The 143,442-nt window shown below is 42.7% G+C and overlaps 17 protein-coding genes and 1 non-coding gene across 18 annotated transcripts; 10 read left to right on the forward strand and 8 right to left on the reverse strand.

Moving 5' to 3' along the window:
• Window positions 1-6,005: 6,005 nt before the first annotated feature.
• Window positions 6,006-7,951, reverse strand: HRG_04564 (malate synthase domain-containing protein; the record flags this gene model as incomplete). Its single annotated transcript, XM_044863035.1, has 4 exons — window positions 6,006-6,063; window positions 6,178-6,408; window positions 6,559-7,537; window positions 7,591-7,951. 4 exons carry the CDS (start codon window positions 7,949-7,951, stop codon window positions 6,006-6,008), a joined length of 1,629 nt encoding a protein of 542 aa, XP_044721649.1.
• A 1,280-nt stretch (window positions 7,952-9,231) lies between these two features.
• On the reverse strand, window positions 9,232-10,758 carry HRG_04565 (lyase domain-containing protein; the record flags this gene model as incomplete). Its single annotated transcript, XM_044863036.1, has 4 exons — window positions 9,232-9,421; window positions 9,475-9,623; window positions 9,684-10,498; window positions 10,557-10,758. The coding sequence occupies 4 exons, from the start codon at window positions 10,756-10,758 to the stop codon at window positions 9,232-9,234; spliced, it is 1,356 nt and encodes a 451-aa protein (XP_044721650.1).
• A 1,136-nt stretch (window positions 10,759-11,894) lies between these two features.
• On the reverse strand, window positions 11,895-15,712 carry HRG_04566 (kinase; the record flags this gene model as incomplete). The annotated part of the gene is made up of 6 exons (XM_044863037.1): window positions 11,895-12,115; window positions 12,180-12,479; window positions 12,545-13,835; window positions 13,911-14,265; window positions 14,324-15,046; window positions 15,099-15,712. The coding sequence occupies 6 exons, from the start codon at window positions 15,710-15,712 to the stop codon at window positions 11,895-11,897; spliced, it is 3,504 nt and encodes a 1,167-aa protein (XP_044721651.1).
• Window positions 15,713-18,221: 2,509 nt separating this feature from the next.
• On the forward strand, window positions 18,222-18,303 carry HRG_12079. The gene has a single exon. It is a non-coding gene; the product is annotated as a tRNA-Gly (tRNA).
• Window positions 18,304-18,988: 685 nt separating this feature from the next.
• Window positions 18,989-22,565, forward strand: HRG_04567 (AAA domain-containing protein; the record flags this gene model as incomplete). The annotated part of the gene is made up of 5 exons (XM_044863038.1): window positions 18,989-20,260; window positions 20,317-21,207; window positions 21,267-21,339; window positions 21,392-22,127; window positions 22,193-22,565. 5 exons carry the CDS (start codon window positions 18,989-18,991, stop codon window positions 22,563-22,565), a joined length of 3,345 nt encoding a protein of 1,114 aa, XP_044721652.1.
• Window positions 22,566-23,699: 1,134 nt separating this feature from the next.
• On the reverse strand, window positions 23,700-28,312 carry HRG_04568 (kelch motif domain-containing protein; the record flags this gene model as incomplete). Its single annotated transcript, XM_044863039.1, has 7 exons — window positions 23,700-24,344; window positions 24,405-26,121; window positions 26,215-26,387; window positions 26,436-27,225; window positions 27,283-27,550; window positions 27,621-27,978; window positions 28,058-28,312. The coding sequence occupies 7 exons, from the start codon at window positions 28,310-28,312 to the stop codon at window positions 23,700-23,702; spliced, it is 4,206 nt and encodes a 1,401-aa protein (XP_044721653.1).
• Window positions 28,313-31,514: 3,202 nt separating this feature from the next.
• HRG_04569 (target of rapamycin complex 1 subunit mip1) lies at window positions 31,515-36,250 on the forward strand (the record flags this gene model as incomplete). Its single annotated transcript, XM_044863040.1, has 4 exons — window positions 31,515-32,048; window positions 32,367-35,602; window positions 35,645-35,974; window positions 36,034-36,250. The coding sequence occupies 4 exons, from the start codon at window positions 31,515-31,517 to the stop codon at window positions 36,248-36,250; spliced, it is 4,317 nt and encodes a 1,438-aa protein (XP_044721654.1).
• A 622-nt stretch (window positions 36,251-36,872) lies between these two features.
• HRG_04570 (tRNA synthetases class II (D, K and n) domain-containing protein) lies at window positions 36,873-38,647 on the forward strand (the record flags this gene model as incomplete). The annotated part of the gene is made up of 2 exons (XM_044863041.1): window positions 36,873-37,919; window positions 37,970-38,647. 2 exons carry the CDS (start codon window positions 36,873-36,875, stop codon window positions 38,645-38,647), a joined length of 1,725 nt encoding a protein of 574 aa, XP_044721655.1.
• Window positions 38,648-39,939: 1,292 nt separating this feature from the next.
• HRG_04571 (bZIP transcription factor domain-containing protein) lies at window positions 39,940-41,315 on the forward strand (the record flags this gene model as incomplete). Its single annotated transcript, XM_044863042.1, has 3 exons — window positions 39,940-40,068; window positions 40,373-40,740; window positions 40,796-41,315. The coding sequence occupies 3 exons, from the start codon at window positions 39,940-39,942 to the stop codon at window positions 41,313-41,315; spliced, it is 1,017 nt and encodes a 338-aa protein (XP_044721656.1).
• Window positions 41,316-42,381: 1,066 nt separating this feature from the next.
• Window positions 42,382-43,758, reverse strand: HRG_04572 (CDP-alcohol phosphatidyltransferase domain-containing protein; the record flags this gene model as incomplete). The annotated part of the gene is made up of 3 exons (XM_044863043.1): window positions 42,382-43,172; window positions 43,241-43,383; window positions 43,451-43,758. 3 exons carry the CDS (start codon window positions 43,756-43,758, stop codon window positions 42,382-42,384), a joined length of 1,242 nt encoding a protein of 413 aa, XP_044721657.1.
• A 2,004-nt stretch (window positions 43,759-45,762) lies between these two features.
• Window positions 45,763-49,947, forward strand: HRG_04573 (RNA dependent RNA polymerase domain-containing protein; the record flags this gene model as incomplete). Its single annotated transcript, XM_044863044.1, has 4 exons — window positions 45,763-48,348; window positions 48,394-48,832; window positions 48,884-49,400; window positions 49,449-49,947. 4 exons carry the CDS (start codon window positions 45,763-45,765, stop codon window positions 49,945-49,947), a joined length of 4,041 nt encoding a protein of 1,346 aa, XP_044721658.1.
• A 523-nt stretch (window positions 49,948-50,470) lies between these two features.
• Window positions 50,471-51,113, forward strand: HRG_04574 (CBP4 domain-containing protein; the record flags this gene model as incomplete). The annotated part of the gene is made up of 3 exons (XM_044863045.1): window positions 50,471-50,523; window positions 50,632-50,816; window positions 50,983-51,113. The coding sequence occupies 3 exons, from the start codon at window positions 50,471-50,473 to the stop codon at window positions 51,111-51,113; spliced, it is 369 nt and encodes a 122-aa protein (XP_044721659.1).
• Window positions 51,114-55,628: 4,515 nt separating this feature from the next.
• On the forward strand, window positions 55,629-58,204 carry HRG_04575 (OPT oligopeptide transporter protein; the record flags this gene model as incomplete). Its single annotated transcript, XM_044863046.1, has 4 exons — window positions 55,629-55,907; window positions 55,965-56,122; window positions 56,182-57,938; window positions 57,996-58,204. 4 exons carry the CDS (start codon window positions 55,629-55,631, stop codon window positions 58,202-58,204), a joined length of 2,403 nt encoding a protein of 800 aa, XP_044721660.1.
• A 649-nt stretch (window positions 58,205-58,853) lies between these two features.
• On the forward strand, window positions 58,854-59,590 carry HRG_04576 (NAC domain-containing protein; the record flags this gene model as incomplete). Its single annotated transcript, XM_044863047.1, has 3 exons — window positions 58,854-58,909; window positions 59,092-59,264; window positions 59,361-59,590. The coding sequence occupies 3 exons, from the start codon at window positions 58,854-58,856 to the stop codon at window positions 59,588-59,590; spliced, it is 459 nt and encodes a 152-aa protein (XP_044721661.1).
• A 269-nt stretch (window positions 59,591-59,859) lies between these two features.
• Window positions 59,860-61,265, reverse strand: HRG_04577 (adenosine-deaminase (editase) domain-containing protein; the record flags this gene model as incomplete). The annotated part of the gene is made up of 3 exons (XM_044863048.1): window positions 59,860-60,677; window positions 60,741-61,009; window positions 61,102-61,265. 3 exons carry the CDS (start codon window positions 61,263-61,265, stop codon window positions 59,860-59,862), a joined length of 1,251 nt encoding a protein of 416 aa, XP_044721662.1.
• A 411-nt stretch (window positions 61,266-61,676) lies between these two features.
• On the forward strand, window positions 61,677-62,449 carry HRG_04578 (ribosomal protein l24e domain-containing protein; the record flags this gene model as incomplete). The annotated part of the gene is made up of 3 exons (XM_044863049.1): window positions 61,677-61,727; window positions 61,890-62,033; window positions 62,162-62,449. 3 exons carry the CDS (start codon window positions 61,677-61,679, stop codon window positions 62,447-62,449), a joined length of 483 nt encoding a protein of 160 aa, XP_044721663.1.
• A 452-nt stretch (window positions 62,450-62,901) lies between these two features.
• HRG_04579 (redoxin domain-containing protein) lies at window positions 62,902-63,587 on the reverse strand (the record flags this gene model as incomplete). Its single annotated transcript, XM_044863050.1, has 3 exons — window positions 62,902-63,078; window positions 63,161-63,363; window positions 63,467-63,587. 3 exons carry the CDS (start codon window positions 63,585-63,587, stop codon window positions 62,902-62,904), a joined length of 501 nt encoding a protein of 166 aa, XP_044721664.1.
• A 1,298-nt stretch (window positions 63,588-64,885) lies between these two features.
• HRG_04580 (uncharacterized protein) lies at window positions 64,886-65,625 on the reverse strand (the record flags this gene model as incomplete). Its single annotated transcript, XM_044863051.1, has 2 exons — window positions 64,886-65,259; window positions 65,613-65,625. The coding sequence occupies 2 exons, from the start codon at window positions 65,623-65,625 to the stop codon at window positions 64,886-64,888; spliced, it is 387 nt and encodes a 128-aa protein (XP_044721665.1).
• Between the last annotated feature and the right edge of the window lie 77,817 nt (window positions 65,626-143,442).

Raw genomic sequence — 143,442 nt, forward strand, 5'->3', positions numbered from 1 at the left:
TCGCGTCGTGCTACCGCACCTACTAACCCACACAGCCGATATTGGCCACGTCCCGCGAGGCTACGGGACCCTCAACCGACAGGTCATGGCGCTTCGACATTGGCAAGCTTTGAGACTCGCTAGTGTGCATCGCTACTTTGTACTCGGCGGCCAAAAGCGTATGCTCGTACCGGCAGAAGCGTGTAAAGGCGTATGGAGTATACCAGTCGGCATGCCTATAATTATTCGTCGTACACGGATAGATTAGACACTGGAGCACCACGGAGTAATAGTGCAAACCTAAACCGACCCTCTCGGTCCTGTACGGTAGGTGCAGAGGTGCACAGTATTACCCCGAGCGGCCCAAGCGACCGCCATGCCATTGGACGGCAGAGCTGTGATTGCAAAGGGATGCCTGTGCAAAACCATGGCAGTGTCATGGATGATTGTCGAGGGTCGAGAGAGGAAGAGGAGGCGTTCGGTCCCCAAGTCCCCCAACACCCACGGCCCAAGCTTGAGACTGCCGCCGAAAGGGGGATGGCCCGAATCCACTTGTACCTGGGGTTTGGCGTTTGGAGAGGCCAGCCACAAACGATCGTCATCCGGGCGTCTAGGGGTCCCGGCATCTGACATGCCAAGGCGAATGATCGAGATGGGCCGAGCACCGTTGCCGAGTTGCTGCGGCAGGGCAGCCATCGCGCAACCGGGGCCTGCCTTTGTCGTCCGTGCCAAGGTCCCTGGCAATGTCGTCTGGTCCGCTCGCCTGGTCCGCTCTCTCCTGGTCCGCGCTGATGCATGCGTTTCGGGGCGAGAAAAGGCCCATGCCGTGTCGCTCGCTCGCTCCTCGATGGACCGCTTTGCTCTCCAAGCACGACGGCTGTGGATTTTTTCCTTGTTGCACCAGCATGAGGGGGCAAAGTGCGGGCGCTAGATCTGACGCCTTGTACTGAGTACAGCGGCCGCGTCTCCTGCCAGCCGGGGCTCCAAGAACTCCGTAGCATCGCTTGATGATCGGCAAATCGAGTCAGGTACCAGTACCTCGGCATTGAATTTTCGTCGTCAGCCTTGCCCAGCGGCGCAAAAACTCCATCGACTCGTCTCATCTATTCGCAACCCCCCGTCTCCGCCCTCGTCGTCGTCTCACGCCTCTTCCCTCGCCCACTCCCCGTCGCCCACTCTCTGCTGCTTGTGCCACCTGGCTCGTCTCCCGGCCGCCTGCGTCGCCCTCCGGAGCCTTTGCAAGACGGCAATATTCCCAGGTCGCACGGCGGAAGCGAGATGGCCCGAGTCCGTCACACAAGAAGAGAGCCACGATGCCTTTTCTACTCAACCAGCCTTGGGCTCCACCACCACGGGCTACGGCTGAGGCAGCGCTCATGTTGGTAAGCATTCCTGCTCTTCCAAGGTCAGACAGACAGCCTTTCGTGCCATGGCCATTGCATCTCCGCACCCCCTGCAAGCGAGGCTTCACCTACTTGCCGAGCGAGCCTCTGTCCATGGATGCGACACCAACGATTCGGATTCGCTGCCTCCTGGTCGCGCTTCCGTGGCCATGTGTCGCCTATTCGTGTGCGTCCCTGTACCTTGTCCCAGCCGCAATCTCCATCCAGCCTCACACACCCGGAACCCGACGGCTGGATGCCAGCACTGCGCCATCTGCGACGGCAAACCGCTCCCCGGGTAAAGTGGACTGATTGCGCAAGTCGGCACACAAGAAAAGGCCCAAAGGGAATTTTTCCACGCCAACAACCAGCGCCCGGCACGTGCGAGGCTGGGTGACGCGAGAGCTCCAACCCCACGGAAATGGGCCGCTGTGGGACTCGACGCTGCATGCAGCATGCAGCACTTGCACACGAGGGCTCAGCTCCATCCATGGTCACCATGTACAAGCATGCGCTGGATTCCGAGGCGGCTCATGTCCACGACGAAATGAAGCGGTACTCGATACAATGGACGAGCGAGGCCATGAGAGACGCTGTGCGAGGCGGCATCGTCACCGTTGGCCTGCCAAGATGGTCCTCCCCGGCCCGTGCTGCTGTGCACCAAATTTGACCTGGTTGGCTCGAGCCAATTGCCATGTCTTGTGCTACATCGGCGAGGAAGAGGGAGGGGGGGACGCATGCCCAGCACACAGACCCTCCAAATCTCATCTCATGTCAGCTCCTGGTCCGGGCCACACCAAGCGTGCCGAGAAAGCCGGGTTCTTCGTCGTCGTCCGTCTGGGCCAGTACCAGACACGGCGCACGGCCAGCCGCAAAGACTGCACCGTGCCAGTTGCGCTGCCAGCAGCCGTGGCTCGACGAAGCACACACGTCTGTCCGACTGATTGCTATTCCAGCGTGCATCAGCCCGCTGCCTCGAGAGCCGGCTACCAATTGGCAAGGCTGCTGCGGCATTTCAGCGTGCTGCCACTGGACGACATCCAGAGCTGAGCATGCACCGAGTTGCATGATGGATTTACCGCCATGGTACCGCCCGCATGCAGACCAGTGTCGTCGGAAGAATGGCGCTTGAACCCGCGCAGATGGGCCCTCGTCGCACGTGGAGTGGCGCCCTGGCTTGGTGATAAGTGACCAAGATCAGGCTTGTTATCCTGTCGGCCCGCTCCTGAAATATCAGTTCGCCGTTGGCCGCTGTTCCCTTCACCCGTCTGTCAAAATGACGATAATGGGCTCCCTGTGCCATGCGAGGGCGCTGCATTACGAACCGGCCGTCCTGCAAGCCATGCCACCCTCGGCCTCGCAGTCTCCCCACGGTTTTTTTTCTTTTTTTTTTCAATTCTTCCTGAACAAAGAGCCGATGTTGCAAGTCACAGCATGCGGGTAATCTGGGTACGCATGAGGTTATACTTGGTACATGGCGAGACAGCCATGTTGGGGGGAGCGGGCCGCGGCAAGCCATCTGCACATCTCACGAAGATCGCGCCTCTCTCTGGAAAGCCATGACGTTTTGGAATGCAAGCGCCGGGGGTTGAGGCAGCAGGAATCCAGTCCTTCATTCCGCGACAAAGCCAAGAGGTTTCGTTGTCTCCATCCTGCTGCGGCCAATGTGGTGTGTTGACGATGCTGACTTTGCATCCTCGTCGGCCGCGTCATTTCTTCAGCAGCGTCTCCTTGTTTCTTTTCTTTCCTTTTACCGTCTTCATATCCAAAGTTGGGACTTGTGCAAAGTACTGTAAGCATGGTCGTGGCACCCCCCAAGCATCTCCCCTCATCCCGGTGGTACAGCATGGCTGCTGGTGAGCGTCCTCGCTCGTAGAGATGAACCATGACTTAGCTGCGAGGCCAAACGGGAAAGAGGTGTCTGCCTTGTGGCCCAAGCGGTCACATCTCAAGTTGCAGACTGTCGCTGTTTCATCGACCCGTGCAACCCACCGCAGCCTGCATAGTTGTGAGTGTGTACATATGCACACAGTATCCACGCCTGCTGCTGCGTACGAACGGGCAGTGCCTGTGTGGATGGATGCCTGCCTACTACGGCATGTGGTGCAATGCATGCATACATGTCCCGTATACATACAGTACATACAGGCGTGCAAGTTTGTTAGACACGGCATGCAGAATCAGTAAACTCTGCGTGTCCTTGCTTGGCGGAGATGCAAAATGAAGAAGAGAAAAAGAAATTTACAGCGCAATGGCGGCGGGCCGAGCCAGGCTGACGACAGACCGGTCTGTCATCGGGGCGGGATGCCACGCGAGATATCCTGAGCGGGCAGGGGGGGTAATTAACGCCACGGCGAAGCGGGCCGGGGTGTCTGGGAGGCAGCTCGACATGGGTGAGTGCTTGGGTTCCTTTTATTGCTTTTTCCTTTCCATGGGAAACGTTGATCCGAGCAAAACCCTGATGTATCATGCATCGGAACAGGGGGCTTCTTGTCTCTTCCAAGGAGAGAGAGAGAAGAGCCTAGGGTTCTGGACCCCAGCAGCTCGCAAGGCTGCCGTCCCGACCCCAATAGATTTGAGACTCTGCTCGACTCGGGAAGCAAGGGCGGACTACCGTCTGCGGATGACCCTAGCACGACACACATGCAAAAAGCATAGACGCATAAATACTTCGTACATTACCTACTGTAAGTAAGCTCTTGGCCAGAGTGCGGCGGCAATCAGTCTACGTAATCGATGTCTGTCTGAAACGGTAGGTCGTGCTTTTTACATGTACCGAGCCGGGGACCGTGGCCGTACAGGACACCGACACCCGAGGCTACGGGGGTATTCTGGAAGAGCAAACTGGCCGGCCAGACCGAGAGCGCGAGTTGGTGCTGCATGTAATTGCAGGGTGACATTGGCCTCGCCTGCTTTCATCTTCTCACCGAGGGGGACGACCTCTGGCCGGGGGGAGGGGGGGGGTTGCCCATGTTGCGGCGGCTTCATCTCGTCGTCCCTTTTTTTCATGCTCCTTCAACCAAGCGACGACAAAAAGAGGGCAGGAGAGCAAACGGCCAAGAAGGAAGGGCAATCTTGTAGTACATGCTGGCCCCCCCTCCCCCTCTGCTGGAGACGTCGTGGCCGCAGGGCTAGAACAGACCGTTGGATGTGCACGTTTCTGTGCTCCTCGCCTTTCTTTTTTTCCTCCCTCTCCCCACCATCGTGTCTGTTGATTCCCCGAATCGACTTCTCTGGCTCTCCTTTCTTTTGCCTCCCCCTCTTTCCGGGGTCTAATTGGTTCTTTAGCGGAAACTGCCTTTGTTCTAGGTCTTCTGGCGCTCCCAGTGTCTCATCCCCCCTTCTTCGTCTGGAGCCAGGACAGTCCGAGTTACATGGCAGAGCTACCTCACTTGGACCGGGAAGAGGCAGTGGCACCATGCAGCGCCGTCCTGTACGGTACATGCAGAGGCGGCTCCCGCACCAGACCATCGTATCACATAATACAAGATATTGCGCTGTACGACAACCAGGCAGCCCTTCCCGCGGATGCGCAGCAGATGGGCTCTGCAGCATGTACGTACGTCCAGTACGCCGCCGTCCCACGACATATATTCGTACCGTCCACGCGAACACAGCCGTCCATGCAACCGGGCAAGCTGCCGTTGCGCATTGCCCGTCAACACACTCCCTACGGGTCGCGGAGAAAGGTGTAAAAAGGTTGTAATTAGAACGAAACGGAAAGAAAATTGGTCAAGATACATCCGTCTTCTTCCGGGGGGGGCCGGGGAAGGAGGGCGTGGACGCCGCCGCGGCCTCGAGCATTCCCGCCGTCTCGGGACATGATGCCGTGGCTTTTCCCGAGCCGCCGAACCGCTCGGCGGGCGCATCGTGGCGTTTTCTGTTGGGTGGTGCCGGCGTCGTTCATGGACCCCATGCATGCACTGTGCCGTGTGTTCAGTGCGGGCTTGACGTAGGTATCTCTCATCTGCCTTGTCTTGGGCTTGTTGGCTGCTGCTCTCTCCGTGCTCATCCTTCTTCTATCCTGGCCTGCTCCTCCTCTGCTTGCTCAACCTGCCCCCGCGCCCTACCCCCTATCTAACCGGACAATACGGACGGGGATGCTCTCCAAAGAGAGGCCATGCAAATCCCCCAACTTGTGAGAGAGAGAATCATCTCGTTTGTAAGTTGAAGGGGTCGGCTAATGTTTCGGGCTACGGTTTAACTGACGTCTGTTGGTGCAGCTTCTTCATCCACAAGCCCTGACTCGACAGGCCGGCATCTCCTACAGCATTGTCGCTACCATGTGGCCTGCGAGGATGCCTCGTCCGTCCAATTACCCCCAACAATATCGAGCAAGCTCCGACTCTCACTCTGCACGCAACAGAACGCACCGGCCAGGTGCCGCGAGAGATTCCTCACACACATATATCAAAGAACATAAAGCATACATACACTCGCCCAGAGAGAAACAGGGACATGTCCTGCGCATGGCATGCAGAACCCTCGAGACAACAAACACAGCGTGATCCGCAACGACAGCCTGCCACCGACCCGTCGGACAGTCCATTCTACACGACGGGGGACACGTCTGTGCTTCAGCTTTTTGGCCATGGCATCGGTACAACTCACACAACCAGAGTCTCCATCTTCGCCTCCTCGCCCTTACAGCTTCGACGCCGGGCTGGGAGACCCAACTTGCGTGATTTCGTTGTAGAGCAATCTGCCGTGCTGTTAATTTTCCGTGCCATCTCGTAGTGCGTCTGACGCTGCAAGGTCCCCTTTGAATGCCTCCCGCCTCCTCCTCACACCTGACGACGAAAAGAAGAAAACTCACGTTGTCAAAAAGTCGGCGTAATCCTCGCCCGTAATCTGGCCAGCAAAGTACTGCGCGGCCAGGTGGAACTTGTTGCCCTTGGGCGCCTGGGCCGACAGGCCGTCGGCGCACTCCTTGAGCAGCTTGAGGGCGTAGGCCTTGTCGAGCTTCTTGCCGTCGGCCGTGGACACGCCGTGCTTGACCCACTGCCAGAGCTGGCTGCGCGAGACCTCGGCGGTGGCGGCGTCCTCCCTGTGTGCATGTGTTAGTGTGTGCGCACCGGGAAAGGAGACGGGTCCTTTCTCGCAGGCTGCCATGCCCAATCGACGAGGCAGCATTCCCACTTGCCAACGGCCAGCTGCTGCGGAGTTCGTCCCTCCTCTACCAGGCTTCGAGACTTACATGAGGTAGTTGATGGGCACGCAGCCGACGCCGCGGATCCAGGCCTCCATGTAGCCCAGGCCAATGTTGAGGTTCTTCTTGATGCCATCCTCGGTGACGCTGCCCGGCACATTCATGTTGAGCAGGTCGTTCTGGCCAATCTTGACGTCGTCGCGGCGCACAAAGAGCTGGTTGGGAGTGGGCATGTGGGCGTTGAAGATGTCGGTGGCAATGGCGGCGAGGGCCGGGTGGGCGACCCAGGTGCCGTCGTGGCCGGCGCGCACCTCGCGCAGCTTGTCGGCGCGCACGTTTTCCATGGCGCGGTCGTTGGCCTGCTTGTCGTCCTTGATGGGGATCTGGGCCGCCATGCCGCCCATGGCGTGGACGCCGCGCTTGTGGCACGTCTGGATGAGCAGCTTGACGTAGGCGTCCATGAAGGGCACCGTCATGGTGACGCAGGAGCGGTCGGGCAGGACAAAGTTGGGGTTGTGGCGGAACTTCTTGATTGTGCTAAAGATGTAGTCCCAGCGGCCGCAGTTGAGGCCGGAGCTGTGGTCGCGCAGCTCGTAGATGATTTCGTCCATTTCAAAGGCGGCGAGGATGGTCTCGATGAGGACGGTGCCGCGGATGGTGCCGCGCGGCATGCCGACAAAGTCCTGGGCGAGGTTGAAGGCGTCGTTCCACAGCCGGGCCTCGAGGTGGCTCTCCATCTTGGGCAGGTAAAAATAGGGGCCGAAGCCGCGGCGCTGCGTCTCGAGGGCGTTGTGGAAGAAGTAGAGGCCAAAGTCGAAGAGGCTGCCCGAGATGGGCTCGCCGTCGACGGTGACGTGCTTCTCCTCGAGGTGCCAGCCGCGGGGGCGGACGATGAGGGTGGGGAGCGTGCGGTCGGTGCGCAGCTTGTACTCCTTGGCGCCCTGCTTGAAGTCGACCTGGCGACGGACGGCGTCGTAGAGGTTGACCTGGCCGCTGATCATGTTGTCCCAGGTCGGGGCGCTCGAGTCTGGAGGGACGGTCAGCTTCTTGTGCGGATGCATGCGAGGAGAGTGGACGGACCCTCAAAGTCGGCCATGTACGTGTAGACATTGGAATTGAGCGCATTCACCACCATCTTGCGGTCCGTGGGCCCCGTGATTTCGACGCGGCGGTCGACGAGCCCCGGGGCCGGCGCGGCGCCCTTCCAGGTGGCATTCTCGCGGACGTGGCGCGTCTCGGGCAGGAAGTCGGGCAGGACGCCGCGGTCAAGCTCGGCCTGGCGCAGGCGGCGGCGGTCCAGCAGGCTCTTGCGGGTGGCGTTGAAGGACCGGTGCAGCAGGGCGAGGAAGGCCAGGGCCTGGGGGGTGAGGATCTTGCGGTGGGCGTCGTCGACCTTGCCGAGCACGGCGACGCCCTGCAGGATGGTGTCGGTGGAGGCCATGGTGGGCGGTGTCTGTTGCTGGGGTGCGTGAGTGGTTTTGGAGAGCCGAGGAGACAATGTCGAAAATGAGGCCTTGGAGAGCAAGCTTGGAGAGCAAGGGATGACGTTGAGGCAGCGAGGGCGTCGGATCTCTCTCTTTCACGTGTCAACGGCTGGGCCTTGGCCAGTGGGCAGTGGAATCCAGGTACCGTACAGTATCAAAGTCCGAGCAGAGGTACCTGTCGGCAGTTAGCCATGATCCATGATGCAGGTACCTCGCGGCCATGACGTACTAGGCGGACCTCGAAAGCTTTACCTTATTGCCGGTGCCCCCGGGAAACGTTTGTCTGCTTTCGACACAGTTAGGAGGCGTGTGAATGTATGTAATGTGAAGAGGGAGGAGGAGGAGAAGGAGGAGGAGGAGGAGGAGGAGAAGAGGGAGGAGAGAGAGGGAGAGGGAGCAAAAAAGACGTTGCATGCATACTCCGTACGTGCCTACAGTACATGCCTACAGTACATAGCTACAGTCAGCATGCTCGGCACCCGTCGGCCTTGCTCGGATGCGCACACATACAGTGCAGTGCAGTGCAGTGCAGTGCAGTGCAGTGCTCTCTTCGCGCCGCCTTCCGCAACAAGGCCAATGCATGTGCTGCTGCGGAGCCGCCCGGCATTGCGGAGGGCGCGGGGTAACGGGAAACACGCTGGCACTAAAAATAAAGAAGCATCACAGCTCCCTCACTCTGCTCTCTACTGTACCTCCCGGCTTCGCTACAGCTCTCTCCTCCCTTGTGCCAATGCCTCGAAACCAGCCGACACGCTGATCACGGCACTTGGACGCTCCTCTGGTGGTTTTTTTCCGTCCGTCGCCTACATGTACGTAAATGACACACCCAACAGCGTGGCCTGGGCTGCGAGCTCTCCCCACGCCCGGCCGAGGAGCCGAGGCTCCCACGTCTCCACCCCGCCTCCTCCGGTCACCGGCCCGGGTCTTTCCGGCACCTCCGGCTTTAGCCATGCATACTGTACAGTACATGTTAATAGTAAATGCTCGCCGGGAACGATTGGCATGGAATGGGGCACGCAGAGAAACCAGAATATGCACATCCTCAGACGCCATGACACAGTGCTCCATATGATGCCGTAAGGTCATCGCACACACGGGTTAGTGGTTTGCCATGGACAGAGACGGCGTCTACGTAGCACCAAGTATACTCCAGGCCATCCACAGGGTTCGCCGTCTGCTCCAAGGTTTTATTTTCATATTTTTCAAGTCAGCCCACCAAAGGCTCGACGGCCACGGCCTACTGCTTGTACGGCTTAGGCCCAACCATCAGCTCGGGCTTCACCAGCCTGTCAAACTCGTCGCCCGTCAGCGCCTTGAGCTCCAGCGCGCTCTCTTTGAGCGTCAGGCCCTTCTTGTGGGCGTTCTTGGCCACCTTGCTGGCCATGTCGTAGCCAATCTTGGGGTTCAGGCACGTCACCAGCATCAGCCTAGATGGACATGGCGTTAGCAACCTACAAGATGTGTGGTGGTTTCAACTCACGATTCCTTCATGATGCTGGCAATCTTTTCCTCATTGGCCTGCAGGCCCGCCACCAGGTTCTTCTCAAACGAGCGCATCCCGTCGGCCAGCAGGCGCGAGCTGTGCAGCAGGTTTCGAATCATCAGCGGCTTGTACACGTTCAGCTCAAACTGCCCGTTCATGCCGCCAATCGTCGTCGCCACGTGGTTGCCCATGACCTGCGCGCATACCATGGTGAGCGCCTCGCACTGCGTCGGGTTGACCTTCCCCGGCATGATGCTGCTGCCCGGCTCGTTCTCGGGCAGCACCAGCTCCCCGAGTCCGCACCGCGGCCCGCTGCCCAGGTAGCGCACGTCCTGGGCAATCTTGGTCAACGACGTCGCCAGCGTGTTGAGGCTGCCGTGGGCCTGCACGATGGCGTCGTGAGCGGCGAGGGCCTCGAACTTGTTGGGCGCCGTCTTGAACTCGGTGCCAGTCATGTTGCTGACCTCGGCGGCAATGGCCTCGGCAAAGCCCTCGAAGGTGTTGATGCCCGTACCCACGGCCGTGCCGCCCTGGGCCAGCAGGCGCAGGTCCGGCAGGGCGCTCTTGACGCGCGCCATGCCAAAGTCAAGCTGGGCCACGTAGCCGGAAAACTCCTGCGCCAGGGTCAGGGGCGTGGCGTCCTGCAGGTGGGTGCGGCCAATTTTGATGATCTTCTTTGCCTCAAAGTCGGCCACCTTTGCCGCGAGGGCGGCGCGAAGGGTCTGCAGGGCGGGCAGCAGGTCCTGCTCGAGCTCGAGGACGGCGGCAATGTGCATGACGGTGGGGAAGGTGTCGTTGGACGAGGCGCTGCGGTTGACGTGGTCGTTGGGGTGGACGGGCTTCTTGGTGCCCATGTGGCCGCCGAGGATCTCAATGGCGCGGTTGGAGATGACCTCGTTGGCGTTCATGTTGGACTGGGTGCCGGAGCCCGTCTGCCAGACGACGAGGGGGAAGTGGTCGAGCAGCTTGCCGTCGGCAACCTCCTTGGCCGCCTGCTGGATGGCCTGGCCAATCTTTGCATCTAGCGTCGGTAGTCAGCCGGGATCCAAGCTCTTGGGCCAGAGAGAAGCTGCAAGTACCGAGGCCGAAACGCATGTTGACCGTGGCCGCCGCGCCCTTGAGGATGCCAAAGGCCTTGATGACGGGCGGGGGCATGCGGTCCTGGGGCTGGTTGATGCGAAAGTTCTCGAGCGAGCGCTCCGTCTGGGCGCCCCAGTACCTGTCGGCGGGCACCTGGATCTCGCCAAAGGCATCGCTCTCGGTTCGCGTCGCCGACGCCATCTTGTTGGCCGTGTTGTGGAAGCCTTTGCTGCGAGACAGCAAGTCGTGCGGTTGGGCTGGATGGAGCTGCGGGGTCCACGTGGAGGTGGTGGCTGCTGCACGACATGCTCGCGCGAGTGCTGAAGCAGCTGCTGCTCTCGGCACGCATGACCTCGCGACCGATACCGTCCGCAGCATCCTGTCTCCCTCTGCGGTATCCTTGTCTGCAGAAGCTCGCAATCAATTGAATGCCCGGCCTGCGCTTGAACTTTTTTTTCTCCGGCCCTTCCCCTGGCTTTCGGAGCGAGCCGGAACCACCAATTCCGTCCTCCGAAGGTACTAACGTTAAGCTGTAATTATACGGATACGGATACCTCCCGTCCTTCGCAGTGGGCACCTACCTGCCTAGGTACCTAGGTAAGTAAGAAGTGAGACCACTATAATTAGAGAGAAGGGTCCATCAGGGGCAAAGAGGGGTACAAAAGCCCATCTTTTAGGGCGACGAGACAGGGAGACAGAGGGAGACATAGACCTTGATCAATTTCTTGGTCCGATCACCTAGATATGTTTCTGTAGTCTGTAAGCTAGGTAGGTACCTCGAGGGACAGTGTGCCGCAAACGGTAGATGTAGTATTACGTACTGTACTTCTCGTCTCAGCAAAAAAAAACCGTCGTCTAATTCTTGCATCTCCAGTCTCATTAACTTTTGTCTTCTTCCTACCGGGCCGGCATGGGCGACTAGTCCCGTCTCGCCCGAGTCCCCAACCGCGTCATAATCATGTCGACGTCCTCAATTACATACCTAACAGAATAATCCCACATCCTCAACTCTGTGTCGTCAAGACACAAAGAAAAGCCCTGTCGCAAACAACGGCCTCGGAGCTGTCGTGAGCAGAGAAAAAACCAGTCGAGAACAAACCACGCAGCCAACCAATCCCCGTACGCCATACCTTGGTCCAATGTCTTGTATGTAAAACACCCGTCTCGGCATCCAAGCAACGGTATAGTACCCAAGCCTCAGCACCGCCTGCCCCTTTCCAGGGCTCCTGTCCCGTCACCAAGAAACAGTGCCAACCCAGAGAGCTCGTCTCCATGCCCGTGGCTGAAAGCAAGGTGGTGCCTCGTCTCGTCCGCCGCCGCTGCCGTCGGTGTGGCCATTATGCATTCAGTGTTTTAATCATCATCTTCCGCTTGTTTTTATCCGTAACCACCAGGTGGCGGCTGTCGAGCATCATCCGCATCGTTTCCACAACTCGGTGGAAGCTACTGGCCGCGCCGCGTTCCTGCGTGAATCGCACAATGCTCAACGGCTGCTTCTTCCCATGCTCGATTACTGTCATCACTTCGGCAGCAAAATCCACTTCTTTGAGGTTCAAATCTGCCATCCGCCGTCAGCCTTTGCACGCATCGCATTCCAACTACCGGGAAATGGGACCACTTACAGTTCTTAGCACCGAGCCTTGCAAAGACAATGTTACGCTGCTTGTCGACCTGAATGCCACGGATGCCGTAACGCCGCCATTCTCGCAACAGTATCGCAACCTCTTGTCGCGCTCGCTTGCGCGACAGCGTCATGCAAATGTAGCTCGTCGCCGGCTTGACCCGGAACAGTCGCGTCAGCCAATTCTGCTTAACCGCAATGTTCCGAGTGCTGCCCGAGCCCGAGTCGGGTAGGCCAGACCGGCCTTTGAGCTCTCGCGACGGCTTGGTCGCCTGCCGGCCTTCGCCGCTGTTGTCTTGTCCTGGTGCCTTTGTCAGCTCGTGCTTCGGCAGATGGACAGCTCCCGCCGCCTGATCCCGAGCTTACCTGGAATAGTCATCTTGGAGTCTCGGTGCTTGTTGCTCTTCCAGAATGGGAAAGTAAAGGCCTTCTTCTTCGCCGCCTCGCCTGTCGGGTCCGCATCCGCCAGCTGGGCTGGCTTTGGCGTCGTTGCCAAAGTTGCGCTCGGCGGCTCACTCTCGTTCGACTCCGACTCGGCCCTTGACGAGCGCTTGAACCAGGATGACTTCTTCTTCTTGACGGGGCCATTCGCTTCCTGCGGCGAGGGCTCGGCCGCGTCATCATCGTGCTCATCTGCATGGTATGCGAGTTGACGCTGCAGCTTGCGTCCGAAATCCTCCGTCACGGCCTTCTTGCGAATGTTGAGCGGCTTGGGTGCCTTGACCGGGCTCTGCGCTCCAGGAGAGTGGACTACCCGGATCGAGTTCTCGACCTTGCTGAGGTATTCCATGCTCCGGTCCTTCTCGCGTCCACCCGTCGCCGAGCTGTGAGGAGGTGCCGAGACGATCCGTGCCCCGTCATTGTTGGCGGTAGGCTGGATGCCTGCGTTTTCGTTGATTGACGGCAATGTCGACAGCTTTCTAGTCGCCTGGCTGTAGGCCGGCGCAGAGGCAACACGGCGATCACCCTGTCTCGGGAGCAAGACAGGGAGCGCCAGCCTGGTGGCCTCCTCGTCGAGCAACTCGGCGTCGTCGTCACGCTCGTCGGACGAGTTCAGTCCATAGTCGGATTCATACGATGCCGTGGCCAAGCACCTCTTGGAGACGTCTTCGGCAGGCAGCTTTGGCAACGGCCGGGTATGCCACGAGGTGCCAGACGTTTCCGTCGCAGGGGTCGTGACGGTAGGGCTGTCGAGCGCCAAGGAAAACGGCGTCGATTCGCGGCGCTTCCTCTCTCCGTCAGTCCAAGATCCACCCACGGAATCGTCCTCGATCAGGGAGCTCCTAAACGCCTTGTCGCAATCCTTGGCACAGTTGTTGCTGAAATGGCGCAGCTCTTCGTTGAATATCATGGAGACACCGCCTTTTGTGACAATGCGAGTGACGGGCCCCCCCTTAGCTCTGGGATACGCTCCATTCACCAGCTTTGGCATCTCTGGCGTGGTTGGGCGGCCAGACTCGAGTCGATGCACCGAGCCATTCTCTGTGTCGAGACCGGTACCAGTAGAAGAAGCTGTCTTCAGAGCCGGTCCTGCAGATGAGGACCGCTTTCGTATATGGGTGAAGTCGACACCCCGCTTGTGCCGCAGGCTCGGTGCTGCAACGTGAGGCATGCCCTGTCTGCTGCTGCGTAGAGATGCCAAGGAGCCTCTCGACGACTGTCTGGCAGTCATGGACGTCCTGACCGAGTTCGCCCGGCCACCTCGAGGGTTGGAGCTGCTGCGACGTCTCGCCGCTTGCGAGGCGTTCGGGGTGCCCTGGGCGTCACGGTGAATGACAATCTTGGCGTGGCTGGCCTCAGGATCGCAATGCTGAAGCATGCGGCTGCCTCTGTAGGGGTCATAGCTCTTGTCCGTGTCCGTTTCGGTGTCGGCAGCGTTAGATATGACTGTGAAGCGAGAGACAGATCGGCCATTTCCATTGGCTCGAGGCTGCGCAAACTGGCATGTGGACACTCGCTTCTTCCAGATTGCAGGCTTCAGGTGGTGGTAGTCACTCATGGAGCGAGCGAGTTCTGGCTTGAAGTCCTCCAGTTGCTTATCCCGATAGTTGTAAAGCAACCAGTAGAAGGCCTTCTGGTCATTAGGCCTGGGATCAATCTCGAGTCAGCTTTTGCGACGATCGGTCTGGGATGCGGACGACTCACTCTTCACACGCCAACTTGAATGCCAGGTCTTGCTCGGTGAACATGTGCCACATGGAGCGCAGCTGCCGGAGCAGCTGGGGGTCAATCTCCTGAGAAGGCACCGGCGTGTACTGAAACCCTTTGCGTGTGTCCGGCAACTGTCCACTGTTGTCGCCAAAGTCGTCAAGATAGCTGTATTTCTGCACTACTGGGTGGCGCCAGATCTCCTTGAGAGAGATGCGACGATCGGGGTTGATTTGGAGCATACGTTTGATGAGGTCCTCGGCCTCGGGGCTGAGGCACTTTGGCATCTCGTAATGCCCTTTTTTGGTCTTGGCCATCATGACACGCAGGTCTGGGTCGTCGAAAGGAAGCGTGGCGGAAAGCATCGCGTACAGAATAACTCCGAGACTCCAGATGTCTGCACGGTCGCCGCGGTACTGCCGGTTCTTGAGCAACTCTGGGGCGGCATAGTGAGGGCTTCCGCACGCCGTGGCGAGCTGGTGGTTGGCGGTCTGGTGGAGGGCAGCCATGCCAAAGTCGGCAATCTTGATCTGCAGATCGGCCGTGATGAGGATATTCTCGGGCTTCAGGTCGCGATGGCACACGTTGAAGGAGTGGCAGTAGGTGATGGCGCTGATCATTTGACGGAAAAAGTAGATGGACACCTCCTCCGACAAGCGCCCCTTGGAGTTGATGAAGGTGAAGAGATCGCCCTGATCAATGTACTCGAGAATCAAGTATCTGCGTCGTTGTTAGTGCCCCGTCAACTCAGGTAGCGAACGGGCAGACGTACATTTCGGAGCGGTTCTCCCAAATGTCGTACAGCTTCATGATATTGGGGTGTTCGATAAGCTTAAGGATAGCCACCTCGCGTTCGATGGCCATGGGAACACGCATTTCGCCATTGATCTCGTCGGGAAGATTGCTGTCCCACTTGCTGAGGGCTGCCAGACTGCTGTCTTGGACCAGGTAGGCCATGCGGCGATTGACAATCTTCACAGCCGCGAGCTGGTTGGTCACGCTATGACGGCAGAGTCGAACGCGAGCTGAGGAGCCCTTGCCCAGGGTACGTCCAAGCTGCCACGGCCCAATGTGCGTCTTGTAGTTCTTCTTGCTGCGGCTGCTGGAAGTCGAGGCATAAGAGGCTTGGGAAAGTCGTTTGTCGTCGACAGGCTGAGGTGGTGTCAGGACAGCCGACACGGACGCGTTGTTGGCAACGTGCTGGACGTTGATGGCCGCAGCCTTGGAACTGGTGGTGACATGACGAGGCGCCTGTGCCTGCGAGGCTTCCGTCTGGTCGTAGCGAGGCTTGCTGGCCTGCTGCTCGCTGGCGGGAAAGGGCGAGTTGATGCGGTTCGTGGTCTCGGCCAGGGGGGCGCGAACTTTGGCGCCCACAGCATCCGCCATGGTGTTTTGACGCGATGGGGGCTAGATCAGCACATACTACTCGGAAGCGATGCGCTGGAGAGAAGATGGACTGCAGCCAGGTCGGGGAGCTGCTGAATATCGTGAGCGGATGCAATAGAGACGGAAACGCGCGATTCTCCGAGAGAAGTGCAATGCTGACAAGGAGGTTGAGGAGATTTCGAGTGGGACGCAGGGCGGTGGAGGCTCGAAGAGAAAGATGCAGGCAGAAGATGAGAGCAACGATGAAGGGATGCGCCGCGTGCAAGATCGAGCCAAGAGATGGAGGGGGGAGGGGGGCGAAGCGTGCGAGAAGAGAAAGGAAGAGAAAAAGGGTTTCAGGCGTGGGAAATGCAGCTCTGTCCACGAGGAAGGCAAGGTAGTGAGTGAGGGCGTGGTGCGAGAGCTTGGAATGCAATGTTTACCTGTGGCGGTGGTGTTGGCGTAGATAAGGGAGGGGGGGGAGCTGGTTGCTGCTGCTGCTGCCGCTGCTGTACTGGGTCTTGGCCCTGGCTCTGATACAGAACCAGCAATTTTGGGCATCTACCGTGCGGAGCATCCGACGGAACGAGACCTGCCGACAGCAGAACGCGCGCTACGGGCAAAGAGATGACGGCCTGCGAGGAGCGCGTTGAAAAATGGTGCGCCAGGTGATTATTGAGTTGTAGCGCTGAATACGTGCCATGGCGCTGCATTCCAGTGCCCTCGCTCCAGCAAAGACTAGCCGCATCCCCGCCACCAAAATAAAAGGGAATGAAACAGACACGGCACTATTCCCGAATGTCGTCGTGTGTGTGTGTGTGTATATTTTATCTAATGTTGAACGCGCGCCTCGCCCGCATCCTCGGGGCACGGCTCTGGTGTCTTTTCGGAGTCGAGATGCCGGGGCAAGGCATGAATGAGGATGCACTCCCAGTTCTGGGCCTCACGGACCGGTCGGCGAGTTGCCTGGGAAACAAGAGGGGATTATCCATTCTGGATGATACCACAGTCTCGCTTGCTGGGCCCAGGAACCGTTGGGTCAAGTCGAGTCGAACTGGCGCCGCAGCAAACCGGTTCATCGTCGCGAAACGGCGAGGACGGGCTTTGCAGCATGTCTTTGTCGGCGAACATAGTCTTTCGAGCTTGCCAGTTCCAGACGACGGCCTCGGCCACGCCCGCAGCTACCCGAGCCGGCACAGTGACTCTGCGACGAGGAAAAAGGACAGTCTGGCACGCTCGACGCCGGCTGGAATTCAAGGGATGTCGTCGCTTCTCTTGGCGACAGGGAGGTGGCAATGACTAAGCGCTCGATGACGGAGCCCGCACATGCAGAGCAGATGCCTGTGCTCCCCTGCTGCACGCCGATCGCTGCAAGGCGCCAACTCCGATCTGTGGACAGTGCGGCCAACCGGGCCATTCTGCGTCGACCTGCACCTCCGACGTTTTTAAGTGTGCAGCGTGCGGTGGAAAAGGAGCACACAAAGCTACAGATCCTGGGTGCCCGGTGTATCGCCGGGAACTCGCCAAGTTACGACCGACACCTTACTAACATACATCCTCTGTCTTAACCTTTCTTTTCAGCACAAACCTCTACCTATACCTGTGGTTGCCCCACAGCTGGTAGGTTAGCTACACCGGACGGCTAAAGGCAGGTGGACTCTTCGTCAAATGCGGCGGAGGAGAGTGGTCTGTACCTCATCAGACAGGCTCCAGAATTGGAAAGGGACAGGTCAAATGAGCAAGAGACGGATTGAAGGATGTAAGAGAAATTTAGGCATTAGATCGGGACGAATTCCTTGGGCTCGGAACCGAGTATTGGACAACTCTAGATTAGGCTTAGCGAGTCTGACGCAGTGCCTCTGACTATCGTCAATGGCGAAATAAACATCATCATCATCGACGAAAGGCGCCGGAGCACGAAGAACCCATCTCGGCAGGTACTCTACATGCCTGCACCGCTGCACCCAAGTCCTGTTTATCCCTTGGGGGGACGGCGCCTCGGGGACGTGATTCTTAAACAATTGCCAAGACTAGTGCTTATAGCTGATCTCCCCCGCTGAGGTAGCACTTTAACCGCGTTGAATTGAGGTCCAAGCCAAGCGAGGGATACCGGAGCAGCTTGCTTGAACACTCCGAACAGAGCCCGACAGAGTAAATACGGCATCTCGCCGGCGACTTGCCTTGAAAATGGCCCGATTGACACGATCACGGGTCTTTTCTAGCTCCGTGTGTCGGTTCTTTCGCGTACTCTCTCAGCGACAAGCTTATGGTGAATGAAATTCGTGCCCGTCTTTTGTCCCCCAACACACACCTGTAGTTTCAGCAGTAGCTGGAATGAGAGGCAGAGCCAGCCCGTGAAGAGCTAAAATATTGTAGCCCATATTGATTCTCCTTTAGGTCCTACCTACCCATATCCTCAGCACAATGAGCTTTTTCTTAACTCTTGATAACACTGACAGAATCACGTCGTCACAAACGATATTTTGTGTGAAATGTATAGTAGGGAATATGAGAAGTATTACTCATCGAAGCGTGATTGGTTTAGTGGTAAAATTCTCCGTTGCCATTCGTGTAACGTCGGGGAGCCCTGGGTTCGATTCCCAGATCACGCATCGCATTAGTTTTTTGCCTCCTGGACCAGGCTCTGTCTGCCTCCATTGGTGGGAAAGCTCGCCGTTGCTCGTTATGTGAAACCCTTTGTGTCATGGAGTGCTGGGCATGGCAAGTCGAAAATCGTCATCAGGGTCCTGTTGATGAGCGTCGATCACACCGACACCCTGGATTACAGTTTGCTGGCGGCGTACTTTGGGCCACTGATTTGTGCCTTACAAATCCTCAACATTTATGACGCCTTTTTCGGATTGTCGAGTCTTGAGTCAAATCCGCATTCTCGGCTGTCACTGCCACGGCGAAGCGCTCGCTAGCTGGTACATGTACCGCCAAGACCACTGCGTGTAAGCATAACTAGAGAGTAGCGGGTACTTGCGCGTTGGCTTTGCGACGACGTTCTCGCTGCAGACAATCAGGGCTCTTGAATCTGTGCCGTGAGCCTCCGGCGAAGAGATCTACTCGTGTGATTGTTCTCAGATGCTCAATGTAATTTGCTTGGCACCTCTGGACACCGGCGTGGGGCAGAGGACCCCAGCTATAGTTAGGACTCCGCAAAACTAGCAGCGAGAAAACCCTGGTGGGGTCTGGAGAACGCGTGAACAACGCGCCCTGAGTGACTGCAGCCGCTTCTGCCTCCATCATCCACCGCAGCCAGCGACGCAAATCCCCTCGACCTGCACCGCCGCCATGGCCCGCTCCTCGTCTCGTCGGCGAAGGCGCGCCGAATCCGACGACGACGAAGCCAGCGACGGCCCTCCTTCGCACGGCTCTTCCGACAGTCCAAAGCGGCGGCGCCTACGTCTCGAATCAGATAGCGATGAACCCTCACGGAGCAGCGCCGCCAACGTCAGCCGAGCCGCCAAGGACGTCTCCATGGACGAGTTCCATCCAGGCGCCATTCTGCGCGTCAAGGTCGAGAACTTTGTCACGTACGAAAAGGCAGAGTTCTTCCCCGGCCCCCATCTCAACATGGTCATCGGCCCCAATGGCACCGGCAAGAGCTCCCTCGTCTGCGCCATCTGTCTCGGCCTCGGCTACAGCCCAAAGCACCTCGGACGTGCTGGCTCCGTCAAGGAGTTTGTCAAACACGGCAAGGACACGGCGACCATCGAGATTGAGCTGCAGAAGAGGCCCAAGGACCGCTCCAACCACGTCGTTCGAGTTCAGATTCGTCGCGAGCAGAATAGCCAGAAATGGTGGTTGAACGGCAAGGAAGCGACGCAAAAGGCCATCCAAAGCCTGATGCACTCGCTCAAGATCCAGGTCGACAATTTGTGCCAGTTTCTGCCCCAGGACAGAGTCGTCGAGTTCGCTGCCTGCACGCCCATCGACCTCCTCCACGAGACTCTCCGTGCTGCGGCCCCCGAGGCCATGCTGGAGTGGCAGAAGCAGCTACAAGATCTGCACAAGGACAAAAAGGATTTGGCCCAGACGGTCCACACCGATGTTGAAACCCTGAGAAACCTCGAGAGCCGCCAGCAAGGACTACAAGCAGACGTGGATAGAATCCGGGAACGCGAGGAAATCCAGGAGCGAGTGCAGAATCTCCGCTCGGCCCTGGTCCTGGCCAAGTATCAAGAAGCTCGCAACAAGCATTCCGAGGCTCGGGACCGCAAGAAGGAGGCCGAGACAACCCTGCGGCGACTCGAAGAGGAATGCGGGCCGTCGCTAGAAGCTGTCAACCTGAAGATGGAATACGCGGGGAAAATCGAGGCTGCCATAACGAGAAGGGGGCAGGTGCTGAAAGATGCTGAACAAGCGACGTCGACCGCAGCGCGCGACGTCGCCACGGCGGCAGACAAGGTCAAGGAAATGGGCGATCGGCTGGATGCGGAGCGCAAAGGGTTCGAAGCAAAGAAGAAGGAGCTGGCAGCATCAAGGTCCAAGATCACCATGTTCCAGGCGGACCTCAAGAACCGACCAGCCGACTTTAACGCGGCCGATTGGAACCAAAAGATTGTGAGTTGGCCACGTCCTGCCCATCCGATCACGGTACTAACTGCCTGTAACCACAGCGGGCCGAAGAGCACACCCTGCGAGAACTGGAAGCAGAGCGCCGTCAAATGTCGACGGAAATGAATTCGATGAAGGACAAGGGTCGAACGGTTATCCAGCACATACAAAGGGTCGAGGCCGACATCGAGGCCCTCGACACCCAGCAGGGCCAGCAGCTAAACTTTATAAGGAAGCACTTCCCCGATGTCGCGGCCGGATGGGACTGGGTGCGGGAGCATCAAGGCGAGTTCGAACAGGAAGTCTTTGGGCCGCCCATGATCAGTTGCTCTATCAAGGATGAGCGCTACTCGGACCAAGTGCAGGCTCTCCTGCAGAATGATGACTTCCTCTGCTTCACTGCCCAGACGAAAAACGACTACAGGAGGTTGACGGATCAGCTCTATCGAGTACTCAGCCTGTCCGTCGTCATTCGAACGTGCTCACACTCGCTCGAGACATTCCAATCACCCGTCGGGAGAGCCGAAGTTTCCACCCTTGGCCTGGATGGCTTCGCTGTCGACTACCTAGACGGTCCCGCTCCGGTCCTGGCCATGCTCTGCGCGGAAAAGCGGCTCCACCAGTCGGGCGTCTCTCTCAGAGACCACAATGATGCCGAGTACGAAAGGCTCGTCAACAACGGAAAAGTCAGCCAGTGGGCTGCCGGCCAGCACTCGTACGCCGTGCGCCGTCGCAGAGAGTACGGGCCACAAGCCATGACGACGATTAGCAGGAATATCCGACCGGGACGGTTCTGGACGTCACAGCCCATCGATTCTCAGGAGAAGACGGAGCTCAATCGCCGACTGATGGAGCTTAAAGGCGAGAAGGACTTCCTGGCGGGTGGGTATAGAGAGCTCAAGGCGAAACTCCCCGCCATTGACGACCAGGCGTCGAATGTCAACGAGAGAATCGTAAGTCGCCTACACCCGTTTAGCGGTAACGCATGTAGATTGTGCTCACATCACTTCAGAACACCTTGAAGAGCGACAAGAGCGCACTGCAGAGAGAGTATCAGAAATGGCAGTCTCTGCCAGAAAAGATTGGTGAGCTGAGCGCTGGCTTCCTCGGCACGGGCCCGTGGCTGACAATGTACAGAATCCGAGGAACGTGCCAAGGCGACGCACGAGCAAGCGCTGCGCGATTCGAGAAAGAGCATGCTGGACCTCCACTACGAGTGGGATAACGCAGCTCTCGAGCGTGTGAAGCTTGTCATCCAACACAAGGAACTCATCGGCAAGATTCGGGACGCCCACCGTGCGCTCCTGGAAGCCAAGATTCAGCAGATCGAGGCGCGTTCCGACATTGAAGGGCTCAAGGGCCGCAATGCCAGCCTGATGGAGCGCCTCGAGCGGGAGAGGCGGAACGTGCAGGTGACGGCCGACGAGGCGAGCCGCGCAAAGGAGCAAGGCCGGCGACTTTCGAAGGAAGTCAGGGACCTGCTCGCGCCTAACGCGGCCAAGCGGGATCTGTGGACGCAGCTGTCGGACGGCAAGACGCCACAGGAGCTGGACATGGACATGACGGCCGAGGAGGCCAAGCTCGAGCTCATCCACGCCGCCAATCCTAACGTGATACGTGAGTTCGAGCGCCGCGCGCAGGAAATCAGCCGCCTCAAGAGCAAGATGGAGGGCTTCAACGACAAGCTCGAGGGCCTCGACCGCCAGCTTGCCGAGATTATGGGCAAGTGGGAGCCGAGGCTGGACGAGCTTGTGTCCAAGATCAACGATGCCTTTGCCTACAACTTTGAGCAGATTAGCTGTGCCGGCGAGGTGCGCGTCCACAAGGACGACGACTTTGACCTGTGGGCCCTGGACATCATGGTCAAGTTTCGGTGAGCACTCCCCGGTCCCCCCTTGCCCCCCTCCCCTCTACTGACCGTGGTGGGTGCCTGTGCAGAGAAAACGAAGCGCTACAGCAGCTCACGGCGCACCGGCAGTCGGGCGGCGAACGTGCCGTATCCACCATCTTCTATCTCATGGCGCTGCAGTCGATGGCGCAGTCGCCCTTCCGCGTCGTCGACGAGATCAACCAGGGCATGGACCCGCGCAACGAGCGCATGGTGCACGAGCGCATGGTGGAGATTGCCTGCCGCGAGCACACGAGCCAGTACTTCCTCATCACGCCCAAGCTGCTCACCGGCCTCCGCTACGACCCCAAGATGCGCATCCTCTGCATCGCCAGCGGCGAGCACATGCCCCGCGATGGGCGGAAGCTCGACTTTGGCAGGTGCCTCGCCCTGCAGAGGAGGAGGTTGATGGCCGCGACGTGATGCGGTAGGTATGCTTTGCTTGGCTTGTGTGTGTTTGGGCGACAAAGGACAGGCCGGTGTCTCGTCGAGGCCGTGTTCCGTTTCCGCTTGGGAAATGAAGGCAATGACAGAAAAAGACCATGGGCGTAAAAGGAGAGCAACGCGGCGTCACAAGAGCACGGCGCTGGGAAACTAGTTGTGTTGCATTAGGGCATCATCATTGGCCCGAGGATCTTGTCCCGTATCTTTGTTGCGTGTCGCATCCCCTCTTGCCCCTAACTAAACATGGGAGTTCCTAGATGACAAAATCAAATCTCGCGCGCGCGTAAAACTGCAAAAACCCGGAGCTCACAGCGTAGCGCCAGAAAAGTGATGAACCCCCGGACCCAGAAGAGGTCCATCGAATCAATTTCATTGACCCGAGCAAGCCAAGTGAAAAACAAAACCGCCATTCATCTCGTCATGTTCGACCGGGCCGGCAGACGCGCCTTTCTTTTCCTCATTACTGAAACAAACACACGTACGTAGAACACATAGCCACACAGAGACAAAGCAAGGAAAGACGCAGGCAAGCACTCTCGCACATGTACATCGTCCGACTGATCTCTTTTCGCTCCCGTCAAAGAAGTTAAAAGGACAGCAGAGAGAAGAATAAGAAGGATAAAGGGCAAAAGAGCCAAAAAAAAAGGGGGGGGGGGGGATGTTCCGGATTTCCCCCATCGGCCAGCCACGAAAAACAGGTGTACACATACCAGCCAGCTCCCTTCTTGCCGCAGACGCGATGGAATGCCGGCAAGGTCTCGCGTCCGAGCGCAGTGTGATGGGGAAAGAATGATAAAAGGGTGGTGAAAGGAGGGGAGGGAAGGTATAGGGCCGAGGGCCCGATAGGTTCAGATTTTAGACATTCGAAAAAAGCGAGGGATAGCGGTCGCTCAGAGGTAGAATTAACAAAACGCCGCAACAAAGCACATCCTGTCTCCGACTCCAGTCCCGTCACCCTCGTCCGGAAGGGGCGTTTGACGAAGGAACAGACAAGGCAGCGCAACAGAGGGCAATAGAAGGAAATCGAGAGGGAAAGGGATGACGGAGACGCAAAGATCAAGTCGTGGGTATATCTGGCCAAGTCATGACGAACGTCGCGGAGAAATCCATCACCTAACTTGGGTGCGTCTTGTCCGCGCCCGCGGGAGGGGGGTCATCCGTGTCCAGCCTCTTCCTCCAGTCGGCCAGGCTTTTGCTCAGTCCAACGGCGGCGGCGCTGTCGTCTTCCTCCTTGGCTCCGGCATGCTGGTCAAACTCAAAGTTGGAGCTCAGTCGGTAATTCTTGTTGGTAGCCTCCCAGTGGCTGCGTAGAGTCTCCAGCTCCGTCGCGAGGTGGTCAAGGGCAACGCTGTTCCTACCGTCCAGGCCGTTGCCGCCGTACGCACTCGCCGTGTCAGAGCTATCGCTTCGAGTATGGCCCAAGATCAGCCCGTTGGAGCCCGCTGGCGTGTCCGAGTTCATGCTGACGACCTGACGGCTCCGCCGTCGGTAGCTGTCGACCGAGTTCTCCACCTGGTCAAGCAGCAGCGACACTTTCTGCTCGGCATCAGTCGCGCGCTGCTCCAGAATCGAGTTTTCGGATTGCAGCTGCTCGAGATCTTTGCGGTGCGAGTTCAGGCTCTTCGTGACTTCCTCATTGCTCTTCAGAGCCTCATCCCGTAGACGGTGGCTCTCGGCCAGCTCTGCCTTGAGGGACCTAAGGTCATTTTCCAGCTGGGCTCCCGCGCCGTCCAGCTCACTCTCGAGGTTCTCAATCTTCTTCTGGAGGGCACTGCGTTCACCTTCCCAGTCGCCCCGAGACGCTGAGCTATCTCCGACCCCGTTCTGCGCAAGGCTCTCGAGCTCCTCAATTTCAGATTTCAGGCGCCCATTGTCAGACTTGTAGCGCGTGAGCTGCTCCTTAAGCTGCTTGAGCATCTTTTCGGTCCCTTTGACATAGTGCACGGCCGACTGATAGTCGCTCTCGAGCTGTGAAAGCTTTTCACGGTACGCTACTTCCGAATCCTGTGCCTGGACCGCAAACGCCTGTTTCGTCTCCTCGTGCGCAGCAGCGGCGCTGGCAAGTTGCGCCTCTAGCTCCCGTAGTCGGCCCTGCTCGGGAGAGGTTGTCCGCGGGCTTGTGAGGGCGCGGGTCCGCACAGCGCTCGTCGGGCTGATTCCTCGCTCGCTGAGAATGCCCTTGAGGGCGTTGTTCTGAACGGTCATGGCATTCGTCTCGAGCTGCTGAGCGGCAAGTCGGTTATTGATGTCAGCGTGTGCGGCCTGTAAGCTCTGCACCTCCCTCAGCGACGACTGGAGCTGCCGCCTGATGGAAACGCCCTCCCTACTGGACTGCTCCTGGTATTGCTCCAGGCCAGCAATGCGCTCCTCGGCGCTCCGTAGCTTGTCAGCAGCCGCATCCGCCTCCTCTTTGTATTTCTTGACCAACGCGTTCGACGTCACGACCTGGTTCTGGAGCACAGCGAGGCGCTCGGTATCAACCTTGTTGGTCTGGGAGAGGTCCCGAGTGGAGATCTTGTCGAGCCCAGAGATAACGGCTTGCCGATGCGTTCTTGCCTCGTGGACGTGTTTCTCTGCCAACTCTTCGGCGTCCCTGAGCCGTTGCGTAGCCACGGCAAGTTCCGCAGTCCGCGCTTCGTGCTCCATCTTGAGCTTGTTGAATCGGTCTTCAATCGTCTCTCTTTGGAGTCTCTCGTCTTCCAGCTTCTTTTCCAGGTGTGTTCTGGCGTCTTGCGAGGCCACCATGGCGCTCCTGAGAGACTCGAATGTCTCGCTGTGTTCTCTCGAGTCACCTACTGCCTCGTTGTACCGAGCGTTCATTTCCGCCTTTTCAACCCGAAGGAGCTCTAGTGCAGCAACAGCCTCCGCGCAAGCGACGGACTGCTCGCGGGCTTCGCGCTGCACCAGATGCAGCTCCGCTTTCAGCTGCTCCGTCTCGGTCGAGGTTCGTTGCTTATAGGTTTCCAGCTCAGTCATTCGCTTCTGGGCTGCGGTCGCGGTGTCGTCGGCAAGCTTGCGAGCCCTTCTCTCGGCTTCGAGCCCGGCGGCCATGCTGTCCAACTGCGACTGGAGTTCCCTCTGAATGTGCAGGGCGGAGGCAAGCTTTCTGCTCATCTCACCTGTCCTATCGCCCATGCCATTCCGCTCGCCGTCCAGCTGGGGAGTGCTGCTTGCACTTCCGCCGACCTGAGCAGCAATCCTGGCCTTGGCGTAGATTGCCTCCTGAATAGCGGCATCACGCTGCTTTTCCACCTCTGCAATCTGCTTTGCGGCGAGTACTGCTTGCTTGTCCACGGCGCTCTGAACGTTGGCCAGCTCGGTCCGCATTGCTAGCAGGCCCTCGACAAGCGGCCGGTCTTCGTCGTCGAAAGCTTCGCTCGCCTGGGCCTCCAGCGTCGGGCTGAAGCCTGCAGTAGAGACGTAGCCTGCTTTTCGGGCCAGCTCCAACTCCGACGCGTACCAGGCGTTTCGATTCCGCGCAGAGTCCAGCTCCTTGAGAAGAGCTACTGTTTGCGAGTTGCGGCTTGACGAGCGCCTGGAGAGAGGATTGCTCAGTTGGCGAGTCGGGGGAGGTGGAGATGATGGTCGCGGCGCCTTCACGATAGGCTCTGTCGAAGCATCAACAGACCCTTGGGACTGGCCATGGCGAGGCTGCTGCTTAACCTTGGCCGGGTCAGCAACGCCTGGCTCCTGCTTAGAGCCCTTGTTTACGGGCTGCGTTGGCGTGCGCTGGCCGTTGACAGTACTGATATCGTTTTCGTTTCTGACGTCGCGGCTGACCGGGGACTGTGCCGATCTCATCTGAGGAGAGCTGACTGCGGCGGTGCGATCGGCAGACGGTCCACGAACTCGTCCAACGGTAAACGCGTCAGCGACAGGCTTCGCTGGTGTAGGTCCCTGAGGAGGCGGGCCGGCCGGACTTGATGTCATGGCGGTGCGGGGAAGCTTGGACGTCGGCGCCCCGGGAGCTCCCGGGTTCGGCGAGCCATTGATATCGGGGCCGCCGGGTGGGGCCGGCTTGTACACATTCGGAGCGGTATTAACGGGAGCCGGAGGAGGAGCGACGGTGGGAGCGACGGTGAGAGCGACGGCGGGAGCGGGAGGGGGGCCGCCGGCCACTTTCCGAAGGTCCGGAGTCCCCGTCGACCCATCCTTTGACTGCAACACGCGAGGAGGGCTCTGTACCTCGCCCGTGCTCGGCCGCCGACCCTGAGGCGCCCTTTGCGCATTCTGCTGCTGACCATCGTTGGGGTATCGGATCTTGGTCGTGTCAAGCACGTAAAGTATGCCGAGATCGTTGATGCCCGCGGCCGCCGCGCTAGGTTCGCCGCCGAGCACCACAATTGATTTGCCGACCGTCGTCATGCTGTGGCCAGATCGAGAAGATGGGGAGGGTCCCATGTTTTGGAACGTGTACCACCGTCGCGACGATATTCTAAACGCGGCGAGGTCGCCCAGGTCGCTGCCCTCCTCGGTGCGACCGCCGAAGATGTACATGACGTCGTCGACGAGCGCTGCAGAGTGTCCCTCCCGAGGCGCGGGGATATAGCCGATGCAATCCAACTGCGCCCACGAGTTGTCGGTCGAATCGTAGCACCAAACATCGTTGAACCACTGGAAGCCATTCGTACCGCCAAACCTGACCGTGTCAGCACAGCAGACGCCCAGCAGCCAGCCCCCCGGGTCCAAGACTTACAGATACATCTTGTCGTTGTACGTGATCATGGAATGGTTCGTTCGCGCGGCCGGAATCTTGGGTGAGGCCTCGCCTTGCATCAAGACTTCCCAGCGATTGTTGGGCATTTGCAGCTGATTGAGATCAAAGGCGGATAGATCGTTCATGAAGAAGCCCTCGACCTGACCGCCGAAGATGAATATCTTGGACCCCAAGATGTTGAGCGAATGCCCGTAGCGCCCAGATGGGCGAGGGCCGGCCGGGAGGGCACGCGACCAATGTCGTGTTGCTGGAGGAGGGCAAACGCCATTGTCAGTCAAAGCGCATGGGATGCGCCCGTGCTGGGAGCCATCACTCACAGGTATTGAGCAGATACAACGTCTCGTCCAGGACATCGGAATCCTCAATCTTGGTATCGCCGCCGTAGACGATGAAGGCGTTGCCGACCAGCAAGCTGGAGTGACCAACTCTCGGCCCCGGGCCTTCAGCTGTTGTCGCGAGCGGGTAGCACGCCATGTTGCCGCCCGCCTCAATCATCCAAAGATCGCCCTTTACCGTCGAGCTATTGATCAGGCCGCCCATCATGTACACGTCGCCTTCCTTTGACGATGTCGCGTTGACGGCGGCGCCATAGCGGGGGAAGGGGCCCGAATGGGGGGAGGTGTAGGTCAATCGCCGCTGCGACCAGGGATAGAGCGAGGCATTGGGGTTGGCCGACTGCAGTCCGTTTCGGAGCTGTTGGACATTGGTTAGGTGGTTATGGAGAAGGACGGCTCTGCTTGCGTGGGTTACTTACCGGCAGGTCGCTTTGCTGGGTCGTGTCTGCGCTCCCTCCACGGCGCCCATGGCCCGGGCCCGGGCTCGTGTCGGAGCCATCTTTGTCGAGCGAGGTAAGGCTTCCGGTGGGCGTGGAGCGCTGTTGCGGTACACTCTTTTCATCGCGGACTAGGCGAGTGCCAGCGCTTTGAGTGGCACCCTGGGAGGCGGTGTTGCCGTCGCGGCTTGCTAAAGCGCGGTCCTGGCTCTTCTTGGACTTGAAGAGAAAAGCCATGGTCGGCTACAGGCCGCTGGGCGGCGGATCGATGGGCGGCGTCGCGGTCGAAACAGCCGGACTCGGCAATGCGATGCGATACAATGCTGCTCGGTCGATCGGTCGTCGGTGCGTTGGCGGTAGGCGCTGAGCCGGCTCATCCAAAGAGCGAGGCAGTCAGTCGGCTAGAGGCAGAGAAGCGGGCGCCTAGCAATTTCCAGTTGCAGCCGCGAGGGGGAGCAGGGGAGTCGGAGCTCAAGGTCTGGAGATGGCTGGGCGAGCATCGGTGGTGCCAGCCAAGGGATGGTGGAAGAAGAGCCGTTAGATCTCTTTTTCGGGGGGAGGGGGTGTTCAGTTCAGGGGACGGGAGGCCCAGGGAGGCGGAGGATGAACCGCTGTGCCGCGATGCTGTGGCAGGCGGTACCTACTTACCTACCCACCTCAGCAGTACCTACCGCCGCAGATCTCCCTCTCATATCACAGTGCTACAGTAGACCCGCTGGTGGGCGAGGTACGGAGCCATGCCCGTGAATTTGCTGGACCAACGGGTACCTACACCTACCGTCGTTAGCACCAGACCTGAGGCCAGTTTACCGTGCATTGCGCGCTAGCAGCGCCGGCACTACAGGGGATGGCGGGCAAGGTTGGGCTCTGGTATCTGGTCTTCGGGGCAACATGGCCCACGGGGGTGAGGCTGCCGAGTCCCGGCGCCCGAGGTGAAGAGAGCGCGCGTGTGAATGAGCGCGTCAGCAGCGGCTGATTTGAGCGTGTGATGGAATGGGATATTGCGGATGGAAGCGCAAGCATGTACGAGGCACGCACAGTACGCGCTTGCGGATACTGTGCTTGGCTTGCCTGCAATCCTCGTCCGGAAGGCATGCGTGTCCTCGGTACTCCGTACGTGCGCGTGGATGGAATAAGGTACACACTCGCTCTGCATACATGCATGCGAGTGCAAGTACCTTGCTTCTGCGCCCGTGGCCTGCATCGTTTCCACCCCGTTTCGCTCTCCCACAACTGGCATCCACGACTTACCCCAGCCAGATCTGGTGGGACGCCGGGTAGCCAAGCATCACAGCACGCACTACAGTCGACTGTGCGGACGCGATCAGCGGAAGCTGTCTAGGTGGGCTTCGTTGGCCACAAGACAGAGCATTTGCCGCGTACTGACCGCGCATTGTAATATTTTTCATTTTTTTTTCAGAGGGCTGTAGGCCCACAAGCACGCGCTAACCAGGGCCCTGCCACTGCTATGCATTGCAATAGCCTGAAGCGCGGTGGAGTAGTCCCTTACAGTAGTACCTAAACGGCCGGAGGAATGACCAGCTCGGTGCCGGTGGCCGTCTCATACTTTTTCATCTGTATTTTCCCTGCGGATATCAGGCCTGTATAGTGCGGTCCGTTCCTATCGTAACGAGGCACGGCACGCAGGCGGGGAGCAAGCGTGGGCTTTGAACCCAAAGGCCATCCCGAGACAGGACACGGCCATAGGGGATCTGCTACGGAGTATTCACTGCGCCCTCTTGCTTGCAGTTGTTCATGGCTCCCCACCGCTTACGTCGCCGTGGGGAAACACGCAGGACCGTGCCCGCAGATGCATAAGCCGAAACTTGAGCAAGGGGAGGACCCGAAACTAACGACGGGTATACCCCAAGTCTGTTTCAAACAACGGGAGAGAAATAAGCTTCGACTACGAATACCCAGGCCAAGGTTGCACTCAATCGTCGCATGTTATGATTATTACTGTCAACACCGGTGGGTGAGTGGCTTCGGGACCCGGCCAAGCATCCACATCTACCCGCGGGTTCACATGGGCTACCTGGTCTACCGCCATGAGCCCACTCATTCTGACAGGCTTGGCTCATGGACCCCAGGGACAAAAAGGCAAAGATGCAGGGTCGATGCCATTCACGGAGCCCACGCGAAAACAAGCCAAAAGCGACGCAGCCCAGGCTTCAAGCTGACGCGAAAAGGGGCAACCTGCCAGCTGGTTCATCTTGGCGAGCACAACCGACACTCTCCTTCTCAATCCAAAGTCGCCCCCTTTGTCTGACCAACCATGAGCACTGTCCAGAGGCCTGCAGGCTCAGGCCATCTCTTCCAATCGTATCCGTAGCCAGGGCCAACGTGACACCCCAGCACGATCCAGACCTACCACCACGAGCGCACAACAAGGCTGCGCATTGTGTGGTTGGTCGCTATTGTTCCCCAGCGCGCATTGCTTACGCCAGCTACGGAGGGTAGCGGATGAGGCGAACACTCGGAGACCCGGCGTGTTGGCTGCTCTTCTTGCCCATCTTCATTTGTGGCCTGCTGTACTGAGTCCTTTGTCGCCCGCTGCCACTCACACCTCTGGCGGGCGGTTGCTCGACTTTTGGGGTCCGGAGCCCGGGGAGCTGATACGTTGCGACTGCGTCGAGGCTGGCGCGGCGTGTCCTGGTCACAGTGCAACGCAACGGCTGTTGACGGTTGGCTGTGGTTGGCCATGCCGACGGAGATGCACCTGCATCAGCTGTTGATGAACCGAGGCAGCGGCAGCAGTGGTGTTTGGCTCGGTGTGACTCAACGCTGCGTCGACTGGGACAGGAGGTCAGCCTCAAGCCACCACACCACCTTCATCGTCCTTTCTGCTAGTGTGCCGAACAAAAAGTAAAAATCGTTGCTGTGGCTGGGGAAGTCAGTGCCTACGCTACAGTACAGTGCACACGTTCGAGGTAGAGAGAGAGAGCTGTTGTGCACTCAAGGTGGAATTTAGACATTGCCTATCGATCAAGCATCTGGGACTTTGCAAGCGTCAAGCTCAAAGTTCCCAGAGTAAAGGCATTGGAGGGCCGACGCCACGCCTCGCTCGCTCTCTGCCCATGACGATATTGGTCAGCCAAGGTTATCGGACAAGGCAGGCATCGTCAACCTCCATACTCCGTAATTTGGACCGCGGTTTGTATCAGAGACAAAGGCGGCCCCTGTTGCGCTGCGGCGCCGCCGCACGTGCAGCCAAAGCACGACGTACCGTCTACAGCGCACGCCTGCCCACCTTGGTCCGCCTGCCAGCTGGCAGGCTAACAAGGCAAGTGCTCCGCCCACCGCCGCACCTCCGTCAGATGGACGCAGCAATCCATTTCCAACCGCCATCCCCCATCGTGGATGCCAATACTCAGGCTGTGTCGTGTACCATGGGCCGGTGCCTCTCGAGCACATCATTGTCGAGACCCGAGACGAGACCATGACTGTCATATTGACCCAGCCAACTCAATCACCGCACTCATCCCCACACCAGCCCCGGCTCGCCGCCGCCTCGTCGACGCAATCGCGTCTTCAGCACCACGGCCCTTCGTCGCACCCGCGGCCCCACGACCATCGGCGCGCGGCCCATGGAAAGCCTGCAGAGATGACGCTGCGATCCGACATGCACGGCTCGCTGCCCTCCAACCCCACCACCAACGGGGAGACGTCGAGGTTCAGGGCTCAGGGCGACAGCAGTCCCGACCGCGACGCCTCCTCCAACAGCGGCGACAGGCGGCCATTCAGCGCTCCCGGCAGGGAGAACGGAGTCCCGGCTCCGGCCGAGGTCCGGGATGACCTGGAGACTGAGATACCAAGGCGGCCAGTCAAACCCCAGCTGCACCGATCCAAGAGCGACTACGCACCCCGCCAAGCCGACGATTCGGAACCCGATGACGAGATTCGCGAATGGGGAGCTAGGCACGGCTTCGAGGACCATTACCAGTCGGAACACATCATATCTCAGCTCGTAAACGTACGTTGCGCCTTTTCTCTACTTCCGCTTCCCCCGGACCATGTGCTTTGTGTATCCCGCGACATGGGCGTTGGCCCGTCAACACCGGTTGCCGACATCGAGGCTGGGAAGGAGGGGTCGCGTGCCGGGCCGGTGGTCCAACAAATCGGCTCTGTGCTCGTGGCGGCAAACGCCTCTTCCTCCCTTCTCCGACTGCTACGCTCGGATTCTAGCAGCTGCTCGTCCGACATGAAGTCTTAGGAACAGCTCATGTGGGAGCAGCTCGAGAGCTGGGCGCGACTGTGGGAGGAGAAAAAACGTGCTGACTTCTCCTCCCAGAATTGGTACATGTATTTCACCGACAAGCGCCACGAGACGACTGGCAAGCCAAAGCCCCTCGAGTACGACCTCCAGGACTGGCGCCAGAGAGACAGGCTCAAGACCGTCTCCGCCGCACTGGCAGTCTGTCTGAACATCGGCGTCGAGCCGCCCGATCAGCTCAAGACGACGCCCGGCGCCAAGCTCGAGGCCTGGACTGACCCTACCATCCCCCCCATCCAGAAAGCACTCGAGAACATTGGCAAGGCTCTCCAGGCCCAGTACGAGACGCTGGCCATCAGGGCCCGCTACAAGCAGTACCTGGACCCGTCTGTCGAGGAAACGAAAAAGTTCTGCGTGTCTTTGCGCCGCAACGCCAAGGACGAGCGCGTTCTGCTGCACTACAACGGCCATGGCGTGCCCAAGCCAACGGCCTCGGGCGAGATCTGGGTCTTCAACAAGACGTATACGCAGTATATCCCCGTCAGCCTGTACGATTTGCAGCATTGGCTGCAGGCACCCACCATCTTCGTCTGGGACTGCTCTGAGGCCGGCAACATCCTCAACAACTATCATCGCTTCGTCGAAAAGCATGAGGAGGAAGAGGTGGAGGCGGCCGAGCGAGATCCTCACTACGAAAAGACCAGCTTCCGGCCCTACATTCACCTGGCTGCTTGTGCGGTGAAGGAGAATCTCCCTACAAATCCTCTCCTGCCGGCCGATCTCTTCACCGCCTGCCTCACCACCCCGATCGAGATGGCGCTCTGGTTCTTCGTCCTCCAGAACCCACTGAAGACCAATCTCACGCCGGAACGTGCCAAGCAGCTGCCTGGTCGACTTCAGGAGAGGCGGACTCCTCTCGGTGAGCTGAACTGGATCTTCACGGCCATCACCGACAGCATTGCATGGACAACCCTCCCTCGGGATCTCTTCCGCAAATTCTTCCGCCAAGACCTCATGGTCGCTGCCCTATTTCGCAACTTTCTTCTAGCCCAGCGCGTCATGACCGTGTACGGCTGCCACCCGCAATCCTACCCTGCTCTGCCCGACACCCATCAACATCCCCTCTGGGAGACATGGGACCTGGCAGTGGACATGGCACTGGCGCAGCTTCCGATGCTAGGGAAGAAGGAGAGCGAAGGCGTCGAGTACGAGTATCAGAACTCGACCTTCTTCACCGAGCAGTTGACGGCGTTCGATGTCTATCTCACCCGGGGGGACGCCATGGCGCAGAAGCCGCCCGACCAGCTGCCCGTCGTGCTTCAGGTGCTGCTGAGCCAGCAGCACAGGGTTCGAGCGCTCATCCTGCTCGGGAGATTCCTGGATCTCGGGCCGTGGTCTGTTCAGCTGGCTCTCAGCATAGGAATTTTCCCCTACGTTCTCAAGTTGCTGCAGTCTGCGGCGGCGGAGCTGAAGCCCGTCATGGTCTTCATATGGGCCAGGCTCATCGCCGTGGACATTTCCTGCCAACAGGACCTCATCAAAGACAGCGGATACAGCTACTTTGCCCAGATTCTCAAACCATCCGAGGGGCTGCCGGTGGTTGATAGCGACGAGCACAAGGCCATGTGTGCATTCATCCTTGCAATGCTCTGCAAGGACTACAAGAACGGCCAAATGGTCTGCAACCAGACCGACATCATGTCCTACTGCCTGGCTCACCTGCAAAATGCAAACAACCCGCTCTTGCGACAGTGGGCATGCCTATGCATCAGCCAGCTTTGGCAGGGCCTTCCCGAGCCCAAATGGCGCGGCATTCGAGAGAATGCCTACGTGAAGCTGGCGTACCTGATACGGGACCCGTGTTGTGAGGTTCGAGCCGCCATGATACACGCCATGACGACGTTTCTGGGCATTCCCGATCTGACGGAAGAGGTTGCCCGGATCGAGGAATCAATAGCCTGGACGATCTTGGACATGGGCACGGATGGCAGCCCCATGGTTCGCAAAGAGTTTCTGGTCTTCTTGTCGCACTTCATCACTCGCTTCGAGAACAAATTCATGGTCGCGGCGTTTGAACAGCTTCAAGAGGAGAAGGATTATCTCTGGTTTCCACCCCAGGACGACGGACAGGACCACAAAATGGGACTTCACTACGCGAGGCCAGAAAACAGGAACAGGGATGGCACCATCAAGGTCACGGCACATGGCTTGTCCCACAACACCGTGTACATGGCATGCTGGAAGCACGCCCTGATACTGAGTGTGGATCCCCATCCGGAGGTGCAACGCGAGGCGACCATCATTGTCGACTACGTGCACAATGCGCTCCTCAATTCGAGCATCGGCGAGCCGGCCCAGACCATCATGCTAGACATTCAGCGACGGGCAAACAAGGCAGCACAGAGGCAGGCTGCCAGTGCGATGCAGAGAAACTCGCTCAGAGGCGTGCCAAGCACACCTCCAGTGTCTTCCCCGGGCCTGTTGCGGAGGACCGCGAGCCTGCTCTTCCCGTCGTTTATTGGGAACGAGGACAGGTCAAGCACGGGCACCCCCTCCAGCCCCAGGCCGCCCCGATCTCCCTCAGCCAAGGTACCACCGGATCAGATGTCTGCGCCCCCAGAACAAAACGACCAATCCCACGCCCTGGCGTCGTACAACGTTGCGCGCGAGCCTCTCTCCGGGGCGTACGAGGAACGGGACCTCGCAAAACTGCCGACCCTGCCCCTCAAGAGCGGGTTTCTCGAGTGGTCCATCGAGTACTTTCGCGAGCCGCAGATGAAGGCCAGCGAGGCGGACGAACCAGGTAGCACCGAATACAACGAACGCCTGTGGCGAAGAGCGCGAAACGAAACCCTGCTCCGGGAGACGCAGCCGCTGAAGCAGCTTGCTGGCAGCCACAAGTGGAATAACCAGCTCGGGATCGTCAACAACGGCGCTCAGCCAGCCAAGATGACGTTTCATCAGTACGAGGACCACCTAGCGGTTTCAGACGACGGCAACACTGTCTATGTCTGGGACTGGAAGAAGCAAGGCCGCCTGAGCAGGTTTTGCAACGGAAATCCCGAGGGGTCCAAGATTAGTGACATGAAGTTCATCAACGAAGACGACCAAGCCTTCTTGCTGACGGGGTCTTCGGACGGCGTGATTCGCGTTTACCGCAACTACGACTCTGACACGACGATCGAGCTCGCGACGTCGTGGAGAGCTCTGACGCACATGGTACCGAGCAACGTCAACTCGGGCATGGTGTTTGACTGGCAGCAAGTCACGGGCCGTGTCCTGGTGGCAGGCGATGTGAGGGTCATCCGGGTGTGGTATGCCGCGCACGAAACGTGCATCATGGACATCCCAGCCAGGTCTGGGTCGTGCGTGACGTCCCTCACGTCGGACCAGATGACGGGCAATATCTTCGTCGCAGGCTTCGGGGACGGAGCTGTGCGGGTGTTTGACATGAGAAATCGGCCGCAGGACTCCATGGTCCGGAAATGGAAGGATGAATCGGACCGGCAATGGATCAAGAGCGTGCACATGCAGCGCGGCGGGCAGAGAGAGCTGCTCAGCGCCAGTCGCAACGGCAAAGTCAAGGTGTGGGACATTAGGATGGACCGGCCGTTGCACGCCATTCAGGCCACACGAGACACGCTGCGGACAATGTGCACGCATGAGCATCTGCCGGTATTCGCCGTGTAAGTCGACGCCATTCGCCGTCAGAAGGGCCCGCGCCGTGAAACTGACAAGTGAGCAGCGGCACGTCGCAACACTCGGTCAAGGTTTTCAACCTGGATGGGAACGAACTGTCCCGCCTTGAGCCGTATTCGAGCTTCCTGCAGCAGAACCGCGGAGGGCCAATTTCAGCCACGGCGTTCCATCCTCACCGCCCGATGCTGGCGTGCGCGGCTCGCGGCGACCACCACATCAACCTGTTCACCTGCGAGAAGGCCGAGCCTCTGCATTTTGGTTAGGAGCCGCGCGCGGCTGGGCCTCGGCGCGAAGTGCGCCCACGCTCGCTTTGAGCAGGGCGGGTAATGGATGAAGTTGACGACGAAGATGAAGCGCGTCGGCTCTGGGCGCCTCCTGTATCATGAGACGAGGTAATAATTCCGGTCGATGCGCTCTTGAGCTCAGAGGAGAGGGAGAACAGCAGAGCTTGGAAGGAAGCGGCGTTGGGAGGTCTGGAGTTGGAGGAGGGACCATGGAGCTTCCATTTGCTGGTCCAGCCGAGTCAGTGGACACGGACTGCTACTAGATACACTAGCTCTTGCGTGTTTGACATGGATAATGCAGAATTGCCGGAAGCGAATTGCGTCGGGTTCCAGTCTTCGCAGTATGAAGAAGAGAGAAGAGCGTCATGGCGGGGTACGGGCAACATGTACCGGTGCCCCGCCATCACCGGCTGCCTCTCGAGTAGAAATTTGAGTCATTCCTTCCCCCACAAAGCTCCCCCCAATCCGTATCCCAACCGACAGGGCTGCACTACACCCCATCGTCTTCGATTCACCCCTCGCTGCGTTCCGACACGCTTGGCTCCCTCGAGCATCTGTCCTCGCTGCCCGTGATAGACACCAAGAGCGAACCGAAGACGCCATGGCTGACAAGGCCACGCCACCCCCCTCGCAGGCCGCGGCCTCGGACGCCGAAGGAGGCGAGGCCGGGCCGTCCAAGAAGGCACTGAAGAAGGCCGAGGCCAAGGCAAAGAAGGAGGCCGAAAAGGCTCGCCGCGCTGCCGAGCACCAGGCCAGCCAGGCGGCGGCAAAGGCGGCTGCCGGCAACACCGAGGACCTGGCCAAGGACAACTACGGCGACGCGTTGCCCAAGACCAATGTCGCCGCCGAGCGACTTCACCTCAGGAACATTGGTGACGAGCACATTGGCAAAACGGTCAGAGTGCGGGGATGGATTCAAAACTCGCGCATGCAGGGCGCCAAGATGGCCTTTGTGGAGCTGCGCGAGGAGAGGAACTGGGCCATCCAGGGCGTCATCGCGGCCAGTCCCGACGGACAGCCCGTCAGCCGGCCCATGGTCAAGTGGATCGGCGGCCTCAACCTCGAGAGCTACGTGCAGGTCGAGGCCCGCGTCGAGAAGCCCCTCGAGCCCGTCAAGAGCGTGCGCGTTTCCAACTTCGAGCTGCACATCACAAAGTGCTACGTCATCGCCGCCGGGCCCGAGGTCCTGGGCATGGGCCTCGCCGTCGCAAACAGGGCCGTCACCAACTTTGACGACGACGACGCCGGCCAGGACGCCGTCGACGAGGCCCGGAAAGGCGTCGAGGCGGCCAGCCTGGACAACATGCCCAGCGCCAGCATGGCCACCCACCTCAACAACCCGGCCATGCACAAGCGCGCCCCCGTGCAGCAGGCCATTGCCGATGTTCGCATGGCGACGCGCAAGCTCTTTGCCGAGTATCTCGACTCCAAGGGCTTCAACCAGTTCGAGCCGCCGTGCCTCATCGGCGCCGCCTCCGAGGGCGGGTCCAACGTTTTTGCCATGCCGTATTTTGACAAGAGCGCCTACCTGGCGCAATCGCCGCAGTTTTACAAGCAGATTGAGATTGCGGGTGGGCGCAAGCGCGTGTACTGCATCGGGCCCGTCTTTCGCGCCGAAAACTCCAACACACCCCGACATATGACTGAGGTGAGCGGACAAGGACGCAGATTTTACAGGGCACTGACCGAGGTTGATAGTTTACCGGGCTTGACTTGGAAATGGAAATCGAGGACAGCTACCACGAGGTGCTCGAGATGCTGGAGGGCGTGCTGCTTTACATCTTCCGCGGCCTCGCCGAGCGCTGCGCCCATCAGGTTGCCTTGATCCGCGCCGTGTATCCTTCGGAGGAGTTTCTGCTGCCGGCGCCCGGCAAGGAGGTGCGCCTGACCTTTGCCGAGGGCCAGGCTCTCTTGCGCGCTGAAGGCCCCGAGGCGTACCGCAACGTGAGCGACGACGAGGACATGTCGACGCCGCAGGAAAAGGCGCTCGGGGCCCTGATACGCCAAAAGTACGGGACCGACTTTTATGTGCTCGACAAGTTCCCCGAGGGCGCGCGGCCGTTTTACGCGCTCGAGGACCCGGGCAATACAAAGGTGACCAACGCCTTTGACTTTTTCATGCGCGGGCAGGAGATTCTGTCGGGCGGGCAACGCATCCACGACGCGCGGGTGCTGGAGGCGCGGATCCGCAAAAAGGGCGTCGACCCGGCCAGCCCGGGCATCAAGGAGTACGTCGACGTGTTCAGGAGCGTGGGCGTGCCGCCGCACGGCGGAGGTGGCATCGGGCTGGACCGCGTGGTGGCGTGGTATCTCAACCTTCCGAGCGTGCACCTGGCGAGCTACTATCCCCGCACGCCCAAGCGACTGCTTCCCTGAGCAAAGGCGCGTCCAGAGGGGGGGGGCTGCACGAGGGAGGGTTGCGTAAGACAGGTGTGCTCGAATGGAGGACTTGCAGGGTGAAGCTCCGAGATGAAACCAAATTGTCTTTTGGGAGTTTGGGATTGGAAGCCTGGGCCGTGAGCTTGCCGGCCACTGCGGAGGGAGGAAATGGCGCGTAGATGACATATGAGTCCACGAAAGTAGGAAGTAGAGAGAGGCCTTGTTGGTCACGGCAGGGTATGGATATAACATGGTGGCAGGCCAAGGCAGGCCCAGGCCGGCCTCGGTACGGTCCTCGTTGGATCCGGGGTCCACCATCTGTCCACCATCTCGGCAGACGCTCGGCTGGGATCGGGACTCGGGACGGCCCAGGGCTGTCGTCCGATTTAGGTTGCGCCGGGAAAGCCAACGTTGGCCACGCGCCTTTTCTTTTTCCTCGTCTAGTCTGACTATCTACAGGGTGGGTGGTAAACGTTGCCGATGATACTACCCTAGACCCTGCTCGGCCGAAAGGGCGACGGGGAAACAAGGCGAGTGAATCGCGATTCGGGAACCTCGGCCCCCAGGCGGCAGGGAGAGCCCATCATGGTGAGGCAACCTGGATGGCCAGCCACATTAGTATATGTCCTGACCCGTGCCGAGAATGGATGCGCATGGATGAGCATGGATGAGCATGGATGCGCATGGATGACTGTGTGCATTGTCGCGTGTAGGTACGACAGGACGGGGCCGCGCAGCGCCGGGAGGCGGTCAAGTCCTCACCCCGTGTCTTGCGGCTTGAGCAGTGGCTTGACGAGGCGCGCCGATGATGGGCATGGCATCTGCGAGCCATGTCTCTGGGGGCTTGCATTGGATCTGCACGGCGGGACGGATGGATATACCGGATTGCCCCTCGAGATGCACAAAGCTACCTACTGTACCTACCTACCTTATCCACCTAGGTAGGTACCTAGGTAGGCAGGTAGGTTAAGGTACATACCCAGGTAAGGTAGGTAGGTACTGTACGGTACGTGTAGACGCAGCGACAGGAAGACAGGACAGGGAGATGGGGAGAGCACTGTAAACTCGCCTACTTACTTAAGTAAGGTGGGAAGAGCAAGAGACGTCAGTGACGGAAGCCCGGGCTACAGCGAGGTACCGCCCAAAGTACAGGCCATGGCCCGCTAACGTCATGTCCCCGATCCTGTGTCGCCTCCGAGGCCCATCTCACCTCCCTCAACAGGCTGGATAGCCTCAGACAACCATCGACGCCGCTCTCCTGGCCTCGCCCTCTCGCCGCCGCCGCCGCCATGGACTTTACCGGCCAATACCACCATCACTTCCCCGGCGCCCAGTCGTTCCAGGCCTTTGTGCCCATTAACAGCCTGGAGCCCTCGGCCGTGCCGTCGGATGACTTTGGCAGCACCACTTCTGCGCCTGTCAGTGCCCAAGAACCCCCTTTTCTTGTCGTCAACCTTTGTCATGTTTCCTTTTCCCCCCTGCTTCTTCCTCGTCCCGGTCAGACCCTGCCCGGCTCTCGGATGGCTGGGTGCAGACGCATTACCTGAGCATGACCAATTGACCGCATCATGGGCTCCCGGCTCCCCGCTCCTCGCCTTCCACTGCGTTTCCCCTCCCGTGACCTCGCAGATATCTTGGCCATGTTCCTCCCAACAACGACCAAGCCCTGTTCCTCATCCGGGCATCAAGAAACAGCCCCTGCTGACCCTCCGCTTCGACAAGCACGACGCCTTTGACGCCGCCGCCGCCGCCGCCGCCGCCGAGCACTATCAGGCATACGACTTTGCCCCGGGCTACGCCAATCCTGCCCACCATCACCCTCATCCTCACCATCCCCAGCAGCAGCAGCATCACAACCCATCCTTTGCCGATTCGCCCACCCCTCCACCCCCCAGCAACTCCAGCGCCGCCGCGTTTGGCCACCCACGGCCCCAGCTGCCTCCCCCGGCCACCAGCAGCACCAATGGTCGCATCCCGGGTCTCGATGCCGCCCAGGGCTTCGACGAGATGCCCGCCCTGCAGAGAGGGAGCGACGACGACGACTTCATGACCCCCGCCCAGTCTAGGAGGAAAGCCCAGAACCGCGCCGCGTACGTCCTCCTTCATGTCCACAATCTCTGGTCAAAGCGCTCACCACCTCTGCAGCCAACGCGCTTTCCGCGAGAGAAAGGAGAAGCATGTCAAGGATCTCGAGGCTAAGCTCGCCACGCTCGAGGCCGCCCAGCAAAAGTCGTCGGACGAAAACGACCGCCTCAAGCGCGACCTGGAAAAGATTGCCACCGAAAACGAGATCCTGCGCGCCACCTCGGCCCTTGGCAACCGCCGCAACAGCTCCCTCTCCCCCTCCCCCCCCGCCGTTGCCGGGCCCCTCCGGTACACACCGCAGGAGTTTTACTCGAGCGTCCTGCAGGGCCATCCCAGCAGGAGCCCCGCCCACCGAGTTGTCACCGCGGACAACGGCGAGCGACTGCTGGCCGTCGGCGCCACCTGGGACTTTATCATCTCCCACGACCTCTACAGGCGAGGCCTCGTCGACGTGGGCGACGTCAGCGAGCGTCTCAGGAATCTGGCGCGCTGTGACGGCCAGGAACCCGTCTTTCCCGAGAGCACCATCCTGCACGCCATCGAGCAGAGCGTCGCCAGCGGCTCCGACGACTTGTTATGATTGTGAAGGCTTGCAATGACCTCGAAAGGAGGTGAAAAGGAGGGAAATCAAAGGCAGGAGAGGGGATTCGAGGGCCCGCGGAGCAGTCCATCTCGACGCCGTGAGGACTGATTTTCTTGATACTACAAGCCATGGAAGACCGTGTTTGGCAGACGAGAGCGTCGCTTGGTTCGCATGGCGTAAGGTGGGGAATGGGTTGACATGATTTTTTTCCTTTTGGACATCTGATTTGCTTCTTTGGGAAGACGGTAGCCTGCTAGCTTTCTTTCCTGCTTTGGATTCATAACCACAGTACTTAGCCTACGGCGCTGCATGGCAGAGTAACATAGCAGTCGAAAGGGACCGTTCATAAAACAAAGGAGGCCTCTGCCCACCTACCTATTTATAGAAAGCGCCGGCAAGCCTGCCCACGGAATCCGGGGCGGGACGTGCCGCTGCCATTTCTGGTCAACGGACGGCATCTGTCCCGGCGCGCGCTAAGATGCCCGACCGATTCTCTTCCCCCAGGGGGGCAAAAAACATGCCACCCATGACCCGAGACACGTGGCACGGAAACGTATAATCGAATCCCCCAAACAAGCATGTCCCAATATCAAGCAGATCCTGTGCCGCGACACCCCTCTCGCCCCCAAGGCCAAGACGGGGAGCAAGTCCACTCCGTCCAGGCCGCCGACTGCTCCCTAGGGAGTCTCGTCGACCCGGACCCAGCGCTGACTTGAAGCCCCCTTTCTCACCAAGATTTCATGCAGATTACGTAGCTGTAGATTCCGTGTTCATGCGCCTTGTCCCCGTTGCAGCACCCTCCCCCTCTTTCTCCCTTTGACTTGGCCCACTCGGGGCGCGCTGTGCTGCGTCTCGAGGCACAAGTACCCTCGCCCTTCAACATGTAAAACCCGCACGCATTACTCCTCCCTAAAATACACCTCTTGGAAGTCTCGAGCGTTTTCTGCGTCGGCTCAATTCAAGCAACACACGCGTCGGCTCACATTCTCATGCCGACGCTCAGCATATAGTATACATACCCTGTCGTCCTTGTCGTCGTGGATTGTCTTTGGCGTGCCTGGTCTCAGAAGTTCTTGGTCTTGCCGCTGGAAAGATCACCTCCCTCGACATAAGGGTGCTTGATGGTCAGGCAGTAGATGTCAAGGTAGTCGCAAATGGTGACGATGACGTCGACGACGAAGCTGCCGTACACGCCCAGCGCGGCGCCCAGCATCATGAAGAGAAACGAGACCTGGTATACACCGTCGCCGAGTGCACTGGGCCAGCCGAAGCCAATCTGGCGCTGCAAAAAGGGGCCGAGCGAGTCGATGACGCCAAAGGCGAGGGGCAGTCCAATCACGTTCCAGTAGGGGAAGCGCATCTTGACGAGGTGGGCCGTGATCATCTGCCCGACGCTGTAGGCGTTGACAATACCGGCAAAGAAGATAAAGGGAACCAGGTGGTTGTGCAGAATATTGGGCTGCAGGGCGAGGTACGCGAGGATGAGGGTCCAAATGGCGAAGAAGGGTACAAGTCCGAGGAGAGCACCGCGAGTGCGATCGCCGCGGGCGCGGCGTGCGCGCGTCACGTTGAACGACGTCTCGACAGTGTTGATGACGATGACGATGGCGCCCTGGACCATGTACCACTCGGTGAAGGAGAGCCGGTAGAGCACGTCGGGGATGCCGATGGACTGCGGGATGCCGAGGGTTGCCAGCATGCTTCGCTGCCAGACGTGTGCACCGCCAAGGTAACCCGTCAGGGCGTAGACGCTAGCGAGGAGCAGGATGCCTTCGACGGGGCCGTTGACAATGCCGAGGGTGAGGGTCTTGGTGTGGTACTCGTCCCACGTCTGGACGTAGAAGGTAAAAAGGGCTGTGGAGGGAGGGATTGCGCTGTTAGTCTCCCAGTTCGGCCACGAGGGAGAATTGGAGGGAACGCACACGCGAAGAGAGTCGCAACCGTCTTCCAGCCCTGGCCGAGGTTTTGCGAGGCGGCAAAAAGGAGAACCTCGAGGCAGGTGTTGAGGGCGTCGACACCGTGATCGAACAGCTCGCCGAGGGGGCCAGATTGCCTGGTGCGCCGTCTGCGGACAAGAGAAACAAGGGATTAGCTTGAGGCGGTCAGAGGCAAGAAGGCGGATCAAAACTCACGCCTGGGTGCCGTCGACAGCATCAAACGTCTGGTAAAGGAAGAGACCGACAGCCCAGCTGTAGTAAACCCAGGGAGGACAGTCCTGGTCGAGGGTGGGGTTATACCAGAGCAGGGTAAGGACGTTGATGACGACAAACATGAAGCCGGTGAGGGTGATGAGGTTGGGCGCCATGCTCATGGGGAAGCATCTTATGACAAACTTTGTGTAAAAGGGCTTGAGGATGTACTTGGACACGAGCGAGCGGTCGACGGAAGAATACTTGTATTCCTTGAGCGCCGGGAGATGGCGCTGGCGGACGTAGACCATGATGACGGTGGATGCACTTCGTCGAGAAGCCTTTTCTTCCTCTCCTTCTTCGTCTTGCGGTGCTTGATATCCTTTTTTCGGAAGCGACCGGTTTTCTTTTCTTTTTTTCGCGTCCTCTCCCGGTCGTGACGCGGGCAGGGTGAGGCAGGGTCCGGTCGACGCGAATGACGATGGCTCGGAATCAGCGGCAGGGCGAGGGCGCAAAAGCTGCCGTGGACTCGAGACGGAGGCGGAAACGAGGATGCGTGAGTCGAGCAAGGCAGCAAAGCCGGACGCGTACGGGGTAGACGGGGTGGCAGAGCCCGGATCGAGGGCAGGACGAGGGAAGGGGTCGCGTGCCTCGGCCGAGTGACTGGAGCTTCGGTGGCCTTTTGGAGCAGGATCATGGGTGGTAGATTAAAATTTGCCCCGTAGGCTGAGGTCATTGGGCGCCCCTCTTTTTCTCCTGTTGACGCGACTAATTAGCGCTAGTCTATTCTCGGGGCGGATCCATCCCTGGCAAGCTGGCTTGCTGGCATGCAGCGCGACAATGGAGTGAGCAAATCGGGCATCTTGTTGAGATTTCCCAGTTGATCCATCGTCCGGAAAAGGTTGCTGCCATCTAATTATTTAATTCAGTATCTGGTTGGGCTCTGACGTCTTTGGATTTGTGATAACTTACATACTGTACCTTAAAGTAGTACCTACGCACACCTGGACAAAAGATACTTTATACTTGTACGGATATACCACCGCCAAGAACTATCCTACACAGTGCAGGGCAGAATGCACTACACAGTAAGACGACGATGGCGCTCTCTCCTGCTGTCTGCTTCTGTCCCTATGCTTGGGTATTGCTGCATGCACGATAGATGCCCAACGGGTACTGCACTAACAATACCTAATGCCACTCATCCACTCCCGTCCAAAATGGCCAGGGGTGCGGCGTGCGTAGCCAACGGCAAGGGACGGGCACTGAACGGACACTGTACTGCACTGTCCTCGTTCATGCCTGAATAAGCTGTGTCCATCATCAGAGGTATTTTGATGTCGAGCTATGTGCAGCCTACGGCAAACGTGACGGTTCTCGTTTACACGCGCCTTTGTGGCCTTTGTGTGTGGGTGCCGTCACGTACATGGCGAGAGAGAGACTGCTGCGTCCCGTCACAAGCAGCGCCGAAGTGCTCGTCGCCACGCCAACAAGCAAAAGAGTTGGACAATGCAGCCCAAAGACAAAGCGTGGGCCGTGAGACGCGGGCTCGCGGACAAGACGGAGTCGAGACTGACGGACAGGTGCACGCGTCGCGCCTGCTTCCGTCCCATCACCGACTGCCTTCCCGACTGCTTTCCCGGCTCTCCTCTCCTTTTGCCTCGTCAACCCCGGCTCACCGCCTTGGCAGTGCTTGCTTGCTACCTACCTTACCTGGCGCACCCATTTTGCCATTAGCGCAACACCTTTTCACCATCGTCGAGAGCTCGCCTCGGAACCTTTTGCCTCCGCGCGACGCTGCACGCCAGCTGCCCGCCAACTGCACTGCACACCTTGACTGCTGGTCGGTGCTGCACTTGATCTCGCCTTTTTGTTTCTCCCCCTTTCTACTTTTTTCCTATCCAATTCTTTGCTCGCTCCTGGTCACCATCAAGGCCAAAGTCAAATCATGCCGCCTGCTTAGCCGTGCTGAACTCATCTTCGCCATCCGTCGCTTCCGCTTTGCCTCGCACCGCAAACTACCAGACGGCCGGGACGACCTGTCGCTAACCACGCCTGACACGTCTGGCCCCTCTTTATCAAGTGCGTTAACCTGCCATCGGCGCAGCGCCCTTGGATCACCAACCATGGACCGGGAGCGCTGACTTTAGAATCGCCATGAGCAGACGCCCCGCGCCAGCAACACGTCGTGCCATTTCTCTACCCTCTCACATTCGTCGCCTACCTCACCTCTCTCTCTCTTTGACCTCTCAAGCAACAAACAAAGGCAGGGGAGAAGACGACAAGACTGAGAGACCAAATACTCGGATGCCACCATGTCCAAGAAACAGTCCCCTCGCCCGCCCGGCACACCGCACCAGGTGAGGAGCCCGGCACAAGTCAAGCCGGCCTCTTCCCAGGACGGCAGCCCAGCGCCCGCGGTTCCGCCCAGGCCCAAAAGCACTCCTGCCAGACCCGAAAGCTCGCCTGCCCGGTCGAACCAGTCCCCTGCCCGGCCGAATCACACTCTCGCCAAACGGCACACGATGCCAGCAAAGTCACCGCAGTCGCTTCGCGTTCGCTGGCGGACGTGGTCCGAGTTGACGGTCAAGCTCGATGGCCTGCCCCTCGGCGTAACTTCAGAGCATTTATGGGCCATGTTCTCGTCGTACGGCAACATTTCCTGGATGGAAATCTCTGCCCAAGACCAAGGGCGAGGTCCCGTGTCGGCCAAGATTCGCTTTGAACCCCCACCAAAACTTGATTTCTGGTCTGCCGGTACGGTTCGCAGGGAGCACCCCAACAAACGCAATTTCCCTCGCGGACTCACAATCACTGTGGCACTCCTCTCCACTGCCGCATCTGCGCGGTGGCGCGTCAACAAAGACTCGCATCGACGCGAGTATCCTTGCAAAATGACGGAAAGCCTTCGACAGCTCGACTTTGGAGACATGGTTGGGCCGACGGCAATGACAATCATGAGGTCTATCACGGCGTCGTCTGCACCTAGAAGAATGAGATTGGAGCTTGACGTCAAGTACAAGCGCGTCACTGTCTACTTTTCTGTTCCCGCAAAGACGCCGTACTGGACCAACACGAGACAGTTTTGTGTCAAAATCGACATATCCACCATCAAAAACGTGTACCAGACCACCTCCGCCGACGAGAGTGTTGTCTGGGTGCTTCCCCTCTCGCGGCCCCCTCAATACTTTTGGAGGACCAACGACATCGACATCACCCTTGCGAACAATCCTCAGACCTGGAGCGACAGAGACACCTGGTTTCGGGCGACGGACATAGCCGAGGACCTGGAAATGCCAATGAACTATCCCGTCGCTATCCACAACATTGTCGACGATTCGGAGTACGTCGAGATTGGCCGTTGGACCACGTTCCGTCTTGTGCTCGCAGGCAACCCCAACCACGAGAACAAAGGCATCCAGCAGCTGCGCATGGCACTGGAAGATGTCAACGTGACAGTGGTGAACTGCGGCGACTTCCAGTTCCAGAGGGGCGGCAAAACCATGTGGGACTACTTGGACCATCCGCCTTCCATGGCCAAGGGTCAGGCCTCGGCCCTGCTACAAATGGCTGCGCCTTCCATCATACATTTGCCCTTCAACGTGCGATATCAACTCGAAGTTTGCGTCTCTCGGGGCATCCTCAACGAACACACCGTCACGGCCGAGTTTCTCCAAACGCTCGCTGCCCTTAAACCCTTTGACGCCACTCGCCGCCTCGAGTACCTAGCCGACCAAAACGAACCGCTCTTTGACCCGATGCAGCTCTTCACCAACTTGGATGCCGAGTCTTACGTGCCCAACACAAAGACCCCCTACTACTGCACCCTCGTACAAAAGGCCGTCGTCACGCCAACTACCGTACGCTTCAACTCGCCGACCGTTGAAACGTCCAACAGGGTCGTACGCAAGTACAGCCACATGCAGGATCGTTTCTTACGTGTTCAGTTTACCGAAGAGGTCGAACAGGCCCGGCTAGCTAGTAACAAGCTGCAGAATGACCAGGTCTGGAAACGCGTGCTTCGAGCCCTCTACAAAGGCATCCGCATCGGCGATCGCGTGTACGAGTTCCTCGGCTTTGGCAGCTCGCAGCTCCGGCAATGCGGCGCCTACTTCTTCTGCCCGACCGAGCACGTTTCGTGCGAGGATATCCGGCGTTGGATGGGGGACCTCAACCACATCAGGGTCGTCGCCAAATACGCGGCCCGACTGGGGCAATGCTTCTCGACGACGAGAGAGATTCGCAGCATCTGCCGGCCTACGATGCAGCGCATCCCCGACATTGAGAGAGACGGCTACTGCTTCACCGACGGTGTCGGCATCGTCTCCCAGTTCCTCGCCAGCTTCATCATTCAAGAGATGGATCTGGACGTGCTCGACGAGCCGACGGCGTTTCAGTTCCGCATGGGAGGATGCAAGGGTGTTTTGACTGTTTGGCCGCAGGCCAAGGGCATGGAGGTCCTCGTCCGGGAGTCGCAAGAAAAGTTCAAGGCCAAATCCAACGGCCTCGAGATTGTTCGGTGCGCAAGATTTTCGTCAGCCACACTCAACCGGCAAACAATCACCATCTTGGAGAGCCTTGGGGTGCCCACGAGCGCCTATTTGAATCTTTTGGAGAATCAAATCAGGGATTACCAGAGTGCAATGGAAGACAACTCTGTTGCCATCGCCCTGCTCACCAAATTTGTTGACGAGAACCGGTCGACGCTCATCTTGGCTGATCTGCTCAAGGCGGGCTTCAAGAGCGAGGACGTTCAAGAGCCCTTTACCATGAATCTTCTGAAGCTGTGGAGATCTTGGTCTTTGAAGCTCCTCAAGGAAAAGGCAAGAATACACGTTCCCAAGAGTGCCTTTGTGCTCGGTTGCGTCGACGAAAGTGGCACGCTCCGCGGCCATTCGAAAGCAACAGAGGGCTCGCCGGAAAAAGACGTCGAGATATTGCCCCAGATCTTCTTGCAGCTTACGGATCCGACGCGCTGCGACCAGACAATCATTGTCAAAGGCGTCTGCATCGTTGGCCGAAACCCTTCCCTGCACCCTGGCGACATTCGGGTGGTCCAGGCCGTCGAAAATCCCAGGCTCCGCCACTTGAAGGACGTGGTCGTGTTTTCCTCCAAGGGCGACCGGCCGGTTCCAAACATGCTGTCCGGGGGTGACTTGGACGGCGACGACTTCTTCGTCGTATGGGATCCCGCTCTGATACCCGGAGAATGGAACTTTCCGCCGATGGACTACTCCGGGCCCAAGCCGCGAAAGCTGTCAAGAGACGTGAACGTAGACGACATTCGGGACTTCTTCGTCAAGTACATGAAGTACAACGTCCTGCCCCTGATTGCGCATGCTCACCTTGCCCACGCGGATATGTCTGGGCCCAAGTCGCAGCAATGTAAGTGCAGCCCACCTGTTTCCCCCACTCTTCGTTCTGACTTGCGACTAGGCCTTCTTCTCGCCGATCTGCACTCCAAAGCCGTCGATTATCCAAAAACCGGCGAGCCAGCCGAGCTTGGCCCAAAGCTGCAGCCGAAGAAGTGGCCGCACTTTATGGAGAAGAGGAACTCGTACGTGTCCAAGAAGGCCCTAGGCGTCATCTTTGACAAGGTAGTCAAGCGGACGGTCGAGTTCCGGCCGGACTGGCAGACGGCGTTCGACCAGCGCATCATCACGCGATTCGAGCTCGACCAAGATACGCTGGACACGGCGAGGAGCATCAAGACACAATACGATATTTGCGTCCGTCGCGTCCTGGCTCAACACGACGTCGCGACCGAGTTTGAGCTGTACACGACATGGGCCATGTCCACGCCTGAGACGGAGAACCAGTACAAGCGACAGGAAAACCTCGGTCGCGAGTTCGATATTTTGAAGGCGCGATTTCGTGAGCAGTGCTACGAGGCGTCGGGGAGCGATCCAGATAAGCTCGAACAGTTTGTCGCGGCCATGTACGTGGTGACGGAGCAAGAAACGAAGCTCGCACTGGCCGAGCACCGTCGCGGGCAAACCAGCGAAACCGGAAATGCTGTGTCCGCGAAGCAACTGGAGGCGAAATCGATGCCTCTCATAAGCTTCCCGTGGATCTATCATGGGATCTTGGCCCAAATCGCGACGGGTATCAAGCACGAGCCGAAAAAGTCTCGTTTGGCGGCTGCCTGGCATAGCCAGTACAAATTCGCTCCCTTGACGGCTCGGCATTCGCCGGTCCTCGCTGCCGATGGTGAAGACACAAAGTCTGTCTCCCCAACTGCATCAGCAGTCGGTCTTGCAGGCTTGCGGGCTGCAGCAACGTCGGACTCTGAAGCGCCGGAGGAGCTTGGCAGCGGCATTGAGGGGAACGAACTTGCAAAGGAAAACGGTGAGGAGGCCGTGGAGCAGATTTCAGAGGAAAAGAGGAAAGACGATTGCGATCTCGAGGCGGTCGATGCAGGCGAGGAGCCCAAAGGCGAGAACGCCATGGATCGGCTGGCGTCTCTCATGGGATTCGACGAAGACGAAGGATTTGACTGAAGCATATGTGGGACACAATGTGCTACGGGCAAAAGCTGGCTCGTGGTGAGAGGTGAACATGGGAAATGATTGACGAGGCGTTTACAGGATGCTGGTTGGTACCCACGAGGCATCGGAAGGGCGGGCGAGCTCTGAGGCGTTCTGATGAGTAGCAGGCAGACCGGGGGGCCTTTAAGGCGGGATCCTGGCATGGGTGCTGACACTGTTGTTGTCTGCAGCCATGCACCTAGGCAGCAATGAACAGTGAAGTTCAATTGAAGTTGGGCGCGAGCTAATTAGTGAAGTGGTGGTCGGTACGGATTTACATGAGCGGGTGACACTCACCGCTTTCCTCAAGCGCTCAAGCGTCCTGCCATATGGTCCCACAGAGTCGCCACCATCCGATGACGCATCATTTTGCACCTCGAAGGGCGCTGCGTCGAGAGGAACAAGAAGCAAACCAGCCCAGGACGCGCCCGAGGACGCTGTAGCGACACAGGCGGCCACGTGAGGAGACTTGCCATTGCCCGTGACGGCCGCGACCATGGCTCCCAAGAAGGCGGTCAATTGGAGGCTATGGACCAAGGTGCTGATAGGGTAATGTTTGCCCCTCGACACATGCGGAGTGGCTGTCCTTTGACCTGGCTTGGGGAGGGCATGCCGAAGTCTTTTATGGCTGACGTTTTGACACTTGCGCGGACACAGCGGCGCCGTCGTCAGTGTGGGCGGACCGGCCTTTACGTACTACCTGACGCCGACAGAGGACGAGCTGCGGGCGAGATATAACCCGGACCTGCGCAAAAAGAGCCTCGAGAAGCGCGAGGAGCGGGAACAAGAGTTCGACGAGTTTGTCACGCGGTTGAAGGAATACTCCAAGTCGGACAAGCCAAGTTTGTCCCCCCCCCCCCAAACTTCCTCCTTCTCTAGTCACCAGCATGACCCATATCGCTTCGTACTCGAGGCACGAGAATGGAGGATCAAGATAAATTTAAAACAAGATGTATGAGATGATGGAGTGAGTGCCTGCTGACGAGCTTCCCTCGCGCGCGCACATAGTTTGGATCGTGGTCAAGGAGGAAGAGGAGCGGCGCAAGAAGACTGCTCTCGAGACGGGCAGGGCTCAACAGCGCGAGGCGGATGCGCGTCGCGAAGAGATGAGGCGCGAGGCAGGCCTCGGGGCCAAGTGAGCCAGGGTGGGCGGCGTACGGGGAACAGACGGTACGATGCGGTGCGGCGGTTCCAACGGGACGCATTGGGGGGGCGGAGGCGGCTACTTGCGGCATCTTGGGCCTTGACAGATGCAGATGGGAGGCTCAAGAGAGAATGCGATCTGGGGGGGGGGGGGTCGAAAGGGCCAGAACGGGAAACGTTGGGTCTAGGCAACGTGTGGCCATGGATGGCGACATGGATGTTTTGCAGCTATAACACACACACACATATATTTACACCTATCTGGGGCACTTTGGAACAGATCATCGAAGTGGCTGCTACGAAGTGAGGCAGCGGGTGTACACAAGTGGTGACGGGCTCGCCGGGCCGCTGGAGAGGAGGCAGATGGACGGACGTACGCGTGTGTTGTGTGATGGTGCTCGCCAAGAGGGCGCCGACGAACCATCTGGTGCGCTCGCGCTCTCGCTCTCGCCGGCCGGCACAAAGGAACCGAATGCTTGGCGGGCCGGAAATGGAGAGTCGTCGGGGAAAATCGGCTGGGTGTGGTGTGGTGTGGTGTTGGGAGCGATCGTGTGAACGCGAGAGTCGATGCATCCATCGCCACAGCCAGACCTGGGGTAATTCATTATCCGCCATTACAAGAAAGAAAAAGATGGGCAATGTCTCTGCTTGTTTCTTTTTCCGACTCCGAGTCCCCCAGGATGCAGCGCGGCCACCCCGGATTAGGTAGGTGTTTGCGCGCGAATCACCGCCATCTTGTGCGAGGCCAATTCTCGTCTCCTCTCTTGGGCCCTTGTCCACACATATACACACACACACACACACCCATACATACAGTACACACACACACATGCAGTACACAGACAAACACAGTGTACAGTACATGCTCCTGCCACGCGAGGGCGGGAGTTGTTGTTGGTTCGCGGGCGCGGGCGCGGGCGGTGCATCTAGACAGACGCCGTCCTTGCTTCATTGGGCCGCCGTTTGGGGGCTTGCGGCGGAATCAGTAGCTCGTCTGCACCATAGGCGCGCGTGACGCCTGCTGGGCGTCGTTGGCTGCGAGGGCCTTGTGCGTACATAGTGTTGCCGTTAGGAGGAGGTGAAGGACTCTGTCGGCTGGACCGGGGACTTGGGTCGTCTTCTTTGCCACCTCCCCAATCAAACCGGCCCTCTCACGGGACCGTTGATGAAGCGCGAGCATCGAGAGAAAGGCAAAAAGAACGGGCCTCGAATCTCGACGACACAAAGGGTCCCGCAGGGATGGATGCCGCCTGGAACTGCAGCCAGCCAATCCCACACTCGCCCCGTCATAAGTTCCCGCCCCCCCTTCCCCGTGGCTTACCGCTGGGGAGAGGGATTGGCATTTACACGTAACGGCTCGTCTTTTGCCTCTGGCGGGCGTCGCTCCTGCATGGTCCCTCGGCTCGTCGTGACGGAAGAGTCGGGCGGGTTCGTGATGGTGGGCGTTGAGGTGGGTGTTGAAGTGGGTGTTGAAGTGGGTGTTGAAGTGGGTGTTGAAGTGGGTGTTGAAGTGGGTGTTGAAGTGGGCGTGGAGGTGGGTGTTGAGGCGCAGGCCGGCACAGACTGGCCGATGTCGAATGTTAGCACTGGTGGGTTCGAGAGTCCGTCGCCTCGCCTCCACATTTCATCGGCCCGGGGACCGTCGTGCCGAGCGTCGTTTGTTCGTTTACCTGGTTCTCTGGGGGGCCGGCGGTGCCGAGCCCCAAGGCCCCGGGTAAAGTGCTACGTTGTAGAGTCCAAAACGTCCGTACAGTAGGCGGCGCAGTGCAATTCACGGGCGCAGCGAGACGGGGCCGTCCGAGATGCGTGCGATGCGGGCAGGCAAGCCAGGCAAGCAGGGCAAGCAGGGCAAGGGGGGGGGGGGTTTATCGGTATCTCTGCTAGAGGAGAAGGTAATAAAGGAGGCAGATAAGCATAATCTGCGCTGGCCCATGTGCGTCGTGTCGGACGGAGTATTTCATGATAGGTAGCCTGATTGATACACACTGCAGGCGACAGTTTGCACGTCACATGCCATGTCATGTCATGATGGGATGGCATAGCGCCATGTTGGACGGCAACAAAAGTTCGTCGCGGGTAATGACTTGTGAAGAATCCTCGGCACAGGATCCGAAGGAGCAACGAGGGAGAACAAGAGGCCAACCTTATCCCCAGCGGCGGCAACTCTCGTGCTCTGCCAAGGCTGCCCCAGACTGAATACAGAATGCGGGGGAAGCAGAAAAAGCATGACAGGGATGCTGGCAGTGTCTGTTTGTTTGACGATGAAGAAGGGCTGTTTGCTCATGGGGTGATTCGTTGTCATGCATGTCATGCGATGTGGATCCGTCCGAAGTCGTTGGGTCCATGAGGAAAAAGGGCAAAGACGTCGGGTGTGCACTCGGCCGAGACACGGTCCTCGGCGGGTCGACGAATAGTCGAAGAATAGTCGACGAATACCTCGACGAATAATGTAGATGGGTTGGGCCCGCTGAGCGAGACAGAGAGGGCACCTTTTTAGCACCTTTTCAGCAGGTGGGCTCTACCGCAGACAGCGGCTGTTCTTCATTGGCGCGGCGGGCGTTGGGTAAAGAGGGAGGGAGGGAGGGGCTCGAGAAGCGAAGAAGAAAGACAGATGGGCGAGTAGGAGACAAAAGGTCCTCCGAGATAAGGAAGGCGCTAATAAATCGGGGGTGCCGCACCGGGCTTTTTCTGGGGGCGCGGGGGAGGGGCGTCGCTGTGCCTGTTTCTGCTGGGCCCATGTACCGCCGCTGTACCGCCGCTGTACCGCCGCGATACCGCGGCATCTTGGGCAGCTGGAGGGCCAGGTGAGATATATCCTGTACCGCATCGGTTCCCAAGAGCCAGGCGACTACGTACCTACTAGTACCGTAGGTACCTGGGTGGTAGGTACAGAGTAATTGCACTATTGACACTTCTGTTGTTGGCTGCACGATGAAAGCGGCTCTCTCTCTCTCTCTCTCTCCCCCCCGTCAGCCGCTTCAGCGCGCGTGCCTTGCCGCGTCGGGCAGGTTCTCGAAATTCACCGAGCTGTTTGTTGGTCGATTACACTTTCTTCACGGCACGCGACAACCGTGGGGACGGCGCCGCCACCGACAAAAAGGCCCAGGAACGGAGCGGGGGGGCCTCCACTTGAGCCGCTTGCAGGCCAGCGGCACGAGCACGACGACATGCAATGATGCATGGCTGGTGCCCTCATCACCTGCCCACGGGCTTTTGCTGCTAGCGGACTCGCCATCAACGTGGTGGCGCCCCGACCGCCTGGGCGGCGCCTGGGCGGGCACCTACAACACCCGCCCGCCCGCTGTAACCCACGGGCGGCCCAGGTCCTGTAGTCTGTACGGTTGCGCGTTATGACCTACCATGAGGTACAGTACCTGCCTACTAGGTACAGTACCTAGGTAAACTGGTTTAAACACGGCGACGAGAGCCAAGGCCGTGGCGGCATCGCGGAATGCCATCTCGGAGCTCGGCCCTGGCTGTCGATTCTGTATGCCCTCGCATATGCGCATGTGTAGGGCTGTCGCACCGCGTGCCAAGCTGGCCCGTCTTCATCGGGCAGGTCGCGCGCCGCCGCCGCCACCCTCTCTTTTCTCTCTCTCGACAGACTAACGCAAGCTGTCGACTGTTTCGCCAGGCCCGCCTAGTGTAGTGTACGTACAGTACTGTCAGTCTCTATGTACCTCGTATCTGCCCAATCGCCGTCCGTGGCTTTGTGCCAAAAGGGCCAGTGTTTTCTGGCCTGGGGCTGCGAATCAGGCCTGCGAGTTTTCCCTGTCCGGTGTCAGGGCACCAGACCAGTCAGCCGGTACCTACAGATACAAGCACTTTTGTCATGGGGAACCTGGCCTAGTGTGGCTTTAGGAGACGGGACCCGGGGACAGCTTGGAAGCTTGGACAGGCAGGGGTCGCCTCCCTTCTCCCCCCCATGCCCCCCCTAACAAGCATTGCTTCCGCATTTGCAGATGCGTCGGCGCCGGACGCACCAGCACCACCTTTCAAAGGTACCTGGAGGTAGTGCTTTTGCTCTGCGCGCGCGTGTGCTTTTAGTTGGAGAGACTGAGTGTGTGTGTGTGTGCTAGATTTGTGCGAGTCTTTGTTGCTGCTCGCACAGCCTTGGAATTCACTCCCGGCGCTGCAATGGTGAGAGAAAAGAGCCCAGACCACGCCCATTCATAGTCCTCAAGGTCCCTCGAGAAGCTTGCTCCGGCCCTGGTCCTGCACCTGCCCGTCTCGTCCGCCTCCGCCCTCCCACCCTCCTCCTCCATCTCCTCCTCCTCCATCTCCTCCTCCTCCATCTCCTCCTCCTCCTCCACACACCCCACTCTTCCTCCTCTCCTTTTCCGCGTGGCCATTCCTGATATAAACTTGGCACTGCCCGCCTCTCTCTCGCTCTCTTGCTATCGTCCCTCTCTCGTCCCCTCGCCTCCTTGGCTGCCCCCCCAGACGTCTTTTCCCTGTGTCCCGAGTAGTTGCACTCTGCCGCTGGCCACACCACGACAACCCTGGGCATCATGGGCATCAAGGAGCGCTTCGGCGTCAAGGCGCGCGAGACGCCCGCCGACAGCGCCGACTCGACGGGCGCCGAGATTCTCCCCGTCATGTCGGCTGACCACAACCCGGACCGCGAGCTGCGCCGCTTCAGGAAGCAGCACAAGTGGGATCCCTTTCTCGACAACGACAAGCTCGACAACATCGACGATGCCCTCGCCTCGGGCAACGCCGAAAAGGAGGCCGCCATTGACGAGTCGCTCATCCAGGAGGACTCGCCCTACCCCGAAGTCCGCTCCTCGGTCAGTCGCTTACACGCCGTCTATCCCCCAAGACTCCCGAGCTGACCCCCAGTCTAGGTCCCGCCTCACGACCTCGACCTCCCCGTCAACACCATCCGCGCCTGGACCATTGGCGTCATTCTCTGCACCATCATCGCCGCCTGCAACGTCCTTCTCAATCTCCGACGCACCCCCATCTCCATCACCTCGACCGTCGTCCAGCTCATTGCTTACCCGTGAGCCCCCCCCCTCCCCCCCAACCTCCGCCCCCGTCCAACTGACCACTCTCATCTAGATTGGGTGTCGGTTGGGCCAAGGCCATGCCGCACAAGACCTTCACCCTCTTCGGCCACACCCTAGAGCTGAACCCCGGCCCCTTCAACGTCAAGGAGCACACCATCATCACCATGATGACGGCCGCCGGCTCCACCATCAGCTACTCCATCGACATTCTGCTCGCCCAGGAAATCTTCTACCAGCAGCACTTCAAATGGGGATTCCAAATCCTCCTCATGCTGTCCACCCAGGCCATGGGCTTCGGTGTCGCTGGCGTCGCCCGCCGCTTCCTCGTCTGGCCCTCGTCCATGGTCTGGCCCGCCACCCTCATCACCTGCTCCGTCATGTATTCGCTGCACGACCACCGGCCCTCGGATCCCTCTCAGACCAATGGCTGGCGCATTGGCCGCTACAAGTTCTTCCTCCTCGTCGCCCTCTGCACCTTTGGCTGGGAGTGGTTCCCCCTCGTCATCGCCCCCTTCTTGTCCCTCTTCATGTTCGCCACCTGGATCGCCCCCACAAACGTCGTCGTCAACCAGCTCTTTGGCGGCCAGACCGGCCTCGGCCTCTTGCCCATCTCGTTTGACTGGGCCGTCGTCACCGCATTTTTGCTCTCACCTCTCCAGACGCCCGCCTTTGCCATCTTCAACGTCCTCGCCGGCATGATCCTGACGACAGTTGGTGCCATTGGCCTTGCTTGGGCCGGCCCCGAGTACTACCGCTACCTCCCCCTCAGCGCCAACCAGAACTTTGACCGCTTCGCTGAGCCCTACAACACCAGCCGTATCCTCACCCCCGACTTCACTGTCAACGAGACGGCCTACCGGGCCTATTCGCCCATCCTGCTCGGTCCCACCTTTTCCCTCTCGTACGGCCTGTCCTTTGCCACGCTCATCTCCACAATCACCCACGTCTTCCTCTTCTACGGCTCCGACGTCTGGAACCGCGCCCGGGACGCCAAGTACGAGGAGCCCGATGTCCACCTCAAGCTCATGCGCAAGTACAAGGAGGCACCCGAGTGGTGGTTTCTGGCCATCTTCGCCGTCAGCTTTGCCTTTGGCATGATTGCCAGCCAGCTCTGGAAGACGCACCTGCCGTGGTGGGCTTACATCATTTGCATCCTCATTGGCGTCGTCCTCTTCATCCCCATCGGCATGGTCCAGGCCATCACCAACCAGCAGACGGGCCTTAACGTCATCACCGAGATGATTGTCGGCTACATGATGCCCGGCCGCCCCGTCGCCATGATGCTCTTCAAGTCCTGGGGCTACATGCTGTCGTACAACGGCCTGACATACATCTCCGACATGAAGGTGGGCCACTACATGAAGATCCCCCCCCGCAGCATGTTCGCCGCCCAGGCCTTCGCCGTCATCTGGCTCTCCTTTGTCCAGATCTCCACCTACAACTTCCTCCGCGGCAACATTGAGGGCATCTGCACCAAGGATCAGGCCCAGGGCTTGACGTGCCCCAACGCCAAGACGTTTTACAACGCCAGCGTCATCTGGGGCGTCATCGGCCCCGCAAAGGTCTTTGGCGTAGGAGGCCTCTACTCTTGGATCAACTGGTTCTGGCTCATTGGCTTTGGCTGCCCCGTCATCCAGTACTTTGCCGCTCGGCGCTGGCCCCGGTCGTGGGTTCGGTACATTGTCACGCCGGCCCTGTTTGGCGCCGCCAGCATGATGCCTCCAGCCACGCTCTTCTACCTGTTCCAGTGGGTCATTGTCGGACTCATCTTCAACTACTTTATCCGCAGGCGCTTCTTGGGCTGGTGGTGTAAGTGTGCCCCTCTTGTCCCGCGTCCCTCGGCACGGCTAACGGCGCGTCCCGCAGCTCGCTACAATTACCCCCTCTCGGGAGCCCTCGACATCGGGACGGCTCTGTGCACCGTCTTGTCTGGGCTCGGACTCGGTCTCAGCGAGACCAAGTTCCCAGCGTGGTGGGGCGTGTCGGTGGTGACCAACACGTTGGATGCCAACGCCACGGCCGTCACCAAGACGTTTATCAAGGGCCAGGCGCCCATTGGGCCTGCAAGCTGGTAGAGAACGGCGGCGGCCTCGACTAATGTTGTAATTGCCGCGCAAGGATTTACCCCGGGGGTAAAATATGATGTCACATAGTAATGCAGTTATGCCACGATTGCCATTCCCTTGCCCGACGACACAGGGCTTCACTTGTCTGGAGATGATGACTGATGAATCATGACGTTTGGTTTGACGCGGAGTTGGCGGACCGAGGGGCCCAAGGGGAGAAGCACTGGTCTGTACGCCTCGCTGTTTAGTGGATAGCGCTTTGGACGTTGAAAAAGACTCGGCTCCAAGCCCAGAGATTGGTCCGCTGGAGGTTTATCCGTCGCGGCAGCTGGAGTGGAGATGCATACCCTGTCTGTAGAGCTGGAGATGTCAGCAAGGGTGGGCCCGCTCGGCAAAACACATAATCCAGGGGCGAAAAAGTCTTGGCACGCACAAAACCTGCTCTGCGAAGTAGTGCCTTGCTCCATCACCAATTCCGAGTTCGTTGGCGATAATTCAGACTCTCGACGCCGTCCCCTCATCTCCCGGTATGTAGCAGCACCAGGTCGCGCGGCCACGCTTTTCCCTCTGGCCTCGCGCGGCCCGCCGAATCCCGCTGACGCCAAAAGCCCCCAAGGTTTTCGAGCTCCCCTACCTTCCTCACTTCCGCTTGCACATCATGGCCGACGTCCAGGAGCGCCTCAAGAAGCTTGGCCTGGGAGCCCGAACTGGTGAGTGACCAGAGGCTGGACAGATATAGTTTTGGTTCTCTTTTGATCGAGGGGGTCCTTTGATCATCGCGAATGCGAAGCTAACTTGGAAATGGCACAGGGTATGTCTAGGAATCTCCCGGTTTCGACGATGCCGTTGCACGTCCTTCCCTCCCGAACCGACCGTTAATGCCGTGTCCGTTGCAGTGGAAAGGGAACTCCCCGGAGAAAGGTCAAGCGCGCACCCGCCCGGTCCGGCGCCGACGACAAGAAGCTTCAACAGACGCTTAAGAAGCTCAACACGCAGCCCATCCAGGCCATTGAGGAGGTCAACATGTTCAAGTCTGATGGCAACGTGATCCACTTTGCTGCTCCCAAGGGTGCGTTTGGCCATTTCCTCTGCCTCCAGTCCTGCGCGGCCTCGTCTATGAGCAGCGAAGTGCTGACATACGTTTTCCTTGGCCCCCCGCTCGCAGTCCACGCCGCCGTTCCCGCCAACACGTTCGCCATCTATGGCAACGGTGAGGACAAAGAGCTCACCGAGCTTGTCCCCGGCATCCTGAACCAGCTCGGCCCCGACTCGCTGGCCTCGCTCCGCAAGCTTGCCGAGAGCTACCAGAACATGCAGAAGGGCGAGAAGGGCGACGATGACGACGAGATTCCCGACTTGGTCGAGGGCGAGAACTTTGAGAGCAAGGTCGAATAAGCCTGCCCACGACGGTTTTGCAAAGGGCGGCTAGAGGTGGGGAACTTGATGGCCTGCGTTGGCCGAGGCAAAGTACCTTGGCAGGTCACCCGCGGCGCTCCTACGCTTCTACGAAGGAAGGGGTGCAGCGATTAGGGCTTGGAATGTGCTGGGCGAAGCGACACTGCGGACTATCTAAGAGGGTTTGATTTTGTACAAAATTGCGGGCTGCGTCGCGAGGGATGCCAACCTCGCATGAAAAAGAAGAAACCCATGCCTCTAGGTGCAAGTCAGTCGGCGACGTCTTTCCCGAATTCAGTGTCCTCTTTGCTGGCACTCCAACCGGCCAGGGCTGTCTGGCGAACTGCGGCCTTGACTGCCCTTCTGTCCGCCAGCAGCTGTCCGGTCTTGACTTCCCAGTATCTCTGCCGGTTTAGCTGGTCCCTGATCTCACCGTGCCCATCCAGTAGGTCCGCAAGCTCCGAGGCCGCCCTCCACATCTGCCTCCTCGACATGCGGCTGGCCCCCTTTTCGTGAAAGGGCTTCCTGCCCTGAAGCACGCCGCCGATGACGGATTCCTCAACGCCCGCAGCCGACCAGGCAGCGGCAATGTTACAAGCCGAGATGCTGTCGCCAGCACGGGCGCGAACGGCCTCGCGCGACGAGTCAAACACGTGGTCCGTCATCTCGACGACAAAGGGGCGAAAGGCGTAGTCCCCGGACCAGGTGGCGGCGGCGGCCAAGGCTGCTGCCATGCGGCCGTCCGGAGAAAAGGCCCTGTGACAAGCCGTGGCCGAGTACTGCGACGCGGGCAGGACGAGGGAGTCGAGGTAGCACAGGTCGACGAGGAGCGATGTCTGGGAGGAGAGGAGCGAGGTGCACTGCTTGAGGGCGAGCTTGTCCGAGCAGGACTTGGAGGCTGTGGGGGGCGCGTCGGCGCGGGAGGGTTTGCGGCGGACGATACCCAGGCGGGAGAAGTAGGCCCGGCCGGGGAGGGAGGGTTCTGCGGCAGCGGCGGCCGTGGACGGGGTGGTAGCCGCCGTCGGGGGTTCCCACGGGGAAGCATCGTCTTGGGCAGCCATGGTGAGTTCCATGCTCGCGTCTCCGCCTGCTTGCCCTGGTCACTACATCATCATATAACATGCCCGGCCGGTTCAATGATGGTACATACATGGCGCTTCGGAGCAGTACATGTGCAGCCTGACGCCCTCTCTGATGCGAAACGGCCTCGATGGCGGAGCATGTCCCTCGCCTGGGGCCCCTTGCCGCGCCCACTCCATTACCTGGGCGGTTGGGACGCAGCCCTCGGCCAGGGTCTTGCACTGGTCCAGAAGGAGGCGGTTAAAGGCCCTGAGGGCCAGGACCTCGGCGTGCCAGTCATGGAGGCCATTGCCGTTGGCCTCGGGGAGCTTTGACGCGGGGAGACACTTCATGCCGGTCCTATTGAGTGACGGTTTTAGAAGAAACCTACACAGAGGAGGGCCTCGTATGTGTGTAAGTAGTACGGGTGAGGGGGGCGAGAGGAAGCTTACGCCAGAGCCAGACAGGTGATACAGCCGTCCTCCTCGGCGACGATGCCGCTCAGGGGAACCCATTCGTGCACGCCATTGTCGCGCACCGAGGGCTTCCGCTTGGCGGGCAGCTCATTGAACTGCGATGTGACGGCGTGGGCGATGCGGTTTGCCCGGGATATCATTTACGGTCTCGGGGGTGAGGGCACCAGTTCATGATCCGATCCGTACAACAGCCTGGTTATTAGGTGGGAGAGGAGGATTCTGGGCGTAGATGTAGGATGCAGATTGAGCTGCTGAGCATTTGGGAGGAATCGGCTCTCACGTGAAGAAGCCCACGATGATTGGCGGGTGAAGGTTGGAGTGGAGGAGTGTTTCGGGATCCAATACATCACGTGATTTGGCACGTGCTGAAAACCGCCGTGAAATGCAAATCGACTCAACGCCTGCCCTAGGCGACGGCTTAGTCATTAGCACACACCACCAATTCGCGAAATTGAACGTACCCACGGCCGTTCGATCCTCTTGCCAACGCCAAATCCCCCTCGGTCCACGACACCACACCTTGTCGCCATTCACCCCGCCGAAGCGACAAGATGCGTACCTACGACGACACCTTCTCGGGACAGAGGATTTACCCTGGCAAGGTGCGATTTGCCCCCCCTTCCCCCGTTGCATTCCCCGTTTGCACGACGGCGATTTGGATGGAGAGAGGGGGAGAGGGCCCTGATGGAGGATGAGGGTGGATGGGAGGGGAATACAATGTGGCCAAGGACTGGATCACTGACAGCGGACTTGTCGTTTTGCAGGGCAAAATCTACGTCCGCGGCGACAGCAAAGTGTTCCGATTCCAGAACGGCAAGTCGGAGTCGCTCTTCCTGCAACGAAAGAACCCCCGCCGCATCGCATGGACCGTCCTGTACCGCCGACAGCACCGCAAGGGCATTTCTGAGGTACGACTCCGACATACACTGTCCCCCTCGTCGCGACTTGAAAGCGTGATGAGGGGGAGTTGAAACGCCTCACTGCGGGGGCAACGCCGAGGAGTCAAGAAGACTGACGATTTCCCTCCCTCCAACAGGAAGTCGCCAAGAAGCGCACCCGCCGAACCGTCAAGGCCCAGCGCGCCATTGTCGGCGCCTCGCTCGATGTGATCAAGGAGCGCCGCGCGATGCGGCCCGAGGCCCGGTCGGCCGCCCGCGCCCAGGCCATCAAGGAGAGCAAGGAGAAGAAGCAGGCTGCCGCGGCGGCCAAGAAGGCCGAGAAGGCCAAGACGGCGGCCCAGGCGTCCAAGGGCCAGACGCAGCGCAACGTCAGCAAGCAGGGCGCCAAGGGCGCGCCTGTCAAGGTCGCCGCGCGGACCCGCTAAGTGGTGGTGGCGCGAGGGAAGCAGTGGCGGGAGTCTGTGGTTCTTGTGTGTCCTTTCCGGCCGGTTCTTCTACAATCTCGGGTTGCTTGGAACGCCCTGGGTAGGGTGCATTGGCAGTTGAGTAAAAAAACAAAAACTTGAAATGCCGGTGCCACGGCCCCGATGAGCTGTTGCCGTCATGCCTTGCCATGTTTTCGTGCAGCGCTGCAATGCATAACCGCGTGGGAGTGCAAAGACATGGCCATCTCCTCTCTTAAATCAGAGTGGCTGTTGCGTTGGGGTTGACGAGGAGAACAAGGGAAAAAAGCATCGGCACACGATCGAGTGACAAGTCTGGCGAGGAGATTGAGCAAACAGGAAAGGACTGGAGCGGCGTGACTTCTATTTATGTGGTACCATCTATCGCGGCACGACGGTTCTATGGGTGAGCACTCTATCGCGGGACATGCAATCTACAGCTTCCCCAGGACCGCCTCGGCACCCGACTGGTCGATGGACTTGGCGTCGTCGTCCTGGCTCGCGTAGACGACCTTGCCATGGTCGACGGCGATGGCGTATCGGGCGGTGCGTTCGCCAAGGGTCCAGCCGATGCTCTTGCTGAACTTGGCATCGGCATCGGAGGCGAAGATCTACAGCGGCAGAGGCACGGGGATTTAGCTTTGTGTGCGCGCTGGCTGGCTTGAAAGAGAGCAAAGGGGGAGGAGGGCTTACGACAAAGTCATCGGTCACGCCGTTGGCCTTGCCCCAGGCAGACATGACGTAGGCATCGTTATAGGCGATGACGACGACGTGGTCGACGCCCTTTGCCTTGAGCTTGGCCTTGTTGTCGAGGTACGAGGGGAGGTGGGAGGCTTGGCAGGTTGGGGTGAAGGCGCCGGGGACGGAGACGAGGATGACTTTCTTGCTCTTGAACTCTGGGTTTTTGGTGTCTTCTGGTCAGCACCGACTGTCTTTCTCTCTCTCTCTTTGTTCAACACGAAAAGCTATGAGGGGATGGGGGGGGGGGAGCAGACGGACCTTTGCTGGCGTCGTACTTTTGCGGAATGCCGCACACCTTGATGTCGCGCTCGGGAGACGGGGGGATGTAGGTGAAGGCGACGTCGTCGGGGAACGAGGCGCCGACCTTGAGCTCGGGCATGATTGATATGGGGGAGGGGGGTGGAGGTTATTCGGGAAGTCGGTGTCTCTGGCTGGCTGGCTATCCGCCTGTCAGGTAATGCTCGAGACGGCGGGTGGTGCTGGGAGCTGGGAGAGCTGCAAGTCGGTGGTGGGGAGGAAGCAAGGAGGACGGAGGGGAGAGGTGAATTCGAGAAGAAAGGGGGAGGGAGGGGGAGGATGGTTCTCTTATAGGCATGCACACGTACAGTATGTAACTCATGATGTCCCATGTAGTAATAATATGTAGTATGTAGTATGTAGGTATTACGTGCTCAGTGAGCTGGGCAAGTGGGTTCGCGGAGGGCCGACTGCGGAGGACGGAGCTCGGATCTGAGGGGTTCGGGATGGCGAGATGTTCGAAATGGCGCACTGGGCGAACCAGCACCTGGCCGGGGTCCTTGGCGCCCATGACTTGCACCACCATCCTTGCTTCTTCTTCCAACTTTGGTTATTTTGTATACAAAAAATCGTGGTGGAAGTTGGAGAGGCCGGCGTGACGAGGGCTTCGCGGGGGGGGAGGAGCAGGCTCGATGCTATCTGGAGCGAGGTGTTTGTGCGTGCCGATGGCTCTCGCGCATGCGTGCTCGCCGATGGCACTGCCGGCAGACGAGGGGTCCACACCGTGCCCAGGCCGCCTGCCTGCCTGCCCGTTGGCTTTATTCCTCATAATGTCATTGTGCTCGACGGCTGAAGTACCAATCGTCTCGGTCAAGTCGAGGTGTCGCTACGTCACATGTGATTCTAAACCCGCTTACCAGACCATATAGTCACAATGCTATTAAACCCATACGAGAAATCTAAGCCCCGTTCCGCAGCCATCAGAAACATCGCTTGTTCGTCATCACCTGAGCGGTATGCACCAGCCATCAGTCCAGGTTATGGACGGTGATAATGATTCATTTGACCTAGACGACTCTGCTTCACCCTCGGTCACATCATGAAGTGGTAGCCGCCCTATGGATGCGCTCCTTGCAAGCTGCAACCTCGATCCTTTCACTCTGACCACCCCGCAGGCATAACGTATGTTGCCCCTCGCCCCCAACTTGCGCTGAGCATAGCCTCGAATAAGATGAGCGCGGCAGGGAATTTGGACCCTATCTCACGTGGAGCGTGGTGTAGAGGACCAGGCCCCAAGGTTTCTCAACATGTAAATTACTAAATACAAAGATCCACGTACACTCTGTATATGCCGCGTTGCTTCCCGTGGGCATCTATTATACGGACCGCAGACGGACATCGAGGCTTCTTCGGGGCGGCGGCGGGAGGCCCTGCCGTGGCTCATGTCCTCTGAGCTTCACCTTCTGCCTGGGCTTTGCCTGCTGGACTCTCGGTCCCGGCTAGAGCGCCCGAGTTCTCTCCGGCAGCCGGGGCCCCGTTCTGTCGCTTGGGCAACGGCTGAGGATCCGAGGCCTGATTGGTATGCCGAAAGGCTCGGGACTGCAGGCCGGGTTCGCCGTTGGCTTTCAACGGCTGAGGACCCGAGGCCAGATTGGTATGCCGAAAGGCTCGGGACTGTAGGCCGGGCTCGTCGTTGGCTTTCAACGGCTGAGGACCCGAGGCCAGATTGGTATGCCGGAAGGCTCGGGACTGCAGGCCGAGCTCATCGTCGTAACGGCTCGGGGCCGCCTGAAGACCTTGAGCAGCCAAGGCAACTAATTACTAGGTCAGCAAAAGGTTTAACACGTGAACTTATATATAACTTACTAGCCAGGAGAGAGGCAAAGCAAACCATACTGATAATTAGTAAGATTTATAAAGGGAGGGCGAGCTTGGTAAGAGGAGTATAGAGGAAATAGAAACGGTAGATATAGTTGGGAGTAGAATTAGGGTAGAAAGGTAAATGCGGGTAAGCTTGCAAGCCTGGCGTCTAGATGCTAATATTGCTGAACTGATTGTAAAGAGAAGTTGGGACTTTTCTTTCTTTTGTATCTGGGCTCTGCCACCATTGATAGGAATCCCCTGTGTCTCTCGGAATAAACGAGTCAGTATAAGCTGGACTGACGACGTAAATGGCCCATGAGTCGCTACCTGTTTGTGTCCTAAACCGCTATGACCTTCTCACGGGGCTAGCTAGCCCTCGGTTGGTCGTTTGGATGCTCGACCAAACGCTCTTGCCTGTGGTCAATTGACTAAGCGATAGCTCGTCAATTTCGTTCCCTTTTCTCACCTTGGCAGAAGGGGGGGGGGGGTCTAGTAGCGCGACCACTTGCTTTTACCCGTTCTGGGCCAAGAGCCTTACAGACCTGTTCCGGTTGCTTGCCGAAACAGGTTGTTGGTACGGCAGCCCGTTCTCGAAAAGCCCGTGCCACCCGGGCCTGAATCCAGACAAAACACCTGCGAGATCCCGTATATGGCGATGCATCTGAGACGTCATGTCACGACACGTGTATGCGTTGAGTGTCGCGCTAGGTGCCTCCGTTATATTGTTTCTGGGCGTCATCCCTCCATACAGTTCCCCGGGCTCTTTGCCTCTCAGTGGCGAGGGATAATATAACGGGATATGACCACCGCTAGAGAAAGTCAAGATGACCCTTTATTTGTTTCCATCTCCTTCCACTTTATATGAGATAGTATTAAGCATTTTATGACATCACTTGCCAAAGGGCCTAGGAAAGTTATAGACGAGACGTAAAGTATGAAAACTCATGCGTTTCTAAGTATAAAGTACTTCGTATATCTCTCGGTATGACTCAAGTTCCCGCCTGCCGTTGCGCTTGTATCTAAAAGATCTTAACGCTAGAAGCCCTAAATGAGACCAATAAACTCAAAGGCTGATTGCCTACCGAAAGAATCGCGGGTCGCCTCCATGCTCTCTACTTATCTAGTGCCGTCCAGCAGGCGTAGCCCCCTCACGCTCGATATAGGACTGGTGAGGTAATAATTAGGGCAGACTTGACTCCCGTCTACCCGTGTAGCTTGCTACTCGTACCTTAAAGCATCTAGTCGGTGTATCTCTATATATATAAAGTAAATAGAAAAATAAACCTATTATATATCTAGCTAATATTTAAAGTAATAACTTAGTTAAAGTATAATCTTTAAGTAGCTTTTTTAGCCTTAGATAATAAGATAGTCCTCTTTATAAAGGAATTTATTAAAGAGATTAAGTAAAAAGGTATAAAAGTTAAATTATCTTCCCTAGCCTACTTATATTAAAATAGCCTTATAAAGCGGTCTATATTATTATTATAACCTAATAAGGGTCCTAGTAAGCTATAGACTAATATATAGCTAATCTTTTTTATATTATCACTTATATATAGCCTCTAGGGCTATAGTAAGGCTAATAAGGGCCTAGGCCCCTATTAGTAGTCCTAGCTAGCTCTAGAGCCCGGGGGCTTATAACTAATTAGGGAAAGGGTAGCTATAAAGGTAAAAATAAAGTAAAGGTTAGTCTAATTCCTCCCGCGCGGTAAATTTCCCTTATAAGGGCCCTAGGGCCCCTAGGTTACTCCTTTTTAAGCTACTTAGCTATCCCTATCTCTATTTTAGCTAAGAAGGTTAAAAGGGCTTCCCTTCCTTCCTTAGAGCTATAGAAAATAAGTATACTAAGGGCCCCCTTCTATCTCTTAAAGGTTTAGTAAAGGACCTCTCTTTCCTTTCTATAGTTCGGGTACCTTAGGATAAGGTGCCTAGCTATATACCTTCCTTAGTTATAGCGGTAGTTATCTTAGTCTACCTTATTAGTCTTTTTTAAGAAGGAAAATAAGAATCCGGCGTTAAAAAAGAGCTAGTAAAAGGCTAAGAAGGTCGGCCTAGGCCTCCCTATAAGGTCTTTATTACGACTATAGTTAGCGGGCCGTAGGAGAGCCGGCCACGTTTACGTAATAAGGCGGCTTAGAATAATAGTTAGAACGAGAAGTTACTTAGGCTTAGCTTACTTAGAGCGTACGTAAGCTAAGTAAGCCTTATATAAATAGATTACTACTTAGGAGCATAGCTTATAAGTAAGCTATAGTAAGCTACGAAAGGGATTATAGCTAGGACCGTAATCTAAGGACAGTCTCTATAGGTATATATAGCTACCTACTTTTACTCCTTTAGATAGATAGCTCTCTAGCTTTTAATATAGATCTTTATTACGATTCTATTTCTAATTCTAATTACCTAGTTATAGTCTATAGTCTATAACCTCTAACTTATTACTAATATAATATATATATTATTATTTAGACTACGCCCTATTATATCTACTAATATAAACCCCTTAATAGGTTTATCTCTTAGGAATAATACCGGTCGTTATATATTAAAAGCTCTTATTTAGTATAATACCGCGTTACTTTAAGTAATATCGTAACTATTAATATACCTATATAGTAAACTAGATCGACTAACTCTAGAGCTACTATATTGCCTTAGGATATAATACGCGAGATTATTACCCTTCGATATAAGGTATAGTTACTTAAGAATAAAGGAGGTAATAGATAAGTTTAAGACCTTAGAGAAGTAGTTAAACTAAAATAGCTAGGACTATTTAACGGTACTTATAGCACGCTTTAAGACTTTCTTACCTAACTTAAGGCCTACTACTAGTTTTACCTTATAAAACTCTTAGACTTAGTCGAAAAGGTACTCTATATAGGAAATTATTTATCTAAAATAGTACTCGCTTAGTTTAGACCTATTATAAGGGATTTTCTTAATAACTAACTAGCGCGATAAGATAATAAGATAGATAAAGTCTTTACTAGTTTTTAAGGATTTAAAGAAGCTATTATAAAGGTATTTAGAATAACTAATAAAAAATAAGAAGCTAAATAAAAACTTCGAGAACTTTAATAAAGGATCTTAGTATTAGATTATACTATAAAGTTCTATTAAGTTACCTTAAAGCTTAATTAAGATAATAAACCCCTTATATTACGATTCTATAATAAGCTTAAAGAAGAAGTTAAAGATAAGCTCTATAAGGAAAATTAACTTAATAACCTCTTAGACTATATTACTATAGTAGTATAAATTAATAATAGATAGTATATATAACGCTAAGAAAAGAAATAAGGAAGAGGAAACTAAAACCCTTCTTATAAGAATAACTTTAACTAATAAGCTAACTATAAAAAGAAGCGCGAAACTCCTATTACCTATACCTATATAATTAACCTAGGTAAGATAGATCTAAATATAATATAGAAAAGTAAAGGAAAGTATTTTAATTATAGGAAACTTAGATATTACTTTAAAGAAATTAGATAACCTTATAAAGAGAAGAAAACCTACTAAGTACTAGCCTTAAAAGGTAAGAAATACCTAAACGCTATTAATAGATAGGAACTAAAGTATAAACTCCTTAGTTAGACTATATACTATAATAATAAATATATAGTATACTTAAGCGATAAGAATAGTACTAAATAGTTCTTAAAGCTATTAAGGAAAACCCTTATAATAATATAATAAAGGGATCTTAAAATATAGAAATAAGTTAAATTTATAGAACTAAAATACCCCTATCTTAAAAAAGTCTCTTAAGACTAAATTAAGAAGAATAGTAAACGATTCTAAGAAGATATATAAAATAAAAATTAATAATAATAATAGGTAGTCTATAAATAATATAATAAAGAAGATATAAATATAGCCCTTATACTTACGAAACTTAGATAGTAACTTAAAGAGGAATAATAAAGTATCGACGATATAAGCTTTAAAGAATAAGAAATACTTAGAGAAACGGAAGATAAGAATAAACTTATACTACTACCCTTACTACTAAGGGAAAATACTATAATTAGAAAATACGCTCTATACTTTAAAGAATTTAAAGAAATACTTAAAATTAAAACCTAATAAATACCTTAAATTCTTATAGAAAACTAATAAGCTATATTAATTCGATATTAACTAGTATTATATAAAGAAGACTATACTATAGCTATCGCTATAGTTAATACCTTTATAGCTCTATAATAAAAATAGTAACTATAAGGAGAATTTAAAGACGATTTATAAATACTACTTACTTATAAGTACTATAAGTATATTTTATAGATATTATACGTCTACTTAAATTATATAATATACTTTTAGATAAAAGTATAATATAACGCTTTCCTAGTTAAGTTCGAAGGATAAGTACTTTTAAAACCCTACCTAAGTATAGAACTAAACTACTAGAAAATCGATTAACGCTACCTAAATAACTAAGTTATATTATTAGAACCCGATTATAGTACGCTATATAAATACTATAATAATTATAGTTTATTAATAAGATATCTTTTAAAGATATATAAAATCTATAAATACGCTAAAATAAAGGAATAGTATAACGCTACTTACTTTAAGGTATCTAAACTATTAATCTTTTAAAGGCTTATATAACGAGTTAAATATAATAAAGAAAATTATAATAAATATATATACTTAAACTATAGAGTTTATAAATATAAAAAAGTATAAGTATAGTATAAACGATATAACGGTATACTAAAATATTATTAGTAATATATATAAAAGCTATAAGCTATATTTAACTAAGGAAAAATTAATATAGAAATACTATACGAAAAATAAAAAGACGCTAAACGAAAACTTAACCTTTAGTATAAAAACGAATAGAATTATAAAGTATAGTACGTAATTAACTACGAAGTAGTATAATATAAATAATATAGCGTCGAGAAATAAGAAATCTTTAATTAGCTATAAGATATTAGTCTTTTAAGCCTTAATATAATACTATATAACGAAAATATAAAGAAACGATATTAATAATAAATCGAAGAAGAATACCTAAATAAAATAAATAAAGACTAAGTAAAAAACAAGGTACGCTATCTATAAAAGGGCTATAGACTAATATAATATAATAAGATCTAAGGACCCTATATATAATAATAGTAAGCTATAGTAACTAAATAGTATTAGATATCTAAATCGCGGGATATTATATATATATACTTTTAAATTATAGCGTAATAAGTAATTATATTTTACTTAAAGTTATTAATCGTTACTAACTTATATAAAGATATAAGAAAGATCTATATAAACTTATAAATATTAAAGGAGAGGCCTTTAACTATAATAATAGAATTATTAATATAGAGATTAATTACCTTAATATTAATATTTAAGGCTATAATAAATAAGTTAACTTTAATATTATAGATATTAAAGAATATAACCTTATATTAAGGCTTTTATAGCTATAAGAGAGTAACCTATTAATTAACTAGAAAACTAGCTAGCTATATTAAAACGAAGATATAAGTTTCTAGGACTAGTAGATTTAGGAGAAAGTAAAATTTTATAATAATTTAGCTACTAAATAGGATAAAAGGGATAACCGTTTAAGTAAATTATTATAGGCTTTAGTAATATAGATAAAAATAATAACCGAACTAGTAAATATAATAAAATCGACTAATAAGACCTACGTACTAGCTAATATAGCTATATAACCTAGTATCTAATATAAATAAAATAAAGGATATAATATAAAGATCTAAAGAGTTATTACTACTTTAAGGAAAGACCTTAAATAAATTAATAAAGAGCTTAAGTTAAGAGAAACTAGCTTTTAAAAGAAAGAATAAAGCTTATAAGATAGAATAAAGAATATCCCTTAGGAATACCGGAAATATAATAAAATCTTTAAGGAAGAACTTAAGATAGGGTTACTTAAATATAGCTAATAAGACTATAAAATTTATCTTAAAGATAGAATAACGCTAACGTTCTATAAAATCTATAACTTAAACGAAAAGTAACTATAAACGCTATATAATTACCTTAATAAGAATTTATAAAAGGGATATATATAAACGTTAATATCTAAAGTAAGCTACCTAGTTATATTTATTTTAAAGAAAAACGGTAAGCTATAACTAGTTATCGACTATAGACGCTTAAACGATATTATAATAAAAGACCGAATACTATTACTACTTATATTAGAACTATAAGATCGACTATATAGTAAAAAATAGTTTCTAGCCCTTAATCTTAAAGGCGCTTATAACTTAATATATATAAAAAAGGGATATAAATAGATAATAGCCTTTAGAACGAAATTTAGACTATTTAAATATCTAGTAATACTATTTAAACTTATAAATATACTAGCTACCTTTTAATAGATAATTAATAATATCCTATATAAATACTTAGATATCTTTATAGTAGTATACCTAGATAATATCCTAATCTTCTTAGATACTCTAGAAGAATATAAAGAATATGTCTATAAGGTACTCCGCGTACTTTAAAATATAAAGTTATTAGTTAAACTAAAAAAAAGTAAGTTTTATATTATAAGAATATACCCTTATATTCCTATTTTACTATTATAAAGAAATAATAAGTATAGGGAGGCTTTATAGAATAAGCTAGTAAAAAGAGGCTCTATAATATAGTCTAAGGGAATAACCCTTAAAAGATAAAGACCTTTACTAGACATCTATACATTCCTCTAGGAAAAGCGGGTTAGGATAAGCCTATCCTTATAAATAAAAATATGCATAAAATGCATAAGTTAATTACGAGCAGAACGGATACCCTATTGCCTATTTTAGCCTAGCGGTTCTAAAGATATCCGCGATACGAGAATAGGTAGGGCATAGAACATTCTAGTTAAATCTACTACTTATACTAGAACCTATAGTCTTACGTTAACTATTACGCTATAATTAGACCACCTACTAAGTTAGGAGGATATACTATAGATAGAGCTTTTTAAGCACTATAGAATATGCTAGAAAGCTAACTAATTAGTGTACTAGTAGGCGAGCAATAGTCTATAAAAGACGAAGGATTTCCCTAGGAGTAGTAGATAGAATAAGTAAGTTCGTAAGCATCCTTTATAACGCTATTCTTTTAATATATTATTTAGCCCCTTATATACTCGTTATAAATTCTAGACGAAATCCTACCCTATACTCCTTCGACCGATCTTTCCGCTTATATTATCGATTACCCGATTCTACGCTTATTATTTATACCTTCTTATAGGTTATAAGCCCGGCTTTTCTATAAGTCGGGTAATAACTTTAAAATTCTAATACTAACTATACGACCTTAAATTATCTAAAATAGGCTCTAGGAATAAGTTCGAATTTACTAAACTAAAGGGTAGTTCTAACTATACCTTCTAGGCTATTTAAATATAGGCTCTTTTAGTTAAGGATAAGCTTTCTACTACTATATAGTAAGAAAATTACTCGAAAATAAAAGAAGCACTTACTTTAATTTTTCTTCGTATTAAAGATAGTCCTTTAACCTAAATAAAGCATATAATAAATACTAAAGAGGCGTAGGATAGGTTAAAAAACCTATATAACCCTATTTCCTTTACCTTAAATTACCTACTTATAAAGGAGCTTTTTAATACTTCGGTAGGGGATTTCGAATCCCTAGAAGGCTACCTAAATAAGGTAAAAGAGGTATTCGAAGAGCTAAAAGCATAGAATATTATAATTCCGGAAGTAGTTATTATAGCTTGGATTTTAAACTGCCTTTCGGGCTCGTTTTCTAGCTATATAACTAATATAACGTAAGCTCTTCGAAATAACTTAGAAGCTTTTAATCTAGAGTCTCTCTCTAGTAGTCTTATAGACGAATTTAAGAGGACTAAGTCTCTAGAACAAAAAATTAAAATAAAGGAATACCTTCTAAGAGGCCTAGAAAACCTTCTATAGAAGGAAATCCTATCGAATTAGACTCTTACGTCGATAAGAAGACGAAAAAACCCTCTTCTTTATATATATCGGAAGTAGAAAAAATAGAAGTCGATAATTAAACGGATAAAGAACTAGAAATCGATTTTTCTATTCCTCCTCCTACCCCTAGAGGTTATAAAAGCTCTAAAGAAGAAGCAGAGGTATATATCTCTTCGAATATCCTTAAAAAAGCCGTTTTTAATAATAGGTAAATAGGACCTTTAAATTCCTCTCGAATTAAAGACCTTATATATAAGGTAGAAGAGAAGGAAATCCCTTATAAAACCTTAGAGAATAGAAATTTCTATAATTTTATATACGATACTAGTGCTACTAAGCATATAGTATCGGAAAAGAAATTCCTTATTAATTTTCGAACTATCTCTACTAAGGTTAATTAGGGAAAGGCATCCTATATAATTGTTAAAGGCTACGGAGATCTTCTTTTTAGATTTCTAAATAATAAAAGGCTATTTATCTTAAGAAACTGCCTTTTTATACCCGAATTAGGGGTAAATATTATAAGCTAATCGTATTTTAAAAATACTTATACCTTTATTAATAGCAAGGAAATTTTCCTGCTAGATAACTAGGCTAATATTATATCTAAAGGAAAATAGTAAGATAACCTTTATATCTTCTCTTTAGAAATTCCTTTCTTAAAGAAGAAGACATTCCTATATAATATTAATAATATAAGGAATAATATAAAGGACCTTAACTTTTATTTATAGCATTTAAGGCTAGGATATATAAGTCTTAAAGCCTTACTAGAAACCTTTAAAAGATATAATAAAGATATAACTATCCCTAAGAAGGATATTATAAAAATTAAAGAATACGAGGCTTATATTAAAGTAAAAGCAACTAATAAGAGGAATAAATCCCTATCTAATAAGGTATATAATTACCTTAATAGAATTACTATTAATATTTAAGGACCTATAAAGACCCTTACTTATAATAAATATACCTCCTTTATATCCTTTTTAGATATAGGGATAAGATATTTAGAAATATCTTTAATAAAATCTAAGGTAGAAGCCCTAGATAAATTCTTAGAATATAAAGCCTTGGTTGAAAATAACTAGGATAATATTACTATAAAGGAAGTCTTTTCGGATAACGTAAAAGAATTCCTATATAAAATAAAACCCTACTGCTTAAGAAAGGGAATTAAATATTATACTAGCCCTCCTAGGACTCCTAAATTAAACGGAGTAATAGAGAGGATTAATAGGACTATTTTAAATAAAGTCCGAGCTATTTTATTTACGGCAAAACTACCTAAATATCTATAGGGAGAAGCTATTCTAACAGCAGCCTATTTATATAATAGGACCCCTTATATATAAATAGGCTTCTAAACTCTTATAGAAAAGAAGGAAAATAAATCTCTAGCCTTAAAAGACTTAGAGAAAATTAAGACCTTCGGAAGTACTATTTATTATAAAAATAAAGACCCCTTAAATAAGCTAGAGATAAGAGTTTATAAGGGTATTATTATAGGCTATACTAAAAATGCTTATAAAATATATAACTTTTCGAAAAGAAAGGTAATAATTTCTAGAGATATTATTATCCTAGAAAATAAATTTATAGAAAATTAAAAGGAAGAAGACCTTAAGGACTTCGACTTTAATACCTTACCTTCTATAAATAAGGTCCCGGATAATTATTTATAAAGGAACCTATATATAAAGAAGGCAATAACTCTTCTTTAAAAGAAGAGGAAATATAACCTCTTATAGAGAAGGAAGATAACCCTCCTATAGAGAAGGAAGATAACCCTTTATAAAAGGAAATAATCCTCTTTTAGAAAGGGATTAAATAAGGATCTAAAAATCCGTATTAATATACCTAAGAAGCTAAACGGATTTTATAAAGACTATATCGTATACCCCGAAATAAATACTATATTAAATAGTAAAAGTAAAGAAATTATTCTATCTTTACTAGAAAATAAGGATCCTATAGAGCCTAAAATATTTAAATAGGCTATAAATAGCTTAGAAGCTATAGAATAGAAAAGAGCTATATTTCTAGAAATAGAAGAGCTCTTAAACTAAAATACCTAGGAATTAAAGCCTCTTCCTAGTAATAGGGAGGCCCTAAGCGGCCGTTAGGTCTATAAAATAAAGCGGGATAATAATAATAATATTATTAAATATAAAGCCCGCTATATAGTATAAGGATTTAATTAGGTCTATAGCCTAGATTATTTAGAAACCTTTTCTACGATAGTAAGACCCGAATCTACTAGAATGCTACTTATAATAGCTATTTCTAATAATTATACTTTACTATAATACGATATAAAAAATGCCTTCGTATATACCGAAATAGATATAGATATTTATATAAAAATCCCTATAAGCTATAAAGAGCTAATACTTAAAGACTAGTTTAATAAAAACTAATATAAGTATAATATTAGCTATTCGCAGTTTCTAGAGCTATATAAAAAGAAAAGGCTAGTAGCAAAATTAAAGAAAGTATTATACGGCCTTAAATAAAGCCTAAAGCTCTAGTATAACTCTTAGCTCTATATTAGCTAAGATAGGATTTTCGGCCCTTCTTATAGATAAAGGGTTATTTATAAATACGCAATATAAAATTGCGATAGCAGTCTACGTAGATAACCTCTTAATAATAGGGCTTAATAGAGGTATAATAAATAGTCTACTTAAAAAAGTAGTAGATTATATAAAGGTTTAGCCTCTAAGTAAACTAAAAGACTTCTTAGGAATATATATAATTATAAACTAAAGTAGAAAGGAGATATTTATATCCTAGGAAAAATATACTCGTAATAAAATATAAGAATATAATAAAGAAGACTTAGGGACTTCTAATACGCCTACTATAGTAGGAGTAAAGCTTAAAAAGGCTACTATAACGCCTTTATAAAAGGAAATCCTTATTTACTAAAGGGAAATAGGGGCTCTATTATATCTAGCTATAATAAGCAGGCTAGACATTTTATATACTATTATTTCCTATACTAGATTTACTTCTAAACTAGATAATATATATTTTAAAGCGTTAAATACTATCTAGAAATATTTAAATAAATATCCTAACCTAAGGATAATTTATTATTATAATATCCCTTATACTTATAATTTTATAAAAGGTTATTCCGACGCTAGCTAGGAGTCTAACCTTATAGATAGAAAATCCGTTTCTAGATACTATTTCTATATTTATAAAAATATTATAAGTTAGGCCTATTAAAAGTAAAAATCTATAGCCCTATTAACCTACGAAGCTAAATTTATTGCCCTTAGGGAGGTTAATAAAGAAGCTTTATATCTAAATCGGCTATTTTATATAATAAATAATAGCTTATCTATTAGAATTCCTAATACTATACCTCCTATCTTAACGGATAACGAGGCAGCTATTAAATTAGCTGAAAATCCGGAATTTTATAAAAAGACAAAGTATATAGATATTACTTACTTCTATACCTAAGAAAATATTAAGGAAAAGAAGATTCGGATTTTCTATATTAAATCTAAAGATAATATTGCCGATATATTTACTAAGGAACTAAGAAGAGAAAAATTCTTTAAGTTCCGAGAGCTTCTTTCCCTTAGGGAATTAAAAGAGCCTTAAAAAGAAAAGCTTATATCCCTTTAATAAAGGTTTTTTTAGCTATCTTTCGCTTTCTTAGCTTTTCCTCTATATATAACTAATAGGTTTTTCCTTTAAAAAGGTTTCCTATTAGTAAAAAACAACTTATAAAAATAGGGCTTTTTCCTTATTAAAGGTTTCCTATAATAACTCTATAAGGCTTTTTCCTTATAAAGGTTTACCTAAAAAGAAGAGAAAAAATTATAATAATAACTAGGATTTTTCCTACTAAGGTTTTTCCTAGAAAGGGTTTTAAATTTTTTCCCTTATATTCCTATTATATACTTTATTCTTAATAAGGATAATTCTACTATAAAAGAAATAACTAGTAAAGAGCACTATTTACCTAGTACTCTTTAAGGGAAGCTATAAGAATATACCCTTATATTCCTATTTTACTATTATAAAGAAATAATAGGTATAGGGAGGCTTTATAGAATAAGCTGGTAAAAAGAGGCTCTATAATATAGTTTAAGGGAATAACCCTTAAAAGACAAAGACCTCTACTAGATATCTATATATTCCTCTAGGAAAAGCGGGTTAGGATAAGCGTATACTTATAAATAAAAATATATATAAAATGCATAAGTTAATTACGAGCAGAACGGATACCTTATTGCCTATTTTAGCCTAGCGGTTCCGAAGATATCCGCGATACGAGAATAGGTAGGGCATAGAATATTCTAGTTAAATCCACTACTTATACTAGAACCTATAGTCTTACGTTAACTATTACGCTATAATTAGACCACCTACTAAGTTAGGAGGATATACTATAGATAGAGCTTTTTAAGCACTATAGAATATGCTAGAAAGCTAACTAATTAGTGTACTAGTAGGCGAGCAATAGTCTATAAAAGACGAAGGATTTCCCTAGGAGTAGTAGATAGAATAAGTAAGTTCGCAAGCATCCTTTGCAACGCTATTCTTTTAATATATTATTTAGCCCCTTATATGCTCGTTATAAATTCCGGACGAAATCCTACCCTACACTCCTTTAACCGATCTTTCTACTTACGTTATCGATTACCCGATTCTACGCTTATTATTTATACCTTCTTATATATATATAAGAAGTAGACTTCCTTAAATATATAATCTTACTAAGAGAGATATAAATATAATAAGATAAGATTAACTTAGTTAAAGAATAGCTAATGCTAAAGAACGTTAAGGACGTATAAAGTTTCCTAGGATTTATAAATTACTACTAACGATTTATTAAAGATTTTAGAAAGATTATAGTATTACTATACGACTTAATAAAAAAGGAAAAAGAATTTATATAAGACGATAAAGCTAATAAAGCTTTCGAATATATTAAAACTATAATTACGTAAGAACTAGTCTTAACTACCTTTAATTTAAAACGATAAATTAAACTTAAAACCGATATATTAGACTTTACTTTAAGAGTATAAATCGGATAGAAAGATAATAAAGGAAGACTATAACTAATTATATTTTACTTAAAAAGGCTATATAGTATAGAACTTAATTACCCTATCTACGATAAAGAATTCCTTATAATTATTTAAGCTTTTAAGGAATTTTAATACTACCTTCTTAAAAGTAAATATAAAGTTAAGGTCTATATAGATTATAAGAATATTTTATATTTTATAATAACGTAATAGTTAAATAAATAATAGATCTAATAAGCTAAATATTTATTAGAATTCGACTACGAAATAATCTATAAAAAACGAATAGAAAACGGTCGAGCTAATACCCTTAGTCGATAAAGTAACTACGATATAAGAGTACCTATAGCGAAAGGACGGCTCTTAGAAATTAATAAAAATAAGAACTATTAATAACGATAGCTAAATATAATATTTAAAGTATAACCTAACGACTTAATATACTAAAAAATCCTAAAATAGATAAAAGAATATAAAGTACTAAATAAATATAATATAGAATATTTAGAAGTTTTAATATATAAAAATAGAATCTAGATACTATTAAAATTATAAGATAAAGTTATATAAGATATATATAAATATCTAATATATAGATACTAAGGAATCTAAAGAATAATAAAATAGATTAAACGATAATATAACTTCCTATAGCTTAAAGAAGTAGTATAATAAGTTATTAAAGAATATAAAATTTATATATAAAGTAAAGCTAAACGATATAAACTATATAGAGAATTATAACCGCTACTAGTACTAGAGAAACTATAGGATTTAATAGCTTTTAACTATATTATAAAGCTATTACTATTAAAAGAACTTATAACTAACGTTAAGTATAATAGTATATTTATTATTACCGATAGATTAATAAAGTATAGATACTTTTTACTATATAAAGAAGTAAGTAATATAAAAGAGCTAGTATATATATTCCTATAAATAATTATTAGTAATTATAGACTACTAAATAAGATTATCTTTAATAAAGGAAGTACGTTTATAGCTAAATTTTAGTAAACTCTTATAGTATAATTAAGAACGAAATATAAGCTTAGTATAGCTTATTACCTATAAATAGATAGATAAATAGAACGACTTAACTAAACGCTTAAATAATACTTACGATACTATATTAGCTATAAATAAAACGATTAAGTTAAATAGCTACTAATAGTATAACTAGCTTATAATAGATTAGTTATAAAGATAACTAAGCTCTTATTAATATACGCTAATTATAGATATAACCTAGAAGTATTTTAGGTTACTCGATAAGGACTATAAGTAAAACGAGCGATACTATAAGTAGATTAACTATAAAAATTATATAAAGAAATATAATAAGAACTTTAATTTATTAAAGAATAAATATCTACTTATTATAATCGAAAAAGATTATAAGGACTAATCTTTTAAGAGGGAGATATAGTTTACCTTATATAACGAAATATTAAAATAAAACGACTAAGTAATAAATTAAATTTTAAGAAACTTAAACCGTTTAAGGTTAAGAAAACTATTTTAAAAGTTACCTATAAACTTTCGCTACTAATAATAATATAGATATACCCGATATTTTATATTATATTATTAAAACTAGTACTATAAAACGCTAAACTATAAGATAAAATTAAAGTTAATAATAATTAAGAATATAAAGCTAAATAAATACTAAATATAAGAAAATAAGGTTAGTAATAAGAATACCTTATTAAGTAAAGGGGATATAGACTAAAAGAAAATACCTAGGAACTACTTAAGTACTTAACCTACTATAGTTCTTTACTTTAATAGTTTTACTAGTAAAATCTACCCTAGGTATTATAAAATCGCCTAATAAACTAATAGTATTTTAATTAATTATATTAAATCTACTTATAGACTAAATATCGACTACCGCTTTAGATTCTTAGCGCTTAGCCTTATTAAGGTTATCTAAGGAATAAAGGCCTTAATAGACTATCTTAGTACCTTTTATCTTTAGCTAGCGCTTTTAATAGTAAAGCTATACTAAACGAGCTAAAGCTTTATTTAGGTTAGCTTAAGCTTTTAATATTCGCTCCTTAGTAATTTCTTCTTCTTTATTTAATCGATCGGACTCTAGATTTATTTAGAATACTAGGAAATATATTAGCTATAAATAATAGGTAGGATAACGAAGTTACTTATAGGAGCTAATCGCTATACCTAACGTATTATAGGAACGACCCCGCTATATATATTTAGTATACTTAGAAGATTTCTCTAGTATTTTATAGTAAAAGCCGCGCGATAAATAAAAAGAATATAGTATAATATTAAAACTAAGACGATTAATAGACTTAGCTAAATAAATACGCTTAAGGGTCTTATAAGAACGATCCTTTAATACACGACTAAATATACTATTAGTAGTATATCCTAAGGGATAGAAAGGATAAATAGGGAATATATATACGCGCGATAAGGGTATATTTATATATAGCGGCTAAGGTAGTAGTAGGTCTTATAAATAAGACTAAAAGGAAGGGAGATATTATATTATAACTATAGTTAGCGGGCTATAAGAGAGCTAGCTATATTTACGTAATAAGGTAGCTTAGAATAATAGTTAGAATAAGAAGTTACTTAGGCTTAGCTTACCTAGAGCGTATATAAGCTAAGTAAGCTTTATATAAATAGATTACTACTTAGGAGTATAGCTTATAAGTAAGCTATAGTAAGCTATAAAGGGGATTATAGCTAGGACCGTAATCTAAGGATAGTCTCTATAAGTATATATAGCTACCTACTTTTACTTTTTTAAATAGATAGCTCTCTAGCTTTTAATATAGATCTTTATTATAATTCTATCTTTAATTTTAATTACTTAGTTATAGTCTATAGTCTATAACCTCCGACTTATTACTAATATAATATATATATTATTACTTAGATAACGCCCTATTATATCTGCTAATATAAACCCCTTAATAGGTTTATCTCTTAAGAATAATACCGGTCGTTATAGTCCTTTTTTAAGCTAAGAGCTAGGCGGGGGGTCTTTTAAATAGATATATAGTACTTACCTAAACCCTTAGCCCTAAGGCCTTTAGCCGCCTTAGTAGCCTAGAGTCCCTTTTAATAGTCCTTAGTAGCTTACTAAACCTTTCTTTATAAGTAGCTAATAAAGACTAAGGGGGTCCCTTAAGTAAGGGCTTCTAAGCCTCTTTTAGCTAGCTAGTTAGCTAGCTTATTACTAAAGATCCTTAGGTAGCTAGGGCACTAGTAAAGCTATATATTATAATAGCTTCTAAGCTAGATAGGAGCCTTTTAATTTATATAGCTAGGTCTAAGAAACCTATAACCTTCCTTATAATAGCTTAGCTATTTATAAAGATATAGGTATTTTAATAGGAATAAGGGTATATACTTAAAGCACGTATAGTATATAGCTAAGGATTAGTAAAATAATTAACTATATAATTATTTAATTATCGGTTTTATATATAGCTTTAAGGGTCTTAGGTTTTTAATATAAGTCTTAGAGATTTCTTTACTTTATACCTCTTTATTTCTACTAAAGTCGCGTAACTAGCGGCCTTTACTTTAAAAGGGAAAAATAAAAATTCGAATTAATTATAATTAAGAAAGATACTTAATTAAATAATTTAAGCCTTTATAAAGCCTTTAAGTATACTTAGAGGGAAGTTAGATAAGGAGCGCTAAAGGTCTTATCCCTTTAATAAGCTAATATCTATAAGGGTACGATCTTACCTATTAAAGTATTTATAAGGGGGTTAAGGGGGCTAAGCTATAAGGGCTAAGGCCTCCTAGCTAGGTCCTTTAAAACCCTTAATATTATAAAGAGTATTACTATATATATATATATATATATCTTTATTTATATAAACGCCTTATTTTTAAGATATATATTAACGCTAGCCCGCCCTATCTATTTATACCGCGCCTATATAGTAGGTAGCGGTACTACTTAAATGCCCGCGCCTAAGCCCGCCTATATATATATACTATATATAAGGTAAGAAAGGCTATATAATATATACCTCTTAATTCGCTTAAGTAATATATTTCTAAGCCTTAAGCTTAAAGTTAAAATAATTAGCCTGTTAATTAATCTAGCCCCTCTAGCGCTTACGGCTATATAGGCGGCGGCGGCGGCGGTCGCCCTTACTTAATAGCCTCCTACTTAACGAGCCCTCTAACGCTTAACGAAGCCGGCGGCCCTAATAAAGCTAAAGGCGCGCTCCTCTTACTATATCCTCCTCTTAATCCCCTTCCCCTTATATTTCCTTAAGCTAACGATCCTTATTATAACGTTATAAGAGAACGCGGGCTATAGCTAAGTTTATCTATCTTATCCTACCCTCGGTGCCTTTAAATACTTACGTTAAGCCGCCTCGAGCTAGCCTAACTTAAATTAAATAGCTATAATAACCTCGTTACTACTATAGCTACCTTAGCTAGCTACGATGCCTTTACTATAAGGGAGCTTAGTATAGATAGCTTATTATTATAGGGGCGGCCGCGTATAACTATAACGATATTAGGATCGCGGATTTATAATAATAGCTCCTTAAGGTCTTAATAGTAATAATTAGTAAAGAAATTACTAGAAAAGGAGGGGGTCTTTACTAATAGCTTCTTAAGCTACTAGCGCGAGAGAATATTATACTTTTTAAGCGTTAACCTAGCTTTAAGGTATTAAAGGATTATATATATATAAGGTAGCTTAAATTAGTATTTAAATCGCTTACTATAAGGCTATAACGGCTATAGCTCTCGCGTTAATAAGGGCATCGCGGTAAGGGTAAGCCTATATTATATAGTAAGTAAGTTAACTACTTTATAAGTAATTTTAATACTAAGATCCCTAAGCTAAGTCTACTTAAGGAAATAACGCCTTTATTATATCTCTTACTAAGCGGCCTTTTATATATATATTATTTCTTTAATCTTAATTATCTATATAAAGGTATTATAAAGATATAAAAGGTTAAAGGTACCTATAATTAAATACGACTTTATATCCTTATAAGTAGTCTTAACTAAGCTATTTACCTACTACCTAAAGTTATAATACTAGCTAATAAGGTAGCTTACTTATTACTTACGCTATAGTATATATTTATTTAAGATATAGGTTATAATATAGCCTTACTATATACTAAAGATCTTATTAAGCCTCTCTTATACCTTATAGAAATTCGCCTCTATCTTTATATAAATAACGCGCTTCTAAGTAAGGAATATACTTTTATAGCTATATTTAACTTCGCTATTTAGGTTAAGGTTTAAATTAGCCGCTATAGTAGCGCTTTACTTAGCGGCGCTTTATTTAATAGCTTCTTAAGTAAGAATAGCTTTAACCTTTAAAAGGATCTCTATATTAATAGGGTTTTTAGGGCTATTAGGATTTACTTTATCTTTTTAATATAACTAGATTCGAGCTTAAACGTTACTATTAACGTAGAATATATAAAGTTATTATTATATAAAAGGGAAAATATAAAGAAAAGCGTTTTAAGGGCTACTTCTTTATCTATAATAACTATATTAGGCTCTTATATATTAATCGCCCTATAAAGCTCTTTAAGAGACTTATAAAGCTATTAATATCCCTCTTTTTTCTTTATATTAATAAGGCTAAAAGTAAAGTTTACTAAAGACTTTTAGTTAGTAACCTTATTAACCTAGTCTAAAGGTATATAAGTAAAAGCGGAATTTTAGGAAATTAAGGAATTATATAAGACTACGTAATAAAAGGGAAGAAGGAGTATAAGGTAGGATTTTCAATAGAATTTATTAGTAATATATTAGTATATAAAAGAGGTATTAAAGTTAATAATTCTATCTCTATCTACTAGCGGATATACTGTTTTATATAGATAATTATAGCTAAACGGAAGAACCTTTCGGGACTAGATTTAGGCTACCGTATAGCCCTAAGACTAAGGAATTTAGTAATACCTCGAGTATATTAGGAAGTGTCTTAGTTCTATTAATATTCGTGTTTAAAGAAGGTTGGTTGTGCTAGTATTTTTAAGAGGTCTTAGTTAGTATTCTAAGCTAGCTCTATTTCTTCGATTCCCGATTATATAATAACCGGCAACCCGTTTAATATATAATAACATATAAAATAATAAGCGATTCTTACTCTATAATATAGGATTTTATCTATAATTAATATACTACTTATTAGCTTATATAATCGGGAGAGTATATTATAGCTGCTTTATTTATAGTAGGAATACCGTTCCTTATAGCCTCCCTTAAAGAGTAGATTTATATACTCTTTACTAATTTATTTATAGTAGTATATATATAGGGTAAAAACCTAATTTAGGAAAACTATTCTTATACCTTAATAGGCTATATAAAAACCTATTCTTTCTTAGGAAAGAAATCCTTAGGTATATACTAATAGAAAAAAACCTATAGTAGGAAAAATCTATAGTTATAATAATTATTTATAGGATAACCTTATATAAGGTAAAACCTATTATTACTAGGAAAATCTTAATAGATAAAAACCTAGTAAATATTTCGCTAGGAAACCTAAAAAGGAAAAACCTAGTAAGGGAAAGATATAGAAAGTATAAGAAATATTTAAAAACCCCTTTTAATTGCTTAGAAACTTATATTAAGGATAGACCGTCTCTAAATTTATAAAGTAATCTAGGTCTTAATTCCTTTATAAAAACTATTAGCTATATTATCTTTTAATTTAATATAAAAGACTTTAATTTCCCCTTCTCTTATATTAGTTTTAGTATAGTAATAGGCTAATCTTATATACTTAGACCTTTTATAAAATTCTGGATTTTCTACTAATTTAATAGTAGTAGTATTATCCGTTAAAATAGGAGGTATAGTATTAGGAATCTTAATAAATAGATCCTTAGTAATATTTTTAAAAAGTATATTTAAATAAATAGCTTCTTTATTTACCTCCCTAAAGCTAATATACTCTACTTTATAGGTAGAAAAAGCAACGGCTTTCTACTTAAAGTAAGCCTAGCTTATTATATTATTATATATATAAAAATAGTAACTAGAAAAAGATTTTCTATCTATTAAATCCGACGCTTAGCTAGAGTCGGTAAAACCCTTTATATATAAATAAGTAAAAGGGATATTATAATTATATTTAATCTTTAGGCTAGGGAATTTATTTAAATATTTCTAAATTATATTTAAAGCCTTAAAATATATCTAGTCGGGCTTAGCCGCGAATTTAATATAGGAAATTATAGAATATAAAATATCTAGCCTAGTAAATAAGGCTAAGTATAATAAAGATCCTATTTCTTTCTAAAATTATAATATATCTTCCTTAAAAGGTAATTCCTTTACTTTTATAAGCTTAAAGCCTACTATAGCTAGTAAATTTAAAGTTCCTAAACCTTCTTTATTAAATTCCTTTAATTTATTTAAGGTATAATTTTCTTAGGATATATATAGCTCTTTATATTCTCGGTTTATTATAATATTTAGACCTAAGAAGTCTTTTATATCTCTTAAGATAGTAAAATCTAAGAATTTAGATAATTCTTTAAATAATCTTTCTTTTATTATAGATTTAAAGGGCCCTACTATTATAAAGTAAGTAAAGGCGTATATATAGGTATTATCTATAGGATAATTTTAATAAGCTATATAAAGCTCTTTTATATATAGCTAGCCTATATATATAAGTATAGGATCTAGCCCTCTATATATAACTTATATAGCTTAGGCTATAGCCTAAGCCTATAACCTATAATAGTTAAAGACTCTTATATAATGCCCTCCCTTAAGCGCGGCGCGGTGCTACCCTATTAACGGCTTCTATACTATTAAGCCTATACCGCTAGCTCTACCTTACCCTTTTCCTATTAATTATACTAGCCCTACTAGCCCTATTATCCCTATACTTATTAGCCCGGGTAGCTATAACCTAGCTCTATACTTATCGGCCGGCTAGCCGTTTAAATAAGGGCGTAACTTATTATATATACCCTTAGGTAGCCGGCGGCTAGCCCGGACCTACGTAAGCCCTAGGTTACCTAACCCCTCGGCCTTAAGTAGCCTCCTTTACTAAGGGGTATATAAGGCTATATCCCCCTTTCCTCCTTCCCTTCTTATTCTTCCTTCTTTAACTATAGTAGTAGTAGTAATAAGTAAGTTCTACTTTACTTAAGGCGTTAGTTTATTCCTAGCTATTAAGCCGCTCTACTTAAGGCGTTAGTTCGTTCTTAGCTATATAAGCCGCTCTATTAATATATACTTATAGTAATAGCTATAGTAGTAATAATAGCCTTAATAATAATAATAACTTTAACTAGTAAGTTCCTTGCCTTATAAAGTAAGAGGCCGTAATCCGGAATACTAACTTCCGCGCTAAATATATCTACCTCCTCCTCCTCCGCCTCCTCTTTCTTAGAGCGTATAGAGTTATTTATCGACGCTATACTAAATATAGCTAACGATAGCTCCGCCGCTACCGCTGCTCCCGCCCGTGCCCCTACTACCGCGCCTACCGCCGCTACTACTACCTCCGCTACGCTAGCTACCCTTACGTTGCCTTTTAGGGTAACGACGCCGTCCCCGCTACTACTTATAATACCCGGCCCTTCGGCCCCTACCTCTATCCCCGCTACCCCCGTAAGTCTATAGTTAAGCACGCGTAATAAGCGTTTTCCGCTAACCTCCTATAGTATAAGCGCTAAGTATAGGCCGGCGCCGCCCGCTTAGCCCCCTATATACGTTATACGTCGTAGGAGCTTAACTACTTTAACTAGGTCGGGCGCTGCCGCGGTAATAGCTACTACTAGTACGCGCGCGCCGGCCGCGCTTACGAGGCGGCGCCTCCTATCCTACTCGCTACGGCGTTAGCTTAAAAGGCCGGCTCGTATAGGTAGGCGTAGGGGGCTACTAAGAAGCGCCTTACCGCCGCCGCTACCGTATACCGTAACCTCCGCGCCTTTAAGCGATAGGGCCTTATACCTAAGTAAGTCCTTACTCCTCCGCTCCCTTACTTCTGCCTTTAATATACCTAGCGCTAAGGATACCGCTTCCGTTGCTTTATTAGCGGTCCCCTTAGCCGTGCCTGCCTCTACTACCGCTACCGCCCCTACCGCCGCTACTAACGCTAGCCGCCGCCCTTCCGCCCTTAAAGCCGCCGCCGCCGCTAACTAGCTTATAGGCTTAGAGGGCCGCCTTAGCGCCTTAAAAAGCGCCGCTACCGCTAATAAGAAGGAGGAGGCTAATAAGGATAAGGATAATAATAATAATAATAAGGGTAACGATAATAATAAGAAATAGGCCTAGGTAGTTTAAGGGCTCCGCCTTATAATAAACGCTATTTTTATCTTTACTTATATTATTATACTTATTTTACTATAACTACCCCTTTTACTTTACTTACTTTATAGTCTTAGCTTAGGCTATTATTAATAGTTTACTAGTCTATTATTCTTATTTACCGGTCTATATAGGGCCTTAAACTTATTAAGGGCTATAGCTCCTATAAACTTATATATAGGTTCCTATATTAGGTCGAGGTACCTATACTACTTTATAAGAACCTCTTAGCGTTTTCCCTAGCCGACCTTCTTTTAACGTATAGCCTATATCTCCTTAACCTTAAATTTATTATTCCCCTTTACCTTAATAGCGGGCGGTTAAGTATCTATTACTTCCTATTTAAGTAGTAGGCTAAAAGAGGCTTAGCGAAGGAGGTTAATATTAATCTTATTATAGACCCCCGTTAAAAGATTATCGAGCTCTACTACTTATAGGCTAATAACCCTCTATACTATAAACTTTATATATAGCTAATCTAGCTTCTTCTTTAGCCGCGCTAACTTATAGTTATAGAAGTTAAGCTATACCTTATCTCTTATTATAAACCTATCCGCTAAGGCCCTAGTCTTATTAGCGTACTACTCTTAATCCTACGCTAAGGCGGCTATCGCGGATTAATAGTATTCTATAGTTTCCTATAGCTTTTATATAAACGCGGAGGCGCGGCTCTCTAAGGACAAACTACTATATTACTCCGCTACTATATCTACGGCGAATAAGATCGGGGAGGGCGGCTTAAAGCTATACGTAGTAAAAAAGGGGGCTATTTTAATAAAGGCCTATAGTTTACTATTTAACGCGAGCTAGGCCGCGGAGAGCTAACGGTCTTAATCTACTTCGTTATAGGCTACTACTACCTATAAATACGCTTACGCTTCTTAGTTAACCCTCTTAGGTCTCCCGTTAGTTTATAGGTAATAGGCTATACTAAGTAGCTATATAATCTAAAGTAGCTAGTATAGGTACTATTAAAAGCGGCTAGTTTAGTTTAATCCTTTATTACTTATAATAAAGGTCGGCTAGCTATATAAGCGGGCCTAGTACTATAGGAAGCGCTCTATATAAGCTTTTATATTTATAGATAGTATTAGCTTTAGTACTATTAACTTATTAAGCTAGTCCTTAATTACCTATATATAGTAGTTACTACCTTTTATAAGTAAAAGGTCTATTATAAAGTCTATCTATATATATATATAAAACCGGTTAGGTACTAAAAGCTACTTAAGTAGCCCCTTAAGCTACGCCCTTTAAATCTTAGTATAGCTATAAATATCGTAGTTATAAAGGAAATAGCGAACGTAGTACTATAGGAAGGGCTAGTAAAAATCCCTTATAAGGCCTACTACTATACCTTACTAGCCTAGGTAGCCTATAATACTAAAGTTATAAATAAGCTAAACTAGCTTCCTTTAAAGCTTATTTTATTTATCTAGCTTTAATAGTCTATCCTTCTCCTTAGCTTCTATAATATATAGCGCGCTTAGTACCTATAGTCTCCCCTACTAACGTAGATACCTTTATAGGTTAGTATAATAGTTAGCTACTTATACCTTTAGCTTTAGCTTTAGATTAAGGCGTTAAGCGCCGGACTTAATAGCGCGGCGTACGCTCTTATAGGTATAGTTTAGAGATAATATCCTATCTTATAAGCGTTAAAGAACCTTATCTTAAAATACCTACGCCGTACTTACCTTTAGGCTAGTCTATCCCTTCTTACTAGGCTAAGGTAAAGGTATAAGGGAAAGCTTATCTATTAGTACTACGCCTCCTTTTACTAAGGAAGCTCTTATATAAGTCTATAGCGCCTCTTATAAGATAAGCTATAGATCCTAGGCCTTAATATTTACTCCCGTTAGCTAGTCTTAATCCTTTTAAGAAAGCGCGTCTAGGACTATAGAGTCCTACCCTAGCTAGTACTTAATTAAGAAGTTAAAGTATAAGAGATACTCCGCTTAGCGGGCTTACCGCTCTAAGAGGTACTAGCGGGTTATAAAGTACTTAAGGTTCTTATAGTCTATAAGAACCTTAAAGCTCTTATAGCTCTAGAGCTCCGCTTACTATTATTTAAGGTAGCTAATAATTACTAATATCTCTTTATTATAAATAGCGTAATTCCGCTCCGCTAGGGTTAGCTTATAAGAGTAGAACGCTATCGGTTACTTCTACCCGTTTACCTCCTAAGAGAGCGTTCCTTTAAGTGCCTAGCTACTATAGTCCGCTTTAATTAATATAGACCGGTTAAAGTCTTACTAAAGTAGTACTAGGGCTTATAAGAATAGGTCCTTAAGCGTATAGAACGCTCCTTTTTACGCGGGCCCTTAATAAAAGGCGGTCTACTTCCTAGTAATCTCGTTTAAAGGTATTATAATATAAGAGAAGCCCTTAATAAATATCTTATAGTAGTTCGCGAACCTAAGGAAGCTCTATACGCCTATCTATATAATTAGGGCCGCTTAGTCTTAAATCGCTTAGATCTTTATAGGATCCGCCTATATACTTATACCTATATAAATAATAAAGCTAAGGTACTTAACTATCTTAACCCTAAATTTATACTTATCTAAGTTAAGGTAGAGCCTATAAAGTTAACGGCGCTTTAAGACCTTCTATACTTTCCTTATATAGTCCTTATAAGAGCCGCTTATATAGATAAGGATATTATCTATATATATAAAGGCGAACTTATTAAAGAAGTCTTAAAGTATATTATTAATATAATACTAAAAGGTAGCGGGCGCTCCTAAGAGGCTAAAGGGCGTTATAAGCTACTTAAATAAGCTATAGCGTATATAAAACGCTATCTTTTACTCGTTACCCTCTAAGATCTATACCTTATAAAACGCGTATTTTATATCTAGCTTTATAAACTACTTTACCTTTAAGAGGTTATAAAGTATATCTAAGATTAAAGGTAAGGGGTAGCGGTCTAGCCTTATAATTATATTTAGAGCCCTATAGTTATAATAAAACTATATCCCGCCCCTTAGTTTATATATAAATAAGACTAGCGCTCTTACTTTAAAGCTACTTACTTAAATAAAACCTTTATCTAAGAGGTCCCTTAGCGTCTTCTTTAGTATTAATAGCTCTATATATAATATACTATATAATAGTCTAAATAGTATAAGTAGTTCCTACCCCTTTTTATTAGTATAAAGTATAATCCTATAGTCTACCCCTAGCTTATATAGGTTAAGCTTATCCGCTTCCTAGGACTTAAATAGTAGTAAGAGGTCGTAAAAGCGCTTTAGTATCTACTACTATAGCTTAAAGGGCGACTTTAGCTACTTTATTTAAAAGGCCTTATTAATATCCGCTAAGCTAACGATATAGACCGCTATATTAGCCGCTACCCGGCCTTCCTTTTACTCTACCTATTATATAGTTCTTATAAAGATAGAGGTAAGGACTTCTTAGGCCGAGTATAAAGCTTATACGCTTAGTCTAATACTTATAGAACCGTTATTATAGCGGACCTACCGTTATATAGGCCTAAACTATAGCTTCTTTTAATATAAAATTAAGTATAACTTTATATATAATAACTAGGGTTTCCTAAGGATTAAGGGAAACTTTAGTTAAGGGATTATATAAGCTATAATAAGCTTATAGTAACTATCGACCTCTATAGCTAGCTATATAATACCCTTAATTACTATACCTTTTATCGCGCTTAAGGCGCCCTTTACTCGCCTTAGGGCGATCTTCTTTACTAGTACCTATATCTCTTATATAAGCGCCTCGTTAACTATAGTATAGTACTAGTAGCTCTTATTTATAAAAGCGGCGATAGGTAAGGAGTTATTAATTATAACCTATATTAAAGTAAGCTCCTCTTTTATATAAGCGGATAATTCCTTCTTCTCCTTTACTAGTACTAGTAATTAAGGCTCTAGAGCCTATCTTTATTCTAGAGCTACTCTTTTTCTTCTAAGCCTAAGGGCGCGGAGTCCTTTTTATTATCTAAGGTAAGGAGCGGTTCTATCTTTACCGCTTAAACTATTATAGGCTATTTAGCTAAAAGGAAGAGGCATTTTAATATAAAGTATATAAACATACTATAACGTAGGTAATAGCTATTAGCTTTCCTTTTCTTAATTTCCTTATTCGTTACTTACTTTACCCGCTACTTAAAGTATAAGGTAGTATAAGAAGTATTTAATAACGACTTCCTACCCTATTTAGCTCGGTCTATATAAGTAGCCGATATTAAGGTATCCTTATTAATATTAGTAGTTAGCTATTCCTTTTATATAAGGGCAGTAATCCTATTACTACTATATAGTATACGCTTATAAAGCTTTTAAAAATATAGCGTCTATTTATAGCCTTATACTACCTTTATTAACCGGCTTATATACTCGCTATAGGTAGTAGGTATAATTATAAGGATAGGTAGCTCTTATAGAGCTAGTATAATTAAGTTTTGTAGCTATATAAGCTTTACGCTATCTTCTTATACTATAGTTCCCGCTACTTATAAGAGCGTCTCTTTAAAGTTAAGGAGGAATTCGCTAAATGTTTACCCGTCCCTTTACCTAAGGGTCTATAGCCTATCCTACGCTTTCTCCCGCTCTTATATATTACCGAACGTATATATAAGGTATTAAAAGAAGTCCTATAGGTTGCGTTTACCCTTAGGGCCGCTCTTATCTTAGAATCTAAAGATCCGCTATATCTAAGGCTCCGGTAGTATATAAAAGAGCGAATACTATACTATATCGCGATAGCTATTTAGGCCCTATTTCTTATCTATTATAAACTTTATCTATAGCTAGCTAAAGAAGAAGTAAAAGGACTTTAGGCTTATTATCCTAAGTCGGCTAAGGAAGTAGCTTTTATATTAGTAGTACCGCTACTATAACTAGTATTACGGTAGTTATAAGGGTTAACGCTAGTCTTATAGACGACTCCCTTAGTATAGTAAGAACCTTATTTTTCTCGCTAGTCGTCGCGCTTTTAATCGCTTTTAAGATAGCTATAATACTTCTTATCCGCTTAAAGGGTAGCGGGGTACTCCCTTAAAAAAGCGGCACCCTTTTTAAGGAGATATCTATTAGATCTATTAGTTAATAGCTTATACTATTATAGAGTAGGTAAAGGTATATATATAGTTACTATTTATAGGATAATATTAATAAGCTATATAAAGCTTTTCTATATATAGCTAGCCTATATATATAAGTATAAGATCTAGCCCTTTATATATAACTTATATAGCTTAGGCTATAGCCTAAGCCTATAATATATAATAGTTAAAGACTCTTATACTTATTATAAGAAAGTTATTAATATAAATTACTAAGGCTATACTATAGTCCTTATTTATAAATACTCCTTTATTTATTAAAAGAGGAAGAAATCTAAGTTTATTTAGTATAATTTTTTAATAATTATACTAAAGCTTAGGACTTTATTCTAAGCTATATAATACTTTCTTTAGCTTTACTTTAATTTAACCGGTTTTATATAGGTCTAGGAATTTAGTTAATTTAATTCTTTTAGCTCTATAAGCTAATCTATATTTTAAATAATATTCTTTAAGAGTAATTCTTTATAGCTTATAAGAAGATCGATATATACTTTACTATCTATATTAATATATATAAAGGCATTTATTATATCTATTTATAAAGCTTTAAATTTATAGATAATAGCTAAAATAAGTAGAATTCTAATAGATTTAGGTCTAGCTATAGTTAAGAAGGTATCTAGGAAATCTAAGCTATAGATCTACTTAAATCCCTATATTATAAAATAGGCTTTATATTTTATTATATTATTTTAACTATCCTTCTTAATAGTATAGACCTAGTAGCCTCTTATAGCCTTCTTATCCTTAAGGATATAGGAAAATTCCTAAGTTTTATATTTAATTAGCTAGATAATTTCCTTAATTATAGCTTCTTTTTAAAATACTCTTTTAAGGCTATTTATTACTTTTTTATAGGTCTTTAGAATTTTTAGATCTTAATTTTCTATACTAGCTAGAATTAACTCTATAAAATTATAGTTTAGAAATAAATTAACGTTAAGGTATTTAATATAGTTAGAATCGAACTATTTTAGCTTCTTAGGTAATTCTATTATTATTTTACTAGTAGTAGGAATAAGATTATTATTTAAAGACTCTTTTTTTATAAAAGGTAAGGGACTTTTATCTCTAGGTTCTTTAATAGCTTCCTCTATAAGGATATAGCTTTCTAGCTTATCTTTATTTAAAATAAAAATAAAAATAAAGGTATTATTACTATTAGAAATTTCTAGATTTTTTATAAATTTATTTTCTAGTATAGTAATATCTATAAAGATAGTAATCTTTCTCTTAGTAAAATCCTAGATTTTATATATATTTTCTAAATAGCTTACTATTATTCCTTTAAAAGCTCTATTATCTAGCTTATCTTTAAGGTCTTTATTCTTATAATATATAAGGCTTTTAAAGGTCTTAATTTTATTTAAGGTCTTAAAGGGTAGTATTATATTATCCTTCTTTTTTATAAGACTTTTAAATCCTATTATAGAATATAGTAATCTATTATATAAATAAGTAGCTATTAAAATAGCTTCTCTTTATAGATATTTAAGAAGCTTAGTAGTAAATAAAAGAGCTTATACTTTTTCTAATATAGTATAATTATTATAGGGTAGGTAGAGGGTTATACTATAAGTGCCTTTTATTATATTATAATAATAAGCTATATAGGATCTAACTATACGCTATACTTACCGCTATTAAATATACGTTTATATATATAGCTTACCTTACCCTATAACGCTATCGGCTAAGGTCTAGGCTAATACCTAGACTTATACTAAGGGTAAATACCCTTATATAAGGTCCCTGCCCCTCTTTTTATAAACGGTCCCTTATAATATTAATCTTATACCTTAGTATATAGCTAAGAGGTAAATAACTTATTAGCGCGCCCTTATTACTCTTTCCTCTTAACTATACTATTATTATTAGTATTAGTAATAGTAGCTATAACTATAACTATAAGTCTCTTAGCGCCTAGCTATATACTACCGCCTATATATAAGCTAACCTATACCCTTACTAGTTATTTAAATAATTTAATATATCCTCCCTTACCTTATCTTACTTCTTTACTAAGATCGACGACTTTATCGATCGCGCTCTTACCTTACCCGCTACCCTACCTACTACCCCCGCTGCCTTAGTCGCGCCTACCGCCGCTCTACGCTACCTACTACCTAGCTTCTCGGCTATTAACTTTACTACCCGCGCCGCCGCCGCCCCTACTATACTCTCCGCTACCGGCCGCTACGATAATAATAACGATAACGATAACGATAATAAGTATAGGTCCTCGCCGCCTTCCTTTATAAGCCCCTCCGCCCTTATTTTTATAAGTATTACTAACTCCTTATATTAGTATAAGTGCGCTATAGCCTAGGGCGCTACCTAAGGTTCCTCTTATATATAGTATACCTTATAGTCCCTCCCTTACGCTAATTAGGCTAGCTACCCTTAAGGCAGCTACTTCTTATACGCCTAAGCTAGCCGCGCTTATAAGGTTACGCCGCCTATCCTTACCTATACTACCGCGGCTTAGAGCGCTATAGAGCCGGGTAAGGACTAAAATAAGGCTAAGCGCGCCTTAACTACTACCGCCGCCGCCTACTATAATTTATAGTTCCTTAAGCGCGCCGCCCTTATACTTAAGTATATAAGCTCCCTTTCCTATACTCCCTATAGCGCTAACTCTCTCTCTCTTAAGGGCACCGTCGCCGCCGCCCTAGCCGCCCCCGCTACCTCTACCGCCGCCGCTTTAACTACTACTAGCACCGCCGCCGCCGCCGCCGCCGTCCTTAATACTGCCGCCGTTACTATCCTTAATACCGCCGCCGTCGCCGCTTAGCTAGGTAGCTTAAAGGGCCGGATCTATGCCCTCGAGGCTAAGGCCGCGCCTTATACTAAGGAGGAGGATAAGGAGGAGGATAAGGAGGAGGATAAGGATAACCGTTTAATAGTTAAGACCCCGTTAAAGAAGAAGGCCTACTAAGCTTAGTCTATTTACCCTTAAGCGCGCTTATAAGGGCTAATATAATTTATTTATACTACCGTTAACCTAAGTACGCTTTACTTATTATCTATAGTCGCGGTATTTATAACGTATACTTATAGCTTATACTAGCGTAGCGACCGCCGCGGGCTTAGTGCCCCGCCGCTTCCTTAAGGGTAGGGCGTAGTCTCCCTTACGTTTTAAGGTACTAGCTACTTTACCGCTAAGGGGGTAGCTTCTCTCGCTAGGCTATCGTTCTCCTTTACTAGCCTATAAAGGGCCTCGAACTTATCTAGTACTACCGCGCCCTTAAACTTAAAAGCTAGCTTTTATATTAGGTCTTAGTAGCTATACTACTTAATAAGGACTTTACGCCTCCTACTATAGCCTACGTTCTTTTAATAGGCTGCTTATAACTCTTTTACTAAGAACTCCTCCTCCCCCTTAATAAGGATAGTAGCTAGTTAAGGATCCGCTATCTCTTAGCTTAGTAAGGGGTTTATAATAGCGCGATAAAGGAGGTCGATATTAATTATACTATAGATATTAAAAGGCAGCCCTTCTAGCTCTATAGTCTATAGACTTAGTACCTTCTTTACTATATACTTAGCGTATAGCTAGTTAAGCTTCTTTTTTAGCCTTATTAACTTATAGTTATAGAGGTCTAGCTAAACCTTATCCCTTACCGCGAACCTATTTATAGGATCCCTTAACTTATTAGCCTACTACTCTTAGTCTTAAGCGGTAGATACTATTAAGGATTAGTAGAACTCTATAACTTATTATAGCTTCTATATAAAGGTAGACGCCCTACCTTCTAAGGAGCTAGCTAGGTAGCGCTTTATGCCTATATCTATAGTAATAGGCTACGCTAATAGCGGTTTAAACTTATATAACGCGAGGAAGGGGGATATATTAATAGAGGAGTTCGACTTACTATTAAGCGCTATCTAAGCTATAGGAAGCTACTTATCTTAGTCTACTTAGTTATAAGCTATTACCCCTTAAAGGTAAGCTTATACTTTTTAGTTAAAGCGTTTAGGCCCCTTATTAGTCTATAAGTAATAGGCTATACTTAGTAACTAAGTAACTTAAAGTAGCTTATAAAGGTACTATTAAAAGCGGCCGGTTTAATTAGTGCCCTTATTACTAGTAATAGAGGCTAGCTACTAATAAAAGTAAGCGTAGTATTAAAGGAAGCGTTTAGTATAAGCCTTTACTTTTATAAATAGTATTAGCTTTAGTACTACCTCCTTACTTAAACGGTCCTTAATTACCTAGAGATTTTAGTTACCGCCCGCTATAAAAGGGAGGTCTATAATAAAGTCTATCTATATATATATATATAGAAATAGTTAAGGACTAGTAGTAACTTTAATAGCCCCCTTTTAAGCGCTCGCTAAATCTTTAAGTAGCTATAGATATTATAGTTATAGAAAAAACAGCGGATATATAGTACTATAAGCGGCTAGTAAAAGTCCTAGCTAATTACTACTAGTATGCCCTTATAGCTAGGATAGCCGATTATACTTAAGTTATAGATTATCTATATAATCCGCCCTCTTAACCTATCCCGCTCCTTAACTTTTAAGGGGGCCGCCCTAGCTATAGCCTTCGTCGTCGCTAGCGCGCCTAGGACCTATAGCCTACCCTTATAGTAAAGGTAGCTATAGGGGTCGATATAGTAGTCGCTTACTTAGACTTTTAACTTAAGGCCGCGGTTAAAGGAGCGCGCCCTTACCTCTATAGTATAGCGTATACTTATATATATACTATCCTATACTACTAGCTAGTCCTATAAGCGTTAGAGCTCCTTATCTTAAAAGATACGCTAAGGGACGTTAGGCGTACCCTTAAGGGGGGCCGGGACCCTAGCCGCTCCTAAGGGGTCGCCCTCTACCCTTAATAAAGTAGCGCTAAGGTAAGTCTAGAGCGCTTTATCTAGGATTATTTATATATCTCGCATATTAAGGTCTATAATAGTAGGCCGATCTTACTCCCTTTATAAGAGGGCGTTTAGGACTATAGCCTCCTTACTTAGTCTATACTTAATATAAAACTAAAAGTATAAGAGATACTTTACCTAGCGCGCTTATTACTTTAAGAGATACTATTAGGTTATAAAGTATTTAAGGTTCCTATAGTTTATAAGGATCTTAAAGCTCTTATAGCTATAGAGCTCTACCTACTACTACTTAAGGTAGCTAATAATCGCTAATATCTCCTTATTATAGATTAAGTAGTTCCTTTTTACTATAGTAAGCTTATATAAGTAGAACGCTATAAGCCTCCTTTACCCTTTTACTTCTTAAGATAAGGTTCCCTTAAGTATATAGCCGCTATAGTTTACTTTTATAGTTAAGGGATTATTAAAGTCTTACTATAGTAGTACTAAAGCCTATAAGAATAAGTCCTTAAGGGCTTAAAACGCCTCTACTTATATAGGTCCTTAAGAGAAAGGGGCCCTATCCCTTATTAGCTTATTAAGCGGTAGTATAATCTATAAGAACCTCTTAATAAAAACTTAGTAGTAGTTAGTAAAGCTAAGGAAGCTTTATATACCTCGTTATAATATTAAGGTTACTTAGTCGCGGATAGCTTAGATCTTAGCTAGGTCTACTTATATACCTACGCCCGCGATAATAATAAAGCTAAGGTATTTAACGCGCTTAATATTAAATTTATATTTATCTAGGTCTAAGTATAAGCTATACTCCGCGAAGTAGTTTAGTACCTTTTATACCTTCTATATATAGTCTTTATAGCTCCCGCTTAAATAGATAAGAATATTATATATATATATAAACGTAAACTTATTAAGGAAACCCTTAAGTACCTAGTTAATATAACGTTAAAACATAGCTAGGGTACCTACTAAGTTAAAGGGGGTAACTATCTACTTAAATAAGCTATATCTTATATAGAACGCTATATTTTACTCCTCCTTATATACTATTTATACCTTATAAAACGCTTAGATAATATTAAGCTTTATAAACTACTTTACCTTTACTAGGTTATAAAGGGTCTCTCTTATAAGCGGAAGGGGGTATTAGTTTAGGCGTATAATTACGTTTAACGCTTAGTAGTTTACGTAAAAGTAAAGTCCCTCCCCTAGCTTTTATATAAATAGGACTAGAGCCGCTGCCTTAAAAGAGCTAGCCTTAATAAATCCCTTATTAAAGAGGTCTATAAGGGTCTTCTTTAATACTAATAGTTCCTCTTATAATATACTATATAGCGGCCTAAATAGCGGGGGAAGCTCCTTACTATTATCCCTTATATAAAGCGGTATTAAGTAGTCTATACCTAGCTTATAGGGGTTTAACTTATCGGCCTCGCTCTTTTAAAAGAGCGGTAGTAGATTATAGAACTATAGTAGGATAGCTTACTATAGCTCTTCTTTTAATATAGGGCGCTTTAGTTATAGCGCTTTCTTAATATCTACTAAGCTAACCGCGTAGATTAACGCTATAGCTATAGCCGTATAAGAGCGCTACTAAGAGGTATAGGCTAATAAAGTACTTAGGTATATAGTACTAATATATTAGTAGGGTATTAGTAGGGAATCGTACCTACCCCGCTTATATATTATAGACCTCTTACTACTTTAACTAAAGAGAAAAAATCCCTTTTCTTATAAGCTTTAGTCTTATAATAAGGAGAATATAATATATATAGCGTAATACCTCTAGCTATCTCTACTACCTAACTAATCGTACTATAATATATATTCCCTTATAATTTCTAAAGCTTTCCTTTTTAGTTACTTAGTAGAGATAGCTACTTAAAAAAGACTATATAACGGTCCTATAACGCGATATAGTAGTTAACTAGTTAAGGCCTCTTTATTACGTATATTAAGTATCTACTTAATAGATAAAGAACTAGAAGATATATCCTTAAAATAGACCCTTATTATAGACGATATTCTAACTATATTAAAGATATCGCTACCTATAAGCGTAAGACTATCGACTTATAAAGAAAAGCTTACGGCCTTATAAGCGCGTATTAAGGAGCTAAAGGAGATAAAACGCCTATAAGACCGTATTATATAATTAAAGGAGGAAATTACTAAACGTACCGGCGCTATCGCTATCTATTTAGGAAAGCGTTAATAGTCCTATTCCCTTAAATCGGATAGTAGTCGCGGTAGTAAGGTTAAGATTAAAAACATCGCTTAATTATCTTAACCTACTAATATATAGAAATATCTAGACTAAACTTACGATCTAAAGGACGCCTTTAAGGCAGCGCTTAAACGCTTTTATCGCGACGAAATAAAGATCCTCTATATAGTAGATTATATATATAGCGACTATAAAGTAAGATAGCGCCGATACCTTAAAGAATAAACGCTAATTAACTAAACTAAATATAATATAGATTAGGTATACTTTAAGGAATAGATACTTATCTTAATTAAGGATACTATAAATAAGGAGATACTATTAGCGATATAATTAAAGGAGGCTCGCTAACGAGAAGGCTAGTCCCTCCTAGAGTTTAGCTTATACCTTAACTCCTTAGAGAGGTATTTCGAACGCCTATTAAAAAAGGTGCGTGCTCTTATATTTTTTACTAAGCTAGAGCTATAACTTTAAGACTAAATTAACCTTTATTTAAAACCTATTTATACCTATTAATAGGAAGAGCTTATATAAGTCGCCTAACGATATTAAGATACTACTACTAATAAGAGGCGACGTACTAATACTACTTTTACCCTTAAAAGAACTAGGAATAAAAGTAGTGCTATACCCTAAGGCGGTATATATAAGGGAAGGAATTAAAGAAGCTAATAAGCTAGGCCGAATCGTTAAGGAAATACTATTAATTCGACTAATAACTAGTAAGCTAGCGATATACCTACTAGGGGCCGAACTAAGGGACGTTATTAAGGAAGAGGATCTTTTACTTAATTAGGAATTATATATTTTTAATATAATAAGCTAGGATACCTATCTATAGAATATATTAATTCTTTAAAGGTAGAAACCCTAGTAAAGACTCTTAGACTTAATACTATAAAATAAGGAAAAGGTAAGATATTAAGGTAAACGCCTCTCTCTTAGTAAACTTAATACTTATAAGATAGTTACTTAAAACTCCTATAACGATATTAAGGCGAAACCCTATTAAAGTCCCTATATACTTAGATACTTATAGTACTATTAACCTCGTAAATATATACTTTACTTAATAGTAGGGATTACTATAAGTAGCGCTATTATACCCTAAGTTATTAGGGCTTAGTAATAGTAAGGTAAGGGAGTATAGATATAACGACCGGTATTATTCTTAAGGGATAAACCTATCGAGGGGTTTATATTAGTAGATATAATAGGGCGTGGTCTAAGCAATAATAAGTATATTACGTTAGTAATAAGTCGGAGGTCGTAGACCGTAGACTATAACTAGGTAATTAGAATTAGAGATAGAATCGTAATAAAGATCTATATTAAAAGCTAAAGAGCTATCTATCTAAAGGAGTAAAAGTAGGTAGCTATATATACCTATAACCCCCTTACTATAACGATATTACCTATCGTATTTAGCCCGTTTAGTTTACTTAGTACTAATCTAGCTAATCTAACTAATTAAACTAATCGGTGCTTAGTTTACTTAGTATCGATCGTCCGATCTAACTAATCTAACTAATCCGTTATATAACCTTTATATTAACGGTTCTTTTATAGTCCGTAGCGCCTAGCACCCTATACTTTAACTATACGGCCTATATTTTAACCGTCTTCCCCTTACGGTTAGCTAGCTTATAATATTATTCTCTCCTCCCTTATAATCCTTATCCTAAGGATTATAAGTAGTATAGTACGTCGTCCTTAAGTATTAGTTCGTTCTTTCCTTCTTTATATTTTTTTCTATTATAGCTAACTATATTTAGTTCTTATATCTCTAAATTATTCCGTTCTTCTACTTAACGCTATAGGGATATAGTATCTTAAATCGAAAAAATCGGTATTTAGTTATTCGAAATAGGTCGGTATTCGCCTTACTAAGAGAGTAGCTTATTATATTTCGTCCTAAAAGGATATTCGAAATGCTTATCTTATATAAAAAAAGGCATTCGTTATTACGATAGAAATTTTTCGATAGCGGAGTTCGATAGCCTTAAGGTTTAGAAGAATCGTCTTTAGGTTAATGCCTAATCTAAGCACTAAGAGGTCGGTCGGCTCGCGGCTATAGCGGCCGCCGCGTATACCGCTCTTACGAGGGCGTAGTAGGAAGAGATCGATATCTCTTCTTAAATCGATCGATACTCCGAGGCGTAGTTACGTATATTATGCTAAGAGCTTTATACGTTAAACGAGTTAGACTTATCGTCGACCCCTAAAATAGCGGTTCCGGATAACGCTTTTCTATAGTCGGAACTAGACTTATAGCTATAGTCTAACGGCGTTACTACTAGCGTTACTAATAGAACTATCGGAGCAAAGAACTATAGTAGGTTAAGTGCTTAAGTAGTTCCTAGGTATTCTCTTCTAGTCTATATCCTTTCTATTTAATAAGGTATTCTTATTACTAACCTTATTTTCTTATATCTAGTATTTATTCGGCTTTATATTCCTAATCGTTATTAACTTCGATTTTATCCTATAGTTTAGCGTCTCGTAGTACTAGTTCTAATAACGAGATATAAAATATTAGGTATATCCGTATTATTATTAGTAGCGAAAGTTTATAGTTAACTTTTAAAATAGTTTTCTTAACTTTAAACGGTCTATATTTCTTAAAATCTAATTTATTACTTAGTTATTTTATTTTAATATTTCGTCGTATAAGGTAGACTATATCTCCCTCTTAAAAGATTAGTCCTTATAATCTTTTCTAATTATAGTAAGTAGATATTCGTTCTCTAACGAATTAAAGTTCTTATTATATTTCTTTATATAATTTTTATAGCTAATCTACTTATAGTATCGCTTGTTTTACTTATAGTCCTTATCGAGTAACCTTAAATACTTCTAGGTTATATCTATAATTAGTATATACTAGTAAGAGCTTAGTTATTTCTATAACTAAGCTATTATAAGCTAGTTACGCTATTAGTAGCTATTTAACTTAATCGTTTTATTCGTAGCTAATATAGTATTATAAATATTATTTAAGCGTTTAGTTAAGTCGTTCTATTTATCTATTTATTTATAGGTAATAAGCTATACTAAGCTTATATTTTATCCCTAATTATACTATAAGAGCTTACTAAAACTTAAGCTATAAATATACTTCCTTTATTAAAGATAATCTTATTTAGTAGTCTATAATTACTAATAATTATTTATAGGAATATATATACTAGCTCTTTTATATTACTTATATCTTTATATAGTAATGTCGCGAAGCGTGGCCTGATTTCGCAGTTCTCGGAGATATCCCTTAGCAAGAGGGACCAAGGAAGCTAAAAAACACCCGGTGTGGAAGAAGGAAGAAGGAGCTAAAAAGAGGTGTAGAAAGGAGGGTGGGGGCATAAGGGGAAGCAGAAGTGGCGATGGCTTCCTATAGAGGTAGCGAGAGATAAGACGGATATGCCGGCAACGGCTAGAAAGGAGGGGAAAAACCGGCAAAAAGCTCGGTAGTCGAAAGGACATTAGTAGCTTCTTTAAGCAGGATCTTCTTTGTTAATTAAGATGCTAGAAGGGTATAAAGAGGGGCGTTAGATAGAGGAAAGAAGGACAATCAAGGCAATATAACAATCACTCCCCTACCTTTATTGCTGCCCCTATAAGAATCAAATCCCTCTGCCCTGCCTATCCGACCCCTTACTTCTAATTTCACCTTCGTGTATTTTTATGCACTTCTCGTATCTCTCTTCGCGAGAAGTAAAGAGTATCTATACTTTATTAATCTATTAGTAATAATAAATATACTATTGTACTTAACGTTAGTTATAGGTTCTTTTAACGGTAGTAGCTTTATAATATAGTCGAAAGCTATTAAATCCTATAGTTTCCTTAGTACTAGTAGCGGTTATAATTCTCTATATAGTTTATATTATTTAGCTTTACTTCGTATATAAAGCTTATATTTTTTAATAACTTATTATATTACTTCTTTAAGCTATAGGAAGTTATATTATCGTTTAATACGTTTTATTATTCTTTAGATTCCTTAGTATCTATATATTAGATATTTATATATATCTTATATAACTTTATCTTATAATTCTAGTAGTATCTAGATTTTATTTTTATATATTAGAACTTCTAAATATTTTATATTATATCCGTTTAATACTTTATATTCTTTTATCTATTTTAGGATCTTTTAATATATTAAGTTATTAGGTTATACTTTAAATATTATATTTAGCTATCGTTACTAGTAGTTCTTATTTTCGTTAATTTCTAAGAGCTATCCTTTTACTATAGGTACTCTTATATCGTAGTTACTTTATCGACTAAGAGTATTAGCTTAACCGTTTTCTATTCCTTTTCTATAGATTATTTCGTAGTCGAATTCTAATAAGTATTCGGCCTATTAAATCTATCGTCCGTTTAACTATTATATTATTATAAAGTATAAGATATTCTTATAATCTATATAGACCTTAACTTTATACTTACTTCTAAGAAGGTAGTATCGAAATTCTTTAAAAGCTTAAATAATTATAAGGAATTCTTTATCGTAGATAAGGTAATTAAGTTCTACGCTATATAGCTTTTTCGAGTAAAATATAATTAGTTATAGTCTTCCTTTATTATCCTTTTATCCGATTTATACTCCTAGAGTAAAGTCTAATATATCGGTTTTAAGTTCGATTTATTATTCTAGATTAAAGGTAGTTAAGACTAGTTCTTATATAATTATAGTCTTAATATAATCGAAAGCTTTATTAGCTTTATCGTCCTATATAAATTCCTTTTCCTTCTTCGTTAAGTTATATAGTAGTACTATAATCTTTCCGAAATCTTTAATAAATCGTTAGTAGTAATTTATAAATCCTAGGAAACTTTATACGTCCTTAACGTTCTTTAGCGTTAGCTATTCTTTAACTAAGTTAATCTTATCTTATTATATTTATATCTCTCTTAGTAAGATTATATATCTAGGAAGTCTACTTCTATATATAGAACTTACTTTTCTTTAGTTTAACTAATAACTTTATATTCTAAAGTACGCGGAGTACCTTATAGACGTATTCCTTATATTCTTCTAAGGTATCTAAGAAGATTAGGATATTATCTAGGTATACTATTATAAAGATATCTAAGTATTTATATAGGATATTATTAATTATCTATTAAAAGGTAGCTAGTATATTTATAAGTCTAAATAGTATTACTAGATATTTAAATAGTCTAAATTTCGTTCTAAATGCTATTATCTATTTATATCCCTTTTTTATATATATTAAGTTATAGGCGCCTTTAAGGTCGAGGGCTATAAACTATTTTTTACTATATAGTCGATCTTATAGTTCCGATATAAGCGGTAATAGTATTCGGTCTTTTATTATAATATCGTTTAAGCGTCTATAGTCGATAATTAGTTATAGCTTACTGTTTTTCTTTAAAATAAATATAACTAGATAGCTTGCTTTAGATATTAACGTTTATATATATCCCTTTTATAGATTTTCGTTAAGGTAGTTACGTAGCGTTTATAGTTACTTTTCGTTTAAGTTATAGATCTTATAAAACGTTAGCGTTATTCTATCCTTAAGATAAATTTTATAGTCCTATTAACTATATTTAAGTAACCCTATCTTAAGTTCTTCCTTAAAGAGTTTATTATATTTTTAGTATTCCTAGGGGATATTCTTTATTTTATTTTATAGCCTTTATTCTTTCTTTTAAGAGCTAGTTTCTCTTAACTTAAGCTCTTTATTAATTTATTTAAGGTCTTTCCTTAAAGTAGTAATAACTCTTTAGATCTTTATATTATATCCTTTATTTTATTTATATCGGATACTAGGTTATATAGCTATATTAGTTAGTATATAGGTCTTATTAGTCGATTTTATATCCGCTAGTTTAGTTACTATTTTCGTTTATATCGCTAAAGCCTATAATAATTTACTTAAACGGTTATCCCTTTTATTTTATTTAGTAGCTAAATTATTATAAAATTTTATTTTCTTTTAAATCTACTAGTCTTAGAAACTTATATCTTTATTTTAACGTAGCTAGCTAGTTTTCTAGTTAATTAGTAGGTTGCTTTCCTATAGCTATAGAAGTCCTAATATAAGGTTATATTCTTTAATATCTATAATATCGAAGTTAACTCGTTCGTCGTAGCCCTAGATATTAATATCGAGGTAATTAATCTCTATATTAATAATTCTATTATTATAGTTAAAGGCCTCTCCTTTAATATTTATAAGTTTATATAGATCTATCTTATATCTCTATATAAGTCGGTAACGATTAACGACTTTAAGTAAAACGTAATTACTTATCGCGCTATAGTCTAAAAGTATATGCGTATAATATCCCGCGATTTAAATATCTAATACTATTTAGTTACTATAGCTTACTATTACTATATATAGGGTCCTTAGATCTTATTATATTATACTAGTCTATAGCCCTTTTATAGATAGCGTACCTTGTTTTTTACTTAGTCCTTATTCGTTTTATTTAGGTATTCTTCTTTAATTTATTATTAATATCGTTTCTTTATATTTTTATCGTATAGTATCGTATTAGGGCTTAAGAGACTAATTTCTTATAGCTAATTAAAGATTTCTTATTTCTTAACGCTATATCGTTTATATTATACGGCTTTATAGTTAATTATATACTATACTTCGTAATTCTATTTATTTTTATACTAAAGGTTAAGTTTTCGTTTAGCGTCTTTCTATTTTTTATATAGTATTTTTATATTAATTCTTCCTTAGTCGAATATAGCTTATAGCCTTTATATATATTACTAATAATCTTTTAGTATACTATTATATCGTTTATACTATACTTATGCTTTTTTATATTTATAAACTCTATAGTTTAGGTATATATATTTATTATAATCTTCTTTATTATATTTAACTCGTTATATAAGTCTTTAAAAGATTAAAAGTTTAGATACTTTAAAGCGAGTAGCGTTATACTATTCCTTTATTTTAGTATATTTATAGATTTTATATATCTCTAAAAGATATCTTATTAATAAACTATAATTATCGCGGTATTTAAGTAGCGTGCTATAATCGGGTTCTAATAATATAACTTAGTTATTTAGGTAGCGTTAATCGATTTTCTAGTAGTTTAGTTTTATACTTAGGTAGGGTTTTAAAAATACTTATCCTTTAAACCTAACTAAGAAGGCGTTATATTATACCTTTATCTAGAAGTATATTATATAATCTAGGTAAACGTATAATATTTATAAAATATACTTATAGTACTTATAAGTAAGTAGTATTTATAGATTATCTTTAAATTCTCCTTATAGTTACTATTCTCGTTATAGAGCTATAAAGGTATTAACTATAGCGATAGCTATAGCGTAGTCTTCTTTACGTAGTACTAGTTAATATCGGATTAATATAGCTTATTAGTTTTCTATAAGAATTTAAGGTATTTATTAGGTTCTAATTTTAAGTATTTCTTTAAATTCTTTAAAGTATAAAGCGTATTCTCTAATTATAGTATTTTCCCTTAATAGCGAGGGTAGTAATATAAGTTTATTCTTATCTTCCGTTTCTCTAGGTATTTCTTATTCTTTAGAGCTTATATTATCGATACTTCGTTATTCTTTTTTAGGTTATTATCTAAGTTTTATAAGTATAAAGGCTATATTTATATCTTCTTTATTATATTATTTATAGGCTACCTATCGTTATTATTGATTTTTATTTTATATATCTTCTTAGAATCGTTTACCGTTCTTCTTAATCTAGTCTTAAAAGACTCCTTTAAGATAAGGGTATTCTAGTTCTATAAATTTAACTTATTTCTATATTTTAGGATCCCTTTATTATATTACTATAAGGGTTTTCTTTAATAGCTTTAGGAACTATCTAATACCGTTTTTATCGCTTAAGTATACTATATATTTATAGTTATAGTATATAGTTTAACTAAGGAGTTTATACTTTAGTTCTTATTTATTAGTAGCGTTTAGGTATTTCTTACCTTTTAGGGCTAGTACTTAGTAGGGTTTCTTCTCTTTATAAGGTTATCTATATTCTTTAAAGTAATATCTAAGTTTCCTATAGTTAAAATACTTTCCTTTACTTTTCTATATTATATCTAGATCTATCCTACTTAGGTTAGTTATATAAGCATAGGTAATAGGAGTTTTACGCTTCTTTTTATAGTTAGCGCGTTAGTTAAAGTTATTCCTATAAGAAAGGTTTTAGTTTCCTCTTTCTTATTTCTTTTCTTAGTATCGCGTATACTATGTATCGTCGATTTATACTACTATAGCAATATAGTCCGAGAGGTTATTAGGTCGATTTTCCTTATAGAGCTTATCCTTAACTTCTTCTTTAAGCCTATCTTAGAATCGTAATATAAGAGGTTCGTCGTCTTAATTAAGCTTTAAGGTAACTTAATAGAACTTTATAGTATAATCTAATACTAAGATCCTTTATCGGAGTTCTTAAAGTTTTTATTTAGCTTCTCGTTCCTTATTAGTTATTTTAAATACCTTTATAATAGCTTCTTTAAATCCTTAGAAACTAGTAAAGACTTCGTCTATCTCGTTATCTTATCGCGCTAGTTAAATATCGAGAAAATCCCTTATAATAGGTCTAAACTAAGCGAGTACCGTTTTAGATAAATAATTTCCTACGTAAAGTACCTTTTCGATTAGGTCTAAGAGTTTAATAGGGTAAAACTAATAGTAGGCTTTAAGTTAGGTAAGAAAGTCTTAAAGCGTGCTATAAGTACCGTCGAATAGTCCTAGCTATTTTAGTTTAACTGCTTTTCTAAGGTCCCTAACTTATCCGTTGCCTCCTTTATTCCTAAGTAACTATACCTTATATCGAAGGGTAATAATCTCGTATATTATATCCTAAGGCGATATAGTAGCTCTAGAGTTAGTTAATCTAGTTTACTATATAGGTATATTAATAGTTATGATATTACTTAAAGTAACGCGGTATTATACTAAATAAGAGCTTTTAATATATAAAGACTAGTATTATTCCTAAGGGATAAACCTATCGAGGGGTTTATATTAATAGATATAATAAGGCGTAGTCTAAGTAATAATAAGTATATTACGTTAGTAATAAGTCGGAGGTCGTAGACCGTAGACTATAACTAAGTAATTAGAATTAAAGATAGAATCGTAATAAAGATCTATATTAAAAGCTAAAGAGCTATCTATTTAAAGGAGTAAAAGTAAGTAGCTATATATACCTATAACCCCCTTACTATAACGATATTACTTATTATATTTAGCCTGTTTAGTCTACTTAGTACTAATCTAGCTAATCTAACTAATTAGACTAATCGGTACTTAGTTTACTTAGTATCGATCGTCCGATCTAACTAATCTAACTAATCCGTTATATAACCTTTATATTAATAGTTCTTCCGTAGTCTATAGCGCCTAGCACCCTATACTTCGACTATATAGCTTGCATTCTAACCGTCTTCCCCTTATAGTTAGCTAGCTCGTAATAATAGAGTATAGTTAGTACCACTTTAAATAATAGATATAAGAGGTACTAAAAAAACAATTACTTATTTCTATATTAGTACTAATAAGTTAACGCTAAACGATTAAGTATTAATCCTTTTATTAGTTACTACCTTAAAGGATAAACGTATTTATATTATCTTATAGAAATAATAGTAATAGTTTAAGTATTAACTAAGTAGCGAAACCTTATAAAATCCCTATAGGTTCCTTTAAGAATATAAGAATAAGGTAAGGGTATATATAATAGCGCTTAATCCTAAGCTAATCCCGCTACTAGATAAAGATAAGGATAAAGGGATTTTATAATAAGAATAGGCCGAAATCCTACTAACTCTTTACTAGTTTAAAGATACTTTCTTAGCTAATAAATCCGATTTATTACTAGCTAGAAAGGGAACGGATTACTTAATTAATTTAATCCTTAATATAAAACCTCTTTATAGACCGATTTACCCTCTATCGTAAAAGGAACTCTAAGTATTACGCGACTAGATCTAAAACGCGATAAAAAGGAAAATAATCTAGGAGTTAAAGAGCCTAGCTAAGGCGCTTATCCTTTTCGTTCTAAAAAAGGATAGTACCTTATAGCTATATATAGACTATTAAGGACTTAACTAGGTTATATAAAAGAATTAGTACCCTTTACCCCTTATTTTAAAGATTATTAACTGCTATTAAGGAGCTAAGTATTTTTCTAAGATTAAGATATAGAATATATATTAATATATTTAAATTTAGGAAGGAGATAAATAGAAAACCGCTTTCTAAACGCGTTATAGATATTTTAAATACCTAGTAATACCCTTTAAACTTACTAACGTACTAGCTATATTTTAAAGCTATATTTATTAGGCGCTTAAAGGGCTTATAAATATAATCTATATAGTCTACCTTAACGATATCCTTATATACTCTAAGATAAGAAAAGAATATACTAAATACTTAGGATAAGTAATAGAAAGGCTAAAGGCTATAAAGCTCTATATAAAACTATTAAAGTATATCTTCTATTAATAGTTAGTTAAGTTCCTTAGGTTTATATTATCTATTAATAAGGTATCGATAGACCTTTAATAGGTAGAGGTAATAGCCTAATAGCCTAAACCTATAACCTACTATAATATTTAGGTTTTCCTTAGGTTCTATAATTTTTACTAACGATTTATATATAGGTACTTAGGAGTTATAGCGCCATTAACTATATTATTAAAGGGGAGTAAGAATAAGAAGAAGCTAGGAAGTATAAAGCTAAACCTTACTAAAAGGGTAGCGTTTTAAGCTCTTAAGGATACTTTTTAAGGAACCTTACTCCTTTAATATTATAATCTAAAAAAACGTATTTATATCGAAATAAATATATCGTAATTCGCAATAGTATAAATTATCTCTTAACTTAATAATAAAGGGCGTTACTATCCGATCGTATTCTTATTAAGGAAGTTTACTAGAGCTAAACTTAATTATAGTATTTTAGACTAAGAACTCTTTACTATTATTAAGTTATTTAAATACTAGCGATATTATATTAAAGGGGTAGTATATAAAATAAAGGTATTATTAGACTACTATAACCTTTAGACGTTTATATACTAGACCTCCTTAAATAGGAGGTAAGTAAGATAGTATATATATTTAATACTATTTAACTTTACGATTAAGTATTATATAGGTAAATCTAACCTAGCGGACGCGCTATCGAGAATGCCTAGATATAAGGGTAAGAAGCCCTTATTTATAGAACTACTACTAGAGCTATAAGCGAAACTAGCTACTATTAATACCGTATTTATATAAAGAAATAATAAGGCGTTTTTATAGGTAAAGAGACGCTTAACCTTAAGTTAATATAAGTATAATAAAGTACCTTTATATAAGGAAAATATATAAGCTTATCTATAGCGAAAATATAATTATTTAAGCGCGAGACCTAAACGATTAGCTAATTAAGCTAAAGAGAGAGCTAGTTATAAATAGTTACTCTTAAGAAAGACCGCTAAAAAAGCGGCCTACTATATAAAGGTTTATATAGTAGAAGTTCTAGAACCGTTACTAAAGTTACTAAAACGTACTTAGTTAGTTAATATAGTAATTAGTAAGCTAAAAGAGACTAAAGACTTCTTAAAAGGGAAGGGTTTCTAGTTAGTATGCCTAGATAAACTACTACTATAAAAGGGTTATATTATAGTGCCTTTAAAGGTAGCTTTATAGTAAGAGCTAATATAGCTCTTTTATAACGATCCGTTAGTAAGATACTTTAGCTCTTAATATACTAGCGAACTACTAGTAAGGAACTTTACTAAGATAGAATAACGAAAAACGTAAATAAATATATTTAGTTATACTTAGTATATTAAGGTATAGTATCTAAGAGGCATTGCCCTTATAGTACTATATAATTATTACTATATCCTATATAACTATAGGAAGAATTATTAATAGACTTTATTATAGGTCTACTTAAAGTATAGTATAATAGATAAGACGTTAATATAATCTTAATAATCGTAGACTAATATACTAAGTATTACCTCTTCTTTTTTATCTCTAAGATAATAATAGCTCTAGAGCTAGTAAAATTATTCTATTACTAAGTTAAATTAGTATATAGACCTTTAAAAGGTATTATCTTAAATAAAGGGTCCTTATTTATAAGTAAGTTCTAGTTAGATCTCTATTTTATCTTATAAGTAAAATATAAGCTATTAATAGTATTTTACTTATAAACTAATAAGTAAATAAAATAAATAAACTAAGCCGTATAGTACTACTTAAGATACTTTACTAACTTAGAATAAACTAACTAAGTATTACTCCTATATATTACTTAATTTATATATAATAATATAAAGAACGCGATAACTAGGTTATTACTTAATAAAGCGTTAATAAGTTACTAACTAAACTTCTATATTAATATTAAAGACGATATTATTTAAAGGGGGGTACCTAAAGTAATAGTAAGAGTTACTAGGCTATAAGAGCTATAAAAGAAGCTTAAGGAATACTAAAGAAAGGCTATTAAATCGTAAGTAAAATACTATAATTTAAGGCATTAACCGCTTATACTAAAAGTAAGAGACCTTATAGTATTATCGATAAAGAATTTACGCTTTAAGGATAAAAAAAGAAAACTCTTACCTAAGTATATTAAACCGTTTTAGGTCTTATAAGCTATTAGAAAGTAAGTATATCGTTTTATACTCCTTAAAAAGTACTTACGCCTCTATAACGTTTTCTATATTAGTCTCTTAGAGCTATAGAAGGAGTAAAAAGGTACCTATAAAGATAGTAAACCCCTATTAATACTAGACTTAAAAGATAATAAAGGTAAATAAGAAGTCTAAGAGATTAAAGACTAAAAGAGATTTAAAAGCAATACCTTTTTCCTTATTAAATAGAAAGGATAGCTAGCTAAGTATAACTAATAGGTCGATACTAAAGATATAGCGAATAGCTAAGACCTTATTAAAGAATATACTACTCGCTTAACTAAGAAAAAGAGGTATAAGACTAAGTAAGGTAGGGAAACCTATTAGCGTAGGGAGACGCTATTAAATTAGTAACGAATCCCTATTAAATTACTACTAACTTATTAATATATCGGCACGCTTAAACGTCCTATAACTATATATAAAATAGTAAAATAAGAGAATAAGGGAAAACTATTTATACTACTTATTAAATATTATTAAGGAAAATAAAACTAAACTATAACTCTATTAAGGCCCTAATAATAAAGGAGAAAAGGATAGTTATAGCTAAATAAAAGAAAGATAAGACCTATCTATTACTTCTAACTACCCCTTTTCTTTACTAGTATAGCGGGAACTAACTAAGGCGCCCCCTTTACTATACTAAATACCTCTAGAAATACCGGAACTACCCTATCCTTTACTTTTTCTATATCCTTTACGTTAAGACCTATCTTTATTAGCACGGCACTTACCTTAGCCTTAGTAAATAGTAAGGCGTATTACTATAAAGTATAGCCTATATCGCCGTTAATAAGGTAGAGTTTTAACTAGGATTCTTAGGCTTAGTACTCTAGGCTTATATAAGCGATATTAAATAAGGGCGCGGGGTTAAGGTAAATAATAAGCTCGCGGCTTTTATTAATTAGCGTATAGTAGTCGGTACGCTCGACCTAGTATATCGTTAGGCGGTCGCTAATAAAAAGGTCGGATAAAACTTATAATAATAGACTTCTATATACTTATAGTCTTAAAGGACTTACGATAAGCTATCTTAGCGGCGTCGAAAGCCTTAGCTAAATACTATACTATAATAGCGAGACGGCGCTAATTAGCCTCCTTAAAAATAAGCACGCCTATATCTAAGCTATCGTCCTTAGTATCCTTATTACTAGTCTTTAGCTTATTAAGCTTACGTAGGTACTTAATAATAGCGACTATATCGGCTTAATTACTAGATATAAGAGTAATAGCCTTAAAAAGGATTAGCTTATTAATTATAATATTTAAAGTTAAGGGGAAACTTACCTAGTTATAGGTTACGGTATATTTATAGTACTACTTATAGCGCGTTAAGGAAACCCTTAAGAAAATATAGCTAATCGAGAGCACCTTAATAGGCTTAGGCTTAGTTATATTATACTCCTTAACAACCGTCCTAAAATAATATATATACTAGAGCTTATAAGGGATAACCCTATAGGCCCTAACTAGGTAGGCTTTAGCCTTAAATTAAGTACGCTTCTTTATAGGAGCGCGACCGCCTTATACCGCCGCTTAGGTGCCCTTATTTCTAGCGCCGCTATTCTTAGGTTTATCGGTAAGAGGAGTTAGATCGCGGCCGTCTTTATTATTACTATTATCGTTATCTTAGCCCTTATTTAGCTAGGTATTAAGATAGTCTTAGCCCTCGTTTAGCTAGGCCTTATTATTAATATCGGCCTACTTATTTTAAGGAGCGGCCTAGGCGATAATCTCTTATTAGCTAGAGCCGCCCTATCGAGATAAAGTAGCTAGGTTATCGGTACTTACCTAAGAGCGCCTAAGTACGATCTCCTTACTAGTATTAGTATCGCTAATAAGGGTAATAGACTTATAAGTTTCCTAGCCTATAAAGGTAGGCTTGTCGATAGCTAGAGTTAAGGTATTTAGCGGGGTAATATAAGTATAACCCTCGCTAACGTTAGGTCTTAGACTAAAAGTCTCCTAAGACTAGGATTCCCTTATACCTTTTTTAGCTTTCTTTACTAAGGGGGAACTAGCGTTACTATAAGACTTTTAGGCCGATCGCTTACGCTTTAAGGGCGAACCCGCTACTACCTACTCCTATATACGGTATAAGAAATCGGCGTTATAGTTCTTTATCTTTTTTAGCCTAGAAAGTATTATTATTAATAAATCGTTGATAAAAAGTAATATAAAAAGGTATAAGGGATTAATAAAAAAAGCGTAAAACTCTATAGTAATTATAAGTAGAAGAGTTAAAGAAGAAAATAAAATAAAAGAAGTAAGAGATATATATATACGCTCTTTATATTATAGTTACGCCGCTAATATATAAGTAATATTATAATAGTTACTTAGCGGTAACCGCTAATATAATAACTATTAACGTTATAAAGCGTAGACTAATATATACTTATATAGGTATATACGCGCGATATATAACTAAAACTACCTCTCTTCCTAACTAAATATATATAGTATAGCGAAAGTAATATATATTAAAGATATAGCCGAAACGTTTATATAGGAGGGGAGATAATTATAAGAGCGCTACTAAGAGGTATAGGCTAATAAAGTACTTAGGTATATAGTACTAATATATTAGTAGGGTATTAGTAGGGAATCGTGCTTACCTTACTTATATATTATAGACCTCTTACTACTTTAACTAAAGAGAAAAAATCCCTCTTCTTATAAGCTTTAGTCTTATAATAAAGAGAATATAATATATATAGTATAGTACCTCTAGCTATCTCTATTACTTAACTAATCGTACTATAATATATATTCCTTTATAAGCTAGCCCCTTTTACTTATAAATTTACTATATTATACTTATAAATACTAAGGCTAAGACTTCTTAGGCGTCTTATAAGTTAGGTAGAGCGATTAGCGCTCCCTCCTTACTACTATACTAGACCTAGGACTATATAGGGCTAAACTATAGCCTCCTTTTATTATTACGACTACGGTCTAGTGAACCGCGGGGACTAGTATATATTATAAGGGTATATAACGTAGGGAGTAAGGAATATTAAACGGACTAATAGGCTAATTAAGTTTAAAGCGATAAGTTACTTTAGCGCTTTAACGCTTTATAGCTAAGATCGTAGGATCGCTTTAGCGCTTTAGTGCTCCTAGGCTATAGGATTACTTAGTGCTCTCGGCGATTTAAGGAAGCTCTTAAGGTATATAAGGAAGGAGTAGAATACTCCTTTAAATAGATAGCTTAATAGCTTTTAATATTATAATTATTATAATCTTTATTATAATCTTATTTTTAATTCCGATTACTTAATTATTTAATTATAGTTTATAGTCTATAACCTTTAACTTATTACTAACGTAATATACTTATTATTACTTAAACTACGCCTTATTATATTTACTAATATAAACCCCTTAATAGGTTTATCCCTTAGGAATAATACTAGTTATTATATATTAAAAGCTCTTATTTAATATAATACCGCGTTACTTTAAGTAATATTATAACTATTAATATACCTATATAGTAAGCTAGATTAATTAGCTTTAGAGCTACTATACCGCTTTAAGATATAATACGCGAGATTATCGCCCTTTAATATAAGGTATAGTTACTTAGGAATAAAGGAAGTAATAATTAAGTTAAGGACCTTAAAGAAGTAGTTAAACTAAAATAGCTAGGACTATTTAATAGTACTTATAGTATACTTTAAGACTTTCTTACTTAACTTAAGGCCTATTACTAGTTTTACCCTACTAAACCCTTAGACCTAGTTAAAAAGGTACTTTATATAGAAAATTATTTATCTAAAATAGTACTCGCTTAGTTTAGACCTATTATAAGGGATTTTCTTAATAACTAACTAGCGCGATAAGATAATAAGATAGATAAAGTCTTTACTAGTTTCTAAGGATTTAAAGAAGCTATTATAAAGGTATTTAAAATAACTAATAAGGAATAAAAAGCTAAATAAAAACTTTAAGAACTTTAATAAAAGATCTTAGTATTTAATTATACTATAAAGTTCTATTAAGTTACCTTAAAACTTAATTAAGATAACGAATCTCTTATATTATAATTCTATAATAAGCTTAAAGAAGAAGTTAAGGACGAGCTTTATAAGGAAAATCGACTTAATAACCTCTTAGACTATATTACTATAGTAGTATAAATTAATAATAGATAATATACGTAATACTAAGAAAAGAAATAAGGAAGAGAAAACTAAAACCCTTCTTATAAAAATAACTTTAACTAATACGCTAACTATAAGAAAAAGCTTAAAACTCTTATTACCTATACTTATATAACTAACCTAGGTAAGATAGATCTAAATATAATATAGAAAAGTAAAGGAAAGTATTTTAATTATAAAAAACTTAGATATTACTTTAAAGAATATAGATAACCTTATAAAGAGAAGAAAACCTACTAAGTACTAGCCTTAAAAGGTGAGAAATACTTAAACGCTATTAATAAATAAGAACTAAAGTATAAACTTCTTAGTTAAACTATATACTATAACGATAAATATATAGTATACTTAAGTAATAAAAATAGTACTAAATAGTTCTTAAAGCTATTAAAGAAGACCCTTATAATAATATAAAAAAGGGATCTTAAAATATAAAAATAAGTTAAATTTATAAAATTAAAATACCCTTATCTTAAAGGAGTCTCTTTAGACTAAATTAAGAAAAATAGTAAACGATTTTAAGAAGATATATAAAATAAAAATCGATAATAATAATAAGTAGTTTATAAATAATATAATAAAGAAGATATAAATATAGCCTTTATACTTATAAAACTTAGATAATAACTTAAAGAGGAATAATAAAGTATTAACGATATAAGCTTTAAAGAATAAGAAATACTTAGAGAATTAAAAGATAAAAATAAACTTATACTACTACCCTTACTATTAAGGGAAAATACTATAATTAAGGAATACGCTCTATACTTTAAAGAATTTGAAGAAATACTTAAAATTAAAACTTAATAAATACCTTAAATTCTTATAGAAAACTAATAAGCTATATTAATTTAATATTAACTAGTACTATATAAAGGAGACTATACTATAGCTATCGCTATAGTTAATACTTTTATAGCTTTATAATAAGAATAGTAACTATAAGGAGAATTTAAAGATAATTTATAAATACTACTTACTTATAAGTACTATAAGTATATTTTATAGATATTATACGTTTACTTAAATTATATAATATACTTTTAAATAAAAGTATAATATAACGCCTTCTTAGTTAAGTTTAAAGGATAAGTACTTTTAAAACCCTACTTAAGTATAAAACTAAACTACTAGAAAATCGATTAATACTACTTAAATAACTAAGTTATATTATTAAAACCTAATTATAGTATACTACTTAAATACCGCGATAATTATAGTTTATTAATAAGATATCTATTAAAGATATATAAATTCTATAAATATATTAAAATAAAGGAATAGTATAACGCTACTTACTTTAAGGTATCTAAACCCTTAATCTTTTAAAGACTTATATAATAAGTTAAATATAATAAAGAAGATTATAACGAATATATATACCTAACTTATAAAGTTTATAAATATAAAAAAGTATAAGTATAGTATAAATAATATAATAGTATACTAAAAGATTATTAGTAATATATATAAAGGCTATAAGCTATATTTAATAAAGGAAGAATTAATATAGAAATACTATATAAAAAATAAAAAACCGCTAAATAAAAACTTAACCTTTAATATAAAAATAAATAAAATTATAAAGTATAGTATATAATTAAATATAAAGTAATATAATATAAATAATATAGTATTAAGAAATAAGAAATCTTTAATTAGCTATAAGAAATTAATCTCTTAAGCCTTAATATAATACTATATAACGAAAATATAAAGAAACGATATTAATAATAAATTAAAGAAGAATACCTAAATAAAATAAATAAAGACTAAGTAAAAAATAAAGTACGCTATCTATAAAAAGGCTATAGACTAGCACGATATAATAAGATCTAAGGACCCTATATATAGTAATAGTAAGCTATAGTAGCTAAATAGTATTAAATATTTAAATCGCGGGATATTATATATATATACCTTTAGACTATAGCGCGATAAGTAATTACGTTTTACCTAGAGTTATTAATCGTTACTAACTTATATAGAGATATAAGAAAGATCTATATAAACTTATAAATATTAAAGAAGAGGCCTTTAACTATAATAATAGAATTATTAATATAGAGATTAATTACCTTAATATTAATATCTAGGGCTATAACGAATAAGTTAACTTTAATATTATAAATATTAAAGAATATAACCTTATATTAAGACTTTTATAGCTATAAGAAAGCAACCTACTAATTAACTAGAAAACTAGCTAGCTATATTAAGATAAAGATATAAGTTTCTAAGACTAGTAGATTTAAAAGAAAGTAAAGTTTTATAATAATTTAGCTACTAAATAAGAAAAAAGGGATAACTATTTAAGTAAATTATTATAGGCTTTAGTAATATAAATAAAAATAGTAACTAAACTAGCGGATATAATAATATCGACTAATAAGACCTATATACTAACTAATATAGCTATATAACCTAGGATTTAATATAAATAAAATAAAGGATATAATATAAAGATTTAAAGAGTTATTATTACTTTAAGGAAAGACCTTAAATAAATTAATAAAGAGCTTAAGTTAAGAGAAACTAGCTCTTAAAAGAAAGAATAAAGCTTATAAGATAGAATAAAGAATATCCCTTAAGAATACTAAAAATATAATAAACTCTTTAAGGAAGAACTTAAGATAGGGTTACTTAAATATAGCTAATAAGACTATAAAATTTATCTTAAACATAAAATAACGCTAACGTTTTATAAGATCTATAACTTAAATAAAAAGTAACTATAAGCGCTATATAACTACCTCAACGAGAATCTATAAAAAGGATATATATAAACGTTAATATTTAAAGTAAGCTACTTAGTTATATTTATTTTAAAGAAAAATAGTAAGCTATAACTAGTTATCTATTATAAACGCTTAAATAATATTATAATAAAAGACCGAATACTATTACCGCTTATATTAAAACTATAAGATTAACTATATAGTAAAAATAGTTTATAGCCCTTAACCTTAAAGGCGCCTATAACTTAATATATATAAAAAGGGATATAAATAGATAATAGCCTTTAGAACTAAATTTAGACTATTTAAATATCTAGTAATATTATTTAGACTTATAAATATACTAGCTATCTTTTAATAGATAATTAATAATATCCTATATAAATACTTAGATATCTTTATAGTAATATACTTAGATAATATCTTAATCTTCTTAGATACCTTAGAAGAATATAAGGAATATATCTATAAGGTACTCTATATACTTTAGAATATATAAAGTTACTAGTTAAACTAAAGAAAAGTAAGTTTTATATATAAAAGGTAGACTTCCTTAAATATATAATCTTATTAAGAGAGATATAAATATAATAAGATAAGATTAACTTAGTTAAAAAATAGCTAATACTAAAGAACGTTAAGGATATATAAAGTTTCCTAGGATTTATAAATTACTATTAACGATTTATTAAAGATTTTAAAAAGATTATAGTACTACTATATAACTTAATAAAGAAGGAAAAAGAATTTATATAAGATAATAAAGCTAATAAAGCTTTTAAATATATTAAAACTATAATTATATAAGAACTAGTTTTAACTACCTTTAATCTAAAATAATAAATCGAACTTAAAACTAATATATTAGACTTTACTCTAAGAGTATAAATCGGATAAAAAGATAATAAAGGAAGACTATAACTAATTATATTTTATTTAAAAAAGCTATATAGCGTAGAACTTAATTACCTTATCTATAATAAAGAATTCCTTATAATTATTTAAGCTTTTAAGGAATTTTAATACTACCTTCTTAAAAGTAAATATAAAGTTAAAGTCTATATAGATTATAAGAATATTTTATATTTTATAATAATATAATAGTTAAATAAATAATAGATCTAAAAGGCCGAATATTTATTAGAATTCGACTACGAAATAATCTATAGAAAAGGAATAGAAAATAGTCGAGCTAATACCCTTAGTCGATAAAGTAACTATAATATAAGAGCACCTATAGTAAAAGGATAGCTCTTAGAAATTAATAAAAATAAGAACTACTAATAACGATAGCTAAATATAATATTTAAAGTATAACCTAATAACTTAATATACTAAAAGATCTTAAAATAAATAAAAGAATATAAAGTACTAAATAGATATAATATAGAATATTTAAAAGTCTTAATATATAAAAATAAAATCTAAATACTACTCGAATTATAAGATAAAGTTATATAAGATATATATAAATATCTAATATATAGATACTAAGGAATCTAAAAAATAATAAAATAGATTAAATAATAATATAACTTCTTATAGCTTAAAGAAGTAGTATAATAAGTTATTAAAAAATATAAACTTTATATATAAAGTAAAGCTAAATAATATAAGCTATATAAAGAATTATAACCGCTATTAATACTAAAGAAACTATAGGATTTAATAGCTTTCGACTATATTATAAGCTACTACTATTAAAAGAACCTATAACTAATATTAAGTATAATAGTATATTCGTTATTATTAATAGACTAACGAAGTATAGGTATTTTTTACTATATAAAGAAGTAAGTAATATAAAAGAGCTAGTATATATATTCCTATAAATAATTATTAGTAATTATAGACTACTAAACGAGATTATCTTTAATAAAGGAAGTATATTTATAGCTAAGTTTTAGTAAGCTCTTATAGTATAATTAAGAACGAAATATAAGCTTAGTATAGCTTATTACCTATAAATAAATAGATAAATAAAACTACTTAATTAAACGCTTAAATAATATTTACGATACTATATTAGCTATAAATAAAACGATTAAGTTAAATAGCTACTAATAGCGTAACTAGCTTATAATAGCTTAGTTATAGAAATAACTAAGCTCTTATTAGTATACGCTAATTATAGATATAACCTAAAAATATTTAAGGTTACTTAATAAGGACTATAAGTAAAACGAGCGATACTATAAATAGATTAACTATAAAAATTATATAAATAAATATAATAAGAACTTTAATTTATTAATAAATAAATATCTATTTATTATAATCGGAAAAGATTATAAGGACTAATCTTTTAAAAGGGAGATATAGTTTACCTTATATAATAAAATATTAAAATAAAATAACTAAGTAATAAATTAGATTTTAAGAAACTTAAACTATTTAAAGTTAAGAAAACTATTTTAAAAGTTAACTATAAACTTATACTATTAATAATAATATAGATATACCTAATATTTTATATCTTATTAGTAAAACTAGCGTAATAAAACACTAAACTATAAGAAAAAGTTTAAGTTAATAATAATTAAGAATATAAAATAAAATAAATACTAAATATAAGAAAATAATATTAGTAATAAGAATACCTTCTTAAATAAAAAGGATATAGATTAAAGGAAAATACCTAGGAGCTACTTAAGTATTTAACTTACTATAGTTCTTTACTTTAATAGTTCTACTAAGCGAACCCTTACTTAGAAATATAAGGTTACTAAGAATAGTATCTTAGTTTAATATATCTAAGGTACTAAATAATTAAACCTCGCTAATAGTAATAGTTTCCTTATTTAATAAATAAATCGATTTATCTTAAGAAGAACGTATTATACTATCTTCTTTATTAATAGCTTATATACCCTACTAAAATAACTTACTACCTTAGTCCTTTAAGAAACGCTTTTATTTCTTAATCTAAGCTAGGCGAGCTATTACTTCCTTTAATACTTCTTTTACTTTCTATTTATTTAAATTAATCTTTTACTATTAATTTATAATATAATAAACTAAAAAAGAAGGAATATTAGTAAAAAGAATAATAAGGAAGGAAAGGGATAAAATAAATAGGCGGACGCTATATTATAACTATTATAAGAACGGCCTATAAAGGTATATTTAGAATACTAATTAAAACGCTCGCCGACCTTATAAGTTAAGCTTAACCGAAAACAATAAGAGTAAGGTATAATTTTAATACTATAGATCTCGGTCTAGGACGCTAGCTCTAATTATTAATACGATTTATTAGAATTATAAGAACGGGATTATTTTTAAATATAACTAGATATACTATTAGTAGTATATCTTAAAAGGATAAAGGAATAAGGAATAATATACTTATATATAACGTAATAAGGGTATATTTATATATAGTAGCTAAGGTAGTAGGTCTTAAAGGTAAGACTAAAAAAAGGGGAGGTATCCTATTATAACTATAGTCTAGTAAACTATAGGGACTAGTATATATTACGAGGGCACATAACGTAGGGAGCAAGGAATATTAAACGGACCGACGGGCTAATTAAGTTTAAAGTAACGGGTTACTTTAGCGCTTTAACGCTTTATAGCTAGGATTATAAGATCGCTCTAGAGCTCTAGCGCTCCTAGGCTATAGGATTACCTAGTGCTCTTAGTAATCTAAGGAAGCTCTCGAGGTATATAAGGAAGGAGCGGAATACTCCTTTAAATAGATAGCTTAATAGCTTTTAATATTATAATTCTTACGATCTTTATTATAATCTTATCTTTAATTCTAATTACTTAATTACTTAGTTATAGTCTATAGCCTATAACCTCTAATATATTACTAATATAATATACTTATTATTACTTAGACTATACCTTATTATATCTATTAATATAAACCCCTTAATAGGTTTATCCCTTAGGAATAATACCGGTCGTTATACTTATATAGTACTAAATATAACTTTATATACGTTAACTATAGCTTCCTAAGAATTAAGGGAAACTTAAGCTAAGGGACTATATATACTACTAGTCGCTATAGGAGGCTATTAATCTTTATAGCTACCTAGGCGACGCCTTTAATAACCGCGCCCTCTATCGCGGCTAAGGCGCCCTTTATACGATTAGGGCGAATCTTCTTTACTAGTAAGCGTAGCTTAAGGGCTTTTACTTTATTAATTATAGCGTAAAACTAGTAACCCTTATATATAAGGGTAAAGAGGAGGTAAGTCTAGTTAATAATAACTAATATTAAAGTAGGTCCTTTTTTAATACGCCTTACTAAGTCCTCCTTAGCTAGTATTAGCTTACTAAGTTGTAGGGCCTACCTTTATACTAGAGCTAAGCTTTTCCCTTTACTTTATATATAGCGGAGGTTCCTTTATCTCCCTTATCGTTAGATTTTAATAAGGTATAAGTAACTTATATTTCTACCGGCCTCCTTACTAAGAGGTAAGGGTAAGACCTAACTATATATATACTTATACTATAACGTATATAGCGGCCTTCTTTACGTCGTTTACTAATTTCCTTATAGGGCACCTACTTAGCCGTCTTACTAGACTACGCTACTAGTAGAGCGGCTAGGGTCTTATTATTACCGCGCCCCTTAAGGCGTATAGCTACTATCTAGATATCGCTGTCTATATTAACTACCGACTTAAGAGCGGGCCTAAGCGTAAATAGGTTAAGTAAGGAGGAACTATCTAGCTTATTAGTCCTACTTAAGGCTAAGCGCTTATATAGCTTTTAAAAGCAAGGCGTTTACTTATATCTTTAAGCTACCTTTATAAGGCGGGCTATATAGCCCTCGTAGGTAGAAGGTATTATAATAAGGATAAGTAGCTCTTAGAGCGCTAAGAAGATTAAGTTCTATAGCTAGGTAAGCTTAGCGCTATCCTCTTAAGCGGTATTACCCGCTGCCTAGGTTAAGGTCTCTTTAAATTCTAGTAAGAACTCCTTAAAGGACTACCTCTTTTACTAAGTAAGGGTCTATAGCCTATCCTACGCCTTCTCTTATTCTTATATATTACTAAAGGCGTAGATTAAGTAGTTAAAGAATACTTAAGGGTCTTTCGTTCCCTTAAGACTACCTTACTCTTAAAAGCCTACTACTTATTATATTTAAGGCTTTAGTAGTATATATAGGAGTAAGAACTAAGCTATCTCCTTATAGCTATTAAGGCCCTATTTTTCGTTAATATAGTATTTCGCTATTAAGCGGTTAAGGAAGAAGGAAAAGGTCTCTAGCTTACTATCCTAAGTAAGCTAAGGTAGTAGCTTCTATTTACTAAAGGCCGCCTTACGCTCTAAACTCTTAGTAGCGGGGGGTATATTTATTAAAGCTAGTATTAAGAGGGTATTAAGGATCTAGTATAAGGTTACTTATTAGTCTAGGTCTTATAATATCTAGTAGAATAGCTTTATAAATTAAGCTTATTTATCCTATTACTACTAGGTCTCTTTTTATAGGTATTACTAGTATAGCCCCTCTGCTTATTACTATAGCTATTAGTACTAGGCTTCTTTTTATAATAGCTACTACTACTACTACTACCTTAGCTAGTACTACTAAGGTTTTAATATTAGGTTTAATATAAGGATAGCTTATACTATTATAAGGTAAGTAAAGGGTTATACTATAAGTGCCTTTTACTATATTCTAATAATAAGCTATATAGGATCTAACTATATACCGCGCTTACCGCTACTAAATATACGTTTATATATACGGCCTACCTTACCTTATAACGCTATCGGCTAAGGTCTAGGCTAATACCTAGACCTATACTAAGGGTAAATACCCTTATAACGATTTATTCTTTTTATTCTACTATTAGATTCTAGCGTCCTAGGAGGACTAGAATTAAAGGTAATTCCTTCTTTTTTATAATAAAACTTTATTTTATATATAAATTCTTTAGTATTATTAGAAAATACTTCTTTAATCCTAGTATTTTTAGGGTTATTTTCTACCCTATTTTTAAATTCTAGGAACCTATCTAGAGCTTCCCCTTTTTTTCGAAGAAGGTATATTTCTAGATATTAGGTTCCTACGTTTAGGAAAGAAATATAATAGTAATATTTATTATAAGTAAGTACTTTAATTAGCCCTTAAATATCTAATACTATTTTTTTTAAATAGGTATAAGACTTATATAAAGGTTATTTATTAACCTTATTTATTACTTTAGCTCTAATATATATTTTATATTATCTTATTTTATTTTCCTTTTTTAAAGGCATTTTTATATCCTTATTATATCTTTTTAATATTTCTAAAATAGCCCTACTATTTATATACCTTAAGCGTAAGTACTAAGTATAAAAATCTATATTCTTTATCTTTAAAGACATAATAAGGATTAATTAGCTTTCTAATAAAGGTTCTATAAGAATATAATATAATTTATTTCTAAGAAATCCTTTAGTAAGGACCTTAGCCTTATTATTTAATAAAAGGACTTTATTTCCTCTTATTAAGGCATAGGTATTATTAAAATAAGATTTAGATAGTATATTTACCCTTAATTTAGGTATATAAAAGCAGTCTCGAAGGATATACCTTTTCCTATTATACGGGAACTTAAATACTAAGTCCCCCTTTCCTTTTACTAATATAAAGGAAGCTTTTCCCTAGTAAACTTTAGACTTAATTTCTTTATAGTTAATAAGGAAATTCTTATTTAATACTATATACCTAGTAGCTCTAGTATTATAAATAAAATTAAAGATCCTTTTATTTTTATAACTAGGAAATCCTCCTTTTCTTACCTTTAAAACTAATTCCTTTATTCTAGGAATTAAGGCTTCTAAAAGTCCTAAAATAGAGTCTTTATTAGATTCTACTATAGGGGTATTTATAGAGGTTAAAATTACCTTTAAATCTATAGACGTTTATATAAGGGTCGGGGCCCTAGAAAGGTCTATAAGGTCGATATCTAGGTCTATATTTTCTTATAAAGCTATATTTAAGACCTTATTACTATTATCTAAATCGGACTCTAGCTCTATAATCTAAGTCTTCCTTCTTTTATTAGTAGTAGAAATACTACTAAAAGGGGATTTCTTTCTAGAAGAAAAAGGAAAAGAAAAAGAAGATTTTCTCTTCTTAGAAATTTAAGTCTTATTATCCTTTTTTCCTTTATTTAAAACCTAATAAGTAGGAGCCTTATTTAGGTATAATTTATAGTAATTTACTATAAAATACCCTAGTGTTTTATATTCCTTATAATAAGGAGTATCTATAGAATTTCTATAGGATTTCTAAGGCTTCCTTTATATTAAGAAGGCTTTCTCTAAAGATTTATCTATATCCTTTATTCTTTTAGCTTCGTCTAAAAGACTAGCTATTAGGGATTTAAGGGTAAACGCTATAAAATTATACTTAAGGCTCTATATAATATTTATAATATAGCTTCTAAATTCCTTATTAAGGCAATTAAGAATCTATACTATAAGAATAACGTCTAGAATTTCTATATTATAGGATTTTAAATCCTTATAAATTTCCTTTACCTTATAAAGGTATTTCTTTAAATTAAAGTCCGAGGGACTAAGATTAAAGAGCTGCTTAATAAGTAGATAATTTAATGAAAGGTTTAACGGATTATATAGCCTTTTAAGCTTATCCTACGCTTCTTTAGTATTTTTTAGATACCGAATTTATATTAAGGGACTATCTTTAACTTAAAGGAATATTATAGATAAAGCCTCCGTAGTCTATATATAATTTACTTAATCTAGAGTAGTAATAAGCTTTTCTTTTATAAGGATAGCTTCTATCCTTATAGTCTATAAGGTATAATTTAAATTTCCCTTAAGTCTAGTATATTTATATTCTTTCTATCTACCTATTTTATATAAATTTAGTATTATTTCGTTTATAGGTATCGAGAAATCTAAATAGGAGTTTAAGAGCGTAGGAAGGTAAAAGAAGTTAAGGGGAATTTCGAAAGGAATTTTAATTAAATATTTTAACGAGGAATTTTAAAGGTATAAGTTAATTTCCTAGCTTAAAAGGAGTAAGCCGGGCTTATAACCTTTAAAGGTATATACGTAAAAGCGGAAATTTAGGAAATTAAGGAATTACGTAAGACTATATAATAAAGGGGAAGAAGGAGTATAAGGTAGGATTTTTAATAGAATTTATTAGTAATATATTAGTATATAAAAGAGGTATTAAAGTTAATGATTCTATCTCTATCTATTAGCAGATATACTATCTTATATAGATAATTATAGCTAAATAAAAGAACCTTTTAAGACTAGATTTAGGCTGCTATATAGCCCTAAGACTAAGGAATTTAGTAATACCTTAAGTATATTAAGAAATATCTTAGTTCTACTACTATTTATATTTAAAGGAGGTTAGTTATACTAGTATTCTTAAGAGGTCTTAGCTAGTATTCTAAGCTAGCTCTATTTCTTTAATTCCTAATTATATCATAACTAGCAGCCCGTTTAATATATAATAATATATATAATAGCGAGCGATTCTTACTCTATAATATAGGAATTTATCTATAATTAATATACTACTTATTAGCTTATATAATCGGGAGAGTATATTATAGCTGCTTTATTTATAGTAGGAATACCGTTCCTTATACCTAGAAAAGGAACAGCTTAAAGCGGTTCGTCTTATATATATTATTAATACTAAGAACCTTAAGGAAATATTTTTATATCTTTTAATACTATAGGTAGGTCTATAATACGCCTTAAATCTTATTTTTATTATATAGGTCGAATTTAATATAATAAAGAAGATCGCTAGCTTAAAGATATTATAAGAACGCTTATAGTACTATTATACTTCTAAGATTAGTAAAATAGATCTTTTAGTAATCGTTATAGATATCTTAGATATAAAAGAATAATATAAAAGGCTTAGCCTTATATAAAATAATTAATATCTCTTAAGCTAGTAGCGCTTTATATTAAGAGAGGTTTTACTTAAGAGCTTACTATATTATAGTCTATTAGCGATAAATACTATATACTAAGTAATTAAGAGATAGCCTATAGTTATAGTAGCCCTTAGTAACTTAAAAAGTCTACTACTAAGCTCCTTCTTCCTTATTATATAAGGCCGATATAATAAGGTAGAAAGGGTAGTTTAGCTTCTAAGTAAATAGCTTATATAGCCCTATATTAATAGAAGCCCGCCGCGGGCTATAATTATATATAAAGAGGACTTAGGTTATAAGGGAGATCCTATTAATATCTCGCTTATATAAGATTAACCGCTTAATGATAGCGGTACTATTTATATAAAAGAAGCCCTAAACGAAGTTATATGCTTTATTATAGGTTTTAAAGCTTAGAGATAGTAGTAAAGGCGGGATAGTATCTCTATATTCCTTATTAGTATTATAAGATTTATTATCGCTTAAAAGTAGTATAAGTATATTAAAGAAGGAGAGAAAGAGGTCTATTATAGTAGTAGTAATAGCTTTAAATTTAATATATATATATAGAATATAAGTAGGATCTTATATATATATATAGTATATATATATAAGCGGGCTTAGGTATAAATATTTAAGTAGTACTACTACTTACTATATAAGCGTAGTATAAATAAGTAAAGCGGGCTAGTATTAATATATATCTTAAAAATAAGGTATTTATATAAATAGATATATATACATATATAAATAGTAGTACTTATTATAAATAGCTTTATATTAACTACTTTAATTAAGGGCCTTAAGTTCTTATAGTATACCTTAATAGGCCTATTTTCTAGGCCTATTTTATAAAAGAAGTAAGCGTTAGTTTTTATAAAGGACCCTTTAAAGTACCTTTTAAAGCTATTAATATAGAAAGCTAAGGGCTATAACCTAAAGTCTTTTAAGCTAGCTAGGCTAGCTAAGAAGTATTAGTATTACTTCTTAGCTAAGGGCTTAAGGGCCTTTATTATTATAATAAAGGCTTTTAGCTCTAAGGCCTATAAGAGCTCTTAGCTAGCTTTCCTTCTTTCTAAGTTATAATTAGGTCCTAGAAGAGCGACTAAGCCTTTAAGGAGGCGGAAGAGCTATATATATAGCTTAATATAGCTTAAGGCCCTTAAGTTAAAGCTTAAGTTAGCTAGGTTATCTTATATAGCTAGGTTATAGGCTTACTTTATAGGGTAACTAAGTAAGAAGTATAGGGTTTAAAGGGTATAAGAGAGGTATACCCTTTTAAATTATACTTTTAATAGCTATAGGGCTACTTTAGCTTTTAAAGCCTTAATAGGGGATCCTTTAAAGGTCCTTAAAACCTTTAAAAGAGCTTAGTTTTAAAGCCTTTAAAAAGGCTTTATAAGGCTCTTAAGGGTCTTAGGCCCCCTATACTAAAGCTAGGCTTTATAGTTTACTAAAAAGGTTATATAGGCTTAGTAGAGCTATTTAAAGGCTCTAAATAATAAGCCTTTATATATAAAGGTTAAGTAGGATAGTCCTTTAAAAGTAGCTTATATAAAAGCTACCTTCTTCTTAATATATTATTTAAATAAGAGCTTAAAATTAAAGAAGACCCCTAGCTACTATACTAAGGGCTTTACCTTAAAAAATAAGCCTCTTACTATTATACCCTTTAAAATAAGCTACCTTAACCTACTAAAGTAAATAAGTTTTATCTTTAAAAGGTTAAAGTAAACCCCTTAGTCTTTAGCTTATTTAAATAAGTTAATAGCTATTACTTTTAGCTACTAAACGTTCTTCTTTACTAAGGTTAATATTATAAAGATATTAAAGTTATTTATATAATATAGCTAGTATCCTTTAGCTATTAGTATCCCTCTTATATATAAAAGGAATAAAATAAAGCTAATAAGAAACTCTTAGAGCACCTTTATTATAAGGTCTATATAGGGCTAGACTTACCCTTTAAAGGCTAGCTAGATCTTCCTTTTAATAAGGAAGTAGTTTACTTAGCTTATAAAGGCCTTAAGGAGGTTTAAGTCCCTTAGGACCCTTATAAGCTATTCTTTTAATATAAAATTAAAGACGCCTTTTATATTTAATAAGAAGATATTAGTAATAGCCTTCTTACTAAACTCTTACTTCTTTTAAATATAATATAAAAGGAGGAAGGCTATATTTATAGCTAACTATTATTTTTATCCTTTTACCTATATAAGGTTTAAAAGCCTAGCTATATTAGCTAAATAGCTTAGCTAGGTAGTATATAGCTTTTTAAAGACCTTTCCTAAGTAGTTAAGTAGACTTATAACCTTATAGGCCTTAGGAATAATATAGTTTAGCTTATTTTACTTAGGAAGTATAATTCCTATAGCTTCCTTTTATACTTTAAGGTAGTATCCTTAGTTAAATAAAGCTTTATAGGCCTTATTAAAGACTATAAGGATAGCTTTATATATATATTAAATAGGGAGGAAGCTAAGGGAATCTAAGCTAAGGGCTTTCTTATTAAAAGAGCTAAAAATAGCCCTCTTAATCTTAAGGTCCTTTAGCTCTAGCTAGTCTTACTTTATATAAAGGTATTTACCCTTAGTATAGGTCTAGGTATTAGCTTAAACCTTAGCTAATAGCGTTATAAGGTAAAGTAGGCTATATATATAAATATATATTTAGTAGTAGTAAGCGTAGTATATAGTTAAATCCTATATATCTTATTATTATAATTTAATAAAAGGCACTTATAGTATAACCTTTTACTTACCTTATAATATTATTATTATTAAGATTATACTAGTAACCTATCTAAAGGTATCTAGAACTTTAGTATTAAATAAAAAGGAAAAACTAAAGTACTTAAAGGAAAACCCTCCCCTCTTTTATAGCTAGTCTGCCCTTATACTAAGTTATAGTTATAATAAATAAGAATCTTATACTAGTTATCTTAAGTATTATTATAGTTAGTTAGAATTATATTAGCCCTACTATAAAGTAACCTTAGAAAGTAACTTCTTTATATATATAAGGTATATAGCGTTAATTAATAGTATAAGTGTTTTTAGTTAATAGTTAATAGTTAATTATATAATTATCTTTAACCTTATCTTATAATAATATCTTCTTAGGCTCTACCTTATTTTTCTACTATAAGGCTTAGTAGGCTATTTTTTATTAATACTAGCCTTTAGCTAGGCTAGTAGTTAGGTTATTATACTAGCTTTACGCCGTACTTATTAAGTTACTAGTATTAGCCCTAGGTTTTTATTTTCTTAGTTAAGGGGCCTAAACTAAGGTTAAAAGGAGGTCTTAACGAATTTATTACTAAGTTTAAGTAAGCGAGGTCTAGGCCGGCCTACTTATAGTAAGGCTAGACTACTAATATATTTATAAGCGCTTTTAAAAGCATTAATTAGCTAATTAATAAGTAAGTTAGTATAGTTTATTAGTCTAACTAAAAATTAATTATACCCTTAGCTAGATTTAAACTAACTATAGCGTTATAGCTAGTAAGCTTCTTAGGTATATAACTACTATATATTAAGGGTCCTACCTTATAATAATATAAGCTATCCTTATATTAAACTTAATATTAAAACCTTAGTAGTACTAGCTAAGGTAGTAGTAATAGTAATAGCTATTATAAGAAGAAGCTTAGTATTAATAGCTATATTAATAAGCGGAAGAGCTATATTAATAATACTTATAAAAAGAAGCTTAATAGTAATAAAATAAATAAGCTTAATTTATAAAGCTATTTTACTAGATATTATAAGACTTAAACTAATAAGTAACCTTATATTAGATCCTTAATACCCTCTTAACGCTAGCTTTAGTAAATACGCTCTTTACTATTAAGAGGTTAAAGTATAAAGCGGCCCTTAATAAATAAAAGCTACTACCTTAGCTTACTTAAGATAGTAAGCTAGAGACCTTTTACTTTTTTCTTAACTACTTAATAGTAAAATACTATATTAATAAGAAATAAAGCCTTAATAGCTATAAGGAGATAGCTTAGTTCTTACTCCTTTATATACTACTTAAGCCCTAAATATAGTAAGTAGCGGGCTTTTAAGAGTAAGGCCGTCTTAAAAGGATAAAAGACCCTTAAGTATTCTTTAACTACTTAGTCTATACCTTTAGTAATATATAAGAATAGGAGAAGGTATAGGATAGGTTATAGACCCTTACTTAATAAGAAGGGTAGTCCTTTAAGGAGTTCTTACTAAAATTTAAAGAGACCTTAACTTAAGTAGCGGGTAATACCGCTTAAGATAATAGCGCTAAGCCTACCTAGCTATAAAACTTAATCTCCTTAGCGCTCTAAGAGCTACTTATCCCTATTATAATACCCTCTACCTATAAGAGCTATATATCCCGCCTTATAAATATAGCCTAGGAATATAAGTAAACGCCGCGTTTTTAAAAGCTATATAAGCGCTTAGCCTTAAGCGGGACTAATAGGCTAGATAGTTCCTTCTTACTTAACCTATTTACGCTTAAGCCCGCTCTTAAGTTAGCGGTCGATATAAATAGCAATATTTAAATAGCGGCTATATACTTTAAAGGGCGCGGTAATAATAAGACCCTAGCCGCTTTACTAGTAGTATAGTTTAATAAGATAGCTAAGTAAGTACCTTATAAGGAAATTAGTAAATAATATAAAGAGGGCCGCTATATATATTATAGCGTAAGTATATATATAGTTAGGTCTTACCCTTATCTTTTAGTAAGGAGGCTAGTAAAGATATAGGTTACCTATACTTTATTAGAATCTAATAATAAGGGAGATAAAGGAACCTTTACTATATATAAAGTAAAGGGAAAAGCTTAGCTTTAGTATAAAAGTAAGCCCTAGAGCCTAGTAAGCTAATATTAGCTAAGGAGGACTTAGTAAAGTATATTAAGGAAAAACCTACTTTAATATTAGTTATTATTAACTAAACTTACCTCCTCTCTACCTTTATAGATAAGGGTTATTAGTATTATACTATAATTAATAAAGTAAAAGCCTTTAAGCTATACTTATTAATAAAGAAGATTTACTTTAAGCGTATAAAGAGCGCTTTAGCTATAATAAAAAGCGCGGTTATTAAAGGTATTGCCTAAGTAGCTATAAAGGTTAATAGCCTCTTATAGCTATTAATAGTATATATAGTCCCTTAGCTTAAGTTTCCCTTAATTCTTAAGAAGCTATAGTTAATATATATAAAGTTATATTTAGTACTATATAAATAAAGGCTATAGTTTAGCCCTATATAGTCTTAGGTTTAGTATAGCGGTAAGGAGGGAGCGCTAAACGCCCTACCTAACTTATAAGATACCTAGGAAGTCTTAGCCTTAGTATTTATAGGTATAATATAGTAAATCTATAAGTAGAAAGGGCTAGCTATAGCTATAGCGTTAACTTATATAGTTAGCTTAGCGGATATTAAGAAAGCGTTATAACTAAAGCGCTTTATATTAAAAGAAGAGCTATAGTAAGCTATCCTACTATAGTTCTATAACCTACTACTACCTATTTAAAAGAGTAAGGCTAATAAGTTAAACCCTTATAAGCTAAGTATAGACTACTTAATACCGCTTTATATAAAGGATAATAATAAGGAGCTTCCCTTACTATTTAAGCTACTATATAGTATATTATAAGAGGAACTACTAGTATTAAAAAAGACCCTTATAGACCTCCTTAATAAAGGATTTATTAAGGCTAGCTCCTTTAAAGTAGCGGCTCTAGTCTTATTTATATAAAAGCTAAGGGGGGGACTTTACTTTTATATAAACTACTAAGCATTAAATATAATTATATACTTAGACTAGTACCCCCTTCCGCTTATAAGAGAGACCCTTTATAACTTAATAAAGGTAAAGTAGTTTATAAAGCTCGATATAATTTAAGCGTTTTATAAGATATAAATAATATATAAGGAGGAGTAAAAGATAGCGTTCTATATAAGATATAGCTTATTTAAGTAGATAGTTACCCTCTTTAGCTTAGTAAGTGCCCTAGCTATATTCTAATATTATATTAACTAAGTGCTTAAGGGTTTCTTTAATAAGTTTACGTTTATATATATAGATAATATTCTTATCTATTTAAGTAAGAGCTATAAAGACTATATATAAAAGGTATAAAAGGTACTAAACCGCTTAGTAAAGTATAGCTTATACTTAGACCTAGATAAATATAAATTTAGCGTTAAGCTTTATTATTATTATAAGTATAAGTATATAAGCGGACTTAGCTAAGATTTAAGCTATCTATAACTAAGCGACCTTAATATTATAATAAGGTATATAGAGCTTCCTTAGCTTTACTAACTACTACTAGGTCTTTATTAAGGAGTTCTTATAGATTATATTACTACTTAATAAGCTAATAAAGGATAGGGCCTCCTTCTCTTAAAGACTTATATAAGTAAAGGCATTCTAAGCCCTTAAGGACTTATTTTTATAGGCCTTAGTACTACTATAGTAAGACTTTAATAATCCCTTAACTATAAAAGTAAACTATAGTAGCTATATATTTAAGGGAACCTTATCCTAAGAAGTAAAAAGGTAGAGGAAGCTAGTAGCGTTTTACTTATATAAGCTTACTATAGTAAAAAGAAACTACTTAATTTATAATAAGAAGATATTAATAATTATTAGCTACCTTAAGTAGTAGTAAGTAAAGCTCTATAACTATAAGAGCTTTAAGATCCTTATAAATTATAAGAACCTTAAATACTTTATAACTTAATAATATCTCTTAAAGTAATAAGCGCGCTAAGTAAAGTATCTCTTACGCTTTTAGTTTTATATTAAGTATAAACTAAGTAAGGAGGCTATAGTCCTAAACGCCCTCTTATAAAGAGAGTAAGACTAGCTTACTTTTATAGACCTTAATATATAAGATATATAAACAATCTTAGATAAGGCACTTTAGACTTACCTTAGCGCTATTTTATTAAGGGCGGAGGGTAACTCTTTAAGAGCGGCTAAGGTCCCGCCCCCCCTTAAGGGTACGCTTAACGTCCCTTAGTATATCTTCTAAGATAAGGAGCTCTAATACCTATAAGACTAGCTAGCGGTATAAGATAGTATATATATAAGTATACGCCGCGCTATAGAGGTAAGGGCGCGCTTACTTAACCGCGGCCTTAAGTTAAAAGTCTAAGTAAGCGACTACTATATCGACCCTTATAGCTACCTTTACTATAAAGGTAGGCTATAGGTTCTAAGCGCGCTAGTAATAATAAAGGCTATAGTTAGGGCGGCCCCCTTAAAAGTTAAGGAGTAAGATAGGTTAAGAAGGTAGATTATATAGATAATCTATAACTTAAGCGTAATTAGCTATCTTAGCTATAAAGGTATACTAGTAGTAATTAGCTAGGACTTTTACTAGCCGCTTATAGTACTATATATTTACTATTTCCTCTATAACTATAATATTTATAACTATATAAAGATTTAATAAGCGCTTAAAAGAGGGCTATTAAAGTTACTACTAGTCCTTAACTAGTTTTATAAATAGATATAAATAGACTTTATTATAGACCTCCCTCTTATAGTAAGCGGTAACTATAATCTCTAAGTAATTAAAGACCGTTTAAGTAAGAAGGTAGTACTAAAGCTAATATTATTTATAAAAGTAAAAGCTTATACTAAGCGCTTCCTTTAATACTACGCTTACTTTTATTAATAACTAGCCTTAATTACTAATAATAAGGGTACTAATTAAACTAGCTACTTTTAATAGTACCTTTATAAGCTACTTTAAGTTACTTAGTTACTAAGTATAGCCTACTACCTATAAACTAATAAGGGGCTTAAATACCTTAACTAAAAAGTATAAGCTTACCTTTAAAGGGTAATAGCCTATAGTTAAGTAAACTAAGATAAGTAGCTTCTTATATCTTAAATAGCGCTTAATAGTAAGTTAAACCTATTTATTAGTATATCCCCCTTCCTTACGTTATATAGGTTTAAACCGCTATTAATATAGCTTATTACTATATATATAAGTATAAAGCGCTACCTAGCTAGCTTCTTAAAGGGTAGGGCGTCTACCTTTATATAAAAGCTATAATAAGTTATAAAGTTTTATTAATCTTTAATAGCGTCTACTCTTACGAAGAGAGATATAAGAAGTATATATAAAATATATAAAGGTAAAAGTAAAAGTAAGGGGTCGGATAAGTAGGGCAGAGATATTTAATTCTTATAGGAGCAGTAATTATAGTAAGGGAGTAATTATTATATTGCCTTAATTCTACTTCTTTCCTCTATCTAACGCCCCTCTTTATATCTATCTAGTATCTTAATTTAATAAAGAAGATCTTACTTAAAGAAGCTACTAATATCCTTTTAACTACCGAGCTTTTTACCGGTTTTTCCCCTCCTTTCTAGCCGTTACCGGTATAACCGTCTTATCTCTCGCTACCTCTATAAGAAGCTATCGCTACTTTTGCTTCCTCTTATACCCCTACCCTCTTCTCTATACCTCTTTTTAGCTCCTTCTTTAAAACCTGTTTTTTAGCTTCCTAGGTCCCTCGTGCTAAGAGATATCTCTAAGAACTACGAAATTAAGCTACGCTTTGCGATATACCCCCTTAGCTATAGCCTGCCCTTATAGAAAGGGTAAAGCTAAATACCTAGGCCGGTAAGCGTATAGAGGAGGTCTTAGTCTATACTTATCCCTTACTTAAGAAATCTAGGTTTTAGCCCTAGGCTCTTTTAGACCTACTTTAGGAAAAGGGGCCTTAAGGAGGATATTAAGTCCTATAAGAAAGGGGGGCTTTTCTAAGAATATATCCTTAAAAAGGGGGCCTTTAAGAAGAATACGTCCTAATTAAGCTAGGGGCCCTCCTTTAAGATAAGTCCTAATTCCTCTCTTTAGCTATAGACGTCTCCTTCCTCCTATATACTATTAGCTCCTCTTATAGACTCTTAAGGCGGGCTTCTAAGGATAGCTTTTCTTAAACGTCTTCTAGCTTAATTTACTATAAAAAGATAGCTAGCTTCTACTTCGGTAAGGGCTTTATAAGACCGTAGGCTTTTATCGATACTATTAGAACCTAACGGATAGAAATTAGTCCCCTTTAGACCTCCTAGCGTAACTAATACTAGTAGATATCGATATACCGTAGCTAGGTCGATAGCTTACTATTTTCCTCTATAAGAATTCGTATAATCTATATATTATTATATTCTATAGCTAATAGGGATGGAATTTATAGTCGTAACGATATTAATAGCCGGCTAAGGAAAATCGCTTCTTTTAACGCTTCTAAAAGAGCTAGTAGCTCTGCCTCTATACTAAAAGTCGTAACGGTAGCTTACTTCGAAGCTCTCTAAGTAATAGTTCCTTTAAAAAGGGATATAATATACCCTTATAAGCTCTTTCTATCTAAGGAATTATCCGTAAAGGATAAATCGCTTAAATAAAGGAAGATTTCGGTAGCTAATTTCCTTCCCTACCCTCTTAGGCGTAGACTATATAACCTCGTTAAATAGAGATAAAGGATTGCTTAGTCTACTACTTCTTAGTGCCTAGGGCTAGGATTCTAGTTATACCTAGCTAGCTAGGAGACCGTAAAAGAGAAATCCGGTTTAGTAGAAATAGCTAAAAAAGGTAAGGAGCCTACCTTCTATTAATATTAGTGTTTCTCTTACTCCCTAGCTTAAAAGGATAGATTAAGTAAAAGCTCTTTATTTAATATAGGCGTAGTAGGAAGCTTTTTATTAAGGGAAGTAAAGAGGAATTTATAAGCGACCTTATTAATATAGGCGTCTTAGGTAAGCTAGATAGTCTATTAGGACCTATTCTAAAGGATTTATATCCCTAAGAACTACTTTAGCTCCCCTAGCTTTATTATCTTATACCTTTATTATAGGCCTTATATAGCCTCCCTAGTAGTAGCTTCTTCCTCTTTTAGGTAGGCCTAGATAATATCGTCGATATAGAAAAAGACCGTGATTTTACCCTTCTATATTATATACGGTTCCTAAGGGACTTTCGTAAAGCCTAGGGCTTTAAGGGAACCTATTAAATGCTATTGCTAAAGAAAGGGTAATCTTCGTAGTCTATATAGAGCTTTCCTAAGCTATAGAACCTTTCCTAGTTATTAGAAACTAAGAGGAAGTCGTATATAGATAACTTCTTCTTCCTTAAGAGGGCAGTTAATTAAGGCGTTAACTATATCTATCTAATCGAGCTCGAGGTCGAATTCTACTACTATAGCTATAAGGGTCTAAAAAGACATCCCTACTAAGGTAGTTGCCTTAGTAGGTAGATCCCCCTTTTCCTATTAATTCCTATAGATAACTAGCTAGGCTTTATACTTTTAAAGGAAGCTATATTTATTAGTCTTATAGATAAAGACCTACTTATAGCTAAGGACCTATTTTCCTCTTACCCTTTCCTTTAGGACCTCTTTAAAAGACCCTATCTCCTCGTATAAGGCTAGGTAGTCTTTCTAAGCCTAGAAAAACTAGTCTTTAAAGGGGTGTTTTTCTAGCTGCTTTTAGTTTACTAGTAGGTCTAAGAGGTCTCTTTTATATACCTTCCTTACTAATAGGGGCTTAAAATGCCGGCCTACTATAAATACTCCGTAGGAACTATCTTCTATAGGCGTTAGATAAAAGTCGGAAAAACGATCGAAATATTACGACTATAGCTACTAAGCCGCTAACGGTCGACCGCGTTAAGTATATAACACGGTCTAACGGATAAATAGTTAGCACGACTATTTAATAGATATAGGATCGAGGGGATCGTAGAGATCTAAGTAATCTAAGATTTATAAGATTACTACGCTCTATATAATCTAACGTTAAGGATTATAGCTAGGCTTATAATCTAAGGATAGTCTCTATAGGTATATATAGCTACTTACTTTTACTCCTTAGATAGATAGCTCTCTAGCTTTTAATATAGATCTTTATTATAATTCTATCTTTAATTCTAATTACCTAGTTATAGTCTATAGTCTATAACCTCTAACTTATTGCTAATATAATATACTTATTATTACTTAGACCACGCCCTATTATATCTACTAATATAAACCCCTTAATAGGTTTATCCCTTAAAAATAATACTAGTCGTTATACGTTAAAAGCTCTTATTTAGTATAATACCGCGTTACTTTAAGTAATATTATAACTATTAATATACCTATATAGTAAGCTAGATTAACTAACTCTAGAGCTACTATATTACCTTAGGATATAATACGCGAGATTATTACCCTTCGATAAGAGGTATAGTTACTTAGGAATAAAGAAGGTAATAGATAAGTTAAGGACCTTAGAGAAGTAGTTAAACTAAAGTAGCTAGGACTATTCGACGGTACTTATAGTACTTTCTAAGACTTTCTTACCTAACTTAAGGCCTACTACTAGTTTTACTTAACGAAACTTTTAAACCTAGTTAAAAAGGTACTTTATATAGGAAATTATTTATCTAGAATAGTACTCGCTTAGTTTAGACCTATTATAAGGGACTATCTTAATAACTAATTAGTATAACGAAATAGCGAAATAAATAAAGTCCTTACTAGTTTCTAAAGATTTAAAGAAACTATTACTAAGGTATTTAAAATAACTAATAAAGAATAAGAAGCTAAATAGAAACTTTAAGAACTCCGATAAAGGACCTTAGTATTAAACTATACTATTAAATTCTATTAAGTTACCTTAAAACTTAAATAAGATAATAAACCCCTTATATCGCGATTTTATAACGGACTTAAGAAAGAAGTTAAGGACGAACTTTATAAGGAAGATCGACTTAATAGCCTTTTAAACTATATCGCTATAATAGTACGAATTAACGATAGATAGTATACGCGATACTAAGAAAAGAAATAAGGAAGAGGAAACTAAAACCCTTTCTATAAAAATAACTTTAACTAATACGCTAACTATAAAAAAAAGTATAAAACTCTTATTACCTACGCCTATATAACTAACCTAGGTAGAATAGATCTAAATATAATATAGAAAAGTAAAGGAAAGTATTTTAACTATAGGAAACTTAGATATTACTTTAAAGGATATAGATAACCTTATAAGGAAAAGAAAACCTACTAAGTACTAGCCCTAAAAGGTAAGAAATACCTAAACGCTACTAATAAATAGGAATTAAAGTATAAACTCTTTAATTAAACTATATACTAAGATAATAAATATATAGTATACTTAAGCGATAAGAATAGTACTAGATAGTTCTTAAAGCTACTAAAGAAGGCCCTTATAATAATATAATAAAGGGATCCTAAAGTATAAAAATAAGTTATATTTATAAAACTAAAATACTTTTATCTTAAAGGAGTCTCTTAAGACTAGATTAAGAAGAATAGTAAACGATTCTAGGAAGATATATAAAATAAAAATCGATAATAATAATAAGTAGTCTATAAATAATATAATAAAGAAGATATAAATATAGCCCTTATACTTATAAAACTTAAATAATAACCTAAAAAGGAATAATAAAGTATTAATAATATAAGCTTTAAAGAATAAGAAATAATTAGAGAAATAAAAGATAAGAATAAATTTATATTACTACCCTTACTATTAAAGGAAAATAATATAATTAAAGAATACGCTTTATACTTTAAAGAATTTAAAGAAGTACTTAAAATTAAAACTTAATAAATACCTTAAATTCTTATAGAAAACTAATAAGCAATATTAATTTAATATTAACTAGTACTATATAGAGGAGACTATACTATAGCTATCGCTATAATCGATACCTTTATAGCTTTATAATAAGAATAGTAACTATAAGGAGAATTTAAAGATAATCTATAAATACTACTTACTTATAAGTACTATAAGTATATTTTATAGATATTATACGTTTACCTAGATTATATAATATACTTTTAAACGAAAGTATAATATAACGCTTTCTTAGTTAGGTTTAAAGGATAAGTACTTTCTAAACCCTACCTAAGTATAGAACTAAACTACTAGAAAATCGATTAACGCTACTTAAACGACTAAGTTATATTATTAGAACCTAATTATAGTACGCTACTTAAATGCCGCGATAATTATAGTTTATTAATAAGATATCTTTTAAAGATATATAAAATCTATAAATATACTAAAATAAAGGAATAATATAACGCTACTCGCTTTAAAGTATTTAAACTATTAATCTTTTAAAGACTTATATAACGAATTAAATATAATAAAGAAGATTATAACGAATATATATACCTAAACTATATAGTTTATAAATATAAAAAAGTATAAGTATAGTATAAACGATATAACGGTATACTAAAAGATTATTAGTAATATATATAAAGGCTATAAGCTATATTTAACTAAGGAAGAATCGATATAGAAATACTATATATAAAATAGAAAAATATAGAATAAAAACTTAACCTTTAATATAAAAATAAATAAAATTATAAAGTATAATATATAATTAACTATAAAGTAGTATAATATAAACGATATAGCGTTAAGAAATAAGAAATCTTTAATTAGCTATAAGAAATTAATCTCTTAAGCCTTAATATAATACTATATAATAAAAATATAAAGAAACGATATTAATAATAAATTAAAGAAAAATACCTAAATAAAATAAATAAAGACTAAGTAAAAAACGAGGTATACTATCTATAAAAGGGCTATAGACTAGCACGATATAATAAGATCTAAAGACCCTATATATAGTAACGGTAAGCTATAGCGACTAAATAGTATTAGATATCTAAATCGCGGGATATTACGTATATATACTTTTAGACTATAGCGCGATAGGTAATTACGTTTTACCTAAAGTTATTAATCGTTACTAACTTATATAGAGATATAAGATAGATCTATATAAACTTATAAATATTAAAGGAGAGGCCTTTAACTATAATAATAGAATTATTAATATAGAGATTAATTACCTTAATATTAATATCTAGGGCTACGATAAATAAGTTAACTTTAATATAATAGATATTAAAGAATATAATATTATATTAGGGCTTTTATAGCTATAATAGAGCAACCTATTAATTAACTAGAAAACTAGCTAGCTATATTAAAATAAGGACGTAAGTTTCTAAGACTAGTAGATTTAAAAGAAAGTAAAATTTTATAATAATTTAGCTATTAAATAAGATAAAAGGGATAACTATTTAAGTAAATTATTATAGGCTTTAGCGATTAAAACGAAAATAGTAACTAAACTAGCGGATATAATAAAATCGACTAATAAGACCTATATACTAACTAATATAGCTATATAACCTAGTATCTAATATAAATAGAATAAAGGATATATTATAAAGATCTAAAGAGTTATTACTATTTTAAGGAAAGACCTTAAATAAATTAATAAAGAGCTTAAGTTAAGAGAAACTAGCTCTTAAAAGAAAGAATAAAGCCTATAAGATAAAATAAAGAATATCCCTTAGGAATACTAAAAATATAATAAACTCTTTAAGGAAGAACTTAAGATAGGGTTACCCGAATATAGCTAATAGGACTATAAAATTTATCTTAAGGATAGAATAACGCTAACGTTCTATAAGATCTATAACTTAAACGAAAGGCAACTATAAATACTACGTAAGTATCTTAATAAGAATCTATAAAAAGGATATATATAAACGTTAATATTTAAAGTAAGCTACCTAGTTATATTTATTTTAAAGAAAAATAATAAGCTATAACTAGTTATTAACTATAAACGCTTAAACGATATTATAATAAAGGACCGAATACTATTACTACTTATATTAAAACTATAAGATTAACTATATAGTAAAAAATAGTTTATAGCCCTTAATCTTAAAGGCGCCTAAAACTTAATATATATAAAAAAGGGATATAAATAGATAATAGCCTTTAAAACGAAATTCGGACTATTTAAATATCTAGTAATACTATTTAAACTTATAAATATACTAACTACCTTTTAATAGATAATTAATAATATCCTACGTAAATACTTAGATATCTTTATAGTAGTATACTTAGATAATATCCTAATCTTCTTAGATACCTTAGAAGAATATAAGGAATACGTTTATAAGGTAATCCGCGTACTTTTAAATATAAAGTTATTAGTTAAACTAAAGAAAAGTAAGTTCTATATAT

This window comes from Hirsutella rhossiliensis (genome assembly GCF_020360975.1).
Source record: "Hirsutella rhossiliensis strain HR02 chromosome Unknown scaffold00004, whole genome shotgun sequence".
NCBI classification, from domain to species: domain Eukaryota; kingdom Fungi; phylum Ascomycota; class Sordariomycetes; order Hypocreales; family Ophiocordycipitaceae; genus Hirsutella; species Hirsutella rhossiliensis.